The 143,868-nt window shown below is 43.5% G+C and overlaps 2 protein-coding genes and 2 long non-coding RNA genes across 4 annotated transcripts; 3 read left to right on the top strand and 1 right to left on the bottom strand.

The window, feature by feature from the left end:
* Positions 1–28,989: 28,989 nt before the first annotated feature.
* LOC118163026 lies at positions 28,990–31,203 on the top strand. Its single transcript, XR_004748790.1, has 3 exons — positions 28,990–29,382; positions 30,156–30,161; positions 30,987–31,203. It is a non-coding gene; the product is annotated as an uncharacterized LOC118163026 (long non-coding RNA).
* A 6,004-nt stretch (positions 31,204–37,207) lies between these two features.
* Positions 37,208–102,232, top strand: VOPP1 (VOPP1 WW domain binding protein). Its single transcript, XM_035316941.1, has 5 exons — positions 37,208–37,348; positions 78,998–79,056; positions 94,956–95,033; positions 97,184–97,320; positions 100,962–102,232. Exons 1-5 carry the CDS (start codon positions 37,298–37,300, stop codon positions 101,141–101,143), a joined length of 507 nt encoding a protein of 168 aa, XP_035172832.1. The 5' UTR covers positions 37,208–37,297; the 3' UTR covers positions 101,144–102,232.
* LOC118161505 lies at positions 47,673–57,230 on the top strand. The gene is made up of 3 exons (XR_004748058.1): positions 47,673–50,366; positions 55,082–55,092; positions 57,220–57,230. It is a non-coding gene; the product is annotated as an uncharacterized LOC118161505 (long non-coding RNA).
* A 9,402-nt stretch (positions 102,233–111,634) lies between the features above and the next one.
* Positions 111,635–140,000, bottom strand: LANCL2 (LanC like 2). Its single transcript, XM_035316940.1, has 9 exons — positions 139,588–140,000; positions 129,901–130,018; positions 126,847–127,054; positions 124,340–124,487; positions 123,591–123,737; positions 119,735–119,917; positions 117,478–117,654; positions 114,036–114,108; positions 111,635–112,240 (listed from the first exon to the last, which is right to left on the bottom strand). The coding sequence occupies exons 1-9, from the start codon at positions 139,759–139,761 to the stop codon at positions 112,125–112,127; spliced, it is 1,344 nt and encodes a 447-aa protein (XP_035172831.1). The 5' UTR covers positions 139,762–140,000; the 3' UTR covers positions 111,635–112,124.
* Between the last annotated feature and the right edge of the window lie 3,868 nt (positions 140,001–143,868).

Raw genomic sequence — 143,868 nt, 5'->3', positions numbered from 1 at the left:
AGCATACATTCACTTGATGCTAGTTGACCAAAGTGTGAGTATTAATGCAGAACATGCTTGGAAACAGATGACAACAGCTGTTGTATCGTGTTTTTAAGGCTCAGTAGATGCATGCAGAAGTAATCATGTTCCCTAGCAGCCCATCCTACTGCGACCCTTAAGTCCATCCACCAGCTGAGCCAGAGAAGTATTAGACTTTGATCTCCTCTAATTCTGCTCCAGGCATGACAGAACAGCACCCTCCCTCCTCAATACCCTGCAGCAATGGTAACTTAATCTGGAAGTCTTCTTCAGGATGACAAATGTTGACTGAATATAGCAGTGGGATCTGGCAATGGAATAATTTTTAAGTAATTGGGAGCATCAGAACATGTCTAATAATGTGCAGTTTTGCAGATTATGTATAATGTGAAAACCTGACAAACTTCAAGTTGCCATGACAGCTTTGTCACAAAAACTGTGTATACTTTTCTATGGAAATGGTGACAGAAGTAACGCATGATTTTTAAGTCATCAGTAGAAGAGATGGTACTGGGGACAGGGAGGGACTCTGGCATCCCAGAAGGGAAAATGTTACCAAATGGAGGGAAAGAGAGGTTTGGGATGCTGGGTAGAAATGTGAACTTAGGGATGTTGGCCTGGGTCCCCTGCAGGCAAGAGGGACTGATGGGAGGAGAAGCAGAGAGTGAGGACCCAGTAGCAGAGATTATTGATGGACATTAATAGTTCTCAGCAGGAGGACACAGAAAAAGACTTAAAAGCTCTTCAGAATGCGAGTGGAAAGATGTGCAGATAAGAAGTATAAAAATAGCAGTTAGAGCATTGTGTGCCAAGCCAATACATGACAAACAAGTTCCTGCGTATTACACAGCATCCTACTTGGTACTGAGGTTACAAGCAGGATGTAGAGAAAACCAGGGTGCGGATGGGGAGGGGGAAAGTACTTGGGTTCATAAAACACAAGATGAGGCAACAAAGGTAAATAATAAATGTGAACTGATGGAGGGGAAAAGGAGTCCTCAAGGGTCTACTCTGCTTGGAAGGAGAGTGGGCTCAAGAGAACAGGACTCCTCGCCATGACTGTGGCAGTGATGGATTGTCTGTGTGTTTGCAGAAACCACAGGGGGTGTTTCCAGTGCTAAGGTGGCTGGTGGGGTCAGGATGAATCCTGGGCTGCAAAGGTTGAAAAAAGCAAGTACTGGCTACCTCTGGGGTAGACACCGTCCAGTGTGTGGCGCAAGCCCACTGACATGACTGGTGGGTGTTTTATTTAGCAATCAAATAAGTAGCACAAGCAGGAGATGCTTGGTCACAAATCCCAAACACTCAGCTGTTGATCTTTTGCTATTGCTACTCTGGAACCTGCAGGTCAGCAGAACTGAGTCCTAGTTCCTCTCCAATAAGGCGTAACGAGTTAATGAGCAGATAGCTAAAGGAGCTGATAGCCTAAGGAGTCCACGTGTCCAAAGACAGACAGATTTGCTAGGAAATTCTGCTTGGTTGGAGTTACCCCATGCATGATCAGAGTACCCACAGTGCACAGGAATTTAGTGAGCTTTCTCTAATAAAACTAATTTGAAATAGTGCTGATCATTTTTGTGTGCAAAGCTAAGGACTTGGAAAGACACCTGAAGAAATGTATAGAAAGCACAGAACTTGAGTCACTGGAAAGGATTTATAAGTTCCAAAATACTGAGAATTGTTATGAGAGCTTGTTGGATAGTTTATGAAGAAACATGAATGAATGTTAGCCAAGTTTCAGAAGACTGATGTATATAAAGTAGACTACAGAGGTGAGATTGCAGAAAAGGTAGAAAATGCAAGATGGAAAGGGACACTTTGAAAGTCAGCTGAAACTGATGTGAACTAGCAAACATTTTTAGTAACAACAACAGAGTGCTAATAGGGAAATTAAAGATTAGCACACGGATTTAAAGAAAGTAAATATTGCTAATACAAGACATGGCTGGGGAGCCCAAGAGGTATTGATCTCAGAGGGAAGAGAAAGGTATCATACTGCTGCTGTTGGGTAAGACTTGTACGTTACTTTACATAATCAGCTGAAATGTTACCCATAACTTTATTCCAAAAACTGTCCTTTCCTGCCCTTGAAATAGCAACCTACAGCCTTGCCAATGCATAGTTTACTTTCTAAGGACAATTTCCTCCTAGTTTTTCCTCCAGTTGCAGTTGGCTGTTCCATTTCCAAAGACCAGTGTGCTGGTATCTGCTTATTATCGCTCATCACCCTCTTGTCCTGTGTCTGTAACGTCTACTCCTAACTATCCAAAATCTTAGTCCATTATGGAAGTTATACAGAAAACACAGCTGGGAGAATGTTTGGAGATTAAAAGGGAACCCCTTCCCAGGTGAGGCTGGAGAGAAATTTCTTTAGAGAAGGTTTATCAGCCTTGGGTCTCATCCATGCTGTCTGTCTTGCATGCTGTTAACCATGTTCCAGCAGAGACCATGCTTCAACATAACCTCTTTGCTCCTCTGGGACAAGAAGGAACTGACTGGTATTTCCTTCATCCACTAACTGAGAAAGCATGAGCTGATCAATAAAAAATCTGGCTGGTGCTCAATAAGGTTCATTTGTATACTAGCAGCTTCCAGTGCAGGAGCTTAGGCAAATGTAACAGTTCTGGGTGTCTTTCACCCTGGGAGGATGGACTTATCTGTTCTTCTCTATTTCATGGTTCTGAGGAAGAAACGAAGAGCAGCCTAACATTTATATATAGTGTTATTTGTGTGAAGACTCTCTGGAGTCTTGGAGTGGCTTAACAGATGGAGGCAGGGCAGAGATTCATATTGTGATGCTTATTTATTAATCCAGCTTTTCCTGAGACAGCGGGAAAATATGTTGTTGTAGGAAACCTTTCCCCCTTCCCCAGAATGGAAAAAGAATGACATCTGGACATCTCCTATTCAGCTGTGCTTGGGATGCATATTTTCCCCAGACAAGCATTTCTGAATCTCGTGACATTCTGGTTGCTTAGAAGTAGCTCTGGTAGCCAGTTTCTTTTTCCCACAGAAAGCAGTTTGGACAAAGCAGTGGTTTTGTTGCATGTTGGTGCCCTGTTTGTTTCCTGATCTCAAGAAACTTCTGTCCTTATGTATCTGCCCATAATATACACAAAAACACAAAATTTACCAGGGGCAAACTTTTGCTTGATGGATAATAACAGGATGTTGTTTGACTCTATTGTTGACTCTCACTTCAAAGACATTTTTTGAAGTGTTAGGAGGAAGGTTTAGACAGGCCAAGGATTCAGATTATGATGTTTACTTCTTAATGTCTGTTTTCCTGACAGGAAGAAGAAATGAGCATTGGTGGGGGAGTCACTATCGACTCGCCACTCATCAGTCCCCATAAAAGATATAAAAATGTCCTCTTTGGCTCTTTTCCCCAGGCAGACATCTCTCCTTCTGACTGATATTCTGCATCAGCGAGGTTTAAAATAAACCACAGGGGCAAAGGCCTGGAGTCAGGGGAGAATGGACGAGTAGGGCATAGGGAACGAAATACTCAACAGAGAGGCTGTGTTTATGGGAAAGATTAGATTAATGACAGACCTGGGGAAAAAATGGATATTTTGCTCCCCTTGGGGCCTAATTTACCAGTTTGGTACCCCTTCAGAAAGATCCTGGAAAATGATTAATTAGCAGCAGGGTAACTAGCAGTTCCCGCAGAGCACATACCCTGGACTAAGGAGAGCACCAGTGGCTTCACTTCTCTGAGCAAAGATAAGCCTAGTTTACCAGCTCCCGCAGCTTCTGGCCTGTGGAAGTTTGTCATTATGGCATTTGACACTAAGAGGACTGGCAGGGCTCGGGGAACACAGAAATGCCCTTTAGTCATGATTTCTTCACAATGCCTTGCCTTGTGCCCCCTCTGTTGAGGCTACGAGACAGCATGGCCCTGGATCTCATCTAAAGCCTGCAAGAATACATACAGATCCTGATGCATAAAACCAGTAACAAACTGATTTTGTGTTTGGCAGATCACACATGATGAGTTAGCATGTATCAGAAGAAAGGTCCTGCAGTGCAGGAACCCAGCAGGCACCATCTCTCTGCAACTTGTAGTTGAGATTAATGGAAATATTTTTGTGAATACTAAAAGCTCTGGGGACAGATCTGGTCAGTTAGTTGTTTTGGCTGGGTATTTCTTTAATTTTTACACACAGTGCAGACTATACCTTGGATTCGTGCTGACTTCAAACACAATGCTTTTGCCCCAGTTTGGTTATTCTTTTCCATTTTATTTTCCCAGGGGAAGGGAAGCAGGGATGGAGGCACAGAAACTACACAATGCATGAAAACCAGCAGCTGCTTCTTCCTGACATATGCAAGGTTATACAGATGCACTTTTTTTCTCTTGATGTGCTCAGTAGCTGAGTCTCAGAAGTGGAGAGAAAACATTTTTTGAAAAGCCAATTGTGCAAAGAAGTGCTTATGTATTTCCTTGCCATCAGGTATATTAATGCTATATTTCAAAGTGTGGCTAATTGCTTTGAAATCAGCAATTGTCCTGACCACATCTCTTGCATTGCCTCCCTCGCCCCCTTTTCTCTCTGCTGCGTTTTGGCACTTACTGATCAGTCATGCTATAGAGAAGAAGCAGTGTATTTGGAAGATAAGATGCTTTTGCTTTCCCAGCCTGGCTTGTCATGCCTACAGGTCAGAGCCTGCTCTCTGGAAGGAAGGAAAACAGGAAGGATAGTGTTACTGAGACATCCCAGCAAAGGCCAAAATCACTCTTTAATCTCATTGGCACGTGGCAACGTAGGAAATGACTAAGTAGAGAACACCAAGTCTTTTGATTTCCCTTGTGTGTATAGGCCATGGTAGACTCAACTTTAGAATTGAACAATTGAATTTTCACATTACTGGTCATTTGTTTTCTAGGGTTTGTTTTTGAGGGTTTCAGAATGGGGTTTGCTATGTTTCTATGTTAAATGACTGAAACAAGCACGTCTCCCAAATCCTGTCACGTAGAGGTTCTTGACTCTGAGGGTAGCCTATACACTCCAGAGACAGCAACACCAATGAGGCTGGCTACTGGCACATTGGTTATCTTGGGTGCTCCTCCAAAGCAGGGAGTTAGAAGTGACGGAACAGCTGACATGGTTTTGCAGTGTCTAAGGACGGATTTAACACAAGATGGTAAAATCAGTCTAACAAATCAAGTCACTATTTGTCCTAGTCTCGTACACAAACGTAGGCCTGTTCCTCTGTGTCCCACCAATTCAGAACATCTCTTTGGATGTCTGGAAGCCACATACATGGTCCATAGACATCTCTGTGCATCAGGAGGTGCCAGGCAGAGCAGGGCTGATCTCAGTGGCTGTTTCTCTGTGTTCCTCTGTGAGACAGTCAAAGCCCAAGCCTTAAACTCTCAGCTGAGTAAAGCATTATTTGGACAATTTCATGCTCTCAGCTCTCACTCTCAGTTATTCAGGGCTCTGCATGCCAACAACATAACTTAGAGGAAGGAAAGACATGTATAAGGCAAATCATGAATGATACAGGTTGAAAGAACAGATCTGGTGAGTTCATCTTTGAAAAATATGTAAAGAGATCTCTGCTGAGAGCAGGAGCAGTTCAAGGAACAGTGGGATTGTATGGCCTGGCTCTGCAACAGGTCTCCTGAGGACATTGTGACACAGCCATGAGCAGGCAGGGAGAACTGGTTTATCCGCCAGTCAAAAGAACCACCTGATAGTCCAGAGCAGACCATAAATACAAATGCCACAGCTCAGGGATGCAGTGAGAAAAGCCAACAGCATACTGATTGTGCTTCCTCCTTCCGTGCCGTGTAGCATATCATTAAAAGCTGCTTATTCTACAGTAAAGTGTTATTATGCTGTGGATGTGCATCATCCTGAAAACTAAGGATGATGACAAACAGCATCCGCATAGAACTAATTGGCTTTCCAAAGGGGAACAATACCTTTCTTGTGCCTATGTAAAGCAACGCAAATTTTGACTAAAAGCTGGCATTCTTTCATGCTTAGCAGGCTGCAATTCTCTTGGAATAATTTTCCCTTCCTTTCTTGGGTATGAATATAAATGACATTTCTTGCTTCAGGGCATTTGGACAGGCTCCATATAGATTCAACATGTAAATTCATTGTAAACGATATGTTCGCCAAAGCTCATGCGTGGATGTTGCTCTTGATTGCATCTGGCTTTTCTCTCCCTCATGTTAGGAGAGGTGACGGAGGAGCATGTGCCCCGTGGCAAGCCAAGGAGCATGCTGCAGAACAGGCTGGCAATTCACAGGGTAGCACTCTTACAAACTTCCAGTGACCTCTAACAGCAACCACAAAAGAAGAGGTTGAACTTGGAGCATTCCTGAGTTTTTTGTCATATTTTTGGAACTAACTAACGCCTTTAGACCTATAAGTAGGAAAGCTGTTTGAATTAGAACTTGATTTATGGTGTAATCTGTGAGTATTGGTGCCAGGAAAAAAAAAAAAAAAAAAAAAAAAAAAAAAAAAAGTAACTCATCATGTCAATATTAGCTGTATAAAATATGGTACTTTTCTCTTTCAGCTGCTTTGGAAGACAATTATCTTCCTCACTTTCACAACTGATTTCCCTACCTAAGATTTTCCTACCTAAGTTGTCCTTTGGATTCTTTGATGTGACAGCAAAATAAAAATATTCTAGTACACTAAATTGTTGTAGAGCACGATTGTATGTATGTGTAGGGCAGCATGTAATTGAACAGCCTCTCAATGCCCCCTGTTTTCATTTAAAACTTTCTTCTAGTTGGAGATGTCATGATTAGCCTGATAATTGCCCAGAGTCAAATGTAAGTTGTTCTGTGAGCAGCAGAGCTAACAAAGTCTGTTTTGCTATTTTTTTTCCTGCACTTTTTGTCCCCTAGATCCCTTTTCTGCATAGAAAGCCCATTGTAAAATGCCTCCCACAGGAGATACCAACTGTGCTGTGATCTGCAGTCTCTCTTGAGCTACCCATCTCTCCACAAAACTTGTAGGAGTCCAGATAGGCTGGAAACTATTTATTCTCCTTTTCAAATGTGATTGAAATGGGTCAATGGCCTACACAACTATTGGGGTTGCCAGGAACCACTAAACTGTGGCTAATCTTCAGATGAGCCCATTCTTCGTTTGCTTCATCTAATTAATGCTACTGTTGGGGAAAATTGCTAGCCTGGCACCAGCTGAGGTGAAATGTGGTTAATCAAAGAGCTGGGTATGTTCTGACATATTCACTGATGAGCAGGGAGAGAAGCTTCCTCGGCTCTCCTTGTCATGGTAGAAAGTTGGGAGAACTTGTGGGCCTCTTGAGGGAGGTTTCCATTTAATTGGCAACCTCCCTAAAGAGCCCAATGGGGCAACTTCCCTAAAGAGCAACTAAATGGGATACACATTTTCTTGTGTGAAAAGAACATGGAAAGAGTTGGACTGCGACTGTAACTGGCAGGCAGTAACAGACTGCACTTATTACTTGAAGAGGCACCCAGTCCAAAGGCGGTGGCCTCCTGCGTGGTGAGGCTAAGCTGTAGAAGCCACAAACAATGCTACCAGTGACCAGTACCAGTCTTACCAGCTACCAGTAAGAATACCACCCTAGGAAGAATTCCTTTGTGGAGCAGGTGGTCCAGCATTGGAACAGGGCAGCCAGGGAAGTGGTGGAGTCCCCATCCCTGGAGGTATTCAAGAGATGAGTCACTAAGGGCCATGGTTTAGTGGTGGGATTGGTAGGTCAGGTTGAGGGTTGGACTTGATGATCTTGAAGGTCTTTTCCAACTGAGATGATTCTATGATTTAGCCAGCATGGCACAGCCTGTGCCATTTCACATGAAAAGATACACAAGCTAAGATGTTTTGGTGGATTAGGGTCCCAAGTTTGGAAGCCTGCTGAAGCAACCGCCAGAGGGATAAAAAGGCCCTGGGGTGCTAAAGCCTCAGTATCATGGTCCTTGGAGTTGTCCCAGGATTGTTGTAACTTTCCTACTCTTTTGAAAATAACAAAATTGGTTATTTGTGGCCCAAATAGCTATGTAGGTTTTCATTCATAACAGCAAGGATGGTGTACTAATTAGCTCAGATTTTTTTTTTAATTATTTTTTTAATACAGAATGAAAACTGTGCAGTCTTAAAGAGATTAAAGTTACTCACAATTTTTAGCAGATGTGAAATTTCAGTATTAAGATCAGTCTTAAATTAATCTGAAAACATGAGCAATATGTTAATTTGGGAAAAAAAAAAAAACCAACTGGCTGAAAATAACAAAAATAAGATGGAAAATAAAACCTAAAATAACATTTTTTTTTCTTTTTTTTTTTCTTTTAAACACAGTGAATTATTTTTTTTTTTTTTTTTTTTTTTTTAGGTTGTAATGTTTTTGGGAAGACATGCCAGAATCTGTTGTGGGGAAGTGCAAATGGCTGCCCTCTCATTTCCTTTGGTGCAAATTAACAGGTTACTTGGAGACACAGTGCAACTATCAATGCAACGGCCTGTGATGGGTCTGCTGGGTCCTTTTTGTGGCCTCAGGCATGAGTAATACCTGCAGGTTTTGGAGCAGGAGAAAGTGACTGTGGTAGTATATTGGTAGTATAGCATTTTATTTCTAGCAAAGGCTTCAGTGAGGAAATGCAGAGGACAGGAGAACTGACAGAAAAAGAGGCTGTCATTCGGTATCACCAAACTGTAAGAGAATAAATGCATTTGGCTTATTTAGGGGTAAAAAAAGGGCACAAAACAGTACAGAACAAGAGAAGTGGTCAGCACACCAAGGTAACAGAAAAATGTTTTCCTGTGGGAACACGGAAGTCCTTCTCCCTGGTATGGCGAGTGCAGCAGTGTTCTTCTTATTCTGGTATTGTGTCTTGGGATCTGGCTGCAAACTAGGTGGCTGAGGTTTAAAATCACAACCTGGCACCTGGCTGCAGCAAAGGGGAAAGGAATCTGTCCGGTTTGGCTACATGCCCCTGATACCAAGCGAGCTCATTTGGGAATAAATCCCAAGCCCTCCTGGCAGCCAGGAGCCAGCCACGCAACCCTGCTGCTGGTGGCCGTGCCTGGCTGTGCTGCTGCTCCTGGGGCAAGGAGGCTGCGGAGGAGGAGATGAAAGCAGGGCATGGTGCTGGGAGGAATGGGCAACATAAGATGTTCATACAAGGGAAAACGCTGGGTTAAGTCTGGCTTCTGTCAGGCATCAAAGCCCTACGGTAGGAGAGGTCTTTGTTTAACCTTTCCCTTGGGCAAGTTAGCTCTGAGTCACATATATAACTGATAAACCATGGGATTATGTACTGTGTAAGTCTGCCAGCTAAAATCCTTAGTGCTGCCCTGCAACAAAGCGCTCCAAAGACAGCAATGAAAAAAGAAGCGATAGATGCAGTAATCAGTACCCTGAAGTGTGGATGAAAGATTTACAGAAATCGATAAAGAATTTAGGGTGTATTGTGTTGGTGAGGGGCTATTATGTTTACAAACAAATGGAAACTTTTGTGTTGCGGAAATTACTTTTCACCAAGACTTTTTTTTTAATGTGGAGGATCTGAGCTTCTGTTAGCTTGAACCACAGGACACCCAAGCTAAGTATTTCATTTATCAGCTCTTCAGACACTAGACTGTTCCCTAAAATTTCTAAAGGTAAGTTTAGGAACACGTGGCTAAACTCTGAGAATTCAGGCATTTATTTCAGCATTTCAAAATATTCATGCTGAAATCCACTTGGCCTGTTGGTGTCCTTGAAGGTAGTTGGGGAAGTAACAGGAATGTACTTTCAGACTTCAAGTTTTTTTTTTTTTTTTTTTTTTTTTTTTTTTTTTTTTTTCTAGAGTGTGACATTTTAAATGTATTTATGAATAAGAAAGCCTGAGCACTCTCCTCCTGGAAGTCTGAAGTAATCATTTTGAATTTGAGTTTCCTCTACACAGAGGAAAAACAATCCTAGGAAAATATATCACATTTATTTTGGTGAAAGGCAGCATAAAAACTATTTGTCATCTGCAGAGGCTCTGGTAAAGGACTGAAATCTCCAAATCAAGGAACTTCAGTTATTTTCTCTTGTATTTACACAGCTCTTATAAGCCACCGCAGTGAAGGAAGCCACAGTGCCTCACAGTATCATGTTCTCTTCCTGTGGGCTTGTCGCCGAGCATTGCTCACATCAGCTTCAATGCAGATGACACGTTCAGGATGCTTATTGTGCCAGGGCCTTATTTTTGGTCTCACACATATACTACCTAGATATTGCATTTATCATCATCTTCTCAAACATAACCCACTTTAAAGATTTTATTCTACCCCCTAAAATAAAAGTGGTGGTGTTAGACTTGGGCTAGACCTGTGCCAGCCAAGTGGGCTCTACGTTGCTTTGGCATTGGCAGCCTATTTGACCATGTGCCTCTGTGCAAACACATTCAATCTGGTGAGACTGAGCCTTAGTAAAGGCAGGGAAAACCTTGCTAATGGCAAACAGCATGAGGGAAATGATACAGGATATTCGGCTTATGTCTGATAAGATGGCAATGATAAATAAACTGTGCTCCTTGCTTGTGGCATTGAGACCTTAGTAGAAGTCACAGAGCTGCTGCCATACAATGCAACAACAACTGAATCATGTTCATAAGTTGAACATATATATTCAAGATATATGTATGTTTTTAAAAGGTATTGACACTCCATTCTGCTTTCTTCTCTCTTACCCATTTTCTTTGATTCTCACTCTATTTTTGCCTCTCAATACTTTCCAGCTACTTTCTTTTTTGTGTGTTGTCTACCATAAACTGTAGAACAGATTTCATCAGTGTTCTTCTCTTTCTCTATTTTATATATTATAAATTTCAATCATATTTCGCTTAGTATTCCCATTACAGACTTACAATAGAAAGCAGAAATGGCAAGCTTCTCAAACAACGGGGAAAGCACTGTTCAGAATCCATGACCACCCTACATTACTGTGCTGGAGACGCATGCTATGTTCTCTGAAGATGTTTTATATTCTAACAGTCTCGCATGGTTGCAGCATTCTATTTTGAAATAATTCCAGGCTCTTCCATGCAGACATGAGTGCTATAAAACAGCAGCAAAAAATATTTTTCTACCATTTAGATACTACCAAAGATTATAAATAATGGTGGGTTTATGTCCCAAAGTATAAATCCAGATCTTAGCAATCAAATGCTTTGGTTTAATTCATTTAAAATAGATACTTATGATAGTAGCCTGGAATTTAACAAAAAAAGATTTCCTTCTGTGTATGCTTTAATTCAAGCTGTGGACTTAGATGCACTTTTTCATTAATTATGAAAGTTCTGTAAGATTCTTCTCTGCCTTATGCTCTGCTTAGTATAGCACACCTAATTAACAGCCAATAGCAGGGTGAAAACAAGCTCCCTCGTGCACAAGTTCATCTGGAGGCAGAGTCTGATCTGCTACATTTTTATTCTGTTGACAAGAGAATCACCACCAGCCTGCTTTGCTCTTGCATCACAGACTGCGTTTGTTATGCTGGCAGCCAAAGGAAACATTTTAGGTGTAAATGGAGATGTTTAACTAAGAAACTGCTAACATAATAAATATGGAACTTTGTGTCACCACTTATGCAATTATTTATCAGAAGATGTTTGTTCCTTATGGTTCCCAAGAGACAACAGTACATTTTGTATTAAACAGTCTAGCTAGAAACCCTTCAAAAAAGTTCTCCCAGTTATTTGGGACTGATTGATTGGCATCAGTTCTGCAGAAGTCAAAGCTGGTACCAGCAGTGTGGGTGAGCAGAGTCAGGCAGCTGCTGAGACCTTTTAAAAGTTTGTCTTGCATCACATTATCTTCAGCAACATGGTCAATTACAGTTAAAGACTGTTGTTTTGTCTAAACCTGGATCTGGATCTTTTTTTTTTTTTTTTTAAAAAAAAAAGGAATTGCATTGTCCTTCAGGTGTTTCTCAGTAACTCCCAGAATATTTTTTTCCATAATTTTATCAGGCACTGAAGTGAGACTGAGAGACCTGTAATTACCTAATTACCAGGGTCTTCTTTATTACCCTTCTTGAAAATTGGAACAAGTTTTGCCAGCTTCGAGCCAATTGGTACCTTTCCAGATTCCCAACACCTTTGAAAAATAGTTGTCTCATGATGACATCAACCAGCTCTCTGAGTATCCTGGGATAAATGCCATCATGCCCCATAGTCTTATATGCATCCAGGTGGCATAGCAAATCTTGCACAAGTTTAGGGTTGGCTGGCAGTTTATTGCTACTGCAGTCATGGTCCTCCAACTGAAGATCCTATAACCACCCATTGTAACACCCCAGCCATGGGACTCTTCCCACCAGGTTTCTCTTATGCCAAGGATGTTGCAGCTCTGGGACTGAGGCAAGGCTTCTGGCACCTCTTTTTTGTTCCTGCTGTGTGCATTTGTGTAGAAATATATCAAATGTGTTTCATGGTACCCAGCACTTCATGGAACAGACTGAAGGATCTCGCCAGTGCTCGGTCCCTCAGATACTGGGTGCTGTCCCATAGCTTATCAGCAGTGGGCCTGATTTTATCCCTGTCCCCCTTCAAATCTCATATAAAGCTCTATCAGTCAGCCCTAACTCCTACACAGAACTGCCACTGGAAGGATGGAAGGAAGAGAGTGGGTAACTTGCCACGGGTACCCAGGAGTGGAACCTGGTCCCTTCTGATCACGGCTTGGGGGACATACTCAATAGCATAATCTGCACACAATATGTAGTCTACATGAGGAAAAGCCCTGCTGAACTCTTTGCTTCCACATGCAATGCCATCAGTGTAGAAACTGATGCTTTACTCCACCTGATTTTATTGAGCAAAATAAGATGATTTCTTTTTTAAAAAAGGAAATCATTGCCTAAAAGGTTGAAATGCTTATGATTATCCCACTAGATATAGTATAATAATGATATTGCTTACCAGAAATACTTTTCATTTTAACGCAAGCAAAATGCCTGACAAATCCTTTGCGGTGTCTTACACAAACACTTATGAAAATGTCAATAAAAAGACAGGATGAAGAGGATAGGAAAATTCACGTGTAGTGTTGGTAGGGCTTGTATTGCAAGTGGAGAAGCAGGAAGGAGGTAAGGTGGTAATGTTAGATACCTGGAGTTGCTGAGGAGCAGGTATCTACTGGTTGAATGTGGTGAGATTGTGGGTGATGGATGAAGTGCTGTGTGAATAGGTCTGGTGTGCAGATGTAAGAAACCCCTGCTATGGATGATGCAGGAGGAGCTGCTAGTCATGCTTGGACTGGAAAAAACTGTCTTCAAAAGCTAAAGACATCTCTCCCTCAAGAACAGTGAGTTTTTAGGGGAATGTTGTACTCTTTTTTACATGCTTGCTAAAGATTTTAATGCAGCAACTGAAGATTAGTGTCACAAGTAACATTAAAAAAGAATTAGTCCTTACAATCTTACAAAACTGCCTGCTGCTAGCCTGGTAATGTTTTTGAAGGTTGATAACATTCAGGTTTGGGGCAAAAATGATTGGAGTTGGAAAAAGGAGCTCACCAGTAGGAGTGGGGAGACAACCCTGGCTGAACCCCCCACCCACAGAAAGCTCCAACACTGGAACATCACTGGCTTTATGAAGACCTCTGCAAGAGACTTCAGGAAAAAAAAAAAAAAAAAAGTGGTGGAGGGGGCCAATATAGATCAGGATATTCTGTGGGATCCAGAAAAATAGGTGACGCCATGTTACCTCAGAGACAGTGCTTAGCACCTCAAAGTTTTAGTTGAGCTTGTGGGACAAGCTGCAGCGTAGAGATGCTGGCCCAGTGTAGGGGGGCCCTGTTTGACCCCAAGCTGAGGAGGAGAAATAGAGATACTTGTGGGAAAGGCAAGCTTGACAGAAAAGTGGTTCTTGGCTAAAAAGGCATGGCATTGCTCCCCAGGTCTGTACATTTATAGAGATGGTGGGCCTGTGTGTTTTTAGTGTGAGGGTTCAGTGTATCGGACTGAAAAAGGCAAAGGTAGGGCAGAAGACAATGAAGATTCCCTAGGCCAAGCTTAAGGTAAAAGAGAACACTTTTGCAACATCACAGCAAAAAGCAAAGCTGCAGCAGTCTTCCTGCTATGGTGGCTTGTTCAAAGGTATTTAGGGCAAATAGTAATTACATAGAATTCGGATCCAAGCATGTTGGACAAGGGAACATTTAAAAGAAAAATGCTGAGCTGTATTTATAACAGTCACATACTGATGAACTCATTTGTGAATTCCTCAAAACCTAGGTCTGTGGTGTGTGTGCTGCAAAAGCCTGGCAAGAAGCACATAGCAGTGTAAATTGTAAAAGCAGAGCATAATTTCACCTGTGGAATTTACAAAAAGGACCACACTGAATGCAGGCACTCCAAAGACTGATGGCAGCATAAGGAGCTGCGGGTGGAATAAAGACACCGTAAATCTCAGCTGAAATGAATCAATACCTTGTTCCTAAATTTATTTACTCGCAAAACTTTAAGGCTGTGGAGAGCTTATGAAACTATGCTCACTTTGTGTGTCTTAGTAGTGACTATTGGAGCTGGAGCTGAATATATTTCTAAGAATTAATGTATAAGAAGGATAGTTTCAGGGTGAGCAATTATCGTACAGCATAGTCACTGCATTTGCTGTGTATCTAAGAATAATGAATTAAATAACTTCCAGGATTGGAATTTGCTGCCTGGTATTTTATGGCATAGGAGTAAAGAGAAAAAAAAGATAGTGGGACATTTACAAAACTAAGAAGGAGGCTCTGCGTTCTGCCCCACCTCAGAAAAATGTAAAGAGGGTGTAGATAAAAAAAAGAAAATAGGATTTTTGAAGAAGCATGCTGCTATCACAGGGAAGAATAAGAAATTGTACTGAGTGGTGGTTATTGGATATTCTCTCTGGCCTGAGTGGGAACACATTATAAAACAATCTCTCCTGCAAAAGTAGCTGAGGTAATATCAGTTATGAGTTGCCAGAACAGCTGCTTTTGAAAGAAGGTCTGCAGTGTACTTCTGAAGTATTAGGGACACTAGTATGGCAGGAGATATTTAAACTGGCCTCAAGAAGGATGACAAAGTCCTTTGTACAGGCTCTGAGAAGGGTATTATGCAGAAGTGGTAGTGAATCCATCAGTCCCAGACTGCTCCAGCAAGGAGATGCTTATACAGTGCTAAAGGGTTTGATTTACTGCAAGTAGCCTTAGCAAAGAGCTCAAGGTGAAAATGGCAAATAGCAAAAAAAAAAAAAAAAAAAAAAAAAAAGCCCCACAGTGTGTAACTCCCTTAGTTTCTCTGCATAGAGCAGATAGTGAAGATACATGACAGAAAGGGAGGAGAGAAGTAGTTAGTATGAATGGTAGCATAGATACTGGGATGGGTGACATAGTTAGCAGTGGAGGAAAGCAGAGATAAGAAAAGTGGATTAATAATTGCCTGCAGATAAAACCAAAAATTAGTTATAGAATATGCACCCTGACATTAATGAAAAATGGTTACGAGGTTTCATAAGCTGCAAGGGGGAACCGGGAGGTGGTACTGAAAAGTAATAACCATGAAGAGATGAGGAGCCACGTCTGCGATGATCACAGGAGGCAGGAAGCAGGCTCATGTTTATCACGCTCCCCTGTGCAGCTCCACAGATTTCTATGCTCGGAGCAGACTTGCTGGGCAAGCAGAGCTCCAGCTGCCAATAAATTCCCTCTGCCCTCCTAGGGAAGGCCTTGTAACATCTGTGGAAGCACAGGCAGGTTACAGGCAAGGAGTTTGGACAGGGACATACAGCCAGCCCATCCGCAGGGCAATGCAGTGCAGGAAGGTGTGCGTTTGGGTCCTGAATGAGGGCTGCTGGCATTCTCCAAAAGCTGCAGCTGCGTTCATAAAATGTGGATGAAAGGAGAGTCTGTACGTATGTGTGGAGCTTACCTTTCACTTTAGTGCAGAATTAGATGAAGATGATGATTACTGGCAGTAACAGCCTCAATAAAGAAGCAGCAACAAGTGACAGAGAGCAGGTTCTCCTCTGACCAGGTGCCCCACGGTTCTTCCGTAAGGCAAGTCTGTGGGGTTTTGCACTCAGGAATGATAGTTTATTTTATTTTATTTATTTATTTTCTGAGAGAGGACCATCAGCAAATGCTGTGTTAAGCCCAGGATTGCTTGTTCTGCCTTTGCACTTGGGCAGCAACCTTTCTGCTAGACAAATGATTTGCAGAGCTACTTTGTGGATTGGATTTGTGAGGATGATCTGGGTTAAAAAAATAGCTGAGAGGAAAAAGAAAGTTATTTTTAACCCAGATCAGTTAATTATTCATGCTTAACAGGGCAGCTTTACAGAGTCAGAAAGGCACAAGTGGGAGGCGAGCACATTGCAGGGTGGGGTATGGTCTCAGCCACCTCAGGCTGGGGCTTTGGGGTGGGGTTTTAGCCTCTGCTGTGAGCTCAGCTGCTGAAAACATTGCAGGTCTCACTGTGCATGTTTTTTTTTTTTTATTTTTGCAGTGTTGGAAGTTTAACTGTTAAAGGCTGCTGCTTTGGGGACTGTCCTATGGAGGGGGTGGTGGAGGAGGCCAGGATAGGATGAGAAAATAGGGAGCACCTTTGGCCTTCTGCACCCTGACCCTGGGCTTGAGGCTTATAGGGTGGGCAAGAAAAATAATAATAATAAAAAAAAAGGTAAATGGAAAACCCTGGCATTTAAATAATCAATAACCCCATCCCTTTGTAATTATTGGTGTCACAGTTGTGCTCATTTAGCCCAATATTTCTTTGTAGTGTGGGGCAAGCAAGCATGCATCAGAGACAGTACCCATCTCAGAAGGCAAGAGAAAACCACGCATATGCTAACACGGATGCAGTAACTAAGGCAAGGCGAAGTGCACTGGGACAAAGGCTGGCCATCCATCCACTCATGGATGTCTAGAGAAGTAGCTGGGGAACAAGACCAGATTTCTCAAGCCTCAGCACAGTGTCTGAAGTACATAAATTGCTTTCTCTTCTTCTTTTCTTGTTGTCTTTTATCCCGGGAGATTACTGAACCGAGAGCCTGCCTTTTCATAATGAGGCCAGAGTACACTGGAATTATCTCCGAGCATCAGTTAATAAATAGCAGGATAAAAGGTGAAGAGCTGGCTGGGCGTGATGTGCAGTGGCTCTTGCCATTGGATTTGCAGAGAGCAGCAGCCTGCTCCTGGCGGGGTGCTGGCAGGGGGAGATGAGAGCCAGGGCAGGAGGGTGCACCTCGCCCCGGTTCTGGCAGCTTGGCTGTGTGCCTTGTGCAATTAAACTAAATTGCCTGATTCTGTTACCTTTTCCCCCCTCGGAAAGCAAGAATCCAGATTGCTCTCAGGTTACGGCTGCTAACGAGACCGAGCTACACGGCGGCATGCTTAGTTTACCCTCTGCTGTGGTGCAGGAGAGTGGAATTCGAGATGGTGGGCCACATCGGTGGGAAAAACAAAATCTCACAACATGCTCTAAGAGAAAATCATCGACTTCACATTAGTGGCTGTAGTGAGCAGTTCTGCAGCTACCACTGACCAACTCAGCAGGATGTAGGAACAATGGAAACGAAAGTGTTATTTACTTTGTATTCATTTTATCACAGAAACACAGAATGGTTAAGGTTGGAAGGGAGCTCTGGAGGTCATCTGGTCCTTCCCCCTGCTCAGGCAGGGCCACCTAGAGCAGGCTGCCCAGGGCCATGTCCAGGAGGCTTTTGAAGATCCCCAAGGAAGGAGACTCCACAGCTTCACTGGGCAACCTGTGCCGGTGCTCTGTCACGCACAGCACAGAAATGCTTCCCAACGTTTAGGCAAAACCTCTTGGGTTGCAGTCTGTGTCCTCTGCCTCTTGTCCTGCATCACTGAGCACCACTGAGAAGTGCCTGGCTCTGTCCTCTTTGCACCCTCCCTTCAGGTATTTATAGGCATTGGTGAGATCTCCCCTCAGCCTCCTCTTCTCCAGGCTGAACTGTCCCAGCTCTCAACTTGTTGCATGGCCTATCAGGAAGGTAACCCAACACTTTGCCTTGTGGGAAGCTGTTTTCAACTGCTTGTAGCAATTCTTATCCATTTGGACTGTAACTTTCCACACCAGGTACCTGGCTCAGCCTAAGGATATGTGGAAAAATTCAAAGCATTCTGAAGCATTTGAAGATTTTTATTGCTGTGTTACCTAAAGAATAGGCATTATTTTGTCCACAGTGAAGTTCTAGCATGTTTCTAATACTTTGAAGTGGGGAGGTGGTCCCCATGGTGATCCACCAAGATTTGACATTACTATAAACCTATAGAAAAATGTCAAAAAAATCTTCACTGAGCATCATCCTCCTCCTCCCAACTCTAGCACAACTGAATATCATGCTCCAAAAACTGAGCAAATAATTATGTGCTGTTTGTTTGCTGAGTCTGTGGTTCTGTTTCCAGAATGAAGCTTGCAAATTTCTGTGTTTCCACTTGTGTTTGTGTGGTGAAAGTGGGGCCAGCTTATTTGTCTCAACTCTTAAGGGAGAAGGAGGTATTTTTTTGAATGAAGACTGCAGGATTTGGCCCTTAGTGTAAAACAAACATCTGTCCTTAATTCACAACTGCATTTATTTTTGATGGCCTTGGGACATGAAGCTAAAAATGGGAAGTGCCTTTCTCTCCTTCAGGAAAAGACTGCAATTAGTCAAATGTAATGGTTTCTGTAGAACATCACGTGTCCAGGTATTCTTCCAGTTGCAGTCTTGTGACTTTGGCAATACAGATAAAATCTCATGTTTTCATCTGTTTGGATCAAGGAACCTAGAAACAGTGACAGTCTATTTATTTTAACGGTTGCTGAACCTCTATTAAAAGGTATTATGCATGGTGTTTGATTTTTCTGCCTTTACATCTTTGCATCCCCATGGTTACTGTTTGATTAAACTTTGATCAAAGAAAAGACAAATTATGTTGTTTGTTATTTAACCCTGTGTGGAAAGGGCTCTGTGGGTAAGAAAATCAATCCTAATTCATACAGGGACAAAATTTGAAATCCTTTATCAAGTAAAATTCCTACTTAATTAAAAAAAAAAAAGGAAGTTTATTAGAATATGCAGTATACCATCTTTTTCCTGATATAAACTTGTCACTCCTTGTTTTTCATCTATTGACTACAACTGCCTGCTTGAAAAAGAAAGAACACTTTAAAGTTAAAAAACACCCTATATTCAACGTTAGAGACATTGGGCAATTGATGCTTGATTAGAAAATCAATGCCGCTTTCTTTCCATTCTTTGAAAATGTTTGGTTATTTGCATCTGTTCAGGCTGAACATCAAAGATAGATGGGACAGATTGGTTACATCCTTATTATCCTGACTGACTTCACTGTATTGCTAGAAAGAAGAGAAGGAACCCCAAAAAATGACAGAGGATGTGGGTAGCCCTGAGCTCTTTACATTTCCATGTGAGACAATGTGAGGAATCTCTTATTGGACCAATTCATAAATGCTTAGCATTTATGAAGCATCAGCAACATATTCTTTCCTGATGCATGCTTAGGTTCAGGGGGCACTTCTTGTGAGGCTTGTTTGAGCAGCAGTGCTTATGCCTGGTATTGCCAAGCTCATGGTCAGGAAGAACCAGATGGAGAACTTGCCTTCTGATGGGATTTGTTTGGGTGTTTGACCATGACTGAGCACGTTTGACATCATGCCTTATGGTGCAACACAGCTGGCTCTCCTCTGCAGTGAGATGAGGGGGTCAGGATCAGGCCAGACTGATCCTTGGTGCATTGGACCAAGGAGTGAGCGAGGCATTGCAGTGTAGTTTAACAGGCCAACATGGCTTGAAGCAGACTGTAAGGCAAAGTGTGGGAGTTCTGACAGGTCTGTTTTTAGGAACCTGTGATATTCATCACAGTGCTTGCACTGGCAAGAGCAGAGGAAATTCGTGTGAAAGCAAGGAGTGTGGGACCCCACCGCAGTGAGTGCTGTAAGCATGGGACTGTGCCAACTTGGGTGGAAATGAGGGATTTTCATCTGTTTCATAGTGCTTGAAGTAGTTGGGAAAAAAAAAATGTTATATTTTGTTTAAACCAGGAAGCTGTCCATCAGAAAAAGGAGAGGGATGCAATTCTAATACTGTGACAAAATTAGTCACAACCAGGAGGATTGTTTCAAGTATAAAACCATCCTGGGATAGGGATCACAAGCACTTAGGGAAAAGTCCTGCAATGCGGAAAATGGGACAGGGAGACAGAAAGTAGAGTTTTGCTTAGGCTGAGGCAGCTAACAAACTCTATAGCAAGCTGATTAGCAAATGAGCCCTTGGAGCTGTGAAATGTGCAGGAGTTTTGGACACTGGTGCATAGATTAATCTGATAATACTAAGAGACCTAGAAATTAAATACCAAGTCATCTTCAATGGGTAAAAGTGACTGGGGGGTTGCATCCATTTAAAAAGTAGGGAATTGCACTTGAAATGTAGACCTGTGTCATGTGAACAGGAAGATATGATAGCCAAGTAGTTGATCTGGACTTCATTATAACTGAAAAATGTATGAGATAAGAACATGTTTGGAAGCCACACAGTTTGGGGTAAGTTATGATAGCTCCCTCCCTACTTACAGAAATCAGGAAACAAATGCCTTATTCACTTTTACGTAATAAGCCGAGGTTCATTAATCACCCGTTCTGACAACAGTAAGAGACAAAAACATCTTGAGGCTGTCTCAAATGAATTATAATTGAAATTTTACATGAATTTAAACAGGAGTGCCTAAGACTGTTGTTAAGAAATGTTAAACAGATAGGAATGTGACATGATATCTATGTGGATAGATGACCCTCCTCCTTTCTCCTTTGCTCCTCTGCCCTGTTTGGCTATGGAGCGTCACTCATAGCAATGGAGTGTCACTACATGTTGAAAGACAATATTAACTGCCTAAGGACTAACTTGTGGGGTGACTCAAAACACTAATCGGGCAGGGGTTGAAACTTCCAACACTTTTAAACCACTATATTTCTACCAGGTGGGAAACAGCATCCAGTTGTCCACATATTGAATTCCTCTCTTCATGCACCAAGATGCAGGGCGATAGGAAGAAGAACACAGCAGCCTTTGAAAGGGGGAAAACTCTGCCAAGAAGCAGTTTTAGGCTAATTCCTGAATACGTATTGAAGCGAATGAAACTTCATAATGCTCTGCTAAGGACAGAAATGTGTCATACCAGCTCTGTCATTTAAGCATTCACAGAAATAAGCAGAGTTGTGAACTGAGAACAGTTTAGAAATGGCCACGGTAGCTCTTATAAGTCCTAAACAGGGAGCATGCAATGAGGTGCCATTACAGTTGATATGGAGGATTTGCTGAACCCTTAAAATCAATCTCTTTCTCCTCCACCTAGAGCTGACAGACTGTTGAGACAAATACAGTTTAATAGGGCAGAAAATGAAGGGAAAATAATAATTATTTTATATTTATATATATATGTATATATACAAACACAAAACAAGTGATGCACAATGCAATTGCTAACCACCTGCCAGCTGATGGCCAGCCAGTCCCCGAGCAGCAGCTGCCATCCTTCCCAGCCAATTCCTGCCTTTTTGATATAGACCCTTAGTCTTTATCAAGAATAAGATAGTCTACGGACCGTTCCTCTAAAACGTTTGTTGAGTCTGTTTAGTCCATGACTTTAGGCTCCATCTGTCACAGCAGTCCTTCAGGGCAGGAGAGATGGTGTGTCTGGTGTTGGACTGTTTCATGCTGAGGCCAGCTCTGGTTCCACACCACCTCACTTGTCTGGTTCTATCACTGCTGCATTTAGCTTGGTGCCATCAAAATTCATTCTTCATTAACCTGGGTGACTCTCACTGTAATATCGTTGATGTGATTGGTGCAACCCACAGGTTTCAAGTAGCATCAGCTGCATGGTGTGCAGAGAGGACCCCTTCTTTGAACATCCAGCCCAGCACCAGCAGTCAGGGTGCCAAGAGGAGCTGTGCTGCAATACCAACCATTTATGCGGCAGCTCAAACCCCTTCATACACTGCCAATATCTCTTTTTTCAGTTGGAGTATAGCAGGCCTTGGATCCTCTGTATCCCTTGCTGCGTAACCCTAGGGATCAACCTCGAGTCTCCCCTGGCACTTTCTGCCAAAAGCTCCAGGTCGGGTCATTCTCCCTGGCTGCTGTGTAAAGCACATTATTTACATCATACAATTCAAATCATTGGCTATTCTCACCCCAAATCAAATCCCCTTGAGGTATGCATCAGAATTCCCCATCCTTCTGCATTATCCCCCAAGTGCACCCAGATCCTTGAGTGAAAGCATTCCCACAGATGGGTTTGCATTTGCCTGAGGCAGGAATAACTGGAACAGGCTCTTCAGGGAAATGGTCACAGCACCAGGCCTGCCCGAGTTCAAGAACTGTTTGGACAACACTCTCAGATGAATGGTCTGATTTTTGGGTGGTCCTGTGTGGAGGCAGGAGCTGGACAGGAGCCTTGTGTGTTCCTTCCAACTCGAGATATTCTGATTCTATTCTATAATGACTTTCCTAACTAGCAAACATTGAGTAATGAGTTTGCACAGGGTTTTTTAATTACTATTTTTTTCTTTGGTTTTCAACAGAATTTGATTACTGGAAATATGGCTTTTGGTAAATTTATGGTGAAAATTAGGTCCAGAGACATGCTCAGAGCTCGTTAAACTTCTTTTTCAGGCCAAAACAAAAGTATAAATCAAGCCTCTTTATGCAGTAGAAACTCGAGGGGCTGGGAAAATATAGGCATTAGGCTAAAAGTAGACTAACCTGAAGCTGCTCGAGGCTGAGGATGGGTGGCTGCAGGTGAATGTGTCCGAGCATGAAGCACAAGAAAGGCGTGACCTTAAGGGGGAGCGGATGCAGTGTTGTTGCAGTGATAATCAGTTGCTACTTGGATCATTCTACAGGCAGCAATCTCTTCTACTCATGCTCAGGAAACAGTCTTTGTGTACAGCACTGTAATAAGATGAGACTATAATGAGAATTCATCTGCTTGGTTTCATGCAGAAACTTCATCCTTCGGGGAACATCCCTGTAGGGCCCTGAATGGCTAACTACATTCAGGTGAAAAGAGGCATCAGTGTTTTTTCATGTACACCTAGATAGTAAAACCGTCTCTTTTTGATGACTTTGTTTACTTGTTAGAGATGAAAATTTAATGAGTGCAGTGAATGCTCTGTGTGGATGCTGGGACAAACAGGAATTTTCCCTGAGGCGCACTCATGGGGTTTCTGCATCTTTTCCCGTGAATAATTTGTGTCCCTTGCAAAGACAGGACTACTGCCGGAAATGAATGAATTTTGAAGGTTCACCAGAGCACCGAGCATCTTTCTAATTACTTCACTGCATACAGAATAATTATAGAAAAGTAAGGATGAAAGCCCTAGCAAGGCAGAGAGGCCCTTGAGAAATGCCACCAGGACAAACACCACTGCCATCTCCTCCTTTTTTCTTATTGACTCTCCTTTCATCTCAGCATTTAGTGCCCACTTCCTTTAAAGAGCATTTCATCCTAACTCACTCTCCTAATTCTCAAAGCTGCTTGGACTTGTTTATTTTTTGTTGACTGCCTGTAACAGAAGGCTTTAATGCTTCATTCCTTGTAACCGAGAGCGCTTCATTGAATCTGCTTGCATTGCTAAAAGCAGGTAGGCAATGGTCATCAGGCCCCAAAATGCTAACCTGGCTTCTTCAGCTAGAAGCAAAATATGAGTTTTGGGAGGAAGAAAAGATGAAGGAGGAAGTGTAAGTAAGACATGGTCTGCAGGGGAGGGCTCCTATCTTGTAGCAGTAAACACTAGTGGGAAGAATTCTACTTCATTTATCTGCAGATTGAGAAAACTTTTTGATATTCTTCCTCCCTGGCGGAAAATGACAGAGCACAAAGCAATCATGTTATTAATTCAGATGAATAGCAGAACACATCCCTGTGTTATATAATTATTTCATTAAAGTGAAGGATCAGTTTAAAACTTCATTAAAATCTAACCAGCAGAAAATAATATGATTCCACTGACATTTGATTTAATTAAAATCTGTAAGTTAGGAATATTAAAATGTGTATGAGCTCTTGAAGGTCTTTGAAAGCAGCATCACCCGGTACCTTATTCCTGCATTCACCCTGCTTCTCGGGCAGCTGCAGGTAGCACATGGGCACGAGGCGTTCTTGGGGTCCCGAGTAAAGCTCAGCAACACCAGCAATAAAGGTGGCATGCACGCAGTCATTCAAAACATACTTGAATTAGTCAAGCAGGGCTCCACATTATCAGAATAAGTATTATTTGTTCAATTCAGTCTCGAGAGTCTAAGAACCAAATTGATTCTATGAACTGTGAGAAACAATGGCTGTGAGCCAAAGCCCACTGAAACCAAGAAAAAGATCCCCTGCTGGCTTCAATAGCTTGTTGGATCTCACCCAACACGAGTAAATGACATTTTTCTAAAGAGAGTTTCTTTTTCCTGTGGCAGCTTCGCACAATATTTTCTATTGTGGCTACCTTCTTTTGTACACTGCTGTTCTTGTACATGCAATTTTAGACTCGTATTGTTCCCAATACTTTATAATTTTGCATTGTCAGGATAGTTTTCTCTGTGGTTTCATAGGGTGAATTGACCTAGTTAAAATTAAAGGTTGCCAGCATAAATTAGATTAGGTTGGTCTAGTGATCTGAAAAAGCACTTTAACATGCCGCATTTGTCTTTATCTCTGTGAGTAAGAATGTGTGGATGAAAAGACAGCTATTAGAGCTACTTGGTTTACACCGTTAAAATTACAGGTCTGATAGTACCCTATTAGGATGCAACAACACAAAGCGATAGGTTATTTTGATTAGAAACACAATAATTTCACTGTTTTATTTTCAGCTATAATATTTCACATTCCATTTGAAATACATGTGAATCAAGTTAGTAATAAAGGAGTACCGTTTACTGAAAGCAAGATTATCTCTATGTTCTTAAGACCATCTACATTGTAAACCATCAAGTCTGAGATAAGACGAGTATCTTATTCCAAGATTTTTTCCAAGCTTTTTTTTTCTTTTTTTTTTTTCTTTTTTTCTTTTTTTTTCTTTTTCCAGAAAGTGTATCTCTTTCTCTCCATATCTCAGCATGGGTTCTCTCATTCATGAAGTATGAGTACAGCAGACTAGTACGGACTATGTATGTTACCAGCCTCACCTACCAAACAAATATCTCAAGTTTTACTCTTTGTAGCCACAGTGCAAATACTTTGAGGCTGAGCTACTGCTGCAATAATGTCTGCCTCAATGTTTTTATCCTTGCCCTCAAACCTGTTTTGTTTTTTTTTGGTACAGTAAAAAGTTAGACTACCATCTCCTTTATGAAGGATATTTTCTCCTGTCAGTCCTATTGTTCATATAAATACCACTCACCATCACTAAAAAGGAACAAGAGGATAATGGATATTCATTCTGAATGGAGTCCAGAAGCATTTCGCCTTGGGAAATGCATCACTCTTTGCAAGCAAAATCCCTGCAAACATCGAAGGGAACTCTATTAATAGTAATAAATAGATAATAATTAGTAAATAATTGATGCTGACATTGCCACTTACTGTTGTGTATAGCTCTGGTGTGTGCAGAGCAAACTGAATGGTTAGCTTCACTGAAAAACTGCGGTGCTTTTTGGCGTCTTGATACCTGGCTGGCTGTCACTCTACCATCTAATGCATGGATGTCTGATGGAGCTGTACAATACCAACACTTTTATATGTAGAAGCAATTCTCTGCAACTCTGTCTGTATCAGAGCATAATGATTTCTTCTCAAGTAAATTTTTAACACAGCTGCATTTCAAAGTGGCTCTCCTTTGGATCTATTTTTCAGTGTTTGCTATCCCCAGAAAATGTTCTTGTTTTAAATCTGGTTTTGGTTCTTTTGTAGGCCTTGCTGTTTGTTGCTAAGAATTCAGTCTGTCTGCTAAAAAATACACCTGGGAATGCTTCTTGGATCAATTGTACAATAGTTTTATTATTTGGGGGGGGGACACTATGGCTGCAACTATATATTCTTAAAGATATCGGGACACTTGAAATCTGCTATTTTCTTCCTTCCTTGTGCATACTCAGTTGCTGTTTTGGAACGAGAGGAGGTAGAAAGGGATGGGATGATTGAGGTTGGAGAGACTTGGGGCGATGAACAGGGAAACATTTTTCTCTCAGTTTCTTTTCTCTTGAAGGATCTGATATTTATACCATTCATGAGTGGCTTTCAGAAAGTTTCTCCTCCTCCACGGGGTCTGCACCTTCTTAGGTTTCTACCTCAAATGCTCCACCACTTTATGCTTCTGGGGGATCTGAATGCCATGCAGCCCCTGCTGTCAGACAGAAGCACTAATGAGGTACCTGGCCATCATAGCATAGACCGTTGGTTAACAGTGGTTGCCACAGAGGGCCATGTTAGGTTACCAGCTTTTCTTGTCTTTGGTGGGACTGGTTTAGTTCCATCCTGGTGTCCCAGCAGTGTTATCTTCCTCTGCCACATCCTGGCAGTTGGGCACACATTGCCTGTTCTGCATCAGCAAGTCTAGAAAATCCATGTCTTCCTTCCCATAATTCAAGGATGCCCTGGAGCATGTTCATAGCTTGTTTCTCAAGGCTGGGCCAGCTGGAACAGAGAGCATTACAAGAAATGGGCATGGGAATACGAACACAGATTTTAACGATAGGACTTGAAACTGACTGAGGGCAAGGCAAATACATGCTAACATAAGAGAAGTTGCACTGATAAAATCTATTCTAGTTGAAAACAGAGCTGCCTGAAAGTTATTTAACAACACACAGCACACTGCAGTAGTTTTAGGAGCGCTGGCAAGGAGTATATTGGATAATAATACCTGTAGTGCAGTTTAGGTAGGTGTGAGATGTTGGCCATGCTGAACAGCATTAGCAGCTTCTTAAGGCCAAGTGAGTAATAAATCACTGACTTCAACAGACTTCACTGTTTACCAAGTCCTCACATTTATATTTACACAATGAATTGTACTGACAGAATGTGTCTTGAGTTTAGTAGAGCAAACTCCTCTGCTGAAGGAGTTATCTTGATTTTCATGACAAGCAGAATGCACACTTAAATAAAATCAAGGTAGTGTGCTCATGCAGGGCCCTACATGCTTCAGTGCCTGCATGTATACTTGCCTGCATGCTAGTGCCAGGGAGAAATTCTTAGCTCTGGTCCTCAGATTTCCTTAAAAAAAAGGTAGGCCTGATGGTTAGAGATACTCCTTTTAAGGGAAAAACAGCAAACAAACAAACAAACAAAACAATATCTATCTGTTTGAGCAAACCTAAAACTTTCTTGTCCACAGCCTCTCAGGATCCACTTAGGTAGCAAATGTGCTGTGTTTTGTCCTCAAATGTTGTTTTCTTGCTATAAAACTTAACTCCGAGACAAGTGTTTGGAAACCCTGCCCAAGGGACGAAACCCACATCCTACATGCTGTATTCTCCACTGACCTTGACTCATCATCTTTCTTGAAAACTTCCTTACCTGACTATACCTCCCACAAGCATATGGTGGACCACACTGTCCAGAGTTTAAACAACAAATCATGACTCTGTTACACCTTGTGCTGTCCATGCCAGCCAGCTTTGCAGATATACCTGCCCTGCATTTTTATCAAAGCTGTGTATCCAGACAACCTTGACTGGCAGGTAGACATTTTATTACTTGCAGACCGTCATACCCATAAGAAAGAATGGTTAATCATCTATCACCATTGACCTTCTGCTCCCTGTTGTAGCCCCCACTGGATTTTCAGGAAGCCAGGAGAGATGCTTGATCCCCTCTTTTGGCTTTGCATGCAACATGGGAGTAGTAGTGGGAAAACATGGGAAGACAGGTGGATAGAGATGCTACTGGGGGTATCACTGAGACAAATATTCCCTGACTAACAGTGTTGTGTGTGTGAACATATGCAGAGACAGCACATCTCCAAGAAGGTTGATTAAAGGTTAAATAATTTTCCTTTTCATAATGGACCCCATGAGACTCTCAAAGGCTGCTACAACAGACCAAGTGAAGAGCATCATTGCCGTTCTTTTTGCAGCCCTACATATATTCCATTATTAAAACTGTTTTGTTTTACAGATCAGATGCCCCATTAGTATTGTTATGATTTCTTGTCATTCTGACAACAGTTGCATTTTATCCCTTGTGATTTCTAGAACACATCTAGTGTTGACTTATTTTTTTTCAGTCCAGCAACAGCATAATTCTCTTTCTATCTAACAGCAATATGAGAAAATTGAGATTGCTGGGGGCATATTAGTTAATAAACACATTGTCTGTAGTTCCCAAACAATTTATACAGTTTTCCATCTGTATTTAATGGGATGTTATTTCTCACATCGAAATAACCAGGCTATCAGGGTAAAGGAGTTCTCAGTGTGCTGCAGATAGATTCACACTGGGGATAGAAACAAAAACAAAACAAAACAAAAAACTGCAGGAAATTATTACTATTTTAAATGGAGAAGGAAACCCCCTATTAGGCAACTTGATCTTTTTCTTTGACTTAAAGTTGAAATCTAAAGCCTGATTCTCCACTTGCAAAGGTTTTATATTTACCACATAGACCTGAGTGGAATTAATCCTAATTTCCATTGGTATGAGAGAAATCAAACAAGCAGAGCCTCGTTATTCCCAACTGTAGCCAATGACCTGATAGAGCTTTTTATTCTTTGTCTATGAGGATGCTGTAAGGGTTTAAAGGCTGTGGCACGGACAAAAAGACAAAATAAAGCAAAAATTACATGTCTTCTCCAGTCTTCTTCACTCCAAGGTGCTTGTCCTCCCTGGCCACAGGGGATAGCTTTGCATTTCCATCTTGCCACTGGGTGCTTGGAATTATTTCCCCTAGGCATCTTCTCTAGTGTATAGACAGCTCCCTGAGCATGGTTGGATATACAACATGCTCCAGACAATGATCAGTTCTAGTTTTCAGTCTTTGTCAGCATCCCTTTCCTTGTCCCTGTTCCTTTAACACATAGGGTGAATAATTATGTTTTTGAATCATGAAGTTGCTCTGCAGAAAAAATTAGTGGTGGGCAAAGCAGAGAGTAAATAGGCACTGACAATGTCCTTTCTCCATTTGCAGCTTACTGTACTGCTTCAAGACTCTGGAGCAAAAAGTGGTTTATAATATTACATATTTATATTTAAATTACATCTGGGTTACTAAACTAAAAAGTGATGGCAGGCAGCAGCAGTTGGTTCAATACTTGGCTGTAAGCAGAAAAGGGCTCTACTTCTTTTACCTTCCCCCATTATCACAGGCTCTCACTGTTCCATGGGACAACACAAAATGTGTTTATCTGCCCCATGTCACTACCACTCCATAGCTTGCAGGCCACCAGCAGTATGTGTTGTCACCACTAGGACTCTGTTTCAGGTCATTTTTACCCTTGTACACCATCTTGCTTATGTTCACTGTGCTTTGTTGCATTGTGCCTTTCTCTACAGGTCCCACCCTGCTCCATCTCCCTCATACTCTCGTGGTTTCCAGATCCTCCCAACAAAATCTTACTCAGTTTCAAGCCTGATTCCATCTGGCCAAAGTTAGGTTGTTTCAGCTGATCTTCCTGTCCCCCACTGATGAATCACAGAATCACAGAACTGTAGGGGTTGGAAGGGACCTTGAAAGATCATCGGGTCCAACCCCCCTGCCAAAGCAGGTTCCTCAGAGCAGGCTGCCCAGGTAGGCGTCCAGACGGGCCTTGAATATCTCCAGAGAAGGAGACTCCACAACCTCTCTAGGCAGCCTGTTCCAGTGCTCCGTCACTCTCACCGTGAAGAAATTCTTTCCTATGTCAGTGTGGAACTTCCTTGAGGTTCTATCTTGCGGCCATTGCCCCTTGTCCTATCCCCACAAACCACTGAGAAGAGGTTAGTTACATCCTTCTGTCTCCCACCCCTCAGATATTTGTACACATTGATAAGATCCCCTCTCAGTCTTCTCTCCTCCAGGCTGAACAGACCCAGGTCTCTCAGCCTTTCTTCATAGGGAAGATGCTCCAGGCCCCGTATCATTGTTGCCCTCTGCTGGACTCTTTCCAGGAGATCCCTGTCTTTCTTGTACCGGGGAGCCCAGAACTGGACACAGTACTCCAGGTGAGGCCTGACCAGGGCAGAGTAGAGGGGGAGGTTCACCTCCCTTGACCTGCTGGCCATGCTCCTTTTAATACACGCCAGGATCCCATTAGCCCTCTTGGCCACCAGGGCACACTGCTGGCTCATGGTCAACCTGTCGTCCACCAGGAGCCCCAGGTTCTTCTCCTCAGAGCTCCTCTCCAGCAGGTCGTCCCCCAGCCTGTACTGATACTTCCGGATGTTCCTTCCCAGGTGCAGGACTCTGCACTTGCTCTTATTAAATCTCATTTGGTTTCTTCCTGCCCATCTCTCCAGCCTGTCCAGGTCTCGCTGACTGGCAGCACAGCCTTCTGGCGTGTCAGCCACACCTCCCAGCTTTGTGTCGTCGGCGTACTTGCTGAGGGCAGACACTATTCCCTCATCAAGATCGTCGATGACGATGTTGAACAAGACCGGACCCAGCACTGACCCCTGGGGAACACCACTAGTCACAGGCCTCCAGCCAGACTCTGCTCCGCCGATCACCACTCTCTGAGCTCGGCCAGTCAGCCAGTTCTCAACCCACCTCGCCGTCCCCTCCTCTATCCCACACTTTCTCAGCTTTGCTGGTAGGATGTCATGGGAGACAGTATCGAAAGCCTTGCTAAAGTCAAGGTAGATGACATCCACTGCTCTCCCCCCATCTACCCAGCTGGTGATGCCATCATAGAAGGCAACGAGGTTGGTCGAGCACGACTTCCATGAAGTTCAGCACTGTCCTCCCCAACAGATAGCTACATGACCACTAGCCCAGAAGGCCTTCTCATTCTGTCTACAAACAATCTGAAGGCAGCACAGAAAGTTCCCACTTCAATTTGACAGCGCTTTGCATGTGTTTAGACCTCTAACTATCCACTGAAATTCGTAACAGGAATGTGGAGCCTAAATGTTTCATTGGCTGAGTTTTGTTCCTGTAACAATACTTTGAGTGAACTTGTCCTTCCTTACTCCTTCCACCAAGCAAACATTTGACCTTTTACCATGGACCATAAACAAAGAGTTTGCATTTATAAATGATCCATCTTTCAGGAAAAATATATTCCCCTTGAGATCCTGAGTTCCCTAACACAGAGCATTAGTATTTTTGCTGACAGGATAAACTTCATTCTTGATTGAGAAAACTGAAGAAAAAAGCATTTGTTTTGATTGATACGGCTCTTCTGGTTGCATTTTATAGTATGTTTAATCGATAAACTTCATCCTCCTGAATATTAATGCTTATCTTATACTCGGTGCTCCTCAAGATACTGTTTGTTATAGAACTATTTGCTTAATACAATGGACAAATATCCGACTCCACCAAGAGTCTGAAAGTCACAGAACGTGAGGACTGCTTTTCTGGAGCCTAGGCATGACAGTTTGTACACAATCAGTCCACCTTTCATTTCTTAGCAAGTCAGTTAAATATGTTATGTTTTATTGGAAATGGTGTCTGAAGTGGCCACAGACTTCTGGTGCAGTAGTATTCAGTAAACAGGACTACTATGGACTCTCATTTGACAGTCTCAGAATACAGAATCACAGAATAATCTAGGTTGGAAGAGATCTCCAAGATCACTGAGTCCAACCTCTGATCTAACACTAACAAGTCCTCCACTAAACCATATCCCTAAGTTCTACATCTAAACATATTTTAAAGACCTCCAGGGATGGTGACTCAACCACTTCCCTGGGCAGCCCATTCCAATGTCTAACAACCCTTTCAGTAAATAATTTCTTCCTAATATCCAACCTAAACCTCCCCTGGCGCAACTTTAGCCCATTCACCCTTGTCCTGTCATGAGGCACATGGGAGAATAGACCAACCCCCACCTCGCTACAGCCTCCTTGCAGGTACCTGTAGAGTGCAATAAGGTCACCCCTGAGCCTCCTCTTCTCCAGGCTAAACAGTCCCAGCTCCCTCAGCCGCTCCTCGTAAGACTTGTTCTCCAGACCCTTCACCAGCTTCGTAGCCCTTCTCTGGACTCGCTTGAGCACCTCCATGTCCTTCTTACAGCGAGGGGCCCAAAACCGAACACAGTACTCGAGGTGCGGCCTCACCAGAGCCGAGTACAGGGGGACAATCACTTCCCTGGACCTGCTGGCCACGCTGTTTCTTATGCAAGCCAGGATGCTGCTGGCCTTCTTGGCTGCCTGAGCACACTGCTGGCTCATATTCAGCCGACTATCAACCAATACTCCCAGGTCCTTCTCTGCCAGGCAGCTTTCTAACCACACATCTCCCAGCCTGTAGCTCTGCTTGGGGTTGTTGTGCCCCAGGTGCAGGACCCGGCACTTGGCCTTGTTGAACTTCATACCGTTGGCCTCGGCCCATCGGTCCAGCCTATCCAGATCCTCCTGCAGAGCCTTCCTACCCTCGAGCAGATCGACACAACTTGGTGTCGTCTGCAAGATCATCGATAAAGATGTTAAAGAGAACTGGCCCCAGTACTGAGCCTTGGGGGACTCCACTAGTGACCGGCCTCCAACTGGATTTAACTCCATTCACTAGGACTCTTTGGGCCCAGGTACCCAGCCAGTTTCTAACCCAACGAAGTGTACGCCAGTCCAAGCCACAAGCAGCCAGTTTCTTCAGGAGAATGCTGTGGGAAACGGTGTCAAAAGCCTAACTGAAGTCAAGGTAGACCACATCCACAGCTTTTCCCTCATCCACTAAGTGTGTCACTTTGTCATAGAAGGAGATCAGGTTCGTCAAGCAGGTCCTGCTTGACGAACACAGTCCAGTAGGAAGTAATTTTCTTTCAGTTTATCATTTTTATTTAATTTCAGTAGTTATGGAAAACTGTAGGAATTCTGACCTTTCCACGTGCTTTGCAGATGTGAATGACGTTGCTGGCATTGAATTAAAAAAAAATAAATAAATCTGGGTGTATTGGAACGACAAGATACAAATCAGGTATCTTTTTGTCTGGTGCTGATCAGTTCAGTAATATCTCTCCATATTAAAACTAAGTTGTAGGATGTATAAATATTTGCATTTCCATTTCAAGAAAGGCAAGAATGTCTCTAAACCTCCATGGACTCTTCCTAAAGATATAAGTATTGAAGATGCAGGCACTGATGATAACATGTTACCAAATTTGGAGCAGGTTGTTAAAACTTAAACAAGTCCCTGAGTCAGATTTCCTTTCGAGTTTCATTTAAAGTCAATCATGATGGGTACTTATTGGTGAAAGTAATTAAAAAAAAAAAAAAGTCTTTATTCTGGGAAGTTGGATTATAATTTAACTAATATTCTGCCAAGAGACTACATCTTCGTGTGAGCTTCTTCCTCTGCTACACAGTTAGAAAGGCACATTATTATTATTTTTTTTTTTCAGAAAATGTCTCACGTCTTATAAGATGCATAGGATATTAAAAAAAAATACATAGGTAAACAAAGTGCTTTGAACAAGATATAGAAGCTGCAGAAATATGACATGTTTGTCTTGGCGAGTTATTGCTGTATTCATGAATACAATATTTTTTTCTATCTGTTTTCAAATGAATAACGCTAATGCAGTTTCTCAAAAAGAATAAGTGACAATTTAGGAAGGCAGAGACATTTACTGAATATTTTATGTAATTTAAAATGGCTTTCCTTTACTGAAAAGATAAAGGCTATTTCCATTTAAATAATTATAAAAGAGAATCTCAAAATATATATGAGGTTCTTCTACACTTAAATCACAGAGTTTGGAAAACAGACAAGAATTTGACTAATTTTAATAGCACATGTGAAGCAGGTAATACCAATAATGGCAATGGTAATAAATTCAAAATCATAGATATAAATAATTATTTACAGTTCATGGAAAGAATGAGAATACTGAATTTCTTTATAATAAAATTGTTACCTGCTTCACACACAGCCCTTGTGGAATCAAGTATTTCTCAATAGTATTAGAAACAACTGTCCCAACATGAATGAGAAAATGCTCAATAAAGTGCAGTTTATAAGCACCATATGCTTTAATAATATTCACTAGTGTTGTTTCAGAAGAAATAAGGTCTAGAAAATACACTCATGCATATGTATTGCAAGTCCACCCTAGTAATTTCTGTACCTGTTACTCAATTTGAAAAAAAAATGGGAAAGGAGTGGCAATCTCAAATATATCATATTCTTTCAAGTTTCAGGAAATACAGATGGCTGAGTAAAAGAAATATGTTAATATTGGTACCTCCACTGAAAGAAGGATGGCAATATTATTAAGGAACAGCTAGGAATCCATGGAAGAAAGGAATGTTGTGAATATTCCAGCTGCAGTTCAAGCCTTGATCAGATAAAATAAAGCCTCATTAAAGCACCTGCTCATGGAACTAGATTTTTTTTTTTTTTTTAATATTTGTTTCTATGCATAGTTCCTGGGTGCTCAGGAATATTAAGCTGTTTGAACACCGTACCTGAAAAAAGACTGGAATCAGAATGGGAAATAAGGGGCTGTTTTTCACCCAGGGACCTTGCCTCCAACAAAAGACTTAGCTCATTTTCCTGTTCTGTCAAACCAGCACAGCACACACACCCTGCCTGCCTTGCTGACAAGCTGTAGTGTGGTGGATAGAAAGTGTTCATTAGAGCCCAGACAAGCTCTAAGGGGCTCTGCTGCAACTTGCACTTTTGCTGAGAAAATGCCACATGCTGGGCTAAGTTCATTTGTACTCTAACTCCATTAAAGCTAATGGGCTTTCCCCAGGGATGAAGATGGTTCCTTGAATCTAGGCGGAAATGAAACAAGACATCACTTAAGGGAGCCAAGATATGACCAAAATGAAATCTGAAACCATTTATGCCTGGGTCAGGAGCTGCTCTTCTTTTTTTTTCAGTTTATCTCTTGGCCTGGAAAGAATTTTATAGCTTATGATATTCATACCCTTATCTAGGCTGGATAATATATGCACGGGGAAGCATATGCTTCCAGACTGTGGCTTCTTCTTCCTCCAGCCTGCTGCTTCTATCTCACTCTTGCTAATCTTCCCATTGGAAAAAAAAAATAAAATACAGTGTTACTCTTTTTATTTTCTTTCTTGCCCCAGCTGAAAACTTGCTTTTTCTAGAAAAAAGATTCTCAAGGTTTCTTGGTTCTCGGCCTAAACTTGGTGGGGTTATATGTGTTCATAATTAACTGATGTGTATCTGATAGCTGGCTCTTGCCTAGGCATACTTGGTAGAGGGCCATCAGCTTGAAAGCGCAGGCAGAGCTGGCCTCTTAAGGCCACGGTGTCTTATGGGACAAAATTCCAGATTCCTTTCCTACCTTTTCTTCATGCCTTTGTGCTAGAATTTCTGCCAGCAGCAGCAGCATAGACTCTGTGCACAGCCCCATGTTCAGATTCATTTGGTGCCCCTAAATGGGGCAGACTGGTTTCCGCATGAAGAGTCATCCTGAAAACTGTGGGTCTCCAGAAAACTGCCTCACAGGTCATGCAACACAGAATTTAGGGCGTGGAAGGGAATTTAGCATTAAAGTCTATACTAGGATAGGGCACTGAAAACAAGCAATGAACTGTTAGATCTCAGACAGCTGTGTATATCCTTTTCAAACTTCTGTACATTGAAATCTTGTTGAAGTGATTCCTGACTTTGTATTTGTATGTTGAGGCAACATGAGCTGACTTACCCTAGATGATACCTAAAACACATTGTTTCTTTCTCTATACCCCGGGTTAAATAAAGGGGGATTTTTAAACTCAGACTTTTATAGAGATTTGTGTGTATAGCTCAGAAGTTATCTCATCCAGCCTTTACTGTTGGACAAAGTGATGGCTGTCACATCTCCTTAGGCATCTTCTAGCAAATTCAGTTCGAGATGTGTGTGTTCATCTGAAAAATACCTCGCAGCTTTGGACTGATTGGCATCAAATAGAGACAAATAAACATCTCAATGGAGATGTCAAAATCAGTGGTCATTCAGGTAAAACTTGTACCGGTTACCTCTGAGTTCATAATGTCATACGGTGTGTGGAATCTCTTAGTCTACAGATACCTGTTATACAGACCGTATGACCTGGGCCTGAGAGGATGTATGATTAACAGTGCCAGCTGGAAGCCTCTGTGAAGAACTCTTCCTCCAAAGTTCACCATACGGAAATAACAACCACCAGGTGACATTTCACTGAGCAACTTGGCATCAGGAGACAGCACGTTTCTTCCTTGAAGACTGTGACAATGGGGAAGCGCAGAACGAGATGTGCGTTACAAGGATGTGCTAATCATTTTTAAATCGTTAGCCCACAACAGGATCGTGGGAGTGTACACCTCCTTCAGAAATGCTGCTGGGAAAGGTCTGTTATTCAGATGGCAGCAGGAGAAGGTGAAGAGTTCCCTCCTCATACCCAGTTTGATATTCTCCCAAGGACTGAGCTAGCTCTCCTATAATGCAGTAGCAGAACACCTCGGTAAATTCCAGTCCCACCTAAATCTGAAGGATAGCAGTCCCTCCCTGAAGGATTGCCAGGTCTAGCTGTGGTAAGGGTGGGAAAGGGCTTGGAAAACGAGGCTCCAAGCACCACAACAAGGTGGCGGAAAAGGAAACATCCAGGACATAATTACACTGGCCATCTGTCACAGGGCCTGCTGTGGGTGTCAGGGTGCATCTCAGCTCAAGGCAAGTCCTGAGACCTTTCAGACAAGGTGGCCCGAGGCTGCTGATAATTAATAAAGCATGTGAATGACCACGATGGGCACACAGCCCCCTGCAGCACCAAAGGTACTCATGCAGGGGCAAAGCCCACCCTCGTAGCTCTGGCTCCCCACCCGTAAAGCAGAGCTGCCCCTTCCTCCTCCTCTTCCTCAGGGCCTCCCTGCGCTGCCCCCCGCTATTCGCCGCGGGGGCGAGGGCTGCTCGCCGGGGGCTGCCCTGCGGGGAGAGGGGCGCCGCCATTTCGCGCTCCGGTCGCCACCACCCCTCACCGGAGAAGCAGGGGCGAGGGCAGCCACCGCCTCCTCCCGGCCGGGCAGCGGAGCGGGGCGGTACCGGGGCGGGCACCGCCTCTCCCCGCCTCTCCCAGCCCTCAACCGCCGTGGTGGTGGCGGTGCTGGGCTTCTTTGTGCCGCCCGCCCTGCCCTCCTTGTGCTGCCTGCCCGCCCCTTCCCCGGGCGCCGGGCATGGCGCTGCCGGCAGCGCCCGGGCGTGTGTGAGGCGGCGGGGGCGCCGCGGGGACGGGGCAACATGAGGCGTCTGCAGCCGGGGGTCGCGCTGCTGCTGTCGCTGCTGTGGGAGGTGAGGCCGGGCAGAGGGCGGCCGGGCTGGGCTCCGGGACCCCCGCGGTTAGAGGGGAGGCGAGGACCTTTGCCGGGGCGCGGGGTGCCCCGGGTGTCGCCGCCGGGGTGCCTCGGGTGTCGCCGCCGGCAGCGACCTGCCTTCTTTCCTCTATCATTTTTATTTTTTGGGTCACCACGGGGTGGTTCGCCAAGAGCTGGGGTCAAGAAGGGAGCTGTAGGCAGGGGTACGGAGCTGTTGGATGCTGGTCTTGGTAAATGGTGGCTGGCCCTGCGAGAGAAACCAAGCAGCTGGTGTGTCTCAGGAGGGGTGAGTGGAAGGTGGCTTTTTCTTTCTTTTTTTTTTTTTTTTTTTAATTTTATTTTATGAATATCATTTTGTGGGCAGAATGTAGGTAGGAAGGCAGGCACACACCGGCATCGCCTCGGCATGAGGAGCAGTGTGCTAAACTTCTTGGAGAGCCTTGGTGGCGCGGCTTCAGTACTTACAGCAAACAAAATAGCAGCTCACGTTAATCAGAGAGGGGATTTGTGCCACCTAATTATGTCACAGGGCTGGAAAACTCTTCCCTTTTTTAGCAGGAAGATCCACGGCTGCCTGCTGGCCAGGCGGGGTGCTGGCTCTCTTCCTGCCTTCGAAGCTCAGGCACGCTACTGAGGGCACCGATGTCCGCCCTCGGTCCCCACGGTGCTTTTGCCATCGTGCTCCTGCTGCTGGTCCCTGCCTTCTCCACTTGTTGAGATGGCTCTGGCGATGCCCGTGGGCTTGCCTGAGGCGTGCTTACGGCTTTATAAAGCCCTGATTCCTCTCAGGCTGGCCAGCTGCAGGTCTGGGAGGTGTGGTGAGCTGTGTTGCCTCTGCGGGGGCAAGGCAGAACCCTCCGTGGGGTTTAGGCAGAAAATGAATTAATAGCTAAAAAAAATCCGAACAAACCCATACATAGAAACTGGAATGCTGGCTTGTATAATTACTGTTTTTGGTAATGAATATAATTCATGAATACGGTGTTTACTAGATGTTTATACCACCTACACAGATGAACGATTTCTGGTATGTTGCCCACTATGTCATCCATTATCATCGCATTAAAACGCTCTGATCAGAATTGCCATTTAATGTAAACAAATGCAACTCTTTTGAAGTTAATTGGGCTGCATCTCATTACCCCGGCTGTAAACCTGGCCCAGGGCCTGGCCCGTGATCGCTCCTTGACTCTGCCAGAGCTCTTCAGAAAGTACAAATGGCAAAATGTCGATTAATGAAATGGGCGATGGAGTTCCCCAGAGGGGATTATTCATCTGTGCGTGGCCAAGATCAGCGTGATCAGGTGTCTCCGCTCTGTAATGTGTGTTCTGTTGAAAAAGATCCTGCCTGCCTGAAAAAGTAATTTGCATAAATCTTCTTTGGATGTAGCCCATGGTGCTGTTATTTAAGCTTTTATACTGATTTTAATGGTGGATTGTTGGTGGTTTTTTTTCCTTTTGATCTAGAATTTTTGTTTTGCCATCTGGGTCTGTGGATTATTTTTTTTTGGAAGTACTTAAGATACCTTTTTAAATGAGATGTAAATAAGAAGTAATACAAATTGTTTTAAGTTGTGCTCTACAGGGGGGATAAAAAAAAGCCCAGAAACAGAACACTGAGAGTTTAAATAACTAATCAGAGACATCTGGCTGTTTAGAAGGTTTCTGGTATTTGAAACTGTTGCTGTGTTCTGTGCTAACTTCTGTACTGGCTATTATCTGAAATTGTACTGTTACTTTTTTAAAAAAATCTATTTGCACCTTCCACATGATCTTAATTAATATTTAAGTGTGAGCTGAGGAATATATTTTTCATTTGGCATTTTGCAAATGGCTTTGACTATTAGGGGGGAAAAAGCCACTTAGCCCTTCAGAGCAGTTTGCAGTAGTTTGTTGAGGTATAAAGTTCTCCTTGCTTAAATTACGCAGAATACTCATAAGATGTGCATGTATTTTCTGTCCAAACGGATGCTAAAAGCTTCTGTCTATGCTGGTGAGAGGAATAAACTCCTTCATCAGGAGGTGTACGTCAAATTCGGGGTGTGTGTGGAGCGCTTCTTTGTGACTCGCAGGTTGGACTCCGGCCAGGGCACCGCGTTCCCCTGGGGAGGTCACGTTTTGTTTGCTGCTTCTAATTTAAGGGAGAAGACGAGAAAGGGGGATTGAGGGGAAAGTGCTGGCGCACGCTGGTGGCTGATCGCACCAAGGCAACTGAAGGCACTGTTATCAGAGCAGGATTTACATGTAAGAAACTGCTGGCGCTTGATGCTAGGACACTCATCCTTTCTCTAGAAGAGCCTGAAATACAGAAACATCCAGAGTGCTATGTTGGCAGGAAAGAGGGATTAATTCATAGTTTTCTTGGTTGACAACTGTTTTCCACTATAACTACAAAGCCTTTTACAATGCTATTCCTATTTCCCCCACCTACAATGGGAGAAAAGTCTCCAACTCCAAGACCCGGATAACTATTCTGTGAGAAGACAATGCTGTGAGGAGAGAAGCCAAGGATGCCATAAGTTTTTGCGCACAACTTTGTCATTATTGTCTGGTTGGATGTGTAAACTAAAATGAGGAACTCTTAAGATGGATGAATAGATAGGTAATTTCAGTTCTTGCAGGAAGAAATGAATACTGTTAAATATTCATCCATCTTTCTTCTTCAAATTAATTTAGCTACCTGGAGGTAGCAGTGTGTTATTAACCACAGTTGCCTGAAACTCCGTGTTTCACCAAGAGGACTTTTGGCAGACCCATAGTGCGTTCAGCATGTGCTGAGATGCTTGCTCAGCCAGCAGTCCTGCTAAGTAGTGCAGCGTGTAGTTCTTCCTCTGTCAGCATCGTATTTTGTCTCAGCTTTGTATGGGTAGATGGCTCTCAGTTTAATGGAGTGATTTGAGGAGTGCCTTCATGATGTCTGTTTGGTAGTCCGGGCTGTATATCAAGATTTCCTGACTTTATTTCTTCAGACATCCTAAGGCTTGCTCACATTTGGCTTTAATGAGTAGCACTGTCTTTGGGATGGGAAAAAATAAAGCTAAACAAGCCTCTTCCCCCGATATGATTAAGTGAGCATGTTTTCAGCCTGAATGTGGGCACCGTGCTATTTCCTGGTGGGCTGCTTCTCAGAATGAGTGCTTTTTGTTCCTCTCCTGCAGCTGCAGGTGTGCCAGGCTGAGCTGGGAGGCTGGCACTGAGCTCGTGGATGGGAAGCTGGACTGAGCTGTTGAAGCTCAGCGGAGGATGCTGCCGACGGTAGTCCAGGAGGAGCTGTGGAGTTAGTTGTGCTGAAGGCAGCTTGGTTTGTAGCTTGCTGGGTAGTCTTGCTCTTGAAAACTGTCAAATAATTTTAGCTGCCTAAGCTTCTGCTTGGCCTCTGTGGTGTGTCCAAAGCAACCCTGGAACTAGTTTCTGCATGCTCAGTTTCTCATTACTAGAAATTATAACGTGTATGCTGATAGAAATATTGATAATTGGATGGTTGGAAAAAATGGTGAGTATAATTACTATCTTGTTAGTTTGTCAGATGGGTCAAGTGCCTTTTTTTTTTCTTAAAGAACAGAACAGACATGTAATGTGAACAGCAAAATGTTTTAACTTTAAATAAAATTCAAACACTTGTGACAGTCTGTCATGTAAGATTTATCTAAATAAAAAGCAAAGTTGGCTACTTTCTTCCCAGCTGGGTAACTGCTGTGTGAAGCTTTTTATTATTTTTGTAAACGGATTTCAACAGGAGAGGTTCTAGCATATAAGATAAGCCTAAAATCTCTGCCTATTCTGAAGATTTTTGCCATAGTGGGAACAAGCACGTTAAGATGGGCAAGAACAGCAGTCTTAAGGGGGTGGGGGGAACCACCAACTTTTGATGATGATAGGCACAGCTAGAGCTCTGGAAGTTGTGGGCATCTTCCCAATAATCCTAACAGGTTCTGATATATACATATAGGTTTATTTATTTATTTATTTATTTATTTATTTATTTATTTATTTATTTATTTATTTTCCATTAACTGTCAGGGCTTTCTTTATGTGCGTGTTCCAGGAATGCGTGTGCCCTTGCACGTCTCAGTGTGTGCGTGCACCGAGGTTGTCTCTTTGGTGTCCCTCTCCGTAAAGCCCGCTGATGCTGTCCTGTTGATGGAGTGCAGAAGTTTTTAACTTTTATGGGCTTTGCATTGGTGAGTGGTGAGAAGCACAATCCTTTCCTCAACCTGTGATGGGAAGAGGCTGTACTAGAGTTTCTGCGAGGGAGTTGTTAGCGTTGACGTGCCCGCTTACTCTCTGCTGCTTGTTAGTTTTATTACGTAGGGGCTTAGGAGCTTAGGCAATCTTTTATTTTTCTGACTGTCTTGCTGCTGGATGGGAAGTAGCTATTGCTTTGCTGAGTGAAGGCAGGAGAGAATTTAGGATTAATCGTTTTGTGATCCAGCTGGTGCTGGCAAGTCTTCCCTGCCTCTTGACAGCAGTGAGATGGGCTGTGATTTCCAGGCAGGAGGACTGAGCTTACACCCCTTTCTCACTTCATTGCTGCTGCTGAGGATAAGGATTCGTGTTAGCTGCGGGAAGGGAAGGGAAAAGCAAGGTGCCCAAGTGCTATTTACATTCTATAAGGGAAGGCATGAATAGTTGTGCAGTGGGTTTTTTGGTGTTTTCCTCTCCCCACCAGAAAAAAGCATCTATAAAACCTGTTTACTTTTTTTTTTTTTCTTTTAAAAAACAGTCAGAAATGCTTAGCACCTTCTGTCATGCTTTCTCTATAAAAAGAAAGTCCTCTGACGCTCTTGATCTTGGTACTTCCCGCTCAGCTAATGCAGGTGTCTGGACGGATGTGTTAAACTTGACCGAAGCATGCCTTTAGGCTTAAGCTGCTCTTTTAAAATGGTCTTAGCTAAAATCAGTGGAGGGAAAAAAATAAGGCTTCAAGGAAACTCTCGGTTTAATGCAAATTTATTTTGGTTTACTGCAATAGGACTGGGTTAGGAAAAACTGGAAGAAGTGTGCCCAAGTACAGGTTTGCCCTTCTCGTCTGTGTAGGCTGAATTTATGGAGAGGAGCAGATTGATGCTTGAGCTCATGTTACTGAATTAAAACAAAATAAAAAACTGATTTCTGGTTCAGCCAAGGTAGCTGCCTGTGTACTCCTAATCTGTTGTGATATAAAGTAAAATGCATTTAAATAAGACACACTTCAGAAAGCAGTGGCCAGCCTGGTTGGTTTGTGTCCTCAGCAGTGTACCTGTTTCCACAGTGTGTGTGTTTTGCTGAAGGCTTTGTTGAAATCCCATTAGTATTTATTGTGGCAAATAAAAACTGTTCTGACTAGCAAGTGGTTTAAAACAAACAAAGAAAAAACACTTTCTAAAAGGATCTTTTTTTTCCTTGAGTAGTGTCTTTTGAGCAACAAATCTTAGCTCTGTCTGGAGGCTGGGGTCACAACCCAGAGTTGTAGGTGTGAAAGAGCATTTGCAAGACAACAGAAAGGTAAGGTCTCAAGTAGTGGATATTGTCACTTCCCTGACATTTGTGAAGTACTACAAAAGACATGGAAGTGTGTATTTTAATGAGAATGATGTGTCTTGACAGGCTTCTTGCATATTAAGTGGAAAAGTTTGCACTGGGAAGTTAAAAATGTCTTTCTTCTCAAGTGTGTCTTCAGCTTTGTGCTAAATAGGTGTTAACTAAACCCATGTTTTAAATAACTTGATGAAAAATCTCTTCCTCTTTCTCTCTGACTCAGCTTTCAGTCTGGCAGATTTGTAGGAGAGGAATTAGCAAGAAGTGGTTTCTAATCTGTACCTGATCTAACGGGGTGGGCTGTCTGTGACGAGGGTGCTTCCTAACCCCACCGCCAGCTGCGTGCTCCTACAGGTCTGGTTATCACGCACCTGCGGAGGAATCGGATCAACCCGCTGATGCGAAGGAGAACTACAGTCACCAGAAAGAGGATGAGGAAAAAGCGGAAGAATAGTTTTCCTTTGGTTCAGCAGAGGTTTGTGTGGCGGTAGCATCACAGAACTTGCTGCAAGGGAGGAGAAGGAATTCATGATTTGGAGCAGGACTGCCCGTTTTGGTAGCATGCTTGTTTCAGTATGTCACCTCTGGTCAGAGCTACAGGACAGACAATACCTGCATTTGTAACGATGAGCAAGGAGCAGAAAACCTTTTACAGGTCTTCTCCATGCACTGCGAAAAGGGAAAAGTAGCTGAGTCTGTTTTTTGTTTTCCACTGGAAGATGCTCTTGAGACTGACTTTTCCAGAAGATGTTTCTGTTGTTTTCCCGCATTACTTGCCAAGTGTTCATTGGAGCTGAAGTGCTCGACCTGGAGCTAATGACCTCCCTGCCCTTTCTTTTCAGTGGGGCAGCTGAGAGGTTGTGACTCTAGAGTATGTGCACAGAAGGTCCCTCAGTAGGTGCGCTGCAGGAGAAGCTGTAGTTCTGGAGTCCAGCTGGTGAGTGATGGCCAACCCGCCGTTCTGCTGGCACTCCTCCTCCATCCTATAGGGCTCTCTCGTTTGGAGGATCAATTAAAAACTGGTCTGAAAGAGAGAACCTCGGCTTCATCCCTTTTATCGAAAGCGACCATGAAAGACAGTGTGACACATCAACCCCAGCGCTTGTGCTGGAGCTGGATCGGGGCTGAGGCTCGGCGCTGCTGCCGCCTCTTGTCAGGTGGGGGGCTCCTGGCCTTCATCCAGGAGAGAAGTAATGATGGAGTGATGTGGCCTTAGGATCAAAGTTTAATGACCGTGGAGAACAGCTGTTCTCTGAGTGGTGAAGCATGGCACCAGGAGTGCACCCTGCCCTGTGCCAGCCTGGCTCCAGCCCTGGCTGCTCTCTTGCCCTCTGTAAGCATTTTATTTTTTTTCCTGCTCATGTAGGAAAACAGCTCTGTTTACGAATTTTTGCACAACACCGCTTGTCTGATTTGACAGCTTGTGTGTCCTTGGGAACAATCCCATTTGTTACCTTTTCTGATTGAATCTTTTTCTACTCCCGTGCTGTGGGTAAGAACAAGACAAAAACAAACAAACAACCTCCAGAGGTCTCCTGCCTCCAATGTTGATGGTGTCGTACAACTTAATAGCTAGCAAGAGTTTTGAGGGTGAATCTGCCCTTCTCAGGTCTTGAGCTGGTGGCATTAGAGGCTAGGATCATATATATCCATATACACAGCCCATACCTGCATCAGTCTGACCTTCAAGTACATTAGGTTAAGGCAAGCACATTTATCATTGTTTGATGCCTCTGTAGTTATGTGTATGTAAAAGTTGCTTTTAACTTTTTTTTTTTTTTTTCTCCTGGCATAGTTGTCTTCTTACACAAGATAGGTGGGCCAACAAAATTCTCTGGTGTATCCTGACCTGAGCCTGTCTTTCCCCCTTCCTTGATAAGAGAGACTACTCACCTAAACAGAGAAGTGTAGCTGTTTATGCCACACTGCTTTGAGTGCAATCCGTTCAGTGTAAGCACAGCAGCTTAGAGGTACCGTGCTTGTACTGAACGGTGGCTCCTCGTGGAGAATGACAGTGCAGTAAAGCACACAGTATAATGGTCTCCACCGGAGGAGTTGTCCAGGTGTTAACTGTTTTTTATTTAATTTTATTAAATTTCATAGTGGATAGAAAAAAAAATTAACATGGCTTGCAAATTCCTTTCAGCCTTCCCTGTGATATTTCAGTAAATGAGGAAAGTCAGCGCAGGCGCTTCTCACGGGTGACTTTAAGCATGCTTTTATCTGTTGATGCGAGAACCGGGTAAGGATGAGTCAGGCAAGTGTTTTCTTTCCTTTGTGCTCCTCGAGGGGGAAAATGTATTGCTCATCGCTAAAGATAATTATCTCAGTACTGGTGTAAGTGAGATCCAGAAATTCACTGCTGGCTCTCTTACAATTTGAGTTCCCAGCTCAGGGCTGCACTTCGCCGCTATGTTTGGAGCCGTAGGTTCAAACCAGTACAGGGAAGGTTTAAAATTCCACCTTAATCTGTTCAGTGCCATTAAGTTTGTCGAGATTTCAGTCCAAAACAGAAGAAGAAACATTCCACTCTGAAAATCATGCTTTCAAGTGGTCAGACAGCTGTCTAGCCTGAAGAGGGGGAGGAAAAAAGGGCAGAACAGAGGTGCGAGAAGTCTTAAATCTGCTTGTATAAGGTTTTATTTTATTCTTAAAGCTAACGTGAGCTGTTCCCGTCTTGAGTGCTGTCTTGTCTATCCCAAGCAAATGTCATATCTCTAACAAGAGCCGTGATTTTTAGGGGTTTGAGAAGTGCTGAGGACAGCGGCTCATCCGAAGGTAGCAGCAGCACTGACGCGGCAGGCAAACGTGTGTCAGCACAGTCTTGTGTGAGGGTCCCGGAGTTTCCTCTGCTCTGCTTTTTGACTACAGCAATTCACATCTCCCATCTGTAATACAGAAGGAATAATAGCATCTGGAATTGAGTTAAACCTCCTCAGAACTGGGTCATCCCTTACTTCGAGGTGGTGTAAGATGACATTAAGCTGCTTCATTCATTGTTGTAACTGAAACAATGTCACTCTCTATTCCCAAGCTTGGGCCCATGTCCCTGCCTAAACCAGCAGCATGTGCCACACTGGGGCCAGGGAGTTGCCTACGTGTTGTTTGGGATGGTCTGCGTTTTTGCTGGGGAAACCAGAGAGCAGAGGAAGCAGTTAAGTGCTAAATAATAGCCAAATACCACTAGTTTCATAACCCTGAGAAAATGGCAAGGCGGAGACCTTTGGATTTGAGCGTCATTCAAAGGAGGTGAGCTGAGATCAAAGCCTTGATTCTGTTTTGTCTTCTGTTTTCTGTTCCTTTGGTCCTTAGAGAAAGAGGACTTTGTTTTTAGCAGCATAGATACCCTGTTGTTGTGGGTGTTCATAGTTCTGTTGCTTCCCTCAGTGGTAGCAGTCCACAGCTACAACTGAACTTTGACCAATGCCCAGCGCTGTGTGCGGTAATGGTAAAATATCTTAGGACCTGCAGGTGCGATCTCCAGATCTCACAACTTGTATTTCATGAAACATCCCATGCTTTCAGCCCACAGGACTTAAATAGGCATCTCACTGAAGGTAATGCTTCTGGTGCTTGTTTCTTAAAGCACTGGGCAAACATTAGTGAAATGGGTCTTGTTGTACCCAATACATAACGATTGTCTGTGTAGATGTCCAGCGTTAGATAGAAGGCATTGGAGTACTGAAAATGCACCAGGAGATGCACTGGAGCGTGCCCCAAGCCTTCGCCTTCGGAGAGGTGAAGTTGTCCCCAGTGCCTGCAGTGACGCACATTGTGAGCTCTGTGTGGCAACAGCCTGCCTGTTCCTCTCCCAGTTTTGCCCGGGTTTTTCCTGCAGGCAGAAGCTGCGGGCACGGCTGTGGTATAAATCCAAGGGCATTTGGATTAAGTTTATTTTAATTCTGTGGTAATCTTGACCTCCTATTTTTATTAAAGGCCTAATCCTGGGCCCCATCCAAAGCCCATTAAAAGTCAACAGAGCCACCCTGCCTGATCCCAGCGAGCGCTCAGCGCCGTGTCGCATCCCCTTGGCTCCGGCATCCCAACGCGCCCGGGATGCAGGCGGGCCCTGCTCCATGTTTTCTGCACCCATGTGAGCGTGGTGGGCGATGCTTGTGCCTTCCCCAGGCCGAGGGCAGGCATTCGTCCCCTGTTGCTTCTGAAAAGCTCAGTAGACTTGAATCATCTCCCGCCATTGGGGAAGGGGTTATCGCGGCTGGCTGCCTGCTCCCTGCGCCCGGCTTGCGTTGTGTAAGTGAAGTGCCTCGTACCGATTATATAAAAGAGATTATGTAACCCAGTAATTCTATAATCGCTTCTCCGGTGAGCCTAAGAATAGCTGGCGAATGAGCGTGTCTTCCTTCGGTGCCCGGCCGCTGGGGAGAGGAGCCCCGAGCGGGTGTTGGTGGGAGCAGGGCCCAGCGCCCTGTGAGGGTGCCTTTGCGTGCAGGCTCCCCAGCTGAGCCGTGCCCCTGCTGCTGCAGCACGCAGTTGGTAGCTTTTCTCTTTTTTCCCCAGAGTGTGACATGACCCTGCCACCTGCTCCTTAGGTGCAGGAAAGTTTTAAAGCTGTTGGACAGCGAGTTGCTCTCCGCTCTTTAGATAAACCCATACAATGCTGCTAGCTGTCGGTTGCATGCTTAAGGTGATGTGTAAGGTATCAGCGGGTTGGGTGACCAAAAAGGGTACACTTCTCGGTGAATTTGGGGCCCTTTTCACTTTCTCTTGCTTCCCAGGTTGTATTTTTTTCATGCTGAAGTTGCTGGTATCCCCTCTGAGGTATCTGGCACGCCGAGGGCTGGACCGTGCCCAGGCTCCCGGTGAGGAGTAAGAAGCCTCCTGTGCTGCTTTGAGACGACTGAGAAAGCTGCATGTGCTCCAGCCCAGCTCCTGCCTGCCTCCCTTGCAGAGTGGGAGGTGACTCACGAAAAAATGAGATGCAGCCAAGGCTGGAGAGAGCTCACATACAGCTAACTGAAATCTTGCGGGGGGGGGGGGGGGGGGTACGCATAGCTCTTGGGGAAGAAAAGGATGCCGCTCCTTACAATCTCTCAGCCCTGAGAAAACAGCACGGGGGTAAGCCAAGGATAGCTCAGGAGAAGGCGGGAGGGGGGCGAGAGACTCTGGTGGGGAGAGGAAACGAGCAAAAGGAGTTTTCTTAGCACCAGTGATTCATCTCAGAACATGAATCCCAACCCTTAAGATGTTGCCGCAGTTCTTAGCTTGACTGCTGGAGTCTGGGTGGCTGCCTGTTTTATTTCTGGCTTCCCCTACTCTTGGTTTTGTGTGTGTGATTTTTTTTTTTTCCTGTTCCTCCAGTACACTGTCCTGACTGCATCGTTGTCACCTTTTGTTGTTGCTCCAGCCCCATCATCCTCTCTGTCTTGAGTTGCTTTATGGGCGCTGTGTCTCTTGCTGCCTGAAGCTCGAGCTGTTTTGTCTTCATGCTGCCACATAAACCTATCTCCACCTGTGGTTCTGACCCCATTTCTTCCTCCTTCCAGGCTTGCTCTGGTTATTTGTTCCACTCCTCTTGGCTTTGGGTGGCTTCCTTCTCTTGTTGTGCATTACTGATTTCATGATTCTAATGCTGTTAGCAGTCACTTCTACGTTCTTGGCTGCTGAGCCTCTGTTCCCTTAAAATTCATCCCCTTAATATTTTCTCTGCTTTCCCCATCTTTCTTTTCTAGGATTTCTTCTGTCCCAGCTATGATTCAGCCCTGGCACATCCATGTCCTGTGTGGACTTTGCTTCTCCCACCATTTCTTTACATTTCTGTGTCTGCAGAGGCCTGTTCCTGAGAGTGTACCATCTGCTCTTAAGTGCCATGTAAATCCATTTTCAGTGTGCTGCAATTAGGCATTGGATACAGATAGGAAAAAATACTCCTTTTTTCTTGAAATAAATTCATCCATCGTATTTCCATCCAGTCTGTTTTGCCTGAATATCTGTTTCTGTGCTCTTTTATATGTTAGTGGAGAGATTTCAGGGTTCAGCTTGATTTCTATCCCTATAATTTTCTTCACAGCACAGCTGACCTCGTTACAGAGGGATGCCCTGTGTACAGACTCTTTTTCCCTTCCTATTTGTGCCTCCCCTTTTCAGTAGGGTGTCAGCCTTGGAATATACAGCTATTGCTGTCATGGCAAAAGAATATTAGGGGAACGTTGTTAATAAGCATCTGGTTGTTGCATAGCATAGATGGTAACGAGGAAGAGGAGACTGCACATGCTGCTCGTCAGCTTTCTGTGAACCCCTGCAAAGAACATGACAGACCTGCAGGGTTTTTTTTTGCCATGGGCAAAAGTCGTGGGTAATAGAAAATTACTTGTGTTGATTCCCAGAATTTTAATGAATTTATCTTCTCTATCTCAAACTACACACCTAGGAAAAGATGGGAGTTGGAGAGTTTTTGTGCAAGCGCGTGTGAAGGTGTGGGAGAGCTGCTGTAGGAGCTCCTTAACATGAAAGCTGTTTAACGTGCAGCTGTGCCAACACAGAAAGAACAATCCTAATGGACTGATATGCAAATGAGGGGTGGTGAAAAGAGGAGGAAGACCAAATTTGCCCACTGGATTAACTCTTAAACATCAGTGAAGCTCTGAAGTTGTTGCAAATCACATGATATTTACGAGGTATGTTTGTAAACTCCTGCCTAGGAGCAAAGAAAAATGTTATATCCTAGTTACAGTTGAACACAAGGGCTGAAAATACATAAATATAGCGCATACAGGTATGAAGCGCAGTTTTTGGATCTGGAGTGAAAGCCGTGTACAAGCTTTTCTTGCCAAATTGTCTGCGCTGCCAATGTCAAATATAGCGTGTATGATGTGATTAATTTTAGTCTGAGCATATGTTCTTCTGTATTCTGGGATTCCAGATGCAGCTTTGATAACGCAGGTCACTAGTCCTCAGCGGAAAACCTGGAAATGAGCTGGAATGTACCAACTTTAATGAATTTGGTGGCAGCACTCTGTGGTGGGAATTATTAGTTACTTGTTTGTGGAATTTCAGCTCTGGTCCTAATCTGCGATGTGTAAACTTCCAAGAAAATAAGCTGTAAAGACATTAAACATCGTAAGGAGTTTTGGTTAAATAGATTGAGTTAAAGTTCAGTTAAATAGATTTCCAAAAGCAAGTCCTGCGAAGATGAAAATTAGTAGTGTCTGCAAATATCCCGCTGTCTGGAAGTGCCTGATGGAGCCAAATTAATAACTTGTCAAGAGCTTCCATTTGAAATGCTCCTGCAGCAGGCTTTTAATAGAATCTAGAGAGGCAGGGAAACAGGGATCCTTTGTAAAAAGGGCTTTCCTTCAAGCAAGAACACTTATAACCTTGCTTCTCCATTCTTAAAGGGACAATTAATACTGGGTTTTCTGATGCTGCTTAGGGAGAGCTCCGCAGCCTTGTTCACCGCAGTAGGAAGGGCGCTTGTAATTTCATTGTCAGCGTGTGCAAGTGTTATTCTAGCAGCAGTTGTGCTCCAGCCCCAATGCCTGTTCCTAGGACACACACCAAAGGCAGCAAAACTGAACCTGTAGCCACGTATCTGATTTTAATAACTGCTTCTTCAACTGCAAAAAAAAAACCACCATGCGCACACAAGAACACCAAACCAACATTCCTGTCCCTTTCAGCACTGTACGGTATTCTGTAGGAGTTATTCTTCATGATTTCATAGGCTTTTAAATCAGCTGTATTCATGATAACTGCTTCTCCAAATACCCATCTTCTAAATTAGATTAAACCTATTTGTAATTTAGGGTATTTCTTCATGCTCTATTCAAATACAAATAATCAAATTAAGAATAAATCGGGCTGTTACGCTTCAGAGGTCTTCGACAGTTAGCATTTAGATTCTGGTTTCCCATAAAAACCTTGTAACTATTTGTAATGACAATGTGTGCTTCTTAGGCGCCTCTCAGAGGAGGATTTCATGGCACTTCTGAAACGTTAAATATGCCGGGTCTTGTTCAGGCACATCCAGGCCAGGTGCGTAACCGTTGTGCAGATGGATGAGTGGGCTGAAAGCAGTGAAAGTGTCATGTGCAGTGTTAGTGGCACAATTACTAACTTCATATTTTTGACTACTGGTTTCTGAGTCCAGTGCAGCGTACAGAAACTTCTTTGCCTTCACAGTAAATGGTTGATTTGGGCTAGGTAAGCACATGCTTTGCAGTGCAGAAGGACAATTTAGCACTTCCTTTTCATGGTCACTTAAACACGGGCAATTTTGGAAGTCTGCTGCTAGGCAGCCTGTAGTTAGGATGAATCCTTTCAGGTACTTGAATGGTCTGGAGGAAAATTTCTTGGAATGGGTCTCTTTTCGTGTGAATACTGAATTGTCACCCTGATTGTTTGTTCAGTGCATCCTGCTAGTACTGAATCTAAGATCAGTAAATACATCCAGATTCTCATCCCATGCATTTTTAACCTAGACTTTTGATTCCAGGATGCCCCATCCCTGGGCATTAGATGGAATTTGATGATCTCTAAGGTTCCTTCCAACCCAAACCACTCTATAACTCTATGATTTATGTGTCTGGATATTTACCACTGAACTGTACTTGTGTTGTGGCTGTACTTGGACTTGGCTTAATGATTCTTTGTTGATCTAATCTAGTCTAGACTAGACTATTTGGGTAGAATAAGAACTATTTGGGTAGAATAAGAACTGGCAAAAGTTTCACCTGCATTCCACTTCTTTGGATCTCTGACTAAATGTAGTGAACTTGTCTTTGTAGTGCTGCATTCATACGTGCTGAAATACAGCAGGAGCTAACATTTGGGTTTGAGGATTTTTGTTCTTGTGGATTTTTGTTTTTTGTTTTTCACTGCTCTCCGAAAAATACAGTCCTAGGACAAGGCTTTGCAAAATGGGTCAATGCAGCTGAGTAGTTTAATCAAAAATGGAATTAACAGCACATTGAAACAGTTTCAGCACTTAAAAAGTCTGAATTTGTTTATGTACTTCCGAAAGCTGAGGAATTGAAAGTGTAGGTTTACAGAATGTGGCCAGAGGAGAGTGGAACCCTTTTTCTGAGAAACTGCTTTTACCCAGAGTGTGGGAGGCCAATTGTATTTCCTTTACGTCCTCAGGATGATTTGGATGTTTATCATTCATCTCCTAGAAGAGCTCCTAGCCTGCAGGAGGTAGGGTATACTGGAATGAATCCGTTGCTGTTATCCCTCTTCTCCCTGGTATAAAATACAAAGGAGAGGCACATTAAGCCAGATGGAAAGCTGCTCAGTGGCTTAGATGCCCTCTCAAAGAGGGAGACCTGTGTTTGTAGTGCTTGCTCCAATTACACTGCTTCAGAAGTGGAGGAACGTGCAAGATAGACAGCCACCCAAAGGCAGATGTTTGTGGTGGTGGTGATGTCTTTTGCTTGCTATTAAACAGCTCTGACTTGAGAAGTGCATCGATGGGGGACTTGCAGATACTGCTTGGGTCTGTTGGGGAAGGAGGTAATTCTGTCCTTGCTCATTTTTCTGTGGGATGTCCCAGATTTTTTGCTGCTCTGTACTGGTGGGGATTGGATGCTGGTGTTGACGGGCACGTGGTGCTGTAGTTACGGATTTCATGCAAGCAGAAAAATACGAGATTCCTCCTCAATTTTCCTGTAACCCGATGGCTAATTCACTTCAGGGAGAGAGAGAAGCTCCAGTCTCTCTGGGTGCAAGTGGGAACAGAACACAGATTTGCCCCATCCTGGCAGAGCATGCTAATCAGCTCGGATAGGTCTTGACTGAAAGGCAGCAGGCACTACCTCCTCCTTTCCGTACCTCTGTGTTCTGCAGATGTATCCTGTGGAATACTTAACAGATGCCAAAACCCCCCAAGTTGTCTTAAAAGTAAATAACTACATTAGGAATGCAACCTGTCACTACATAACTGATTCATATGCTGATATGAAATATTTATATTTAATGAATAGTTCATAAAAAAAAAAAATCTTTCTCCCCTCCTCCTTTGAAGTCAAGGGTGTTTCACAGTGGCGTTACGGATGTTGTTGCACATTCAGGCAATACTGGAGAGGTTTGGGATACTCACTGCAATTACTGGTGGGATGGGGAAGGTGGTTCAGGGGGGACAGCAGAGAAGGCAGCAGGCGGTATGCCTTTCCCAGCCCTAAAGGCCATTATGAAATAGATCCGTGTAACATATGGGCGTAGTGTGTTGGTTGGTGTCTTCTCAGCGCACCAGATTGTTGCTGGGCTGTTGTGTTGCTGACCTTGCTGTTCTCTGAACCTTCCTGAGGCAGGGAGTTTGTGCTGAGAATGGGTTTTGGGCTGTCCTTCCCATCTAGTGAAAATACAAACCGATGAAATGTGGTCCCTGGATCTAGATACAGTAAGTGATGAGCTTATACGTTGCTGTATGCATCGTGTATGTCTGCTGCTGTATTCCCCCACCCCTCCCCCCAAATGTTTTGAAGTGATCCAGTGACAACAGCTTAATAGACAGCTTAATAGCACTCCTTTTTCCGGGCTAGTCCAGTGTTCCAATCTTATGTTTCTGTGGCTGATGACTGGGCTGTTAAATCAGGATTGATTTAGCGCTGACTGCCCGTTGTCAACAGAGAGGATTAAAGGATTCTCTGTGATGAAATTAATAGAAAAAAAAAAAAAAGAACAATTTTCAGATGAAAGCTTGCACATTAGCAGCATCAAATCAAGCTGAGAAGTTCCTTGTACCAACGTGTAGAACTGGCTCTGCGGGCATTTAGGCACAGAGGAACCCCTGCATTTTTATCATCTGTAGCCTCCCAGTTTTATGCGCATAAATAGCGCTGGGTTGTACAACGTCCCTGAAGACTCCTCTGCTCTGCCATCAAGCAGGCACAGCACAGTGAGTGTTGAAGCAAGCTTCCTACACATGTGCCTTATACGTATGCCTCAAACCTGACCTGGAGGGAGTAAATCCTGAGTGCAAATGCAACCCACGCTTCTCACCTCCCAAGTGCCCTGTCCCTTGGTCGAGGCTTTTGGCAAAGTCAATAATGAATCCTGGTGGTGGTGGTTGCTTCCTTTGTTGCATGCAGAAGAGCCCAGTACGGACATATTTTCCGCTTCTGTTGTATTATAGAACTTCGATGCATCATTTTGCAAGAAAAGAAGCAAACTTCTCCCATTTAAATCCATACAGTTTTTTTTTTCAAGGAATTTCAGTGAATTTTTTTCAAGTGAATTCTCACTCAAAGCAAAGTTGAGTGTTATCTCAAAGTCATGAGTTCCCCATGGTTTTCCAGATGCTTCCCAAGTTTGTCAGAAAATATTTTAAATGGAAAAGGCCTCCCAGAGTTTTTGATCTGTTTTGACGCCTGAAATCCTTTTTGTGACCTTATCCTAATGCTTTCATGAAAAGTACCCTCAAACTACCACCGAGGCTCATCCGTGTGTTCCTTGTGATTTGTTGCTGTTCAGGAGGTGTTGGTTAAAATTAGGGACCTCTCTAAAGCTTCATCTAGCCAGATCTGGGGCCATTAAGTTCTGTGGAGCTCTTGCATGGGAGGGAAGAGCTGCTCCTCCTCTTTGAAGAGCTGCTGTGCTGAATTGTGTGGTCCACGTCTTGCAGGCACGAGCTCATCTTGGGCTGTTTATGGATTTTAAATCCGCAGGATCATGCGTTATGGATTCTTTCACCGCAATGACATAGGGAAAATATGAATATTTGATGGAGCCATGTATGAACTTGCAGAAGATGTTTTTGATAGATTAGTTGGTTTGTGCCTCAAACTCTCTGTGGGGCCAGAGAGCATGTATCTGAAATATCTTGTGTTGTGTGGGTTTTGGGTAATTAATGCTTTATGCTTGCCCCTGAGATATGTGGTTAAAGCTCAATAAAACGGTGATTATGCAGTGATTATACCGAATAGTGAATATTTCAGCTGTTTTGTTTGAAATAGGCAATAAAAGGTTACTACCATGCTGGTTTTATTTTAAAAGACTTTGTCAAGACTGGCACATTCAAAATCTTTTGTCTTTTAAACTTAATCTGTTGGAAGAATCCTGGTATTTGAGTGCTTTTTTGAGGGGGATTCCATTGTCCTGTTTTATGAGGATGCTTCCAGCATCTTTATAAAGCCTTTTTGCCCTGTCACCTTCAGACACAGACCAGAGTGGTATTCCCTTCCTGCTGCTGATGGGTTCAGCCCCTGCTTGTGGCACGCCGAGATGTAAGGTGGGCGAGATGTGTGCCTGGTTGTGCCAGCAGCACCGGGTGATGCTTTGAATTCCTGAAGCGTTAAAGGTGCAGGAAGAGCTACTGGGGGTAATTTCTCACAAGTGTCTGCTGAAAAGTTGGGATTGCCCTGCAGCTCAAACTGATCGTTAAAATAAAGCTAATTTTAACTTCGAAGCTTGTAAGGAACTGTAACAAAATAATTGGTCTGAGTCAGATTCCAGTAGCGTTACCGAGTGTTGGTTGTAACTTTCTCTGCATGTGGTTATTAGCGGAGTAAAGGACTTTTCAACACAGAGCTAAAGACCATGAAACCTTCCTTGCAAAGTGTGCATTGACTCATGCCTCATAAAGCTTCACTGCTTTTGATAGGCCTGGACAGGAGGTAAAACAGTATGTGTTCATCCCCTGTGCAGAGACTGGGAAAGAGAGGAGCCAGTCTAGCGTCACTTTCAAAACTCAATGCTCAGAGACTTGCTTGTGTGTGCCTGCAGGGAGAGATGGACAGATTTTAGCCTGAAGGACTGTGGATGAGCTCAGCTGTCAGAAGGCAGTCAGAATCCGCACACGCTTCTCCAGCAGATGCTCAGTTCTCTTCTGTGGTCTGAGCATCACAGAGAAGGCTGTTCGTCATCGCGGCTGACTCAGAAGAACTGTACCATGTAAATGCGTGCTTTATGGCAAAGGCATCCATGTCAAGACATTGTCCACCTTGTGTTAGAGTCCAGCACCTCTTAACTGTGCTCTGCTTGAGTGAAGGCATCTGAAGATACCCTTGAAATCACAGGCAAATTTACCACATGGGGATGTGTGTGCAGAGATGACTGAAAATAAAATCCTCAAAATGCATTCTGCTGCCCATTTAATCTCCCTGAGCTAATCCTGTCACTGCAGTGGTACTGCTGTGGTCACAGTGGTGAGGTACAGGTGGAGCTGAGAAATCATCTGCCTGTTGTTAGCAATCACATCCAGGTCTCTTTTAACCATTTCAGCATTGCAGTAAATAAAGAAAATTGATGCTTTTGAGCCTTAATTTGAGCCTGAATACAAGCTGCTGGAGAGAGAACTGAGTTAAATAACTGGAATATATGTTTTCACCGGTGTTGTATCAAATAGTCAGACTACATAGTTTTGCTGTTCTTAACAACCAATGCTTCTGTTAGTGTATCTTACACTAAATAGTATAAAATCAAACTTTTACTGCTGAGGAGCCCACGTGATGAGGTGTGTTTTTTTTTTTTTTTTTTTTATGAGCTCTAAGTGTGGGCCTGTAGTAAGTTAGTTCATCCATATAGAGTTGTTCATAAAAATACCCAAGATTTAATGTTCCTTGTGGAAAAGCCCCGTGCTGCTTGCTCAGAGGGATGCTGCTTCTCCTGTTTGCCCATTCTTGTTAATACCAGATACATGCAGTCTGTTTCGCAAAGCCTTTTGAGATTTTGATTTGCCTGCATTTTGCTGGTGAATGGCTTTTTTGTTTGTTTTAAGGAGTACTGTTTTAAGCATATCTGATACCAAAATTCAGAGACGTGATTTCTGTCATATAAATTAAAAGGTGGTTTATGACCATAGTATAGACCTGAGATAGTTGAATGGAAGATGGGAAATTCAAGCATATAAATCATGGTTTGAATTCCGGGTCTAAATTCTGAGGGTTTGGATCACAGATAAACTTACTACTTTTCTTTGCATTGAATTGGGAAATAGTACTACAGCAGCCATCCTCTACTTAGTTTCAAGTTCTTTTAAAAATTTGTTCAATAAATGTCACTTAATAAGGGTTTAAAAAAAATGAAAGAGAATAGATTAATTGACAGCCTAATGCCAAAATAAAGCGTTGCCTGATTACATTGGGCCAGAAAACCAGGTAGCAAACTTGTCAGCACAGATGGGATTGCAAAATCACTCTTTCTGGAAGAACACTGTTGGCGAGGACACGTTGAGATGTAAATAAAAATATTTGTGGGCTTGTTAGACTAATGTACTCGCTGTGGGCACTTGGTATTTGTTGACACCGTGCTTTGAGGCAGACTTGCAGAAGCGCAGGGGTGTGAATGGTAGCATTAAGTTTGGATTTAGTACCAGAAAAGAACGGGGTGGCTCTTTCCTTATTGCTCCCTGATGTTCATTCCTTGATCTTGTTACAGGACATTTCCACTTCACTGCTACTTGGGTGAAAACATGAACAGGGTCGTTGGAATTGGACTTTTTGGGTAGATAGGCCCTGTGCTGTTGTTCTGGTCCTTGATCTTTCAAAGTCCGATCTAATCTTCAAGTAAAAGTATGAAGTCCTCAGTAAGCCTTCTTCGTGTTGCCTTTACCTGTACCATTGGGAAAGGCTTTCAGGAGACACCTGCAGTCTCCTCCCTTGCTTTTGTGCAGGTCCTGCCATGGACTCTGTGAGGTGAAAGCGGAACTCCACAGCTGTTGAGTGGATGTGCTGAGACCATTTGTTGTCACGATAAAGGCGTATTGTGTCATTGGTTGCTTTTACCCTTTCTTGCATCATACTTTCTGGTCCTTTTTTGCTTGCTTTATAGTTTGGATAGTCCCAGGCTGAGTTTTGTGTAGTGATTGTGCAACAGTGGCCTGATTCCTGATTAGAGTTTCTAGATGCAGCAGATGATAAATATGAAATAGTAATTATCCTGACACACTTCCTGTCAAACCATACTTCTGGTGAATTTATTTCTACTTTATTTCTTTCTGCAGTGCTGAGCACAGTAAACAGCTGCCTCTACCAGCAGAAACTCTGGAGAACTGACTTTCCCACTGTTCATTTTCCCTTCAGTCCATATGGATTTCTCCTTAGACCTAGGGACAGATGTACCGTACCTGTATATTTGTATAACGAGTTGTTGCTTGCTTTTCTACCCTGAATGAATAATGAAATATCCTAAATGATTATAAAAGCTTTAGCACCAGCTTCATTTCATTTTAATAGACCAATAAAAGCAACCAGTGTGCATGCTGCTGGCTCCAGTACTCCTGCATAAACCATTAGCAAAACAACATTACTGGCTCTGGACAAAGAAAAACAGCAGTGACAAAAACAAGAATTGGCTCCAAAAAAGTCAGCTTTGTGCCAGTGAATCCAGAGACCCCCTCTTATGTGTGCTGGCTGCTGTGAACTCTTTGTCTGAGGTTGAGAAGTCAGTGCTTTCTCATAATTTGTTTTGGATTCTGGCTTTTTCCTTTGTCTTCTGTAAATATCCTTTGCAATGTTTCCAGCAATGCTGGCAACTTCCCAGGAGCCCGAGGAGCTTTTCTAGTTAACTTGTGTGTACGGAGACCTGGCAGGTTTTGCATTTTATGTATGAGACCAGCTGATCTGGCCTCTTCTTATGCTGTGTCCCAGCAGTGCTAGCAGCTAACGTGTTTGCAGTGTTCCACCCACATGTCAGGTACAGTGGGTTGGCTCTCAGGGTTGTGAGTCTCCCCACAAGGCCCAAAGGAGACACAAGATTTCCCAAAGCCTGTGGTTACCCGTGCCCATGTCATGACACCCAGCCCTTGAAGCCTTCCGTACTGGGTAATGACAAGCATAATCCTGGGAGCACTCTGTTTACCTAAGGTTTGGTAAGTGTGCCTATACAATTGATATATTGTGTATTGCAAAGCGTACAGAAACTGTAAAGCTATCAATTAACCCTAATCAGGTATAAACTAATACCATCTGCTTATATATTACCCTCTAGTGTTTTGCTGTGTTTAAGAAACAAAAGCAGGGCTCAGGCTTTGGTACCTGCATAGCCTGGTTTCAGATACGGGCTGCCTGCCGGTACAGCTGCACTCCGGGTACTTTCCTGTGAAGCTCACCTTTTAAATTTAGCAAGTAGAACTAAAATATGTGATTGCTCTTCCCAGGAAAAGCTTTCAGCATTTCAGGCTGTCCTAAGGCATGCACTGAGTATGAGCATTCCCAAAAATGGCTAGTCAGCTGGCACACTTTAAAAATGCAGCATCAGCTAGGACAAGACAGATGCTGGAAGAGAGATGCAGATGACCTCAGGGAGAGCGTGGGGTACAAGAGAGAACGAAATTATCTCCAAACAGAGACTGAAAAAAAACAATGCCTCTATCATGTGGTATGTTTTAATTTAGTTGGTTGTGCATTAGGCATATATAAGGGAATTTGGATTTCTACCTGTCCATATAACTGGGGAAAGCATTCAGTGTGTTAGTGTAGGGTCTTCACTTTTGTCTCTTCATTCTTATAGAACTGTGTGAGCAGCACGTCATCACCTTTCCTCCTGGTCCAGGTCTTGTTTCTCTGTTAAGATGTTTTTCTGTCCATACAGAACATCTGCTAATCATCTAGTTGGCTGTGGTTGCACGTAGTCTTAAATTTACATTATTCTCTGTTTTACTTATTTTCAGCAATACCTCTTGTTTGGCAGCAGTTTAAGAGTTCACGATCTGACATCCTGGTACTTTGTGCTTTCTTTCCTTACATCTTTTGGCTTACCTTTGTAGCTGTGATCCTTTGAAGAATGCTCATTCTTTTGTTTCCTATCTCCTGAGGTGTGCTGGGTTTAAAGGAGATCTTTCTAACATTAAGAATGCCATTACTGCGTTAACTTGATTTTTAAGTGGCATGGTTGAGTGGTTATTTATTTATTTATTTTGTAGCGCTCTTCTGAAATAAGACAGAATTTTCCAAATGATCATCCTTAGACTTTTGGTGCATTGTGGAATTATTTTCAGTAATCTTTGCCATTTAGCTGTCAGTCCATGCCAGCTGATCTCCCCTGCCAAGATGAGCTGCTGGAGTCAAGGGGTTCTGATCACTTCCATGAACGAGCAGGGACCTTTGTAGCCTGATGGTTACAAGCCAAACATTCTTTGAACAGAATTATTAAACAGTCAACACAAAAACGCACCGTGTAAAGCATTCCTAAAGCATTTTGGTGACGGAGCACTGGAACAGGCTTCCTGGTGAGGTTGTGGAGTCTCCTTCTCTGGAGATATTCAAGGCCTGCCTGGACGCCTACCTGGGCAGCCTGCTCTGAGGAACCTGCTTTGGCCGGGGGGTTGGACTGATGATCTCTCGAGGTCCCTTCCAACCCCTACAATTCTGTGTGATTCTGTGTGTGTGATTCCAACAGTGTCCTGCTGCAAAACCCCACTAATTTCAGTAAGTATTTCAGTTCAGAACTGAATAATCTGTGCCAAAAGCAAGGCAGAGGATGGGCTGTGTGCCACAGAGGATGCTCTGACCAGCTGAGTCGGGGTCCTTGGTGGCTTTTGGCTGAAAATCAGCCCGTGCTTTACCTGCAGGAAGGCACTGGCCGTGTCTGGAACTATTCTTTATGACTGTTTTTCAGTCCGAACCGCATCTCCTTTGCCACCTTAATTATGCCTTGCGCAGTGATTTATTTGATGTTGTAGAGAGCTCCAAACCAGATTCTCTGCTCTGTGCAGTGAGTGACAGGGCCTTTGCTTTCACAGAGCGATAGCACCGCTTGCCTCGGCTAGTCGGGGGGAGTCTCACCAAAGGGTTGCTTGTGGAGTTGGGTTGTTTTTCTTTCCTGTCAAAGATCAGAACTGTCTGAGTGTAATGTAGAGTCTTGACAATGCTGTCAACTTTGACTTTTATTTTTTCCTCTGCTTTAAAACTGTTCCTTAGTTGTCGTGCTCTAAGTGTTGCTGCAGAAGTGGGCCCTTAACAAGAGATTTTTTTCAGTAAATATTACCTGCTGAATGCTCTGACTTTATGATCTCTCACTGTGCCTTTATGCATGTGAACGAGGCAAATGAAGCCCAACAGAAGTAGATCTATATTTGCAATAGTAATCAAGTTTCCCAATTTCCTTGTTTCTGAGCCTTTAAATTTTACTCCTGCGTTTAACTTTTTTTTGTATTTCATTGCTACTGTTGGGAGTCGCATGTGAACTTATAAGCGTTGTCTGTCTGTTAATTCTGTGGGGTCTCATTTGTAAGTGGGCAAGTGTGAGAAAGTACTTAGCAACTGCAGATAGAACTGCGAGAGATGCAACTAAAAAAGCATTCCTGCTGCTTCTGACTTCAGTTTTTCAAAAGTGTTTTTAGTATTTAGATGTGGTTTTAGTTCTTAGATGACCTTTGCAAAGCTTAAGAGGCATGGTTTCTTTCATTTTGGCTCCCTAGAAATACTTTATTACTTTGTTCTGTACTAAACTAGGAAATCCATTATTCCTAACTCTAGGCAAGTTGGTTAAAGACTCAGAGGGAGAAAAGCAAGCAAAGCCTCCCTGTGTAATGCATTTCACATTAGAAACACTTGGTACTTAAAATAGAAAGAAAAAATTAGCTCTTCAGCTGTAAAAATGTTTTCCACATTGTGAATTTTTATTGAGCACATTTTTTTTTTCCAGCTATACATATTAGTGAGCCTGTGAGCCTGATCTTATCAACTGGTGAGTTGACGAATGGCTTGAAATGAGAAAGAAAAGGCAGGAAGAAGCATTTTCTGTGGACATGCAGTGGTCTATGTTCTGTTGTCCTCCTGCCCTTTCTCTGGGTGCTGTAAGAGTTTACTTGCCTTTGGCATTCGCACTAAAATATCTGCCTCCTGTTTGTACAGCATTGTGCCAGGACTGAAACTGGAGCATATTGTTTCATCATTAAATGGGCAATGTTGAATACTTTGGAAATTAACAACAGCTGCAAGTTCTTCAGCTATTTTTATTTGTACTGTGGCTATAATTTTTCTAGTGTGTTTGTGCTGAAGTTAGAAGAGGAAAGGAAAATAGATCCCCCAAGAGACTGACTTTTTGTTTTTAATTAAAAAAAGGGCCTGCCTAACAAAAGCATCCATAAAACAAATAGCACAGAGGGCAGCATAGCAATTTATCCAGCGTTGCATGGGCCCCTGAGTTTGGTTGGTGGTATGAATGACTTTGAGGTTGTAGAGCAGCCTGGCACCTCAGCATGTGGTTTGGTAACCAGCATCTTCTGCAGCCAGCCTGCTTCTGTAAAAGGTCTGCTGCTAAGAGCATCTGCGCTAGCCTTTCATGATGATTTACAGCAGCAAGCAATTTTCTGTTTTATTTGTTTTATACTCCTAGCCATAGACATAAGCCCAAATCCGTGGCAGCCACGCCACTCAACGATCTTTGCACGAGGCCCTAAAATCAAGCTAAGAAAGCTTAAGAGGTTGATGGTAAAACAGGATTTCTCAAATATCCCTTAGTAGTCCAGCTACTCGGATCTTTTCCCAGAAGCTGTGTGGTCATGCATCAGGAATGATGATGTGGAGACGGTGCTCTCAAAGGAAAGGTCAGCATAAATCCATGAAACAGTTGCTTGTTCTGGCCCCTGGGGGTTCAGGTTCCTCCTGTGCTCCTTCCCCTCCAGCACCAGGCAGCTCTCAGAGGGGTGTCAGGGAGATGATGCGGGGAGAATGAAGTATCAGAGAGTTCACCATCGATGCTTTTTGGAGCACCCGAAGTGAATGTTCTTTACAAGGAGCTAGGATGTTATCTTGAAGTTTGGAATGTAGCAAGAAACACTACTGTTTCACTGAGGAGAAAAGCAAAATTTTTGCTAATCTATGGCCTTTTTAATATTCTGACTGAAGACTTAACGAATGCTGGATGAACGGGAGGAAGCCCATGATGAAGCATTTTCCTTTCCTGCAAATACAAAAAGATGCTTCTTAGAAGCCTTGCTGTTGGTCACCAACAGGAACAAGGCATAGGTGCGTTGTTGGTTTATTTATAAAGCAGATTATCAAGAAGTGATCTCCTTTAGCTGAGGAGGGCGGGTGGTCCAGTTCTTCTGCCTTTCTGTGTGACCTAAGTTATGTTAACACATCCATTTCTGAGGCTGGACATAGCTTTCAAAAGAATGCATAGACTCTGAGAATTTATAGCTATTATCTTCGACATATTGAAAATGTATTGTTACACTTCTAGGTTTGAGTGGAAATGAATGAAGTTCGTTCTTACTCACTTTCCTAAAACTTGAACAGGTTTGGCTTTGTCCTTCACATTAACCCTTGTGCGTGTGCTTAACTTCACTACCATGAATGTAACACAGGGCCCCGTTTGTGTGTGTGTGTGTGTGTGTGTGTGTATATATATATATATATATATATATATATATACACAGCAGCATGACCAGCAGGGTGAAGGAGGGGTTTCTCCCCCTCTACTCTGCTTTCGTGAGACCACCACCTGGAGCTCTGCGTTCAGCTCTGGGACCTCCAGCACAAGAAGGACACGGGCCTGGTGTAGTGAGCCCAGAGGAGGGCCACGAGGCTGATCAGAGGGCTGGAGCATGTTTTCTATGGAGATGGGCTGAGAGCTGGGGTTGTAAAGTCTGGAGAAGAGAAGGCTCTAGAGGGATCTTCTAGCAGCATTCCAGTACCTACAGGGGACCTACAGGAAAGCTGGGGAGGGACTGTCAGGGAGGGTAGGGATAGGATACGGAGGAATTACTGTAAACTAAAAGAGGGGAGATTAAGTTAGGCACTAAAAAGAAATTCTTCACTCAGAGGGTGGTGAGGCCCTGGCACAGGTTGCCCAGAGAAGCTGTGGATGCCCAATTCCTGGAGGTGTTCAAGGCCAGGCTGGATGGGGCTTTGGGCAACCTGGTCTGGTGGGAGGGGTCCCTGCCCATGGCCGGGGGTTGGAACTGGGTGGTCTTTAAGGTCCCTTCCAACCCAAACCATTCTGTGATTCTAGAAGCTTTGTTAATTTCCAATGGAATGATAAATGTCATGATAAGCATGACCCAAGGGTGAGAAACCTGTTAATGTTGATGTGCCAGTCTTTTTCTTTCATGCATTAGAGGTTAAGCACACTCAGAAATGAAGGGGAATTTTTTGCCTTGCAGTGTGTGAAGATGGTACCAAGCTTCCCAGGTTCCTGCGGTGGGCTGGGATGAGGAGCCACGTCAAATTCATAGTGTCTTGCTTCTCAGTCAGGGAGGGTTCCCAGTTTGTTGTAGCTGAACCTGCTGCCTTGCACAGAGGAGAGCTGTGGCTGACTGGCAGCACCAGGCATCTGCTGTGGTACCAAGTCAGTGGAATCCGCTGCTTCTCACCAATACCTTTCCCAAGATGGCATTGCTCCTATATATTGATCCTACTGCTACTACACCTCATGTGGAGACTGCCTTTGTGATTTCTCTGGCTGCCATCCTGTTGGTTTCTGGCCTCTGATGGAAGTAGCCTCTTTGGAGAAGTGACGGGCAGAAGCCTTGCCTGCAGCTCAGAATTTGTGCCGTTTGTTCCAATTGGCCTCTTTTTCTACTGCCTGCCAGTTTTGTTTCTGAGGAGCAGAAGGGAGGAGGGGAAGTGAACTGACTGAGGTCTGAAATTCTTCTGCATAATCCACATCCTGAAAATGTCACTTGGCTGTCAATGGAGATTGCTAAACGTGATTCTGGTTTGTTTCTTTGCTTGTTACCTGTTAACTCCAGTGGGTATATACCCTGGTAAAAGAAGAATCAGCCCCAAATTTTATAGGTAGTTCTCTTCTTACCATTTCTTCCTGTTCCCCTAATGGAGGAAAGGAATGAAAGACTTCCAGTTTCACTGGGAGACTGCCACAATTGGTAATACCTGCTAGAAATGAAAACTTGCTCCTTTCTCAAATGCCATTCCAGTCTTTGACTGTCCTTTCCCTTTCCTTCCCCTATCTGCCTTTTCTGATTACTCACAGGCCTTACTTCCACTTCTCATCTTGCCTGCTGTCTTTGACACTTCTCTTGTTCACTTCTCTGCCCTGCCACTTCTGTTCCCCTTCTTTCTCCCATCTGTGAGTTTACATTTATGGCTATGGTGTAAAGGGTTATTTGCCTGCACAAAACTGTCCTGAAAAAATGTTTAAGAACAGTGATGCTGCTTTAGTGCCTTCATTTTGTGATGCTGTTTCTCGTCTGAAATGCCACTGTAGTGCTTGGAAGAGCAAAGTGCTCTGTGTCAGCTGGCAGGGCTGAAGAGAGGAGCAGCAAGCCAAGATGCATCCTGTGGAAACAGAAGCAATGCTGGAGTTGCCCAGCGCTCTCTTAGGGATTGAATTTCCTCTGAAAGTTTGGTTTAGACGATGTTGTGAATGCTGACTAAATATGCAGGTGCACCTGAACTTTGTTCTGACCATTTCCATCTGCTAATGTGGGCAGGCAATATTAAAGTCCTCAACACTTTTAGTCCAGTTGAATAATTTTCTAGCTGCTAGGTTTATAAATTAAACATTTATGACCTTATCTCATGCTATTATCCGTCCATAGTAATACCTGAAGGCAGGAGTGTTGAACTTCTTCGGAGCATAGACTACATGTTAATGGAGAGCTGATGTTTCATTTATACATCATCTCAGCCTTGCTGTTATCATTTGCAGAATGTCCCTAAGGAAACTTCAGATTCTTTGAGGAAAATAATCTTGGTGGAGAGATTTGTGATATCTGTGTAGTCTGTGTGAAAGAGAAGGGAGCTGATTGCAGCATCCTGACATTTTTGTATGTCTAGTCAAGTATCTTTCCCCACACATGGATGTGTTCTGTCAAATGCAAGCAGCAGAGCGTAACATCAAGTGAAACACAGACCACCAGAGTGGTAGCTAGAGGTCTGGTGATGACGGCAAGGAAACTTGCATCATAACTGTTAGTAGAGAAAGCTGAGAGCTTGATGAGGTCTCAAGGAAAGTCCCAGTGTGTATGGGGGACAGATGCATGGGCAAGGAGCGTGCACTGATTGAATGAGAGAAGAGGCATGTAAGAAACTATCACCATCCAGCATGTGCTTCACCGAGTTGTGACGTGGGTGGAGTGTGAGTTAAAAAGCAGTATGAGACAAGACACAGTTGCTATACAAAGATTAGTTGAAATTTTCTGGTTGTGTGTATCTAGTACCTACATGAAGCCAGGCATCTTTGGAACCTGCAGTAAATCCACCGCCCCCCCCCCCCCGCCACACACACACACTCTTCTTTCCCTCCCCATCTCTTTCTTCCATTTTAAATGTGGAAAACTTCAGGTGATCGCTCACACTGACAAAATGATGCTTTAAAAAAAAATAATGCTGGTGTGCTTTTGATTTAAATGAAGAAATTTGTCAACGCTTCTGGTGGATTATGTTGAAACAAGCTGGGACACTGGAGATCATTTTTATGTACATCCAAGTTACTAATAGAAGAAAAATAAATATTATGCTCTTAGGTAGGAAGTTGCTTCATTTTGAAAGATGTCTTGCCATTAGTAGGCATTGTTACTTGCCAGAAAGAGCTGAGCAGTCTTTTCATGGGAAAACACTCCAAGGACAAACACGTAGGGTTTCTTCTGCTCAAATAAGGAGTGAGGTAGAGCTGCTGGATTGTGTTTGCACTGGAATTTAATAATCTTATACCATCACTATGGCAGTGTATTGGACTGTCTAAGTAGCAGTCAGTCTAGATTCTTAGTTTAATTTAAAAGGCATCGATGTTTCAGTCTACTCGGTGAGCATGTACCCAAAAGCCATCATAGAGCATCTCCCTGAAAGCTTGAATTGACTTGTTAAACAAATACAAATTGTACCAGGTCAAACTCTTCTGCTGGTTTTGTTTGAGGAAAGTTTTGACCAGAGAAAGAGATATTTGCTGCCAGTCAGTAGGAACTTTAATGGACTGTGTATGAGCAAAGAGAGACTTCATTATTAGTCTTGATGGACCCAAACCCATAAATTCCTTCCAGTGCTCTAGAAGCTGAGTGCCAAAGCAAAAGGCTCTCTGGACTGCAACATGGTGATGACTATTTCAGCATTTTAATAATCAGGCAGATGTAGCCCTGCTCTCTGAGATAGCCTTGCAGACCACACCAACTGCACCTTTGTGTTATGTTTTGTGTTTTTTTTTTTTTTTTTTGGTTTGTTTGTTTTGGTTTACCTCAAGGTAGCTAGTCTAATGGAGCTGGCCCAAATGAACTAGAGTTTCCTTTAGAATTATGTCTCGAGTTCCATTTTGGACTTTGTGGTCTTCAGTCCGCTTTAGTGTAGATTGGGCCTGCACCATAAATCACAGATCTGCTCTTTTACCTTGAGAGATCGGGACACCTTGTGAGGATGTGAACAACGCAATAACGATGGCTAATGGACCGTCCATACCATCTGGCTGCAGGGCTTACAGTCACCATTTAGCAGGTGGGATCTGGCTAAGAACAAAGCTCCCTCAGCAGAGCGTTGAAGTAGGTTATTTCTGCTCAAAGAAGTACCTGGGTTCTCACATGCCGAGGTTCTTCAAAAACTGGTTTTCAGATACCAGAATGTTTCCAAGGTAACCTCTTTCATCTCCACTGTATTCAGATGCTCACTTGTTTAATACATACACGGCATATGTAATCTGATTTAAAATGAACAGGTGCTCTTAATAATATGGCATTAAGCATGATGAGTTTCTGGAATAAGCTCTTGAAAGTGAGAACTTGCCTTGGCCTTGCGTACCTGGCCTTGCGTACCTGGCCTTGTGTACCTTACCGGGCAACAGCACTCACGCAATATTTCATTATGGCCAATTTCTTCTGTTCCCTGCACTGGGTGTGCAATTGGTCATGGACTGTATCTCGTTTCTTGAGTCTGAGGTGTTGCCTTCAGTGGTAGATGTGTTTTCAGGACTTTAAAGCACAAAGGATTTTGATCTGGTGTTTGCAGTTTTGAAATAAGCATCTCAAAACTGAAAAGGAAAGTCGTAGTTGAATAAACAAATACTTTGTTTTCCAGTAACTGTGCATAAGAAAGATCTGAGGAAGGTGTGCATCACTGGATTAAGTGTCAGGAATGAAAAACAAGGGTACAAGGAAGGGGAGCAAGGCTGGCTGTGATTATGCAGCTGTGCTCCATCCTGTCAGCTCTCTCTCTGTGGGACAAATGAGTGTGTGGGGGATGCAGAACAAAGCGTGGGAACTCCCAGATCAACTGCCCTAAGTCCTTGTGTTGCACCCACCAAAGAAATGTACTCTCCTGTAGCCTTTGATGGGCTTTGGGCTGTCATAGTTTAACTAACCAGCGTCTGTAGCTCAGTGCTGTTACTGCCTCAATCTTGTCCGCTCTGCAACTGACTGAGAAAATTGAGTTCTGAATCCATCTTGCTTTACTCAGTCTTTCTTTCCTTTGGTTTTACTATTATGGGAGATGAAAGATGCCCCCTGAGGATTTAAGTATGAGGTAATTTAAAGGCTGTTTTCATTCTTGGGATGGTAAATTGTAAGAATGAAATGTACATGAGAAACAGGCGAATGTGCCGGTTCAGCCGGTTCAGTATGAAGTGAAGGGGCTGAATGGTGGCATGATTTTAGATTTATTTTTAAAAAAAGGGGGGGGGTGGGGGGGGGAGGGGAAGCTAAATCTAAGCTTTGTTCTGACTGAACTAAATATTCTAAATCGTAGCAGTTCCTGAGAGGAGTGAGTGCCTACGGCTGGGGCTGGAGATGAATCAAATGTCCAGTTCTTCATCGAAGGAAATCAAGTTAGATACAGGTGTCATGATGGTGACACTTAAAGCGTTACCTGCATTCATCAGAGGCTTTAAAGTAAAATCATTGTATGATTAAATCTTTGACTGTAAAAACTAGTATCTGGTTTGTTTTTGGTTTTAAAGAGATTGAGGGTGGAAATTGTAAATACCCTCACTCTTGGCATGGTTTTATTTCAATTCCTGACAAACGATCCCTCCCCCCCACATCCTCCTTTATGGGTTGTTTTATAAGGTGACTTATGACTTATTCTGTAGCTAAAGAATGCAAATAATAACCTTGCTTTTACTTCTCCTGCACATATAAAAGGAAACATAATAACTGCAGAAGCTAAATTCAATTTTAGAGCTGTGGAACCTGCCCAGTACCATTTGGAATAGATCAACTGCTTCTAGCAGAGTTGGGAAAATGTTACGTCCTTTTCCTTCCAGTTGGAACAGAAAAGGTTACCACTACCCCCTTGAAGTTGTGAGACTCTGCTGGAATGTTGACTCTTTTTTACTTTTCTTAGGTGAAAATGCTTTCAATATGTGGCACACCTCGTGCTTTTTTACACATCTGCCATTAGACCTCCCTTTGTGCCGTTGGTTCCACCAGTGGGGCTTAGGACCCAACCCCGTTTTCATGCGTGTGCAAGCTCTGCCAAGTCCATGCATGTAGAAATAGGAACACAAGTCCTAACCTCCTCTGGTGCTGAGGGTCTCCTGGCACTTTGTCTTGGCGCCCCAATGTAGACCAAGTGGGATATTTCCCGTTGAGCGTCCCAGTGACGGTGGCGAGGACAGAGGAGTGCTGGGCGCTGTCCAAGGTACTGAGGCTTCTTGCAGGCTCCAAGACTCGAGGCTCACTTTCCCCTTTGCTTTCTGTTTATTTATTTATTTTTATTTTCCCCCAGGAGACTGATGAAAGGATTATATTCAAGTGAAATTGTAGCATTCTAGGACTGGAGTGCATTTGCAATTTGCTGCATAATGGTGGGAGGGAGGAGAGGGGAAAAAAAAGTCAGGCCCCTGAAATGAAATTACATGTGAGGGATATTTGTATTTCTTTTGTGGGAAAGGTTAATAGATCTAAATGTAACGTAAAGCTTTTTGATGAGAGGCTATCTAATGCTATTAATCTTTTTTTTTTTTTAACTCAAAATTAATGCATGCGCTCAGAGCACCAGAAGAACTAACGCGAGTTAAATGCTTGTGCTGAAATTTTAGTGTTGCGAAGAACAGAGTGTTTAATTCAAGAAGTGGAAAAGTTGCTTCTATTAAGAACCCCATGTGAGAACTATTCCCTTCTCTCTAAGGGAACAGAAACAATTCCCTCTGAAAAATATAAAAGTTAATTCTTTGTACAATGTGTTACATGACTTTGTAAACTTGAGGTTTTGTTGCAACAACTGGATATCTGAAATAATATCTGTTCTGTTTAGCATTACGCAGGATGGAAAACTTGGTGTAGGATAGAGCCAGCATCCTATTATTGCAGACTCTTCTGCTGTTTCCTCGTTAGCTTAGTAAATAATACCTTAATGCAATCCTGGTTTTTAGTAAGAGTTCCTTTTGCAGTACAAAATACAAAAGTATTTGCTGCAGTCAGCGATGGACTGCCTTGTGAGCTCGGTCTCTTAGAATAGTTTGGAGATGGGCTACTTTTATGCTCATCTGTTAGCATCACAAGAGAAAGAAGTAGGGATGAATTTTGATGGATTCAGGCAAGGCTAAAGCAAAACGTATTTTCTGTAGTAAATTGTTTTCACCCTTAGGCTGCACTTTTCCGTTTCAGTATATACCGTCTGTTACTCTAATGGATGATATTTTGCCCTTTTCTTGGCTATGGAAGAGCAGTATGCTCATCTTGTCTCTGCAAATCCAATCCTTCAAACTCAGCATGCAGAAGTCCCTCTGATTTCAGTGCACCATATCTAATGAGCAGCTTGTACCTCATAATGCTTTCAGCTCTTGTCTAGGCACCGAAATGGATAGTGTTCTGAAAACTGATACAATTTTAAAGGTCAAATCCCATAAAGCATTGTGATTCCTAGCCAATAATGTCCCTTCTGGAACCGATTATTCAGTCTCGGGTTGTGCTGTAGACTGCCCCATCTTTTTGTCTGGGCTCCATCAAGCAGTTGCCAGGTGCAGGGATCAGGAAAACTGCAGATCGTTAATGCAGGTGACTGTTGCGACAGAGCCTGTGTGACAGAAGCAAAGCCAGTTACTTCTCCGATGGCTTGGAACGAAAGGTCTTGTCCTTCCCACTTCCTCATGGACTAGTTTTGGTCTGGCTTTGTGGAAGACAGTTCTGGTTGTATGCTGGCATGGGAAATCCTTTTCTAACATCGCACACTGTGTGATGCTCAGAAATAAGGAGGTCTTATGCCATGTCTTACAGGCTTTTAACTCTTTTTCCCTGTTCCTCTGTGGATGAATTAATTAAAACAGAGCTTCAGAGGCTGTAGCCACAAGAATGAGATTTGGATCAACTGCCCTCTACTAGTAGCACTAGTCGGTGCTCTGCTGCCTAGCACTAGTAGGACAGGAGGGTGCAGCCACTAAGTGGGCATCTCAGAATACCAGGAGCTGTTCCTGTCCTGTCAGGATGGCAGGTCACTACGTTAAATTTCTGCTTTTTGTCTTCTGAATTTACCTATTTGGGCTCTTGTAATTGTAATCCTTAAGGACAATTGTGTGTAACATCTAGCTTTTTGTCTGGTTAAAAAGAAAGAGCTGCACCCGCAGTTACTGATAGCTGGTACGGTTTCGTTGGCTTCGTGATTGATAGCGGACCTGCGCCTCTTGCAGAATCTGGCTTTGAGCAGATGTCACAAACTCAGCCTGACTGCTCCTTCGGAATACAGATAGCAATCTTCCTACCCCCAACCCTCCACAACCATGTCCATCAGCAGCAGCCTGTTTTTTTTCATTGCTACCCATAACAAAAATTGATTCTACTTATATTGGGAGGTATTTACCGTCTGCAGATAGTGCTGGAATTGTTTTGTTCTGTTTTACTTTTTTGTAATTATTTTTTAAATCTCCAGTAAAAGCACTGGGTGTAAATCCACTGCTCCCTTGATTACAAAGAGTAATTAATTGATCAGATCTGTTCTCTTTTTATTGTCCTGTGAATGGAAAGATAATGATGTGCAATGTGGAGGATATTCCTGCTAGATATTTCTGCAAACCCTACAAAGCATAACTAATGATTTGTATCATACCTTCCGACATTCAGTGAGCAGACTGCCTGCTCTGTCTTCCCCCACACCATGTGCATCCATATGTACTCCATTTTATGGTGTGATCAAAACCAGTCTTTGGTTAATGTTTCAGTAACTTCTCTTTTGTGTTGTTCATACTAGCAGCGGTAGCATTTGCAATTTCAATCTGGCAGGAAACATGTTTCCTTTCTTAGAGGAAATCTGAATGAATTTAGAGGCCACAGAAAAGCATGGCTTGTAGTTCATGTTGCTGTAGTCTGTCAGAGAAAACAGGCTACAAGAGAGATGCTGATTTATTTAAAAAGAAAAAAGTTTTGTGTTTTTTCTCTCCAAATACTCAATCTCAAGGAACATATTCAAGCATCTGGCTAATTCGCATACCATTAATTCTCTAAAGATTACATATGCACACCCAATTAGACCTGCATCATTTATTTAAAAAATGAACATACTCTTGTATTTATATTTTATAGCTGCGCCAAATTGTTAAAGGACATAGAAGGAGGAATTTTATAAGCGAAATGTGCAGAGCTGTTCGCTTAGAAAAGTTGAAAGCCTCCACAGGGTCATAAGTAAGCTTAGTTTAAAAACCATAAGCACACTTTTTTGTTGTTAGTGAATAGGTTTGTGGCTTTTTAAGACATGAACAAATGCTTCTAGAAACTCTGAGATAGTCTGGCTTCATACAGGAGCTCTCAGAGTGGGCACCTTGATGTCTGAGGTAGTATCTCACTAATGTGAGTAATCTTCCCTTTGTTTCTGTTTGTGGACTGGAATTAGTTGCTGCCAGCTGAGGTTTCTTAGCAGCCTTAGGGCTTTGTCTCAAACAACTGCAAGGATGTAATCCTCAAAAGACGGTGAGCATCAGACCCAGTGCTGGTGGCAGACGTCTGCTTGTGAGCTCATACGGCTCTCCACCAGCTTAAGTGGCTCAGGGGAATTATTTGGATTTTGGCATGAGATGAATGATCATCTGCTTCAGAGGATGTGTGTGGGATGGGGAAAAACTAGTCCATGTCCTAGCTAACCTCTTCGTCTCTGGTATCTGAGTACTAAGGAGATGGAGGTCTGTAGAGGCAACGACGTTCTCTTCTTAGCAGTGAATTCCCATGAGGTCTGCTGACTAGCAATGCAGACAGAGGTTAGTAGCCTACTGCTTTGTGTCAGTGTTTACCCCAGCAATGTTGCCCTGGAGAGCAGGAGTTTTAACTGTGCAGGAACTGCAGCACTTGGTCCTGCATATGTGAATTTGTGGGACATGTAGTATGTGAAATCAAGAGTTGTGTAAAGAATATCAGGAAGATCAGGAACTGTTGTCATTGTTGTTAAAATAACATCAGAACATCAGGAACTGTTGTGAGAAAATGCTGATGTGAAATGGCTGCTCCATGCTGAAAGGAACAGCGTCTGCCAGGCTGGGGTCCAAGCTGGGAGCTCGGCCTTCAGCCTGGGAACTGCGCCTGGGAGCCAGGGATGTCCTTGATGTGCAGCTGGACACCTGAGCACCTGAGACACCCTGAAGAGACCATTGAAACAAAAAGAATGTGAGGAACAGCTTATCACCTGGGAAGGTGAATAAAAGCCTGGGCATAAGGAGATATTCCCAAGAAAGTGGGAACATGCATGAGAACTCGAGAGTTGTTTAAAGAATATCAGGAACGTCATCAGCTATTGGTTGTCCAAGAAGGATGGTAGAAGTGAACAGCATCTCTTGGTTACCTGATGTTGTGGTGTACTATGCCTTCTTAGGTATAAGAGTTCTAAATGGTATAAAACGGGCCTGCTTTTCACCCCAAACGGAGCTTCTTTCATCTGAGAAACTTTCTGTGCTGCTCTGTGGAGAGTGCTATGTGGAGAGGAGCCCATGCTGGAGCAGTCTGCTCCTGAAAGACTGCACCCTGTTGTACGGCTCCCAGGTTGGCGGTTCTCAGCCCAGCAGGCATTTTCTTCTGCCTCAGGTTCAGGAGACTTTTTCTATCAGCCTTTTTTCCAGTTAGGGCATGGTCACCTTTATGGCTGCTGCCCTCACCTGCTTACCCAATCCCATGATAATTTTCCATCCCCTAAATGACTTCCAACTGGGTTGCATTTTAGGATTTATTTTATTTTTTTTCTTTAAATGCGGGGCCTGGCCTGGCAGCCTGTGTGGTCGCCAGCCCCTGACTCCTCCTGCTGGACCCTTTGCAGCCACATGTCCCCGGCACTGACATTCAGTGGGGATCAGGGCCGTCTGTGCCCGTCCTGCTCCCAGTGCCAGGGGAAGCTTCAGACGAGCTGTCTGAACGGCAGAACCTCAACGGCAGAACCTCAAGGGCTCATGTCCCACCAGGAGCACCTCAATGCCTTGGTCCCCACCAGAAGGACCTGGATGCCTTGCCTGCAACAAGAGGGACCTCAGCGTCTCACGTGCCCCCAGAAGGACGTCAACGTCTCTCGTTCCAGCAGAAGGACCTGAATGCCTCACCTGCAACCCCAAGCACCTCACCATCTCTCTTGCCATCGGAAGGACCTTGACGTCTTGTGTTCCACAGGAAGGACCTTGACTAGCAATACTACCTCTGATGTTCCAGCAGTAGGACCTCAAACTCTCAAGTGCTACCAGCTGGACTCGACACAGGCTGGACACTCAGGGTACTTATGGCCAGCTGCCTTTTGTGAGGCCGTAGGGTGACAGTGACTCTGTGGTGATGTCACACAGCTCTTGGGGTGCCCTTGACGGCAGCACTTAAGGCATTAATGTGACTGTTGTGAGAAAATGCTGATGTGAAATGGCTGCTCCACACTGACAGGAGCAACGTCTGCCAGGCTGGCGTCCAGGCTGGGAGCTCAGCATCGGTCAAGAATATCAGGAACATCATCAGCTATTGGCTGTCCAAGGAGGATGGTGGAAACGAACAGCATCTCTTTCTTACATGAAGTGGTGGTGTCATCATAGAATCATCACATAACCACAAAATCACAGAATAGGCAGGGTTGGAAGGGACCTCTGAAGGTCATCTAGTCCAATGCCCTTGCCTAGCAGGATCGCCTAGAGCACATTGAGCAGGATGGCATCCAGGCAGATTTTGACTATCTCCAGAGAATGAGACTCCAGAACCTCTCTGGGCAACCTGTGCCAGTGCTCTGTCACCTTCACAGTAAAGAAGTGCCCTCTCATATTCAGCCGGAACCTCCTGTGCTTCAGTTTGTGCCCATTGCCTCTCATTCTGTAGCTGGGCTCAACTGAAAAGAGACAGGCTCCATCCTCTTAACACCCTCCCCTCAGATACTTATTTACGTTTTGGGGACAAGACTCTGGACAGCAGCCCCACAGAGAGGTATCTGTGTGTTTTTGTTGATAGTAAACTGAATATGAGCCAGCAGTGTGCCCTGGCAGCCAGGAGGGCCAACTGTATCCTGGGTTGCATCAAGCATGGCATTGCTACTCAGCTGAGGGAAGGGATTGTCCCACTTCACTCTGCGCTGGTGCGGCCTCACCTCGAGTACCGTGTGCAGTTCTGGGCACCACAGCACAAAAAGGACGAGAAACTGTTGGAGAGTGTCCAGAGGAGGGCTATAAAGATGGTGAAGGGACTAGAGAGTGTACTGGGTCTGGCTGGGATGTTAACTTCCCTTGCAGCAGCCCATACAGTGCTGCGCTCTGCACTTGTAGCTAGAACAGCAGTGGTATCACACCAGTGTTGTGTCTGCTGCTGAGAAGTGCTGGCACAGCACCAGGACTCTCTCTGACCTTCCTAGGGGGTGGGCAAACAAGTGAGAAAGAAACATCAGCAGGGCAGCTGACCTAAACCAACCAAAGGGATATTCCATACCATATGATGTCACACTCAGCAATAAAAGGTGGAAAAAGGAAGAAGAGGGGAGGGGTGGGCTCTCGTTGCAAAAATGTCTGTCCTCCTCCCGAACACGGGCTATGTGCATTGAGGCCCTGCTTCAAGGACGTGGTCAAGCATCGCTCATTGGTGGGAAGTAGAGAGTAATTTCTTTCCTCTGCACTTCCACATAGCCTTTACTTGTTTTGTTATTCCCTTTCCCTCTCCCTCTTCCCCTGTCCCTTTTTTCCCTTTAGTTGATTTAATTAATAATATTTCCCTAATAATATTTTTCCTCTTTAATTAAATCATCCTTATCTCAACCCGTGAGTTTTTCTTTCCTTTACTTCTTCCCCTCCTCATCTGAGGAGGGGGAGTGAGCAAGCGGTTGTGGTGTTCAGCTGCCTAGCACGGTAAAACCACCACAGAGGGGAAGACGTACGAGGAGCAGCTGAGGTCACTTGGCCTGTTCAGCCTGGAGAAGAGGAGGCTGAGAGGAGTCCTCACTGTGGTCCTCAGCACTTCCTCATGAGGGGCGGTGAAGGGACGGGTGCTGATCTAGTCTCTCTGGTGACCAGCGATAGGACCTGAGGAAATTGGGTCAAGCTGTGATAGGGGAGGTTCAGGCTGGACATCAGTCAGATGTTCTTCACTGAGAGGGTTGTCGTGCGCTGGAACAGGCTCCCCAGAGACGTAGTCATGGCACCAAGCCTGTTGGAGTTTAAGAAGCGTTTGGACAGTGCTCTTGGTCATATGGTCTGAATTTTTGGGAAGACTTGTGTGGAGCCAGGAGTTGGACTTAATGATTCTTGTGTGTCCCTTCCAACTCAGGATATTCTTTTCTGTTCTGAAATTCTTTACTATTAGGGCGGTGAGGCACTGGCACAGGTTGCCCAGAGAAGCTGTGGATGCCCCATCCCTGGAGGTGTTCAAGGCCGGGATGGATGGGGCTTTGGGCAACCTGGTCTGGTGGGAGGGGTCCCTGCCCAAGGCAGGGGGGTTGGAACTGGATGGTCTTTAAGGTCCCTTCCAACCTAAACCATCCCACAATTCTACCAGGGTCTGCCACGCTGCTTACATTTGAGGTCTATGTATTTGTTTGCCCATTTCCTATGTAGTAGAGCTGAACAACTTCACAGCAATACAAATAATGCACAGTTATTAAAAAAACGGCAGAATCAGGATCATTCCAGGACCCAGAACAAAATAAAGTCTGTGCACCAAAGAGTTTTTAGTGTATGTGTCGAAGCCCTGTAAGCTGAAGGGAATAGTTATGTGCAAAACTTTCCTAGGCTAGAGCCTTTTTTTGGATAGCAGTAAGCATATTGGCTGTCTGAAGTAGAAAAATCAAAATAAATCGAGGCAGAAACAGAATTTTTACAGCTTGGAAGATGTGGGAAGGGAGGAATCTTCCCAGTTCATTTCAGAACTTGCAAAGTGGAATGAAGTATGGGGAGGAGGGTGGCAGAACAAGTACTGAATATAAATGCCTCCTTTACGCTTGTAAAGGGTATGCAGGCTCCACGGGCTCAGAAACATTGCTGGGAAAACATCAATTAAAATGCTTGAGACTGATGAAGGCATTAAGGTTGTTGAGGTAAACGGTGAATCATAGTGGTTCAGGAGCAGGAAGAAAAACATTTAGGAGTGTACGCTCCAAGCTGGACTCCGCAATGAGACTTCCCAAGGGGATAACCTGGGGCTTTAGCCAGGGCTTGCTGATTTGCAGCTTTCAAAGGAAAAGAGCCCAAGCATTTTGCCCTGTATCTGCAGTGGACCTGCTGAATTTACAATGGATATATGTTTGCAGAGTGATACCAACAGAAACTTGCCGTGCTTCTAATTTTAGAGTAAGAAGAAACAGCACGCTGATGACAAGATTCAGAAGAAAGGTTTCAGAAGTTGGAGGAAGAGGAATAGGGGCAAATGTGGAGATAGCTCTCTGAACACCACTTGTTCCAGCAGCAGCTGTAGAGCCCTCCTGCATACACTGCTGTAGCAGCAGCACGGCTTTGAGAAGGGAATGAATGAGGAATCGGTTTGTTTCGTTTTGCTTTTCCCCAAAGGAAGAAGCTCCAGTCCGTTCAACGGAACCTAAAGCTTGTGTATCTTGAAGACTGGTGTGAGCCCGTCTTATGATTAGTGGGCAGGCCTGATCACATGCATCAAAAATCCTTCTTCCCCCCATCCCCATCCTGGTCTTAGCAATTTAATCCATAGCAGTTTGTCTTCATGGGCTGTAATTGATCTGTCTGTGATTTAGCTCATCAGATGCTCATTAAAGAGCTTGCAGCCTTTCTTATTCATGAGGAGTGAGAGTCAGAGATGTAAAAACGCTTTGTCTTTGTCTTAGCTGGATTCATTTAGTATTCTGGGATTCAGGGAGGCTAATAAACTCATACGAGCTATTATTTAAAGGTGAGCTGCCAAGTGAACATGAAGGATGATCCAAGTACTGCTGATGTGTGAGTGCTCCCTGACCTTGGGTGTCAGGTGTGAGCAGCAGAGAGCTGTTGTTAAAATCCCACAAGATAATGCTTGCTGCTCTGTGGAGGGTGTCCCGGAACACCCAGTCTGTGTGCAACCAGATAATACAGCTTGTGGTGGAGCTTCTGGAACCACATCTGCAAGGGAGACAGGATTTTATGCTAGCGATGTCAGCAGGATATGCAGAAATATTTTGTGTGTTGTATATGTAGTTTGGGCTTGACATCTGGTTTTGTTTTTTAAGCGCCGCTATTGTTCTTCGCTGCTGTCTGTACTCGAGCCGTGCCTGTAATGATGTGCGTTTCCCACACTGCCTGCACACACACGCCGAGAGAATGCCTGTCACCATCCTTTAACAAGGATACGCTGACAATCTGCAAAAGAGAACAATGCCCCTGGACTGCAGAAAGCAGTTTCCTTTCCCAGATTCTGTAATGAACACTTGAAACATTTCCAAGGTGTAGGAAGACGAGCTGGGATCCTAGCATGGGTTCTCTGTTTTGTTCCTTTCCAAGCCTGGCTCCACACGCAGAGAGTTCCACAAAGATGAGTAATTCCCTGCAATTAATGAATTCGCTCTGCAGTCATATGCCTCGTGTCGTCAAACCCAGCATGCCTTGGAGGTCTCTTAAGTGACTACAGCCGTGATGGGCTCTTAAGTTCTCCAGATTTCAAGACCCGAGTTTTGCTATGCAATTGGATCGCGTATCTGCACAGAATCTATTAACCACAGTCATGAACTGTGGTAACCTTTGGGGCCCTGTAGACAAAGCCTGGTGTGAAGGACCTGAACCCTAACAGGGCATGTTGCAGTTCCAGTTAACTGAGTTCCCAGTTTTTGTGTGTTAGGATTGTGAAGTCTTTCAGAAAAGACACCTTTTCTAATTGCTCAAAGTTAAGGTATTTATAAGCACTCAGTGGTTGTGTTTAGAATTGCACGTTGTCCTGTGTAAATATTAATAATATATATTTCTTTCTTTGCAGTGTACGGAGGCCAAAAAGCATTGCTGGTATTTTGAAGGATTATATCCTACATATTATATGTAAGTAGTCATTACTTTGCTGTTTGTGTTTTCTAGTGAGCAAGAGATAAGCAGTTTTTTTTTGGCTCTTAATGTTATTCTTTCATTAATGATATTTCTTCCATAATTCCTTTGAGACCTTTTTTGGGTCTAACTTAAAAAGCAATGATGTAAGAAACTTCCTTTCCTCACCTTCCCTATGTATTGTCATATATTTTCCCTTCCCCCTATTAAAAAAAAAAAAAAAAAAAAAAAGTGGAGACTAATTTCCCCAGATGACCTTTCCAGTTGAAAACAAAATGTTGGATCTTAAACAGGTCTTATTTCAGGATGCTGAATGGAAATGTAAGTAGAGCTGTGCGAGGGCAGTTCTCCCTTTGTTTTGAACAAGGGCAGGTAAGCAGGCAGAATACCAAGAATGCTTTGAAAATAACTTTGTCCCTGTGGTAATACTGTTGTTTAATTTAGGGACTCGAGAAGATTTGTTATCCATGGCATAACTGTCCTTTTGATGAGTGGCATCTACATTCACATCAGGCTTGGATGTGAACCAAATGTCAATGAACTATAGGTGCATGATTGAAGATCTTTCTGAATTGCAGTTTTCTGTTTTAAATTGCCCACAGCGACAATAAAAAGGTGGAGGAAATGTGTGGGTGGGAGGTATTGTTCCTGTGGATTTGGGGGTAGGAAGGAGATAAATGCACTAGGCTTTGCCTCTGGGTTATATAACTTTACAAATGCAAACACCTTTTAAACCTAAATTGAAAAAAAAAAAAAAATGGGGGAGGGGTGTGTGGAAGATTAGGTAGCAGCAACAGGTCATTGCTCCCTGAGCAAACTTTTCCTTGCTTCAGGATAGGAAATTACTGTAATCCTGATGCTCCCCAGGAACCTTCCTCACTTTTCTTCTCCACTTTGTCTGCCAGAAGCAGGAGAGAAATGCTAGAGACAAAATGCAGCCAGGAAGTCAGGCAAGAAACAAAGCTCACTGAAAGAATGAAATGCTGTGTGGTTTAATCATCTGTGATCTTGAATATTAAATGGTTAGGAAGTGTTTGGGCCTAGAATTTACTGTCTTTTTTTTCAGGTGACTGAAATGTTGAGAATTACTCATAAATGGTTGGCCAGAACAGATGGGTGAATTTCAATGAGTTAATTTTCTTTGCATACTAATAACAGCAGGACGTTGGTTCCACCTACATTTTATTTTGTTGCAATGTGGGAAAGAAGCTGGGATGTTATGAACCCCCCACCCCCCCCCCCGCCATACCTTGACATTCAGGAGTATATTATTCATCATCACCTTGGCGTTCTGCTTACGTTTCTGCCCGCGTGTTTTGCGGTCGATGTTTGTCTCCCTTGTTAATGCAAAGGGGTAGCTGCTTGGATAGTGGGTGTTAGCTCAGGCTCTTCATGCCACAGGTGCACACAGACTGAGAGTCCTGTGAAAGCGGGGAGTACAAAGGGGAGGCTTGCTATCTGCAATAGATCTAATGCACACAAGGTTGCTTTTTAATTGGTTTTCATTTGGTAACTCGTTTACTGTTTTCTTTGTGTGCTGAAATGGTTTCTCTTGCAGAAAAGCGGTGTGTTTATTTTCCAGTTCATCAAAGAGGTTAATTGGAATCGCACACGTCTTTGTGCATTGGAAGGAAGAAAGTTGTGAATAAAACTGAGAACTGGGAGAGGGGCTATGGTGTTGGAGGGGGGTGGTTGTTACAAAGAAGTGCTTCGTGTAGAGATTTTGATTTGATTTGATTTATAATGTGGAGGGAAATCTGTTGGCTATGTCAGGTCAATCAGAACACTGCTCCTCATAATTGTGTTTGTTGTGGTAGCTGGTACAGCACCCTATTATCTGAGACACTGCATAAATGCGTGGTAATTGCCCGTCTGCTGGACAATGCAAATAAATGGAAGAAGGAAGAGGAAAGGGGTGGGATGTGTATGCTCAGTGATTATTGTGATGGTGATGAGCGTCGTATTGATGCTGTTGTTACTATTGTGATTATGAGTTTGTGGGGAAGAAGAAACACTAAAGAAAAGCAATAATGATTTGGGGATGATAAAGCTCAGAGGGGAGATGAGGCTGACAAGTGAAGAAGTGTGGAAGGAAGGGGAGAGTCTATCTGAGTGCAATTTTAAAGGGGGGAAGAGGCATGCTCCAAAACTATAGGAAAGTCATTAATCTCTGCAATGCCTGGAGTTCCCTGCTTTGTTACTTTGGCAATTTCATATCCTTTTGGATAGGGTCGCTCACTGCTTCCTAGTTGTGCTGCCTTTCAACACCAGCATGGCAAAAGAGATGCACAACAGCAATCTTGGTGTTTTAGGGCGAAATCCCATTGCTTTGGCATTTCTTTGACTGTTCATGGAGTTAATTCGATTTGCTAGTCCCACAGAAAGTAGTTTGTTTTAGCAGATTAAAGTCAGTGTTGAATCAGCTTGGTACAGTTTCTGGTGAATGCTAGTGAAATGGGAGGGAAGGAGGGAGCATTATGCATATTGTGGGGGAGGATACATGCAAAGGATCTCCTCCATTAGCATATGGTGGTTAGATGTTAAATCATCTAAAGCTCATACATCTAATACCTAACTGCATCTTGAGTGTTTCCTCTGTGCAAATCTAGATCTGGAATGTGCTGTAGTGAAGTGGGTTTTATCTTATGGACTGCTGCTCCAGAAAATGATAAGAAGCAGATATATTTAGTCACCCAGGTTCATAATAGATTCCTTCCATTTTATCTCTGGTTTTGTAACCAAAGTTTTTTCCACCCAGTTAACGTATGTAGTCTGTCCTTTGGTCTCAAGACTATCTTGGGAGACTTATGACACCCAACAGTGCAGTCCTTAATGATTTCCCTGTGATTCAGTCCCATGCTGACAGTATGTCATGTCTCTCTTGGAGACACTTCTGTATTTGAACGAACAGATTAGCTTGTCAGCTCAGAAATAGGAAGTCCTGTGTCGGTTCAGAGATCTCCTGTGGTACCCTCGGAGCAAGGCCTCCCCGGACTGGCATGTCAGTGTGCTGTATCTCTTCTGCGGAGGCATTTCTTCCTAGAAGGTGCCTCTTTTCTTAAAATTGCGCAGAGTAACAGAAATCCGAGGCGGTCTATCATATGAAATGGTTGTGAACTTTTGATAAAAGTTAAGTGGCAGAATAGCTGAGATAATCTTCCCTGTAAAGCCTCTACTTCAGCTATCCAAAGCCAGAGATAAGGCTGTGTCTGCTAAGCAAAAGGAGCGTGATAAGAAATCAGAGTGCTAAAATAACTGTCCTGGACAGACAGCTAGATTGGGGACAAAATTTGCAGTGATACAACTGTATTTTCTGTAACTGGAGTGTTTGGTTTCTATTTTCTTTTTGTTGTTTTTGTTTGTTTTTGTTTTGTTTTAATTGTGTGTCCTCTACTGTAATTATTTTGAAAAGAAAATGGTGTTGCAAGTGTTGCTCAAAACCTTATTAAAATGTGTTGGTTATATTTTCTGTACTAAAAGCTGAGATAGAGGTGGAAGTCTCTATTATAGAAATGATCGTATATCTCTCTAAGTAGCTAATGGTATTGATAATTTTTAAATATTTTTCCAGTGACCATAATTGTTATAGCCTTCATAAATGAGTGATAAGCTCTATTTTATTTATTTATTTATTTATTTTTCCCAGATAGATTTCTATTTCTTCAGGCAATTATGGGGAATTATGAGGATAATTTTCCAAAGTTTTCTAATGCTGCCGTGTGCATCTGTTAACTTAAAGTATAGCTTATTTCAGGCTGGAAGCCTTCATGAAAGCTTGCCAGGATTTTTAGAGACACACTGCAGCCTGGCTGTTGATACAGAGAATTTCCAAGAGAACTCTTAATTTACTTCTTTAACCTAACCAACTAGTTGTCTGAGTCATGAGATATTGTCAGTTGGTTACTTCTCTCTTACTTCAGCAAAATATTTATTTCTGTGGTCAGGAAAGATAAGTAAACACGAATTAAGCTGGGAAAGGAATTCTAATTTTTGTCCTTTGGAAAAGAAGACAGCCAAATTATCCATGACTGTGCTGAAAGAATTAGATCCTACTTCTTGTTTCGATGCACAAAAAGCAGTTCAAAATTGAAGCTACCAGAACAGGCTTGTCTCTGATTCTCGACATGGATCATCACCCTACCCCCACTGAAACTAGCTTGGTCTTGTTCTAGATGTAGTTGAAGTGCTGACAGTTGGCAGAGGAGACAGTCGAGATACTTCTCTGACTTGATACAGCGAATAACGACACAGAACACAGCACAGTGAAGGCATTAGATTGCCGAACCTCCTCCTCTGGATACTGATGCCAGCAGCATTGAAGATACTCTAATTGTTGTTTTTTTTTGTTGTTGTTTGTTTGTTTTTTTTTCACTTGTCAATTGGGAATGAATAGCGGAGGGAAGGCTGCTTTACGTTCACTGATGAGGAGTAGTTTGATTAGAATAATTATGAATGTGTATCTTATTGCAGGGTGAAGTATGCTCCAGGTATGACTGACCAATCCCACAGGGCTTTTCTGTTTATTAGCTACCTCCTGTTGTTAGCTACCATCACATCTAATGAGGTGATAAAATCCAGATGCTAGAACCTGCATGTTTCTAATCCTTTCCTTTCCAGACGCTGTGGCATATTTATAAAGCAGCACAAATGTTTTTGAGTGTGAGTGGTAAGCACATGTTCAGGGAAATGGAAATACAGCGCGTTAGTGAAGTAGTCAGCCACAGTAAGGGGGATTGGCTGACTTAAAGGGAGAAAATAATTTTGATGTTATCCAGTATTGAGTTAGCATTATTCCAGATCATCCTGATGAATTATTATGTGCTGAAGTTTTTAATGATGTGATATTTTAAGAGAAGTAGTGAGGAAAGGAGAGTAACTCTGACCAAGAGAATTAGAGAGTAATTCAGATGGGAAGGGCTCTCAGGAGATCTCCAGTGCAACCTCAGAAATAGGGTCAGCCATGAGGCCGGACTAGGTTGCCCTGGGCTTTATCCAGTTGTGTCTTGGGAAAACCTCCAAGGAAAGAGAGAGCACAGCCTCTGTGGGCAGTACACTCTGTTGCCTGGCTGTCCTCATGGTGAATAAGTGTGGTTTTTTGTGTGTTTCCCATATACTATGTCAGACCACTCTTCACCACCAGGAAGAGCCTGACGCCATCTTCTCAGTAATCCCCTCCTGGGCACTGGCAGGCTGCCCTTGGGTTCCTCTGAAGCTGTTTCTTCCCTAAGCTCAACAAGCTCAAGTCCCTCAACCTTTCTGCATGGGGCAAGTGCTCCAGCCTCTGAATATCTTTGTGTACCCCTCTGATGAGCTTGCTGCAGTTTATCAATGTTATTCTTTTTACTGGGGGTTGCAAAATAGACTAGTATTTTAGATGCGGTCTAAAGAGTGCTCAGTGAAGGGTGATAGTTACTTTGGTTGATCTCACAAGGACTTTATTGCTTCTGTGGCGCACTGCTGGTTCGTGTTTAGCTTGCTACGTGTTGTGATCCCCTAGGGCCTTTCCAGTAGATCTGCTTCATGACCTACAGGATGTTCATCCTTCCCAAAGGCAAGGCTTTTGTTTCTGTCTTTGCTCATTTTTATGAGGTTCCTGTCAAGTCATTCCTCCAGTCAGACCAAGTCTTTGAGTGGCTGCCCTGCCCTTGAGCTCATTGACTGATCTTCCACGAGTTTTATGTCATCGTGTGCACTTGGTGAGAGTACCATATTGACAGAACAAGTCCAGACCTCTGTGCTACCGTCAGGAGTTACTTCATCTTCTCCAGGAGGAGTGTGACCCATAGACCACAGTTCTCTGAGCCCTACTGTCCAACTAGGTGTTGTTTTTTTTTTTTTTTTTACCCATCTAGCTCTCTGCCTGTTACAACTGTAACACCTGAATTTAGGTATAAGAATACTATGGGAGACAGTGTGGAAGACCTTGCTAAGGTCAAAGTAAGTGACATCTGCGCTCTGGCTTTTCCACAGATACTGTCATTTTACCCTAGAAGGCCTTTAGGCTTGTCAGGCATGACTTACCCTTGGTAAATTTACCTATGCCGAATGTTTTCAGTCACTATTTTCCTTCCTATGCCCTTCCTATGGAAACTTTCTTTGGACGAAAACGCTACCACTGCTGCTGACAAAAAAAGTGAAGAACAGAAGGGGAGTGTCATCTTGTAACCTCTTCTAATTCTTGTTATCTGATGCAGGACCTGAATTCATGTTAAAAGCCTGTGCAGATGGAATTACAGTATTTTTAGGCTAACATGTTGCTGCCATGGAAGGTAGTTTACTGCATATAGCTTACAGCTGCATGCGTAGACAATTATGTTAACTATTTATTTAATTTTTCATTTGGAATTTGTTTAAGATCTTTATAAATTTCAAAAATGAATGCTTTGAACATAAATAATCCTAGTAAATGTATGTTCTGCAGTGTATAGGAACAGTCCATTCTTTTTTCGTGTTTTAGAGAAAAATGCTGATTTTATTTTTTCCCTGTGGCTTTTGAAATAAATTTATTGTGTATTTCCACATAATTCTCTTTCTTTGCTGATTAAATTTTGCTGTATTTATCATGCAGTCGTGTTCATTTGGGTTTTGAATGTAAGCCCTTATTCTCTTGGTAGCCAGTCTATAACAATAGTTCTGCACTACCAAGAACCTGAATATTGTTCCAGATGAAAATAACAGACAAGTTCTCTCTCACCTTACTCTGAGAGCTCATGAAGCAGTTCTTCTGTCAAAGTGTGTGCAGGAGGCAGGGGAAAAACCCACCATCTAGACAGGGGCTGTGTTGCATTATGGGCGTTACTTTTTCTGCTCTGCATCCTGTTGTGTTTACTGCTTTTAATTAAGTTGGCTTTACTGATGATACACTTAGCTTTCCAATTGCAATTACAGCTGCACGAAATGTCAGCAGGTGTGTGCGTAGGGCAGTAATCTAGCTGTTGATTTATTCTTCCATTTGATTTGAAAGCAGCATGGGAGGGAGAGGGGACGCAGCGTAGCAGTTTTTGCATGATTCCGGGCATCTCAAATGGCTGGCACAGTAAAGAAACAGAGACCTGGATTTGGGCCAGGGCTACCAATTTAGCAGCTACAGGAAGGGTCTGTTTGTATATGTAATTCAACTCAGGAATGAAAGTGCACGGGTTGTCTGTTGAAGGAGGGCAGCAGGAACTATCAGACCATCTGTATATAAAGGCAACAGAACCCCACCACCATTGCTCAGCCCTGTGTGGTCTTAAACAGTAATGATACAAAACATCACAACTAGCTTCAATTGCCCATGTCCTTACATTCCTCACTTCAGATAAGGTGCTGGATTCCCTTGATGTTGACAAATCTGTGGATGTTGCAGTCCACCTTAATCACCCACCTACTAGAAGCCTTGAATTTCCTTTGATGGATCAGTTGTCCTGTGCACAACCTGGGGTGAGTCAGGCTACCAAATTTACAAAAAGGTTAGCTTGTAAGAGTGACTCCTGGTGAGGGGAGAGGAATTTAATATCACTGCCTTCACAGGCAGTCAAGCAGGTGACTGACCAAATTTGAGATGTGAAGATCTTGTCTCATCTCACTCAGAGCTGGAGGTTTACCAGGTGTAGGCAGCTTATTCTGAGGGGAAAAAAAAAAAAAAGAGAGGAAGGAGGGAAAGGAGGCAATCTGTCTCTTTGTGAATACTCCTCTGGGAGATGTGAGGTCTGAAATCGGACTCTGCCTTAGGTGGAGCAGGAAATGCAGTCCTACTCCCTTTTACTTCCACAGTTGTGACTTATCGTGAGTGAGTCTCAGTGTTTGCAGTTGGAGCTGTTTGGCTTGGAATGTTCTGTAGAACACTAACTCTTCCATGTTCCAGGAAGAACCCTAATGCAAGGTGGAGAAGCAATTTCTCCTGGCTTCCTGTCAGAGGAAGGCCGGTAGGTGGTTTGAGCTCCAGTGAACTGTGTCAAGGAACACTGGGCCCTAAAGTCCTCTTGAAGTTTCTAACCCTTTCTGGACAGGGAGACCTTGAATGAAAATTTTGAAAGGCTTGATAGCACCTAACTGTTGTCCGTTAGTACCTACGTCCTTCTCAGTGTTTGATCCTGTGGTGGCTTTTTGAGGTAAAAAGGTTGGCTCTGCTCTTTGTTGGAGTTCAGCACCGATACAAATTCCTGGACACCCATCGCCCCCTGCCAGCAGATTGCTCATGATCTCCTGAAGCAGAAAAGGGATTCGGTGCAGTAGGACTGCTTGCCCACTGGGAGAAGTTGAAAATATGAAGAACTAATAGTGTGTTTAATATAGGGCCTGATGATTAACTTTGAGACCTTCTGGTTCCTGCTGGTATGAGAAATTTACACATCCAACTTCAGAAAATTAAAACCTGTCATGGTACAGTTTATCTATGTCTTCCTTTTGCTACAACGCTAAATTAGGCTGTTTCTCTGCTTTGTTCTGCTGAAGAAAGGCCTGAAGTCTTGTTAAAACATGGATATTTGAGATGCTGTATGTTGCCACTGATGGATAAAGCCCAAAGCCACAGTAGGAGCAGAGAAAATGTCTAGATGTGTGTGTGCAGGCCAGAAAGCCAGGAGGCTTTCAACTTTTACAGACAACAAAGAGAATCCCTCTGCAGCGTGGCTTTCCTCTTGGGGTCTGAGGAGAGAGCTGAGGATACAGCAAGCCATTGGGTAGCAGCAGGTTTGTGGCATGGCTGGTTTGATAGCAGCAGCTGAGCAAATACTTCTCAGCTCATAAGAACTAGGGAAGGTTTTACTGTATTTTGCTGAGTTCTTGCACAGAGATAGTGTTTTATAAGCTCTTCACCTAAAGAAGAAGTGAGAAATAATTCATTTTTCAGCTGTTCCCTGCTCTTATTTTTCATCTTTGTGTGAAAGACAGGGGTCAAGTATCTTGTCTCATTGTGGAAGATTTTAATTGTGCCAAAGCTGACAGAAATCTAATCCGAGCAAATATCAGTTCTGTCTCTGTTATTTCTACTCAATAGAAAAAAAAAAATACCTGAAAGCCCCTTTCCTCCTTTTTGACCTTCTTTTTGCCTTACATTTTAACTAGTTAAGAGCTGGGTGATTTCAGGTACCTGGTAACTCTGTCTCGAGTGCTCCCCTGGTTACCAGAAGCAGTCTTTTGCTTCCAAGTACAGATGTTCCACTGAGGTCCCAGCTGCATTTCATCTATGAAGCAGTTATATTCCTTATAATTATATTAGCCAAAATCAGACCTACATATTAAAATATGCTGTTCTTACATGCACTGAGAGATCACCTTTGCTATGTATAACAAGAGTGACTTACCCAAGCAAAGCCAATGGCTGACAGAAAGGTAACCAGATTGTTGCACATAACTACTGAACCAGTGATTTTCAATCTGTTTCTATTTCTTCAGCCCTAAATTTTATCAGGAGAGGTGCATGCCTTTGCATAGCAAATGTAGGTGTGGTTGCTGTAGGCTTGCTTCTGTGGTTTGCTGTGATCCCTTTGAAAGTTTTGGTTCTCCTCAACATTAGCCGCTGGTGTGGTAAGATAAAGACCTTTTTACTAGATCACTCCTAGTCAAAAGTATCTTATTTGTAGTGTGTGCGCGTGTAAGCATGCTCAACATGGATGGCTTTGGGTGCTGAGAACCTGTGACTACAGGTAACCATGATGAGGTTGTCTCCTTCCTTAAAATTAGCCAAAGTAAAAATTATGCCAGGGAGACACAACCAGCTCTAAGACTGAGGCTGGAAAGCAGATGTTGCCCATCACTTCGCTCTACCAGCCAAAGACCTTGCACTTGTTGCTGTTCCTCAAGCATTTAAGTGGATGGCAGTGGAGGGATATGGCATTCACGTTGTAGCATCTTTCTGGAGAGAGATTAAACCACTTTGGGACTAGCTCCTGAGAAGTTGCTTGGGTGAGACACCTGAATTGGACCCTGTGTTTTCAGGAGTGTACTCAACAATTTCCATGCTCAGTGGGCTGCTATAGCAAAAATGGATTCCTTGAGATAACCTCTCCACCGTATGTGTAATGTTAAGCTCACTCACTTGTCTGGTGATCTTCCTCATGTCTGTAGTCAATAACCTGGGTTTTTATTTCCATAGTTGTACAGGCAGTGGCTTTGTTTTGAAAACAGCTTTTTCTTGAAAAATGGAAACGTGCATACAAAATGGCTGTAAATTAATTGATCGGTGGTGAAATGAACTCAGTACAAAAATAATTACCCTTCTTCCAGTTTTTCAGTCTACTTCTTGTTGATTTTTTTTCTCATTCCTCTTTCTTAAGGTCTAATTCTGATTTTTTTGTGGCAGGGTATTGCTCTTGAGCTCAGTGGCATTGTTCCTCATTCGTGGCTCAAGTAACCCCTCTAAGCTTCATCAGGATTGTCTTTGCTGATTGTTGTGTGGTGTTTGCCTGCTTTGTTTTTTCTTTTTTTGTTTCGCGGCTTTTTTTTTTTCTTTGTTCAGCATCATGGCATCCTGGCAGCTGAGTTTCAAGCAGATTAAATATCGTAAAAAAATAAAAATTAAAAAAAAAAAGTTTTTTTTTCCTTATTTATTTTTCTTTTTTTTTTGTCCTTGAACAAATAAATACGTATGCATACTTCAGCTGTCTGCTTTCATCTGTTTAAAAGTAGCAGACCTGACTGAAGGCCCGGCATCGGGTCTGCATGGAGGTGACCCAGTCTCAGTGGTTTATTGCTTCCAGTTCTTATGAACACTTGTGGATCTCCTTCTGGTGTTTTGCCTATGCCAGTATTAGGACCACAGCTGGGACTTTCTTAGCTTCATCTAATGCTACTAAACATTTCCCACAAATCTTTCTCTTCTGTTCTTAATTTCAGTCTCTTGCTATGCCCTCTGTTACTTATATTTAACTCTTCGTTCCAGCAAGGGGTCATAAATGATGCAGCAATCATTTAACTTATCACTGGCATGCAGCCTTTTTTGGAATCACAGTCAGGCTTGGCTACAGAACGCAAGGTAGAAATCACGCAATTTACTGTATTTAAAGGACTTTTGGTTGTGGGTTTTTTGGGTTTTTCATGGTTTTCTTTCACCCTTCCTTCCTCTATCCCTGTATCTAGAGCAGGCTTTCTGCCACCACATGTGGATTAACAATTTGTATTTTGTTCTATGCTTCCAAAAGACATTGCTAGTCAAACATCTTCAATATTAAATCAGATTTTGGCACATGTGATGCAAATAGTTTATAGAGACAAACTAGGAACATGACAGCTTGCGTTTCAAAAGGATAGTGTTGATGGGGAATAAGTTAGACCACTATGACCATACGGTCTACTAAAGACTGTAATCCTTGTTTACGTCTTTAATTTCTCCAGTTTTCATCAAGTGCCGATCAGGGAATTACTTTTAGATGCAGTTCTTTCCTGCAGCAGCTCTGCTAAGAAGGGACTTGTTTGATTATGTAGATGCAGGTATAAATGGAAAAATCACTTCTGGACTGTTAAATCAAGTAGTTGTTATCTGCAGAACACGTGGAAGTACGGGATTTAGTTTTGGTATGGGTATGACCTTATACCCTTCATCTGAAACTTCATGCTTTGCTTGTCCATTAAGGAATAAAGTTTGGCTTCATGATTTAAGTGAAAACACATGTAAAAAGGTTGTTGCTGTGATCTTACAGAGTGTAACTTTGATCCCTGACACAGCAGTTCCTTGGTGTGCTAGTAATGCACGTAGTTAGACGTGGAGATGCATTCATTTCACTCTGCTGAATTATGAATGAAAAGATGTACCTTCTAAATCATAAATCACATTGTGGGCAGTTTCTAAGAGAGAGAGCATATGCTTGGTGAAGTTGCAGATTAGCAAAGCAACTAGTGGACCATGTCTTATCCTACATAATGGATTAAATTTGGATCTGCAGGCATCGCCCTAGGGAAATGCAGATCTTAGATCATTGCTTATGTGTGAAAGAGGGAAATTGGCTTTAGAATAGTCTTCTGTAGGGGATGAACTGAGTCCAGGTTAGATTGATGGTATAGTTCATTGCTCAAGAATGCAATTCTGTCATAACTGATGAGTCCAATTTAAGGAAGACAGAACCAAACGTGACAAATATTTTTTTAATTCCAAGCACTCCTCTGTTTGTTTGCTTGTTTTTGAGTAAAATTTCCCCAAAGCAAAATTGTAATCCAGCATGAGAGGCAGACAGACGTTCCAGGGGGCTATAACTGTTGGGATTGCTGTGTGGAAGGTATACCAGCACTAGGCACAACCAGTCCTTCCCTGTTAAGCAGAGACAATGCACAAGGGTAATTTAAAGGACATGCATATCAATTCAATAAATATGTGTGTGTGTGTTTCATTGTTTTTTTCCGAACCAAGGTCTTAATTCTGCTGGGATTTTCTGTCAGGCAGTAAGAGATAGTACATCAAAGATTGGTTATGCTTAAGCTTGTTTGTTGCTCCATTAATAAGCTGATTTTATTGTCTTATTTTGCCTGCGAATAATAATGGCTTTTATAAGTAAGTTAATTTTGTTGTAATTAGGATCAATGTTGGCAGAAGTTGTGTTGTTTTTTCGTAGCACATTGAACGAAGAACAAAAGACGAGCAGAGCTTTCGAACAGTGCCCGAGCAGTGGTAGCAGCAAATGGCCGCTTGTTCTGCCAGTCTGTTTGAGCAGCTGCTACCAACTGGTGGAAAATACAAACAGCCAGCACATTGCGATCGTGGTACCATCCGTGATTCCAGACTCCTACGTACCTGTGTTCATGCTCACAGACACAAAAAATCAAGCACTTGCTTGCTGTTATAGGTAAAAAGTGGGTGTTACTTGTGTCAGATCTCAAAGAGATTTCCCTCGAGTCATGACACTGGCTTTGACTTCACAGATCAGCCCAGGAAACACAATGCTTAGCCTTGGATGAGTTGCCTTGGAAAGTGTATTGGCTGTTATAAAATGGGCTTACTCTAAACACAGCCATAGGGAGAGACTCCTCAGTCTTTTGCATCTCATTTTGAACCATTTGAAAATGCAGTCATCTGTGTAGGAGACAAAACTCCTTTTTGATGGCCTGTTTGTTTGCCATTCAGTGGTCTCAAGAGCTTCATAAACATTCAGCATTTGAGCCTTTCTGCCTTCCAGCTGGTACCTTCGTCGTCTTTTGCAGGAAGAAAATTGAAGCCACTGACACTTTAAAAATGGTGCTGACTCATAGCCTAGATAATTTAGAGATTAAAAGTAAAAAGTCAATTCAGGTACTACACTCATCATACAGATGCTATTTTTAATATCATTGTTGGAACGACCATAATTACAGATTTTTAAAATAGCCTTTTCCCATCCCTTCTTGCTCTAGAGAAAACAGATGCAAAATAAGCAAGGTAGGGGGAGGGGAGGAGTATGTGTCGTCTCCCAGACTCTGGACTTTAGTTGGAGTCTAATAAAAGCAAAGCTTTTGGGGCTTGGCTTGATCTGGAAAATTATTCTGGGGCTTTCAAGTTAGACAGAGGAGCATTCGATCCTTGTCCCGTGAGGTGCTGTGTTGAGGAGCGCGTGTGGAGGCCGAGGTGCAAAGTGCCCACAGCCCCCAAACCCTTCAATTTTGGGGCCTCAGTTGCATGAAGAAGGGCTACAAGAGGGCAGTCCCCTGGTGAGTGATCCTGGGAGCTCATTCCCTGTCTTTCACAGATCGGAGCATGGCTCACTCTTTTGAAATGCGGAGCGGCAAGAATCGATGAGAAGTGTTTTTATATACTAGCACAGTTGCCCCACAGAGTAGACCTCCAACTCCATCCTTCTGGAAGGACTTACAGGCCGTTTCCTCTGCTTTTCTGGCCCAAAGAGCCTTAAAAGCCCTTGCTGTGCAGCATCAGCAAAAGGGCAGGTGCTTGTTGGTGTGGATTAACAGCTGTTAATGTGTAAGAGCATCAGGGTTACTGCCACTGCTGTTTTAGCAGAAGGCAGAGGCTGCCCCGCCATTTTGTAAGATCCTGACAGTGCATTTAAGGCTTGTCTTTAAAGCTCCCGCTGGGTCGGTCTGCATGGGGAGCATGGAGGAATGCTTTATTTCTTGGCCCCAGGCAGGCTCAGTGTTACCTTGCAAAGTCTTGTTGGTAGTTTTCTGGTATTTGGTAGTTTTCTGTATGAGCCTTTGTTAGGGTCCTGGCAAGCTTTAAAGAAGAAATGTTGGTGATTGGGGCGCTTTCTGGCCCAGGGACAGCAAAGTGGGTATTTTTTCCTCTGGTGTTAGCAGCTTACTGTGCTCAAATGCCAAACTGGGTGTCTGAGCATAAGAGTGGACCTTGCTGTGCTGACCAAAGTATCAGATCCTCAGGCTTTACTAGAAGAAATCCTGCCTGCCTGTCATCAGAAGGGTGGATGCAGTTTTCAGTGGCAGATTATGTGTCTGTAGATCCTCCTCCTCTGCCCCCAGTTACAGGCTGAAGCCTGTGAGACTTGATGAATTTTCTGAGTGGAGGTGTGTTAATTGAGCATGTCACTGTGTAAATGTCTGTACAATTACCCAACTGGTTTTTTAGCTTTGCGTACAAGTATGGGAGCACAATTATGTAGTTGGGCAAATTTTCCCAAACCCAGATGCTTAATTCAACGTGCTCATTGAACATACAGGAGTAACCACCCTTAAAAAGATTGATCCAGTTGTGATACCCACCTCTTCCTTTGGTATGTGTGGGTAACCTGAGTATTTCATCCAAGTCTGTCACGTCCCATGGTTTCTGTGTTAACCTCTGTCCTTTATCCCGCTAAACATGTAGCGTGTTTCCTTGGTTTGGAAATGGCAGTTACCATAGAAATTGTTCAGAGGCTGTTGCTGTTAACGTATGTGCTGGCTCGGGTTTGAGTGAAGCTGTGCCTTGTGCTCACAGTGGCTGGTGCTATAATATTTTTAAAGCTGTTCCATTCCATATGAAATACTAATTTGAAATACATTGTTGGAGGAAAGCCTACTGAAATAATGGGAGTCGTTGGCAGCTGCAGTCTGCTGCAACTTGTGGAAAGCAAAAAATGCCTTTAAAATTGCTAATAATGGTACACTTGAAGTTTTTTTCTGCACTTGGTGTTTTCTGTGTTTGAACGCTGCCAATGTGCGAAGAATGAGTGATCTGGCAGTTTTTGACTTTGTAATTCTCGACTGTTGCAGTGAATAAAACCCCAAATGGCTCATGTTTGATGTATGCAGCATTCATTTACTGTGAAACAAAACACAGTAATACCACTTTTCTTTGTAGCATGTCCTCTTATATAAAATTAAATGCTAAAATCAGTATTTTTGAGGCGGCTTTGAAAGAAGCGTATAGGAAGGCAGTTTCAGTAAGACATACAAAGCTTCTGGGCTGTGCCATGGATCTGTACACCTGAGCGACAACCTTATCCAGCCACATGTGGTTTGCTGTTAGCAGTTCAGCTGGACTTCTTTCCTGGTGCTAGCTCTGGGATCCTACACTGCGGGGTAGTCTCAGCGAGCTTGTATACCTGGCAGTTGAGGAGTGAGGACCGTGGTATTTTCTTATTCCTACAACTTCCTGGACCAGGAGCAACTCCAGGAAAATGGACAGGGTGCAAGGATCAGGCTGGGGTTACTGGCTGAGATGTTAGCTCCTTCGCAGCCCTAAATAAGCAGTGGTGCCTGTCCCACAGCAAGAGCCCCAGCTGTGCTTTGTGCCAGCAGGGCAGCAGTTGTGGGTTTTGCCTTCCAGGCTCACAGTGATGTTGTAAATAAAGCTTCTGGCAGGGGGGGCTAGCAGCATCTGAGTCAGGGACTCGTCTCTGCTTGTGTTTAAGCTCTGTAGTGTTAATTTAAAACAAGTGAATTTGCTGGAAGTTTTATGTTGAGTTTATATTCCCTTCCCCAGTCTGATCTGGTGCTGTTTGTTTTGCTCTGAGTGGCAACCACTCCCCTAACATACTTTTATCTTTTTTCCTGTGCAGATGTCGCTCCTATGAGGATTGCTGTGGTTCAAGATGCTGTGTAAGAGCTCTCTCTATCCAGCGACTATGGTACTTTTGGTAGGTCACAGCTAAATTTTGATTTTAATGTTCCCAGTGTCTTTTCTTGTTGTTTTTGTAGGACGTTAATCAGGGTATTGCCAGCCCTAGTATTTTAAAATAGTTACGAGTATGTGGTAATGGATACGTGTGTGCATAAATGCAAGGACTTTATTTTTTTGCTTATACAGTCCTCTTGATGCTCCCAACAATAACAACTGTTTATATGACGAGCAGTGAGAAAATATTGGAAAAGGAGGCTACTTGTGTCAGATTGGCCTGTTTCTGCATCTTGTTGGGCTGTACAGGCAGGGGTCTCACATTTGTCCTTACACCCATCCCAGCTACTACCAAATGGCAGCATTTGCCCAGTTTTGTTGGATGCTGAATTTTAAAAGGAAGTTGCATAAGGAGAGTTGTGTGCTCATGCAGGGTTTAAGAAAGTCCTGCCTGATGAATTGAGGCTTCAATTAAAAGGAAAGAGTAGTACATTTATGACTGTGAGGATTTTACTGGAGATGACAGCAAGGGAGAAGAAGGCAGAAAGATTTGAGCTTGCGAAACCAGCAGCTCGGTAATCTGGATAAAGCTTAAACTAATCATGTTCATATGCATAACGAAAAAATAAGGTAAATTCTTTTTAGAGAGGAATTTAAGAAAACACCTGAATAAAACCTTCTCATTACAGTAGAGAGAAAGCAAAAGCTCTCCTAGAAAACCTGGCTTTAGGAATTTTTATAAAGAATTTGAAGACTGCTTAAAAAAAAAAAAAAGCCTTCAAAATTGAAATGAATAACCACTGAAAAACAGAAGCCTGATATAATACAGAGATTTCCCAAAGCAGACTGTGGGATTTCAGTGTACAATCCTTAGTGATATTACTGAAGAGTTCTGCATCTGAATCCCTAGAGTGACGTTGTAAATCTCTGTTTTTCTGTTCAGAGCAAATCATTTGCAGGAACGCAGCCAAAAAGGAATGCATTAATTTTGGCTCAGGGAAACAGGACCTCATTCTGCTCTTGTGTCCACTGTAGAAACAAGATCAGAATTTGACCCTTTGCATAAAATACCTCCCACTGTCATGCAGTGTCACAGTTCCTCTCAGGCCTCTGGGAGTGCTCCAGAGGAGATAAGTGTGGTGTGTAGGCTTGCCTCTGGCCAACTTAGGCAGAAAAAATAAAAATAAAAATGCTCTTCTTGCCTCCAACCTTTCCAAAAGAGTACAGCTTTATTGCCTTCCAGAAAAGGGCCCTGAGAATAAAAGAAATAAGGTGGCAATTAAAGTCGAAGAACCATTTAGGTTTACTGGAACTTGCATCAGTCACTGCTGCATCTGATAACTAATCAAAGAAACACAGGGAAAGTCACTGTTTGAATTAAAGTACTTTTAAAAACAAAATCTCCTGATGTGCTCTTGCTGCATATGTCTGTTCTCACAGCATCAGGGCAGGAGAATAATGAGGAAGCCTTAGTCAGGTTGGAAAAGGAGCTGAGGAGAATTGAAGTAAAATAATGTCCTTTTCCTTAACAATGTATACGTTGTCTAGGAAGCACAAAACAAAACCTGTCCTTTTCACTGCTCAATGCTTTAGTCTTCTTGCTTGAACTTAAATGTCAGTTACCCAATTTCCCACGGGAGACAAAATTACAGTGTTACTCATTTAAGAACATCTAAGAATCTTCCTTTAAGAGCAGCTGCAGAATGACATTCCTGTTTGTACAGCCAGACCTCCTCACCCCAAACCTACCGGCCAGCCTAGGTGCTGCGAGAGCTAGACTTGGGTCCAAGATGGGCAGTTTGTACAGATGTGGAATTTCAGTCCAACAATATGGGAACAAAGGTCAGATATGAACCTGAAGTACCCAAAAGTTCAAGGGTGTTTCAGGTTCAGATTTGTATTTTATATACCAGTACACATTGAACACATATAAAGCACAAGAAATGTCCACAGTATGTCCACAAGTGCCCCAAGGTATGGCGATCTCAGATGCCATAGGTCTGCTCTCTAGAGACAAGCTGTGCAACCTAAATGATGCTGTGGTATTAGAAACCCCAACATAAGCCATAGGCTGATGGCTGATAGGTGGTACTCTTTCGTTCAGTGAACAATCTCAGTTTGAGAGCTGCCTGAATGCAGGTGGATTTTGACCTCCTTCCTCTCTTTGCCTAGGTTCCTTTTGATGATGGGAGTTTTGTTCTGTTGTGGAGCTGGTTTCTTTATCCGAAGACGGATGTACCCTCCTCCACTAGTAGAAGAACCTACTTTTAATGTGTCTTACACGAGACAACCAGTCAACACTGCATCAGGTCAGAGACTGCTCACTTAACAAATTTCATTAATATCTCACATTTGCCAAGGCATTAGAAATAGTGTGGGTTAGTTTTTGTTTGTTTTCTTTTGGGAGTGGGTGGGTAGGTTTACTTTTTGAAAACTGGGGGATTTGGACAAGGAATTGCCCTGCACTAAGCCATTTGGCCACCTCCTCTGAGGAATGAAGTTCTGCCTTCCAAATGGCATCATGCTGCCGCAATGTGCAACAGTATTTTGAAACCCAGGATAACAGGACTTCCAGTTTCCTTATGTTATGGTTCCTAGCATCTTTACAGCTGTGTACCCATGAATGGGATGGCAAGTGCGCACTTTGCAGTGTAGACAAGGTGATAGGTAGCCAAAATCAGCAGTGACGTTTTCTTCATGTGAGGAATATGAAAAGAGTTTTAAATATAGTTAGTAACGTTTGGCAGGGGTGCAGGAAAGCCCAATATTATTCTTCTGTGGTCTGGCAGTATTGCAAGTCTTCTCTTTCTGATTTGCCTTCCATGTTCTATACTAGTTTTTTTTTGTGGCAAAGTTCTGCCTTTGTCAGTGTGATTGCTCTCTGGTCAGTCGTGGCTGTGAGCATCAGGAGGACCTACCTAGTGATAGCTTCTCCGGCAGTACTGTTTCTAAGCTTCTTATGTCTTACCCTCTGGCTGTTAGAGAGTCACAGTTGGGAGAATCCTGCAGAGTTAAGACTCACCTGTAAGCAGAAGATGTCTGTACCTGGTGGGAGCATTTTAAATGCAGCTGCCTCTAGTTGGAAGATGCGCAGTGCTGAGGTTACACCTGAATGCACGTTCAGGTGCTTGCCTTTTCCCAGTCTCAGCAAGGCCAAACCGAGACTTTTTAACCAGTCTCCTGATGGCAAAAGACAGTGCTCACACTTGCCTGTGAAGGCACACATACGCAGGCTTGCTTGGTACAATGGCACTTTTCTTCCTGGGCTGTCATTTTGTCACAAGATAAATTACAGCGAGCTTAAGCCAGAGAATAACAACTTTTTCTGACAAGTTTTTACGAACTGGCAATTTGTTTTTGTTTCACACTGCCTTGGAAGTGGAAATACAAGTGAGTATTTTGCATTGAAGAGGAGGATATCTCTGAAAATCTGCTGCCTCAAACTTCTTTGTTAAAAATAATTTTCTGATCCATTACATCTCTGTGCCACACCAGACAACCTCCTTAGAAAAGTGTCATAAAAAACATTTTAGTGAGCTGTGACTACGACCATTGTACAGAGATGGGGCATTCAGGCTCTCCCCTCCATCATGCGTGCTGTTGGACACCCTCATGCATTGTTCAGATTTTTGAAATGCTGTCTTGCATTCTTAAATGTGTGCTCATAGACATGCACTTCTCCCTCTCTGTCACAGGTCTGCATGGATAAAGAGACATTACAGACACAAACTATCACTCTATTCACTTTTTTTTTTTAATCCTAAGTTTTTTCTTGTTGTTGTTTGTTTTTTTTTTTTTTTTTTTGGAAAGCATCCATTCAGCATCTGGTTTTCTGCTTTCCACGCATTTCCCCAGAGAGTATTTATTTTTCAGCAGTGGAGGTTTGGAGGCGGGGAATGAAACTAACTAGAGGATATTTTTAAGCCTGAAAAATAACTCCAAGATTATGTAAACAAGGAGCGTCTTTGGCTGGATTGGTGAATGCCAGATTTAATTTTAGAACGTGTTTTTAGTTTTTCGTGACACCTCATGGAATACAAACTGTGGGCAAATATAAAATAAGCCCCAGACCTTTGGTAGCTTGCTTGTGCCACCTACTTCCAGATTGCTGTTGCTGTTTCTAAAAGCTTTGGGATCTGAGCTAAGCCCACCAAAACTTTTTTGTACTTGTTTTGCTGAACTTGGAGTCAGTCTCTCAGCAATCCCAAGTGCTTTCCCTATTCCTTGCTCTCTGTCCTGCACCTTTTTGTTGTCTCTGTTGTGATCCCCTGCTGTGTGGGCTTGTGAGGTGCTGCGTGTGCCCTAGTTCATGGCTTCCTTTTTGAGTTTCTGTGTTCTGAAGGACAGCTGGTGGTGCAGAAATGCAATGAAAATGCTGGGTTTGGAAACACCAGTTTTTCTAAAAAAACAGAGTGCAGCGAGCTAGCTACCTTACCTCTTTTCTCCCTGTGCACCTGGAAACCGCAGAGCTGAGCAGGATTTAAGTTTTAAACAAAAAAAGCTTAAGAAACAGTGTTCTGTGCTAAGAGGATATTAGCACAGACTCTGGAGAAGGACCTGGGTCCTTTTCCCAGCCTGGCTCTCCTGCAGCTGCATGCTAATGCCGTGTAGAAGCGGGACAAGGGTTTCTCATCTCCACAGCAAAGGAAGAGAGGCTGTGGAGCAGCCTTTTTCGCTTACATAGGCAAAAGGAAAAAAAAATCTTCTTGTTAAGAAGGAAATAACTGCATTCATGATCTGCTTTCTGTCCTCTTGGCTGATAAGCATCCAAAAAAAACCTCCTGAGCCAGACTCCAGGCTCTGGGATTAGTTGCATCCGTGGGCATTATGGCTTGACCAATCTGATCTTAATATTCTAAGGGTGCGTTTTTGGATGCAGTATGCAAGTCCTTCCTGAATGCTTAAAGTACTAAAGGATGCCTGAAGCTTCAAGATGCCTGTGTTCCTTCTGTGGTAATACCGAGTCCTAGAGTCAGCAAGTCATGAAAATGAAAGATTGAGTTGAAAATCCCTTAGAGGCTGTTTCATTATAGGAAAGACAGACTACTACCAAAAGAAGAAAGCATGTTGCTCAGACAATATATATATATAAGCTTCCAGTCCAGCCTCATTTAAAGAGACAGAGAGGAAGAAAAGGGAACTAATTAACATATTGAGATAGAGGCGCTCTGTGACTTTATTGCCAAAATTGCATTCAGTAGTCTTCCACTGGACATTGTGATGTCTGAGGAGGGTTACATGCTATTTCCATTACTCCTCACGGCAGCGCTCTCTGCTACTCCTCATGTGTCACGATTAAGGAATTTAGTGTTTGATTGCAAGTTTCCGTTCCTTGTCCCTGCAGGCTCCGCTGTCGTTTCCTAAATTTAATCTGTGCTGAACAATATTGTCCCATTTTGTTAGCCAGCCGTAATTGGCTTCAACTCAGACTTTTGCTTTGTACGTGTTTACTCCTTAGCCATATCCTGCCTTAGAGGGAAATGGGTCTGTCTGAGATGTGCTCTGACGCACAGGAGAACCCAGGATGTTGGAAAATTATCCGTGAAGACCTCTTTGTCTCAGAAGACTTTCCACCTGAGCAGGGAGGTGCAACAGGAACCCCCTTTTGGTCCATCTGAGATTGCTTTCTGTAGGCATGACAGCTTTCTTTCTGGAGAACTAAGCAGGGCTCGCTTTCACATAGCATTTCGCAGGGGCAGTGGTGCACTTCGCTTCACTAAGTTATTTCCATGGCATGCAAAACTGAAACTTTTTGGTGAAATCTTGAGAAGTGAATGTAGTCTGGGTCTTCCCTGGAATGGGAGAAACATGGCTCCGTGTCCTTGGTCTGGTGAACACTTGGTGAGTGCACAGAGCACAGGGACACAGTCTCTCCTGCCCCTGGAAGAGCATGACTGCTGTCTGATGTTGCTGCTGCTGTTGATACCTTTTCTCTCCTTCTTTCTTCCAGGGTCACAACAGCCTGGCGTGCCGTATTACACAGATCCAGGTGGACCTGTGATGAATCCCATGGCTATGGCTTTCCACGTCCAGCCCAACTCCCCGCAGGGAAACCCGGTTTACCCGCCCCCACCTTCCTACTGCAACACGCCGCCTCCCCCGTACGAGCAGGTGGTGAAATCCTCCACGTGAGGACTGTGTGGCGCTCTGACCTGACTGTGTGAGCAGAAGGTGCCATTGCAAAATGACCGAGATGGTGGGCATCTGCCCTTTTGAACACTTGCTAGTTCTCCGCGTCCTCTCTCCCTCCCTTCCCTGCACCTTTCCTCATTAAAGTTACTTGCAAAGGGGTGATTTTTAATTTTTTTTTTTTCAGTAGAAGTGAATTTTTCTTTGTCTTCAAAATGAGAGAAGTTGTCTTTGTAATGCTTTTAATGGAAACCTATATTTAAAACCTGTATGTCTTTCTCTTTATTTATTGTTTGTTTCAACCGTGTGTATAATCGCATTGTGGCAGGCTACCGGTCGCAGCTCTTTATGCAACCTCAGAGTGACGTGCACTCTCCCAAAATGGAAGAAATGCCCTCGCCTAAGGGAAACTACAGAGAAAGAGGGGAGACATAGAAAAATCAGGGCAATGCTTTAGCAGAAATGGTGACCACCATCATTTTGTTTATGGTTTTCTTGTAAAACTTGGTTCTGATGCACAACAGAGAGGCGCTGTGGTAGAAGGTGCTGAGTGAGTGGGGCACCACTGTTGGCTGAGTCAGGCAGCAGCTTTGCCAAGTGCCCTAGCGCAGAGACCTTCACTACTTGAAATGGTGCACCTAAAAACAAAGAACCGGGAGCCGCGTGTTTCTTGGCCACCACCTGGACTCTGCCTGTGTGAGCTGCGTCCTGGCTCCCCTTGTTTTGCCAAAGGTGAGATTGTGTGAAACAGCTGATGACCTAAACGTGGGTAGTGAGCGGGGAGTGTTAGAACCTCTGAACTACTTGTGCTTGTGCCTCTAGACTAAACGGTTAGAAATAATGAGATACGTAAGAAAATCTTCTTCCATAATTTGGAGAACAATTACAGTAAGGGGGAACGGGAGCACATTTCCCTTTTAAATTGATGGGAACTTTGTCACTGAGAAGTAATACTTTTTATTATGGTCTTGCTGCTGCCACAAAGAGTACAAAGAAGAGCTGTCACATCCGGGTGACGGATTTGTAAAACACTCTCCTCTCTAGGATAAATAAATAACTTTTTGGGACTTGTGCTTAAGAGCAGTTCCTTAACCTGATGCACAAATGGCTTGGTTTTGCAGTAGCTCTTTGCATGCTTTGCTTTGTTTCCCAATTTGTCACCTCATGCTTGCAGCCAACTAGTCGACACCTTCAAAGAAACAGAGTCCCTTTTCCTATGAGGGCTTTCAGACCCATCTCCAGCCAGGTCACAGAGGTCACCGAGGTAATTTTGAGTAATTCGAAGACTTGTGTTGCTCAGGGAGCAAGAGTTTTATTGTGCTGCTAAGGCTTGCCAGTGGCTTGTGAGAATTTGTTCCTAGGCAGCAAGTTAGATTTGTGGAACTGACAGGAAAGAGCATCCCTTTCATCAGAAACGTGAGTATCTAACAGAAAACACTGTGGGACACTGTGGTTCTGAATGCTGCTGGTGCTGGTAGTAGTCTTCTGGAGCAGAGCGAACTTCTGAGGAGCTCATTCCAGCAGAACTTGGGTGAAATTGTAACCAAAGTCGTCATTTGACAGGGAAGGGAAAATAACTGTTTTGCAACCTGCTCTACTGATGTGTGGTGGGGAGACCTGCTTGGTTTAGCAGCATCGAAACGCTGGTTCACGTTGTGATGTTGGTGTTGTGTTCCCCAACACCCTCCCTTGTAACCTGCCTTCTGTAATGACCAGTGGCTGCTCAGAGTCGGGGAAAACTCTGTGTGTGACACCATCACTTGTAGGATGTGGTGAGAGCTGCAGCTCTGGTGCATAAGGATGGGTGATTCCCAGGTGGCCTCAGAGATGTTCAGAGCATTGCAGAGCTGATTCCTCACCAAGAGGGACTCCAGGGAAGTCAGAGCCAATGCGGGGGGTAGATCCGTGCTCTGAGTTTGCCCTTGTGTTACAGTCCTTGCAGGGTTCACCTGGACCATATCCTACTAGGTTTGCTTAAGTTCAGCATACGTTTAAAAGTACTGAATAATTTCACCTTAGGCCGCAAAATACTCCTGCATATGGTGAGAGACCGTGCTTTCTGTTGTGCTAGTGGGATTCCTGTGCTCTGTTCCAGAAAGAGGTTTGCCCGGTCTCTTGCTTATTGTTACAGAGAGTGCTTTATGGATTAAAATTCAGCTGTCCACTTTCTAATACTTTCTCATTGTTCTCTTTCACTGCACTTCCAAATGAAGAAATGCAGGCAGTCTGGGTAAGCCTTCTGACTGGAAATTTATTAACAGTGAACCTCGGAAGGACAAAAATCGTAGTTTCCCAGAGCTGATATGAGTAAATGATGTACCTAGAGCCAAATCTTGTAACCTTTCTGTCATTGCAGGTGTTTCGATAGGCAGAGCTTGTCTCTTTCATTTGAAGTTGTGAAACACGGAAATGGCTTCTTGTGTCATGTAAACACCTGGAGACAACTGCCTGACAAGTGAATCCTTTGATTTTCTTAACTAATATCAAGGTTTTCTGCACAAACTTCATCATGCGTGGGAGGACGAGAAGGAATGGGCAGAGTTGTGCACTCCCCTCTCCTACCGCAGTGCCGCCCAGAGCGCCATTAGGGTCACCTTGTCTCACCCCCAGTATATCGCAGGCTGGAGAACCGCCTCCGCTCACCCTCACGTTGCACCTGAGGCAGTGCAGAAATGCTTTTCAGATATGTTTTGATGGTAAAATGCTTTCCCTTTCTGTGCATCATAATAAGGGACAAAGCATGCACTTCTGCGTCTGCAGTATAGGCTCAGTGGACACTTCAGAGAGGAAAAGATACATTTTGTATGTAAGGTCCATCACATGGTTATGCATGCCATAACTATACATATTTTCTAAATTTTTCTTCAAAATATAAGGCTATGTATGGCACTATGGTGGTGTAGACACTATATATATATATTTTAAATCCAACATTTCATTTTCTGTCAGTAGAATGACAACGGACTTGTGATGTTAGCAGATATTACATCCTTTTGTATTATTAAATGTATCTGAGAATAGATGTTTTCTTGATAATGTTGAATAGGAACCTTTTATAGTAAATTCTCGTACCGTACATTGAAGTTCCACTTCTGGTGAAGTTTTCCTGAAGCCTGGTTGTTCTTTGTGTGGGGTGGTGGATGACACTACCTCTTAGAAGACATACACTCCTCTTCTAGCAGAATTGCTTGGTCTTCTCTTGAAAGCCCAGGGCCGGTGTGGGCATCCCTATGAATTACTTGCAGACTGTTTACATGCCTTTCCTCTTGTTGCTTTGCCTTTCAAAGTGTTTAGGCTTCCTCTTATCTCCCCCTCCCTTATCTTTTATATATGTTAGGTTGAAAAATGGTGAAGGAGAAAGAAGGGAGAAGCCCTGTAACTTTTCCTAGGGTCATATCAACAATGTGAAGTGGCTCAGGTATGTGTATTGCATGCTTAGCAAAGCTGGGTTGGTGGGCTGGAGGATGGAGCAGAGCTTGGGCTTTCTACACTCTCGGGCTTCTATTGCTCCTAAAATTTGTGCGGGTTTTCTTTTGAAATGTGTTTTTTCTTTCTTTTTTTTTTTTTTTTTTAAGTAAGTTCAGATGTTGCTATACCTCTAACCATTTTCATTGCTCTTTCCTGAGGTGTATTTTTAAGGCTCCTAATATTAATGAGCAGATATAAAAGCATCATCTCTTGAATAGCAAGCAGGAGAGAATGCAGGGCTAATTGTTCATGAACGTGACCTTCCACGTGGCAGGGAACTGCTTCCCCCACAGGGATTTCCACGTCAGATACTTCTGGTTGCTGCTACTGTTTCTCCCTCTGGCGCACCGCGGGTTTTGGTGTCTCATTGTCCATGGAGGTGGTGGTCCATCTGGCTGCAGAACCAGCTGCGTGCCCTGGGGCTGCTCTGGCACTTGGGAGCCCAGGCTGGGGTGTCCTGAGGGCACCATGTGGAGGTCAGGGTATGGGTGGGTATCAGCCTCCTGTTGCAGTAGTGCTTGATACGAGGGATTTAAATGCCCTAAGGAGGACTTGGGCAGAGTGGAGGTGCTTAGACCCAGCCAGGGGAGAAGCAGAATATGAGTGATGCCCTCTTGAGGCCTGCTTTTTGGCAGTGCATCCTGAGAACATCTCGTGTCTGATGGGGCAGCGATCAGGAGGAACATGCCGAGGTGGTCCCTGTGGGTAAGAAAACCTTTGAGGTTTCTGCTGCTGCGACCCTTTGGGGTGGGAGGGTTGTCAGTCCTTGTCTGCCACATGGAAGTCTCCAACGAAGCGGCTTTAAAAGAAAGGCATCACTGGTGACTCTTGGTGTACCTTGCCTGAACGTCCAAGGCCTGGAAGAAAAGCCCTGGCTGTGTTGTGGGGTAGGCAGGGAACGTGCCCTTCCTGTGGCTGGTTTCATTGTCGGTCCTGTCTCAGTAAAGCACAGCAAAGGCTGTGGAAGGATGGCTGGGCTCTGCTTTTGTTCCTCCCTAGGAACTGTGCAGAGAGGGAGTAAGCAGAGGTATTTATAGACTCATGAGGATGCCGTGATCATCGTGTGGAGCTCATGCCTCCAGGTACAGTCATCAGATTTCTCTGCAGCATTTCTTAGACTCCGTAGCTCCAAGCAGGGAGGCAGCCATCTCCTCACTCATGCAGCAAAGCTCCCTGACCTCGGGAGTTCCATGGCCACAGACCTGGCCTCATCTTTGATTTTGTCTTGTTTCAGGTTCCAGCTGCAGGCAGGTGCTCTGCATCACCTGTACAAACACTGTTATTTTAACTTCTGTGGCCATAACCAGTGAGAGCCCCCATCATTATATAGCAGCAGCACAGCGGTGCTGAGCCATGAAGCCGAATTACTTGGGGTAGGGAGGGAGCAGTGCCTAAAACCCCCACGTCCCTCATCAGTTGGCTTGGTTGGAAAAATGGGCTGTGTGGTGGACGTGTGTATGGGGGGTCTGCTCCCCTGGTGGAGGGATGAGCTCATTTCTTGAGCATCTTTCAGGTCATTACAGGCTTTGGCTACAGACACCCGAACACCTTGAGCTTTGTTTTGGATTACGTTAAATGGATTCGGTGCCTGATGACTGCTAAGGGTAACACTTGGGGCAGGCTCCTCCATGCTCTAGAAGTGTGCTCTTTGGCAGAAGAGACCTTCTTATGCTGTGGTTTAGGGGGCAAGCTGGAGGACAAGAAGGGTGTGTAGGCACCATGTGCCTCCCCTCGCCTCTGTTGTGATGGATGCAGGCAGTGCCAGGGAGCTGGTAGTGTGCTGCGTGCCCATGCACTGCAGACAAAGCGCTTGCTGGCTCAGTTTGGGCAGAAAATCAACCCCAATCCTGACCTCTACTGCAGCTCTGCCTCGTGTGGCAGAGGGGCAGGGCTGCAGGTGCAGGGACAGCTGGGTTGCCTGGGCATGCACCAGCCTTTCAGCTGCTCTGGGCAGCTTTGGGAATTACTTTTCTTCAGGGTTTTTCTCCCCCTGGCATGTGGCTCACATCTCCACAGCAGGAGGCTGATGCCTCGCTCCATCTCATTTCTCCCATCAGAAGAAAACCAGCCAGGAGTGCTTCTTTCAGCAGACAGGCTGAAGCTCCCCCTTCAGCCTCTGGTGACGCCCGTCAGACGTCTTCAGGCTTGTGCTGAAGGTAAGGGCTGGCTGTGGCCAGAACATCTCGGGGCTGATGAGGAGCAAGGCAAGACTTAGCAGCACTGTAAATGTTCTCAGGCAGCAACTCCCTTCCACTCAGCTCACATCCTCTTCCCACACCCCCAGAAAGCTTAATAACAATTAAGCATCTGGATAATAATCTCCACCCTTCAAGCACTATGCCTGTTATTTTTCTGATTTACACCAGCTCAAGCAAGTAGCAAAAAACCAGCCAACCACTCTTACATATGAGAGCAGTTGTTATGCTGCTCACAGGCTGGAGACAAAACAAGGAATCACTGCTGAAGTGGAGCAGGTTAAAATGCAGCAAGTGCTTTACAAACCTAGCTCACTGCTTTAGAGTCGCTCCTCGTCACTAGCAGTCAGTAGCAGAGCAGCCACCGAAGCTCCCTGACCTCTGGTATTATTGGTGTATACCTGTGCACGCATTCTTGCCTCTCCTCTCAACCTCCTCCTTCCTGGTGTGACCGAGCGCCTCGTCGCTGACAGAAGAAGGGCGAACTTCACCTACAACACAATCGAGCTGCTTCCTTGTGGCCCAATAAATAGCAGGCTGACTAATCGGTTGTGCTGCAAATAGGACCTGGTTTGACAAGGATGGCACCAACCCTGCCATTTCTGTTTGGGCTCCCACCAGCCACTGCCTTGCAGCTGTTCCTGCTTCATTATCACGTCAGGGAACGATAACGTGACAAGCTTTTTTGTTTTGTGGGTGGTGTTTTGCTCTTTTCTTTCTTTTAAGCCCTATGACAGTTTATGCTGCTGTGAAAACAAACAACTGGGACTACATTTTTTCCAACCAACTCTCCAGCTTATGCGGTACACAAAGGAGCAAAGAAGGTATTGCTCTTTCTTCCCTGCTTAACTCAGGTAAACAGACGGCTCAGTTTTACATACATAAACACAAAACAGCCACGTTTTGGCAGACACCTTGCCAGATAATGGATTATCGGTTTTGTTTTATCTACTTAAAACACGTCGCTGCTAATTCAATGGGTAACAGAACTGGCCAGGATCTTTGCCAGGCCCGTGGCTGTGGGAGCCCTTCCCCCCGCTGCCCTGTGTCTGGGGCCGTAGCTGCTTTTGGGGATCCTACAGTTTGTATGTGATGAGAGGGAAGCTACTAGAGACAGCATGCAAGGGAAGAGCCAGCACAAAACACTTTCTCCAAAGCAAGGACTAGAAAGGAGTGCTATTGAAGAGGAGAGGTACAAGTGGCAGCCACTGTCCCAGGCTGCTGGGTGCAGCAAGGTAGAAGGGACAGCTTTGCAGCTGCGGAGGAGAAGCAGTGGCTGAACGCAGGTCACTGATGCTCCCTGTGTGCAACCTGTGGGCTGGGTTCCTGCACCTGTAAATCAACATGGAAGAAATGAAAGCACATGGACAGTGTACAATTTTGCCAGGAGAAGCAGACTGCTGTGTCAAACCACCCTGACACGGCGTGGCTCAGGCAGCACACCGCTGCTTAGCTATTACTTGAGACACAGCAGAAAGGTTTCCTCCCACCTCTCCGTCCTCTCCTACCTTACTCTTTACTGTCTGAAAACAGCGCTTTGGTGGTGGAGAACTACTAAGTGCGTGCGTGGAGGGCTTCTCTAATATTCCGAGGTACAGCTTCCTCGAGAGGGAGGAACATAACTGTGTACAGATCAGGCCTCTACCTACAGATCAGAAATAATGCTATTAGATAGAGAATAAAAGAAAAAGCAGTTGCTCTCAGCAGCAAGGAGGACTACAAAGTGGCTTTCTGAAACAGAAGTACTGTTATACATATACTGCAGTGTACTTGGAGTTTAATTCTGTTAAATCCTACCTGGAGAAAAACCTCAACCTGTCTTAAAGCTGGAAAGCAGATGTTAGTCAGCTGAACAGAGATTTCATATATGTGTTCTTAAAATCAGTCCTAAGTAAAGCTGTAGCTGCAAACTGTTCAACAGGACCTATTTCACCAGAGAGCAAAGAAACGTTGCACTCGGGTACTAAGCAATCCAGACTAAAATCACCCATGAGAAATGACAGCAAAGAGGCCTTCAACAGTAGTGAAAAGTGAAGGTTAAAAAAGAGATTTGCCCCTATTCTGGCACTTCTGTTAGATCCTGCAGGACTACGAAACCAGGCAGCTCAGCAGTCCCAACAGGGGAACAACTCAAACACCACAGCGTGGGAGGGAAGGAAGGTGTACAACACAAAAAAAATAACTGCACACAAATTACCACCACACAACTTGATCTTTACTAATAAAGCCAAAGAACAAAACATCAGCGTTTTTCTTCTTTTTCTGCCTAAAGAGCATCTCCATTTTTAACATTACTGCTTTTTGCACCAGATGGACTACTACACACGGACAAAGCAAACCAGGGAATATTAAGACAGTTTCCACATTTTAGTTTGATGTGATTTCTGAAAACAGTGTCTTGGTGAAATGCATTTTTTCACTCATTCACACATTTTTTTTTTAATGGACCACCTGTGTATCACGAAGCCGTAACAAATAGGAGGAGCTATGGGGAAAGGCATGTCAGGAAGACAAGGCAGACACAGTCATAAGCTTCCTGATGTGATAGATTATTTCCAGTCTTACTCAATTCCAGGATGATTCTGCAGAGAAAGACGTGCTGCGCCTCACCCCAGCTGAAGGCTGGCTATGGTACAGAAAGAGCCAGCACTGGATTTGCTCATTACATCCACTGGTGCACTCACGCACCTCCAAGATCTGCTCAGTATTAAGCAGTTTTAAGTGTGCATGTACCTATATATACACATTTTTGTAAGCCAGACAGTAAATTTTAATTCTTCTTGGGCTCCGGCTAGCCAGAATTACCTCCTGCAAGGGTCATTCCAAACCAAGAATGCTTATAGCAGTTGAATGAAGAAACCCTCCCCACCGACGCCTAGCTAGGCAGTCAGTAAAACGCGTGCTTGGAATCTCCCAGGATGGCTGGTGGCTTCTGCGTTTGCAGGAGGGTCTTGCAGACCTGCCAGAGGGATGCGCCCTTCCTTCTTAACCCACCGCCCATGTTCTGCATTTGCAGAGGAGAGGAAGGAAAAAGGAGTGGGGATGATGTGGAACAGAGGATCAGGGCTGCATTCTACCTCCAAGTCTGCTTTTGTTTGGATTTCTGAGACTTTCCCCTGGGCCAGGTTCCTCCATGGATAGGAGGAAATAGGTAACAGGAGGAGCAGTAAGCCACAGGATGAAGAAAGAAATACAGCATTAGACCTCAGCGTGCTTGCCATGGCAAAATACCTCATTTGAGCTGGCCTCTGCTGGTATGCTCTGTACATTACCTCCTGTAACCAATTCCTCCTGTTCCACACTGATCCCACCACTTCCTGCCTCTCTGCTCAGGTTCATTTCACCACAGCTGCTTGCCGTGCAGCTCCCTTCTTTCCACTGCCTTTCAGCATTTTCCCTCCTGCTTGGCTGCACAGATGCAGCTGGGTTCAGTGCCCACCACCAACTCTGCTACCCTTTGCCAGAGGGGTGGAAAAATCTCTGCCCTGCTCCATGATTTGCTTGACAAATCAGCAGAGGAGCTACGGTGTGACTTTTACGCTCTCCCAGCACTGGAACTGTTGCTACTGCAACAGCAGAACCAAATCCAGAAAATATTAGCATCTTAATGGCTTTGGCAACAGATACTAGGAAGCTTAAGGAAGTCAACTGCTACCTGCCCGAATTTTATGCAGGTGCAACAATGCATTTCCAAGCCTGACCGCAAGCACTGGCATTCAGCTTATGTCCCACAAGTCTCGTATATGCACCTGAAAGGTCGAAGTCTCAGGCACCTGTCACATCTGCACCTGACTGATGTAAGTACCAATTAAAATAAGCACCTGGAATGACACAACACAGGAAGATCTGGGGGGAAGGCAAGAGGGTGCAGAGGGAGAATGACAACAGAGCTTGAGCAAGTGAGGGAGTGCTCTGCTTACTTACCTTTCTCAAACAGCACACACACTTATTACCCGGACAACATGAACATGCTGTAAGTGTACTTACAGTATGCTCCACTTCTCCTCCCAGACTGATACGAGCACGTGGAGGCAGAATTGAGTACCACCTTGCTGGCAGAGACAGGACCCACTACTTCACAACTCCATCACAGCGCAGGGGGAAGCAAAGCACTAACAGCACAGTCAACTAAGGGCAAAGGGCATTTTCTGTCTTGCTTTTAAGTAGAAATAACTTCAATTACAGCTTCTAGCAGTGGCTTACATATTGCTCATTAATCTTCTGCAGCCTGCACAAGCAGCTGGTATTTATTGCTCCTGTCATATTTCATGAGCTAAATGCAACGGGGCTGGGAAAGGGCCCAGAACAAATCACCTCCTTGGTTCAGGAGCAAGTTACCATCCTGAGTTACCAGCATGAGAAACAGCCCTGACTTCCCCCTTTCCTTGTGCACTATGTGCTGCTGGAGAGAGGTTTATTACAAATCCATGTACGTGAGCGGAGAAGCACAATTACACTGTCCCTGCTCTTCTCTTGGCAGCAGAGGGAGGTTAGTACGGGTGACTCTGCCTGCAGTTTGTTAAACTCACGCCATGCAGAGCATCTCCTCCTTACACTATGGGCCTAACACACTAACCAGGTGCAGGCAGCCGCTCTTTCAGGCTTTCAAACAAAAAACCCCAAACCAAAACAACAACAACAAAAAAAATCCCTCCCAAATCAGCAGCAAAAGAAAATTAATTCAGGCCCTCTCCACACTCCTGAAAATTGTGATGGCATCACACCACTTCACCAAGTAAAGCTGATCTCCATTGCCTCAGCTTCTAGGGACTCATGAGAAAAATGCAGAAAACTATGAACATAAAACATGTTCTTCATCGTTTTGAAGTTACCAGCTCACCAGTGAAGCTGGACTCTGTCTTACAGTGAACTCTCTGGTGTGAAGTGGAGCTCTCTCGCTAGCCACAGTGCAGAAAGCAACACTGCTGTTAGGGGTCAGCGACGTTGGTGTGATGGGTCATGCATGAAGGTACAGGACAGAGCTTCACACAAAGAACAGCTCTCTGCTAACAACAAAAGACTCGAATCAACAGACAACACCAATAAACATGCAGAGCATGTCAAAGACCCGGAGAAGACAAATACAACAAAAGAGAGAAAGTTCAAAATTTGACTTCTCTTGTCCTACATGTGAAGGTGTCACTAACAGAACTTAGATGTGGCTTCTCTCATTCATGCGCTAATGATTTCACGGTCCCTTGGGGCAGGGGAAGTGAGAAACGGGGTTTATCCATCCGTCAGCTAGGGTCGAGTTGGTTCTGTATCAGAGGCACTAAACAGTCTTGTCTCTTTTGGCATCAGTTTACTTTTAACAGAATCTTTTAGCTGTCCTGTTCCACTTTGTTTTCCCTTCTTTGAGGACCAAGTTCAAACGCTGGAAACCTGGAAGTCTCCGGTACTGCAATATCTGAGAGGAAGTGAATAGCTCCAGCCATTCCTAAAATATAACCAGAAAGAGATTTTTGTGCATCTTGGACATGAAAATAGCATAGCTGACAACAAACGCAACTGCATCTGTTAGAACTTAGCACCTTGTGAGGTCTTTTTGAACTGGTGACCTTAGGGCTTCTGGAAAGGGATGGTCAGCTGTATGTACTTTGCCTAGGAAATCAAGCTTCATTTAAAAAGATTGAGGCAATAACAGAGTTCTTTCTGGTACTGTCTTCTCAGAGGCACAACTTCAATGCTACTTCAATTAAGAAAAAGTAAATCCCTATTTGGACTGTCCCATAATTTCAGCAGCTCTCACTGGTCATTTCATTGGCTAAAAAACAAAGGCAAAGTTTATTACTCCTATGATGTACTGATTCATTCATTCATTATTCATAAAGAGGGCATCCAGAATCTGCAGCATGGACACCAGCAGCATCTCATAAAACTCACAGGGTGACAAACTACTAGGGTGAGGTACCCTGCAGAAAGACAGCATGCAAATAAAAGCTCACTTTTATGATCACACTAAGATCCTGCTGTATCAGCAGTTGAGCACGTACAAAGGAAGGAACTTTCCTTAAATACAGGCATCTGATAGAAACGAAGTGATTGCGACCATTCCCTAAGAAGCACATGCAACTTCCCGTGGAATTGTGCATGGATGCACAATATGTGCTGAAATGGACAACAACTTCAAGCACAATTTTGGCAAACAAAATTCTTTTTTTTTTTTTGGTCTTAAATTTGAGGCTTCTAGATCTTTCCCCCAGAAATCGCTGACATTAAAAACTAAAATAAAATCTGTGGCAGCACAAATCACCTTGACTATTGTTGGCATTACTGTACCTCAACAAATTACAAACTCTTGTACTACGGACTCTGTGTCTGCTTTTTTCTTCCACAAATGCAGACAAGGGATCTCTCAGGAATAAGAATCCTCGTACTTTTTTTTTCCTCATAAACATTAACATAGTAACTCCGTATTTGGATGTTTTTGTATTTGCACATAACTACTGCTCTCGCATTTATGCCTCAGGTTGGTTTACTTGTACAATAATCCTACTTGGTCTGCTGTGATTTCACGTGTATCTGATAGATGGCGCACTATGCTCCTGCTCTCGGAGGAGCAGCACTATTTGAAATCCTACTCGTTCTGTGATTCCTTGCTCCTGTGTTTCTAAAACATACGGATGAGATAGGACGTAGAAAATAAACTACAAATAAAAAACATACAAAGCTCTGGAAAAGAATCTAGGGACGCCTTTAAACTTACAGAAAGGCCCGTAAGAACTCTGCATTTCTCTTTTTGTTTGGGTGATCTTGACTCATATTATAAAATAGCTTTTTCTTGCTTTAGTATCACAGCAGCAAAGGTCCAGTTCCCTCAGGCCAGCAATTACTCTGAGAACCCCTGCCCATAGCTGTTCCTCCATCCAGTCCCTCTTGAACAACACCCCCAACACAGAAGTGTTGCCTGGACTTTCATTTGCTTTAAGCTAAGAGGCATCAGCACAGCAGAATTTTATTCAAGAATGACAGTGCCACTGGCTTTACACTGCAAACTGCTGAAATGCAACCAGAAGGGAAAGTCCAGATAGGGGAGATAAGGGATGCTTTTTTTATTTTCTTATTTTTTTTATATCCTTTGGAGGAGGGAGGTGCTGGCACTTTTTTGGTTTTCTTTTTGTAATAGTAAAGGAACTACCAAAGATTTTTGAACTCCCAAGCATGTACCAAAACTGCAAGGTATCCTTGCTATCCTATACAACACAATACCATCTGCAATACCATCATCTTACCTTCAAAGAGAGAATAAGGTCTGTCAGGAATACGACATCCATGTGCACCATATTCCAAACACCATTCGGCAAACTGTGGAAGACACAGAATATTTGCTTATTTATTTTAAGCTGAAGACCTCTAAACACAAGCTTAAATATCTGCATGGGAAGGCACTTTAATAGGTATTAAATGTAAAATAGTGTAAGCAGAGAAACAATGCAGGAATCACCATCCAAGATTAATTTGTCTCACTTCAACCGTGATATGGCAGCAATTATTTTTTAGGATATGTATTTCTACAGCAGGAGTTTCAGCTCCACAACAACATAATTAGGTGGGCTGTACTTAACTCTTTTTTTTTTTTTTTTTAATTCAACTACACTACACATCAATGAAGAGTGCTGCAAGAACAGCTATGAACCGTTTCAAGGGCAGAAGTTTTCTAATAGTGTAACATTGGTTCCTATCTGTGTTGGCACTTAATTTATCCACCTCCCAAGGACCTGAGAGTTGTTAACTGCGGTTCTGTTTTCTTCCACTTCCATGCACTGATTCAGAGTATTAAATCTCCAGCTGCCATTACTTAGCTTTATCTGTTTTCTCTCCCTAAGCCTTACAAAAAATCGTTATAAATACAGTTAGGCAATTATGGTTGTCACTATTTTATTGCAGAGGATGGAATACCTTTTAAAAACAAGCTAACAGTGTCTTTCTTGTGTTTGATCAACGCTGCTGCAGTAGCCACACTAGACATAGATTACTTACAAACCCCATCTGGATCAATTTAAGAGCAACAATCCATTTCTCCTTTATGGCTCCCCAGAGCAGACACAGGCCCACACGTTCCCCTGGCATTTCTGTCCCTGGAAGCAAACCACTGCTTATCCCAAACATGGTGCTAAAAGTGCAAGATTCCTGCAGAGCAAAGAACTAAGAACTCTCCCTGCTTCCCCTGTGGTTTTGGCAGCCTGCTACAGAAAACAGCTCATCATACTCACTAGAGGGTGCTCGGGCTCTACAGTTGGAGCTATGCAGCATGTGAATGGGCTCCCAGAACCATCAATCCATTAAACAGGAGGATAAAGAGTGGTAACTTGTCCCTTCCCAGCTTTCCCTCTTCCCCCACTCCCTCTGTTATCTTTAAGGAATGGATTTCATCGCTTGGGACGTGAGTGTGTGTGTCCATGTGAGAATGCCCTGAGGAAACCCAGCAATAAACTCACAAACACAAACATCGTGGTCCACGGTTATTGAGAAATGAAGAAGTATTTTGGACCCCCGTATATAAATCTTCAAACCAAACTTGTACTCTTCTCTTTTACGTGAGGACAGAACATGTCTATGGCACGTTTCTGAAATACAATCAATTCTTGCAACATTCCCATCTTATTGCATAATAGCTCTTATTATTATTATTGCCAGCCTGGGAACTTCAGCAGAAATTACAGAAATACATCCCCAGGCTACTAAATGAAAACACTATCATTGTTCATAAATCCTTACCTTCAGTAAAACTTAGAGATCCAATAAACCATATTAGTGTCTTTTTTAACCCAAGGAAAAAGGAAAAGAACGGCCATCGAGAAACAGCCTTTCAGACCTCTGAGGGTTTGTCTTGATATGAGGAAGGAAAAAAAAACAAAAACAAACAAACAACAAAAACACACAAAAAAACACACACATCAAACCACCCCTTCTCCTCCTTCCTCCAAAAAATGAGGGGCTTGGATGCTCTCTGGAGCCCAGGATGCCAGCAGCACCTCTCACTTGTCCCAGGCAGGCTAGCTAGAAGCTCAGCCTCCTGGGAGCCCATCTGATAACGCTGGACAGAAGCTGTGCAGACAAAGGGAGGAGTGCAAACCAGTGAGCAACTGCCTTTCAGACCCTTTCAGTTTGTTTCTCTAACAGTATGTCAGCTCCTGAGAGGTAACCAGGGACTTCTTCCTCTAGGCCTCGTGTTTTTGGTGTGATCAGACTCCCTTGGGAGGGGAGCCATCTAGCCTCCTCCGTTCCCTTTAGGTACCAATATAGCTGCATGGTTGTTTCCCTGCATGCTCTGTCTCAGAAAGAAGATTTCAAGAATGCCAAAGATAAACAAACTCCTTTGCCCATTTCAAGATTTCCCCTGCAAGAGCCTAGGGGGCCTGACTGAACATTGCAGATGCTAAAATGCAGAATGGCAACAAATGTGCTGCCAGACCTGACTGTGCTGGGCACTTCCAGCAAATAATTTTTGGCTCACTGCCACACGTTCCTTCTCAAAGGGATTTCAGGTATCTGAGTGTCCTCCTTCTTTGGCTCTGATCTGGGTATGCTTGTTTTCCTCTAGCTTTTGTACAGAGCTACAGGGTGCCCCCAGGCAAGAAATGCAGTGTGAGCAGGAACTGCTAATGCTGCACTGAGCCCCAGGAAACGTACAGAAGTGGAGGATGACAGGGAGAGCCTAACTGTAGTGCTGAAAGCAACGCCTGCTTGGTAGCGTGGCTCGCACGTCAGCAGAGGATGGATGAGTCCACACACAACAAGGTCTCACATTTGCCATGGCACTATTAGGGGTTCATCGCCTTCTCTAGGGTGCATGTATGCATACAGGTGTCCTCATGGATTGATGCATGTGTAAACATACGGTGACAGGAACAGCCACTTTTTAAAGCTCTGCTGCTGATGAACAGGCTAGCAGTAGAGGTGAATGCCATAGCTTTACATGTGGCTCATCTGAAAGCACCTTGAAAGCAACTCATCAAATTTCCCATTGCTCTACCTTTAGACAGACCTCAGTTAAGTAGCTACGTATGCAGCATGAAACCCAGTATTGCTGAATTAAGTACAAAACAAAACAAAACACCTCTTGTAAGACCAGGAAACAGAGGCAGAGAAAGCCTTCTCCTCTGTCAATTGCTAGCATAGTGAGAGCTGATAGCAGAACCTGGATGCTCCCAGTGGAAAAATTTTGACTGCGTCTTTCTCTGCTGTTTGTATTAATGAAAAAAAACTAAGTGAGCAATTTAATAACTGCAATTCAGAGCTCTGAAAGCCCCAAACAGACAGTAGTCTGAAAACAAGTAATTACAAAAGACTAACAGTATCGCTGGAGGAGCTGAGGATGACAGTGGATCTCTCAATGGAATAATTAGCACCACATAACATTCAACTCTTGTTGTTCAGGCAGGCTGATTTTCCAACTCTATTTACAGCACAGCAAAGTGCGTTTGCGTGTTTTTTCAACCATTCTTCACACTAAGATGCAAATGCCCATATACACAGCTGAAGTCATCCACTCAAAGGTGTGAGTTAAGGGGAGCACGTGATGGTACAATCTCGTCCCCACAAGACAGCTCCACACGTAGCACTCAGCTTACCCTGATCACTCTTATTTACTCTACTGCACAGGCACGAAATGAATGTACATGAAACACGTCAAGGGGAAGAGTGATTTTGCTGGGATGCTGCAGAGCTCACCTTGCAAGCTCGGTAGAGGTACTTTTTGTCCTGAGTTAGGTTATAGAGAGACAAGAAGGAGTAGCCATTGCCAGCAGTACCATGGCAGATCCCGTAGCCTTTTCTCAGTAAACCTCTCTGCCAGATGACGTCGCTACACTCCATGGCATCTTTCAAGTACTTATCCTCTTTAAAAGTCTGCAGAACAAAAACAGAAAATAAACATATAAATTGAAGTATTAATGATTACAAAATGATCCTGGGCCTGGAAGATGTTTTGCTATGGAGGTGGAGTTTTTCATATATATTATATTTTGGATTTTAAGACTCCATCTACCATAGACTTGCCTTTCTTCTAAGTTGTTTCTCCTTTCTCTGTGTGGGAAAAAGAAAAAACAAGTTTTTGTTTCTGAAATCAGTAAACACAAAAAACCCTCAAGTTCAAGGTCCTTTGTTCCACAGCCTGTAATCTATTTGAAAGGTACATGATCCTTTTTTGCTTCTCCCCTCTATTTCCTAACCACTACATAATTTGATTTGAAATACAGAAAAGTAATTCTTGCCTCCAAGAAATGTAACAGAATACTGGCCAACAGATCTGGCCCTAAAGGGCCAGTTCCTGATCTTTCTGATTAAGACCTGCTGGTTACTCACTGTCTGCCTTCAATTCCATGTCGAAAAATGCATGAGAATATCTCTTTGCATAGACAGGGCTCTTTCCTCTATCCCAAGTACAAGTAGGAACAATCCATTACCTTGACTAGTATTTGTATTTGAAATCCTCAAGAGGTACTAGCCAGCTGGACAAAGGACCAATTTTACAAAATGAATGCAACTGAAATGCATTTTAGATGCATAGTCTCCACCGAGGCAGCAGAAAAATAAAAATAAATAAATAAATAGAAGTGAACATCACCACTGACTTCTGTTTTCTTAAGACTGCTCTGTGCTCCCCTTTGTCTAGGTCACACTACACATCAACAAGACAAAGAAAGTAATTGATGCACTGCTATAGACACAGTCCTTTGGAGATGGCCTCCTCTTCACAGATGTGACTTAATAAAGTAACAGAAGCAATTAACATGCAGGATTCTTAAATCCACAAGCTTGATAAAGAAAGTCCCTCTCTCTGAACAGGGTTGGCCAGCTACTCAGTTGTAAAGCTTCAAACAAAGGCCTGGAAACAGCATTTCATTTCCAGGACAAACGCTGCTGTCTGCTATCACAAGTTCCTTGCTTGGTGTGAAAGCACAGCCAGCAAAACCCGCTCCAATTTTTCTTGTAACTTTTTCAAAAAGCAGATTAAGGAGAAAAAGAAAAGCATCATATGCCCCATCACCCTAAACATAAAAAAGAGGACAGAAAAGAAAGGAGACTGCTAAGCAGAACTTGGTCCTCTCCCTCTTATCTCTTGGAAAACATTTTCTGCTGGGGAAAACATTGCATTGGGAAAGAAGTGAAAAAAGGGACTGCAGTATTAAGTCAGCCTCCTACCACAGTCCCAAGAAAAAGCAATTGCGATTGTTGCTGCATTCAGCAGCACTCTAAGAGATTTATAGTTCACTTTTCAGGTAGCAGCACAAGTAATTATTCCATAAACCAAACCTGTTTTTCATTAGCCCACCCTGAGGCCGACCAGGGAATCTGCCAAGGAGGGTTGTCAAGAGAAGGCATTAATTTGCATAAATGTAATTAAATGGCACGCTTTCAAATGTTATGCAAATCAAAAGTGCACAACTCCAGAGAGATAGCAAACCTATTTAAGGGTGAAGAAGAGCAAACAGCAGGCTCACGGTAGCTCAGAGGTTATATTTATGCCCTGTAAAGGGGCCTGCGATCTTTGTTCTGACATAAGGTTCTCCAGTACTATACCTTAATAATGGAGTAATTTATGGAAGACATTCTTTAGCAAGACACATGAACCTACATTTTTTAAAACCAACATAATTCTTGGAGCACCTAGGATAAAGTTTCAAAGAATTTAGGTCAATGTTCTCAGAACCAGGACTCTGATATCAAGTTGTTTAAATACATGGCCCTTTTCCAAGAAAACCTGAAGTCCTGTAACCACTAACACCCTGAGACGCCATTTTACCCACTTATAACTTCTTTACAAACTTCCTTATGCAAGTATTTTGAGATGTTTAGGTGTCTAGCTTAGGGCTCTTGTTTGAAAGCCTAAATCTAGAAAGACTTAAAATGCAAGCCTTACAATCTAACAGGCCTGCATATAGGTGTCTGTAAAAATACAGGTCTGTATAAACACAGAATGGTTCACCTTATAAGCTTGCATGAGCATGTGGATGACTCCAGGGGCACCGTGGCACCAGTGAACCAATCTGTCGGTCTCGTTGCTCAGTGATGACGGGTAGTTCCCAGATCGGAATTTTTTATGACGCACATAGTCAATGCTCGGCTTCACCAGCTCTGTCAGTGTCTCCTGATCCACGTTCGCAATTGGCTGAAGACAATACAGAAAGAAGAAACAAAACCACAGGAGTAGTAAGAAATCATGTATCAACACTTAATTATGTGCCCTATTTTCAAGTACCCTACATATGTGCTCTACATCCCAAATACTTCCAATCACTTCACACAGATTTAATTAACGTCTGCTTGCAATACCACTATGAAGAGTGTGTTACAGCAACTGTAGAGACAAAGGAACTGGGGCTCCAATTTGCTACCTACCTTACTTGAGGTGACACAGAAAGACTATGGAAGAACTGAGAACAGAATGCAGACCCCAAGACTCCCAGGCCTCCACTTACACCTTCATATAGAGAAAGCACTTCAGGAGAAAGACAGTTTTATAAATCAGTTGCTTATTATACATTCTTGAAACACACTGGGTTGCATGTTTTAAAAATAACTAATGTAGACAAACCTGTCCTATTTCCCAATAAATGAAGAAGAGTGTATGTAGTGGCATACCTGGCAAAGTTTTATCAAGTTTTCCTTCCTAAACAAAACTGCCTGAAGCTATGGACTATAAATCAGCATTTCTAATGTCAAAAGCAACAGCTACTTCACAATGTAACTAAATGTCTTTGTTCTACACACTTATGCTTAGATGGCTCTTCTCAGTTTTTCTTTTCCGTTTCTTCTATTTAGAATATGTCCCTTCCAAGAGGCAAACACATCCATCAAACTCTGCACTCCCTGCAACTGTAAGTTTAGAATCTGTGTATCTGTTGGGTTCTTAGTTGATATTCCTTTCTCTACCAGCCTATTTCACAGTATTTTCATAACAGAGCTCTCTATTTTTACACAGCCTACATGATTTATGGAATTCCAGCACACTGTGGGAACAACTGCAGAAATTGGAGACTATAGAAACTAATAACTGAGCTTTTTTATGTAACTTTGCTAATTATGTCTTACAAATTTACTGTTTCCTACCAGCTCCAGCACATTTGCATTCAATGAGTGAGCATGCTGTTACCATTCACAGTCCTACAGCTAAATGAAGGAACACTTTCAATAGCTGCATTTTTAGTAACCTGACACAACCAAAAGCCTCTACTTTACCTCAGCTAGGAAATCTCTGCTGAGCTCCTACCCACCAGGTCCCTAGAGCAAACTCCACCTCTGCACTCTTCTAAGTGGAACAGTCACCTTCAATGATGCTACCTGGAACTAGATCTGAATATAGATCAGCTTTTCATGAAGAACATCTTGATCAGCCCTGACACAGACACTGACCTTCGCGGTTTGAAAGGTCCCTGTTTCAGGATTCTCATTTCACATGGGAAACCTGCAGCAGAAGGCAAAGACAGGCACCAGCAGTAAGCGCTATTCAGTCTTGAGCTGTGCAAGGCAAGCATAGCCCAGGGCTTAACTGAGCTTGTGCTCGTCCTTGGGAGGTAAATCCAAGAGCAGAGATCTTTACATACCTTCCTTCTCTACTTGTGCTTCCATGAAGATCTGAGCACAAGAGAGTTCTTTCTCCTAAACTGCTGAGGTTTTCAGCACAGAACTGTCAACAGCAAAAAAGTAACCTAGTGGTATGTGTCCTGTGGTAGCTGGCCAAGAGCAATGATAGACAGACATCTTAGTCTCGGTATTAGTGAAAGAGGCTAGGGCTAGAGACTCCCTTGCTAGTGTATCAGAATATCCCCCTCTGCATCCTGGAGGACTAATTTAACATTGCCAAGCTCTTATTCTTTCAGAAGTCTTTTGCAAGCAGATTCTGCAATACGTGTTCCCTCATAAAGGTGTTAAACAGAAATGACCAGTGGCCTTCATATCTCTGGTGCTATGCTGGACGCTTTCTTTGTTATCAAACAACCACCCAACAAACCATCTAGTGAATTCCTTGCTGAAAATACAGAATAATAGTGTAGGAGGGGTGGGGGGAAGGATGGACTCCAATGTGCCATCTTCTGCAGCAGATGACTCAACTCTGACTCACAATGTTTAATGTACAGTGAAAAGACAGTAATCTAATGCTGCATAAACAATGGCTTTGTGGTAATTCTGAAAAGCAGCAATTATATGTAAAGGCAAAGATATTGACGATTTTACCGTGTAGACAGAGTAGCTTCTGCTTAAACCAAAAAGCATTGCACAACTTTTTCTGGTATCAACCTTGAATAGCAAATAAAGGATGGAGTATTTAAAGAGACATCTTTAAAGGAACAGAAGTTTCTCAGAAAATCTAGTAAAGAGAAAAGGAAGCCAGGGAAGATGAGGTAGTTGGAAGGGGATGGACCACCCTGTCAAAGGCATCAGGAAGTGAAGATAAGGACATAGTAAATTAAAGCATCCTGAGGCCCCAGTCAGATGGTCACTGCAGAAAACAGCTGTAGTGATGTTAAGACATGGACCCCAGGCAGCCGAGCAGTAGCTACTTCCACAGCAAAGTCAGCTGCTTTAGCCTGAGCTACTAGTGGAAGTGGTGTGAGCTCATCTGAAACATGGGAAAAAGTCACGGCATCTTTTGCAAATGAGGAATGGCTGAGAAGGCAACAGCTAATACCATCTCAGTCACTTCTGCAATGAACGTTTGTACACACCTCTAGGCTGTGAGGAGAGGATGTACATTCCTTCCACTTGCCTGAAGGAAAGTCATTTCTGCATGAGCTGGTAAGAAAACTACCACTTACAAAGGTACACAGACTGGCAGCACCTTTCAAAACCAGAGGAAGGTACGATACAGATTTTGCAGCTCTATGGCCATCTTCTGTAATGAAACACAAGGCTCCATTTTCCGATTGTACAGCATTAAAAACATATACAGGTCTGTTTTGAAAAACATCATGATCTTATTTGAGAATCTCAGAGCAGGGAGAGAATGGATTTAAGTGTTGGAAGGAGGAGGTATACAGAAGAGAAGAATCTCAGGACAACAGAAAGAGGAGAGCAGGTGTCATAAACACGATCAGGAACACTAGATTTTTCGAGCAGAGGGGGGGGAAAGAAGGAAGAGGAAGAATATAAAAATAATAAAAGTATACTGAAGATGAATGTGTGATTAACAACAGTTTTTCCAGAAGCTTCAAAATAGTGAGGGGAAAACAAAATCTCAGGGGAAGAGATGAAGGACATGGAAGGCAGAAAGACAGGAGGCATCAATGATGCACTCATTGAAAAACAGCACAAAATTGAAGATAAGAGGAATGGATGGTGAGTACATGAATACTTAGCCAGTCTAACTGTAGGCATCAGATTACTTCTGATGAGTATGAAGATGAGGATGAGGGAAGACACCTGACTTTCTTGAGGACAGGAAACTTTAGCTTATAGAGCGCTGGGGCAACTCATTCATATTCACAAACAGATGGTATAAAATACTCTGGGACAAGGATGTACATCTTCGTCGTGCAAACGGAACACCCTGCTGACAGACTGGAAGTAAGCTGCAGAGAACTGAGCCCTCAGCTGGAGGCCTGGCAGCAACATTAGAGGAGCCATGGTGCTGAACACAAGGATACACGAGCTACAGTTTTCCTCTGCTACTGGGGCCTTCGCTAGCCATCTCTGCACAGTTCTGTGCTGCAGTCTGACCCTCAACTGCGAGACTCTGACCTATCACGACCTTGCAATGCATGCGTATAAAAGCTGAAGAGATCTCCTGATGCAAAATAAGACATCATTGGAGTTTTGCCTCAGCCCACAGAAGACATTCTTACCTGCATAAGCATGTAGTAGATCCCAGCCACCCCATGGGCCGCTCCAACATATTGCTTCCTGTGCCACTGATACAAGAGAGGACAACGCTCTGCTTTTCGCTCCTCCTTCGAGAAGTTCTTCCCCGACTCGATAATGGCATCTATTACCTAAGAAGGAAAACACACTCCTTCTATCTCACTTGCTTTGATTCAGAGAGTTTTGTTTTGTCGTGACTAAAATCACACAACAAACGACGATATGACTGTAATATTCAATTCCTTTGGATATGAGTATTGAGGTAGAAAGGGAGTTTCTCATGAATGACAGAATCACCTATATTTATAAGAAGAGAAACTGAATATTAGATATTTCTTATCACTCTTTTCCAGGCTTACTTTCTCTGGTTCTGGTATCTGCAGAACAGTCATGCACCTTCCCCACACTAAATTCTCTTATTTTCACTTAAAACACTTTCACACTTCTGTGTTAAGGTTTTCCATAACAATTTCTCACCCTCATGTGCTCCACCACTTCACTGTTAGATCCATTTCCATGGCCCACTGTGGACCTACCTGCACTGGCCTCTGTTTCAGTCCCAGCTGGGCAACAGGGACAGGAGTAACAGAGTGGAAGGAGGAATGAGACTGAGCCTGCAGCTGTAGGTTCCTCTCCTCTGCAGCCTCCCCCTCTTAATCCCTTGAATTACGTAAAGGTGTGATTCCAGTTCAACTGCACTGATGCTGTGGCACTGGAGAGAGAAGCGTCCTACCTCTTTGATAACAGACTGTGGGACAGTGTCTGGACCAATTTCAGTGTTCAGGTACAGCAAGGCATACAGGTATCCCGCTCTGCCATAAAGGAGCTCATCTGGAAGCTCAGCATCTGCACTTACGACTGTCCTTTGGAGCTGCAACAGCCTGCATCAGACAAAAATGGTAGAAGAGAGAAAGCATTTTCTCTAGAGACTGTACTGGATTATGCACTGCATAAGCCAAACACAAAGCAGTAAGAGTGCTGAAGCTCTGTAACTTCCCTTCTGTCATCCCCAGCTCATCTGGCTGCCAGCTCTACACACACAGAAGCAGTGTATGCATGCTGACCCTGACAGACAGGCAACTTGGAGCAGCGAGTGAGTATAGTGCAAATACCTGGGTTTTGTGCAGACAGAAACAGATGTATGTGGGCAAGGGGAGTTTGGGTAAGGCTGGAGAGCTACTCCAATAAAAAAGGAGCACTGCTTGGAAAAGAAACCAGGAACACCAACATGGAGATGCTATATGACAACCAATCTGCATTGAAGCAGAAAGATTCACAGATACCAATTACATCACTTCGGACCTCTGAATTAATCACAAGTGCCACTTAAACTGTAAAAGTAGCTACAAATTAATGGGAAGAATGATAAAAGCTTCCTGCAGCCTGGTATTTCACCTGAACAAGGACCCTTAATTTGAGATGTTTAAGAGAGGGAAAAACACTCAGCATTCCCCTCTTCAGACACATTGTTCCACATGCTTAAAAGCTAAATTTAGAAAGGGTATTGCTATTATGCAGAAGTGTTTTGCTTGCCTTTAGTAGTGGGAAAAACAAAACAAAACAAAACAACAACAAAAAAAACACTTGGTCTGGCCACTGCAACTCTCATTTGTTCCAAAGAGACTCCCTGCTATTACTCCACCAGTCTACATTAGAACTGAGGAGGAGCAGAGAAATTGTTTTCCTGCCCATTCCCTGGACCTGTCTCTTCCTATCTTTTCTGATGAAACTGGAAATTAGATGAAACCACAGAGATGGCCAGATTTTAAATTTGGGGAGGGAGGAAGACAATCTGGATTAAGAGCAAATTCAGTTCCTGGATCCCCCCTAGTGCTATTACTTGGCAGAAACATTAGCATTAGCGTCATGCTGGAGCAAAACCACTGACTCCAATGTCCTGTTTAGACCATCACTACTTAATATCAGGGAAAAGGCACTCACAAAAAGCTCTCTTTTTGTATTATCCCTCCTTTTTTGAAACTACTCTTTGGACTCAGAATTAAATTATTTTCCTTTAAAATGTCCACTGTTAAGTTTTATTATTCAAATCATCCTACAACTAGACAGCTAAGGTAAAAAGTTAGAAAGTGCAATCATATATTATATACAGTGTACTCCTCAGATCATGTCCTGAATGTATTCATAAACAACAACAAATAAAGAATAAAAGGGAGCAAATAATCAAACTAATCTTCTTCAGTCCTCCTCCTGGAAATGACTTTCCAAGCAGAGGTGATTCTAGAAGATTTATTGCTAATCTCATCCTGCTGTACTCATGCTTCATGCCTTACAGCAACACTGCTTCCCTAGCTGCATCCAAAGAGTCGTGCCCAAGACAATGCCAGTTCTAAAAGCAAAAATCAAACCTTCCACCCATTTCAAAACTGAAATACTTGCTCAGGAGCAGCAACGGATATTAATCAGAGTAGGACTCTAAACCAGAAAGCGATCAATTATACCCAAATGGAGATATTGACATGAAGCTAGCCTGCAAATTCCGGCTGTGCAAGGTACGCTGGTAGACTGTTAACAGGTGCGTTGCTGGTGTTGAATGCAAACCCCAGAGGGCTTCAGTGACTCCAGTCCTCGACTGGGTAACAGTCATCTCCACAACAGCAAAAGGACGGTCGATTCTCTAAGGAAGCTCTACCTCTAAATGGGATTTCTCAAGACATTTGTTACACTTAGACTACTTTGAAAAGGAGACGGAGTTTTTTTCAGGCTACCCTTCATATGATCTGACCTAATTAGAGTCCTTGCCTGTGACAGTTGAGCAAATACCTCCTTTTTTTGATTAAATCTTTGGCACATATCAATCTAATATACTATGTTTCTGCCTGGGTGTTTCCCTGTAGTGTACACGTTTTGTAGTGTGTCTGTAATTAAGGCCCATGCTGTCCAGGAAGCATCACATACTGTACAAGCTGCTGATGACAAGTGTATGACTCTTGTTACATGTCACTTTACTATGAGAAAATCAGAACGCGCATGCACTACAGATATGCCCATGTCATCCTGTTCTTATAGCAACAGAAGACTTGCTAACCCACTAATCACCAATCACGTGTAAGCCCGCTTTAATAATAACAATGCCTATTCTGTATTCTACTGAAGATACATCAGGGGAGAAGGTGCCTCCCCTTTTTAATCCTGTCCTCCACAACTTCACTCGTTAATTCTGCTGAATTAATGCACTCCATAAAAGAAGGGCACGGCTTTTTTCCACCACCCACCACTCACCTGGCAACACATTCTTTTGATTCACTGTCATTTTTCAGCTTGTGATAAACCACTGCACCCACTGCCAGTGGCCCAGCATCACCACAGAGAAAAGTAACTCTTCTGCCATTCAGATTGCGAAGGATTCTCTTCACATAATCAAGAGATCGCTGCAAATGGCTCTGGTTTTTTGTGACACGGTACAGTTGGAGATATAGGAGGGCAATGCCTGGAAAAAAAACACATGAAGAAGAAAGACTCATTTACTTTTCCTTCTGAGTACATCACACCCCCATCTTTAGTGCCTCTGAACGAGTGATTTGAATACAAAGAGGCATTTGGTCAATTAAAGCATGTCAGCTTATATCCTAGCTTATGCAAAAGGAAGGCATCAGTCTATCTTAATTACATTTCTATTTCAATTATGACAACCATGTAGATGTGTTAGACGGAAGCCCAATGGTAGACTCACACTGTGCAGAGAATGAAGAACACTCATGAGATGAGCACTAAAACCTGGTGAAGAAATCACCACAGATGAAGAATTTTAGGCTAAAAAACATGCGTACAACCAAGTACACTTGGTATACACCATACACAAGAAATGACTTATTTCCCATTTGATTTTTAAAAGGGTCTTTTGATGAGTTCTTGGCTTCAACTTGCCAAGTTCTTTATAACTCATAATCTTACTGCAAAAGTATTGTACTGTAAAAATACTTTTGCAGTAAGATTATGAGCTTCTACAATTTAAGCTGGCTTGTAAAAAACATAGGGCTAACATGCTAGGAGAATGCTGCAAAGTTAAATCAAGCTTCACTCCATTATGCTCATTATACAGTTTTCCCTGAAAACAAAACAAAACCCAACCCTACAAATGGCAATGATGTAGATTTAAGAAAGTGAAACAAATCCATCTAAGAAGGTGTTTGTTGGCCAACTGCACATACACGTGCTGAAGCAAAAAATTTACCTCAGTCTCAAATTCCTCTTTCTTCTGAGCAGGTAGAGCATTCTGTGCCATGACTAAAGTAGAGAGCAAGCCAGGCCCAGTTAGCTACACAGAAAGGCTTTCTGAGGAATGTGAGAAGAATGGCACCACAAGAGCGGTGGTGCACCCTAAGATGTTATCCGGATCAGCCTTGAACAGGCTTTTACAGATGGCTCCAAGAGATCTGCTGCAGAGCTTGGTTAGGTCGATTCAGTGGCACAGAAGCTTGTGGGTTACTTATTGCCCCTGTCATCAAAGCAGCAACAAGAAAACGTTGCCTCTGAGACTTGGTCTGTCTGGGATTTCTACAATTCTTTTTTTTATCTTGCAACAAGTGTGCAGATACATGGGTTTGATCAAGGGGTGATCAGAAGGTAGCAATGAGGCCCAGCTCATCCAACCCTTCCTGGTGCAAAAACCTCGAAGCAGCTCCTCCAAGACTTCTGGCATGTACAAACAGTACTTATATAAGCAAGATTGACTCCAACATGGGCTTTAACAACACACACTTCAAGATTTTAAAGATGCTTCATAAAATACAAGCCAATGCTCAGGACTGTTCACTGACAGCAAGGTTTGTCTAGACTTGGTACGTAACAAGCAGGATAGCTCTTTTCAGCACTGCTTTTACCTTCTGATTTGCACACTCAAGTAAAATGCTGCAAGTTTGCGAGAAAGTATTTAAAAATCTGAATCATTTAAGTATTTTTATTCAGAGTTAACTCCACAGAAACCTTGAAAGGAGTTTACAGCTTGTAGTAGATGTTGGTTATCCTTCTACAGGATGGAAAAACACCATTCTCATTAGGCTGCGTTACTTGTTCATCTATCTTCTTGTTTCAGCTAATGATGGCTGTGTTACTTTTAGCTTATGACTCATTTTCAGCACGCTCTGCTTCATCGGCTGTGACTTGTGTTGTCAGTCACGGTGTCAGAGCGCTGCTCCCCGGGAGCCGTTTTATAATGTCGCTGCGAGAATGCCCACCCCTTGAGCTCCTCTGCACTCGCTTAGCAGCCGCTCGCTTTTAGACCTTGAAACACATCTATCGCTTAAATCTGAGTTGTCCAAACTTCCCCACCCATCCACCCACTGCACCATCTGTACTGAAATATCAAGAAGAAAGAAAGCGAAGAAATTTTACACTTCCACTGCCAGAACTGAGGCTAAGCATGGGCAAAGCCTGGAGATTTTTTCGAGGCTGCTCCCCCCTCCCTGACACAAGGATAACAGACCAGATCTCCTCATGGCACTTTTCAAACATGATGTGCTAAAAGCAGAAGTATGTCTGAAGCGTGAGCTAGACAGAGCAGGAATAGACCATGCCATTGTAAGTAGCAAAGTGGCACTTAGGAGGCCAAGATGGAAAAGTGTTTTGGCAGCTTGAAGAGCCGTGTCTGTGTCAGGCTTGACAACTGCAGGCTCTGCCTAAAGGATCAGAGGGCTCATTCACACTTGGACAGCATCAGTAATGCTGATGCAAAGGTCCAGGAACAATGGTGCCTAGTGATAGCCAGCACATGCCTGTTTATCTTCATACACATCACAAATCCTGCAACTCTACCTCTACACTCTTCCTCCTCCTCGCACGCTCATTTTACCATTTTTGAACAGACAGAACAAGCAGAGGCAAACCACCTATACTGCGATTTTAAGGCTCCTGGGCACAGAGCAACCTCTGCTCCATGATTAGAAGATGCCATTATCATTAGAAAACCGCTAACTTACTGTAAGTCAGTGGAACAAAAAAAGGTGAAAACAACAAATTTTAAGAAAACCTTTTTTTTTTTTTTAAAAAAAAAAAGAGAGGTAACTCAAAAGAAGCAGCAGCCTTAAAAAGTCCACTCCTTTTGCAGGATAAAGATCTTAATATTCAAAAAACTTATCTCTCTGTAACGAGATCTTTTGTCCACTGAAGTCAGTGAAAGTCATTCCCAGACAACAGTGACCAAGGTTCCAGAGTTACAACTCATATAAATGACTGTATCATAGTACTTCTGCTGCTCCTGTGAGAATATCTGAAGCTCCTTCAGTGAAAACACTCAAGCATACCATTTAAGAAACATTCACATTCTAGCTTTCTCACCAGTCCAGCCAGTATAGGCAGAGCAGTCATGTGGATCTGCTGTCTTCAGCCCTTCCTCCATTTGCTGCAGAAGGTCCTTGATTTTTGTCTGGATCCGTTTTGTGAACTGAGCGCTGACCTGAAAGCAGGAAAGGAGAAAAGGGAGTGAGTCAGAAAAGGAATGAATCCAAGAAGCCAGCTGCTCCACTTCTTTGTTTGGGGAAAAAAATACTATCTGCAGCAATCTGCAGTGTCAAGGGAACAGCTAAAGAAAAATAGATGCTCATATTTGAGACAGCCAAGTCAAAAGCAAACCATCATCTTAATCATAATATGCTTAATCATATCATCCATGATGTATTCACATTTTTTTTTAAAAAAATCCAAGACTCTGTTTGATTTCCCAGTCTGCGATCACCACACAGGAGGCAAGTCATCTAAGAGCCATAAAATGCCCTTCCTCTCGCTCCTTGATCTCTCCTCTCACCAAAACACTATTAGGATTGGCATACTTTATCATGAGAGGAGGTTGTTAAAAGCAGCAAACTGTTTAAGAATGACTACCTAAAAGAATAAGCTAGACACAAAGAAGATGGATAAAAGCAGCTTGGCAGCTTCAGCTCATCCATTTTGCCTTCGGCATGAAGCTGAGGAAACAAACCTTTGATCTTATTCATTGCTTGCTTTTACTTTTGAGCAAGAAAAGTTTACAGATACTATATATGAAATATTACACGGGAGACTGTATCTTTGCCACCATTTCCTCTCTCATTAAACCTAAGATACTTTACTGATTATTCTCTTAAGACTACGGGACATGGAAATAGTCAATTAGCTAGAATTTATTGCTCTAATAACTACCATGGGAAAGCGTATTCATGAAGTTCCTTCGAAGGACAGGTTACATTTGCAGTGGGAACATCTGGGAAAACACTCAAGAATGTTTTATCATAAACATATATTATAAATTGTATGACTTACTGATAAACTGTTCCTATTTCATCAAATATGGAGTTTTTAATAAGGAGAGCCTGAAAAAGAAAAAAAAAAACACCACCTCCTCCCTTCCTGGGCTATAAGAAAAGCTTTATCATTACTGGGTATTTGCATCACTCTGATGATGTACAAAAACTTCATGACATCAAGAAATATTTCCTGAATTTGCTTTCTCTACCCTCTAGAGAAAAACCTAAGCATACAACGATTGGCGCTCACGTCTTTGTTATCCAGGCAGGAGCATGTAGAAGGAAACTTGCTAGCAACACGAAAGCCAGCAGAGCTCTCCCACCTCCCAAATCAAGTCCCAACACAATGGCCTCAGCGTCCAGAAAAACAGCATGATGCAGTTTGGCTACTTGTCAGCTCACGCTGAGCACACATTACTGCTTTCTGAACAGTGCTCCATCTCCATCCACCACTTGCTGCCTTGGTCTGCTCCCCAACATCAGCTAGAACGAGTTGGATTTGTGAAGGCTTGGTTTAACATTCAGTCCATCCGCAGCTACAGTTTCTCACTAGAGAAGAAGGTAGCTCATTAGGAAGGCAAGTTCTTGTTTGATTACAACACGTCCCAACAGGGAAGGGTTCAGTCAAAAGGCAGATCCCAAATGCTGCTGTGCAACCAATTACTCAAAACACACCATGCTTCGCACTCTTGTTCAGAGTGCAACTTCAAATAGCAAGGAGTGAATTCAAACATCCACTTGACAGATTCAGAAATCAGAAGGGTAACAGGGATCATACAGGTCCTCTGAAACACTCAGAAATCTCTAGGGTCCAAATCCATGTTATGATGGTGAGATAGAGAGGGAGAGGGAATTTCTGCCGTTATAACTCATGTCACACATTTACCCCTCTCACCTGCCCTAGGGATGAGCAAGAGCTCCCTTAACCTTCCCGGTAACTCCAAAAGCAGGAAACAAACACGGTAAGCATCTGGCATGTGCTCTTTGGCCTTACTGTGGCATTAAGCACCTTTTTGTTAGGAAACCATACTGCACACACACAACATCATCCCCTCAAGCCTCTTAGCCAGTTCAGCGAAGTCTTAGCACAGAGCAAAACCTCTCCCAAGCGCAGGGCATCTCTCCTCCCCCAGACAGCCGTGCCACGGCATATGGTGAAACAGCGTGAGGGAATCAGCGTGGGTGCATCTGGGCACACTGCTCAGTTTACCCGACAAGAGTGAACAAAGGCTTCAGACGGGGTTTGTGTACCTACTGCACATCTCGTGCAGGCTGGTTATCTTTTTGTTCTGACAACACACCTGCTGTTACTAAATCAGGTTATGTTTTTAAATCAAACTACTTAGAGGCAGAGGGAGAGGACTAGGACATCGGGACACCTGGGTTCTGCTTTGAAACCTCAGCCCCACAGAAGCTGTTTAGCTCAGGCTGGCACCTCCCTCTCTCTAAAATGGGATCTGTAAGGAAAGATTAAAAGATGATTTTTATTACTTTTATAATCGTTTATCAGCCCAAACAGAACTACTCCCAAGCTTGTGCCAGTGTGAATAGATTACACGTGGCAGCAAAGTTTTCCCCAGCTACCTACTCCTCCACCACTGCTTGCCTTTTTTATCTTTTCTTTTTGCTCTGAAGCTCTAACAACAGAGCACTGTCACTGTTCCTCTGGTAGGATTCCACTGTAAGCTTTTAACAGATGCTTACGTGTCACAGAATAAATTAATTACACAAAGAAATGAATGTTGAAAGGTGGGTTTTTAAGATTTATAAACCTCCTTCAAGGAATCTTATGGCAGCATTACAGCTGAGCATGAAGCGCACTCGTTTGTGTTGAGCACAGATTGATTTTCATCAGGAGCAGGAGGATGGTTCCAGCTGGCATTCAGCCTTTTCTGCTGGTCACTCTCGTTGCTCCCATTCTCACTGTGAAAAACAAAAATCAGGACAGCTGGCCTCTGATATCCAGTATGACACTTACTCCTGGCTCACAACAGACCGGGTGATATCAGGAGCAGAGGAGTTTCTTTAACAAGTAGAAACATCTTCCTCCAGGAATGCAACTGCTGCGTTATTCCTCTGCTGCTGAAGGAAGAACGAACACTAGCACCCCAACCACTGCTCAAGTGTTAGATCAACAAAACACAAAAAATGAGCACTAATCCCCAGTAATACCCAGCACAACTCTGAGCCATATTGCTTATGGTAACAAGAAAGACTCGTTATCAGCACGAAACAAAAGTAGCGCAGAAAAATACAAACGTTGGTGTTGCAAATTTATTGTTTTGTGATTTATTTGAACCACATCATTGTTTCCAGTGCAGTGAGGCAGCATGCAAACCTACATCCCAATGCAAAGCCTTCCAAAGCCAACAAAGCATGCAAGGAATGTAGGTATACGAAACACCACTCAGCTTTGGCATTAATGACACGGTGTCCAAATTTTGCTGTCCTTGTCGGCATTATTACCTCCTTCCCCTATTTGCTTTCTTCCATTTGCAAAGTTCCTAAGAAGAACTTAAGTGATCTTTTTTTGTAAACCCATCTCTAAAATTACACACACACGCACATCATGATGCAAATAAAAATCCCCTAAAAAAATTTCACTTGCAGTTGACGTTAGAATAACGTACCGATTCTTACTGAACCACCTCCCCATTACAACCATATCCAGCTTTGCAGCTGCGATTTTACAAGCAAGCAGCACCAAGAGCAGATGAGGCAACATGCAGCTGCAATGTATGCAGCTTGTACTACAATGTCAGGAAGGGAAGGGGAGCCTGGAACCTAAAAGTCTTGCAAGTTTTAAAAGCATGCACATTTGGACTAGGTATCACACTGCTTACGTTAAGTCTGACAGTGCAACTATGAGAACTCATGGCACTCCTTTTGTGCACAGAAGGAAGTAATACAAGTCTGATAGATGCAGGGTGAGTTATTTCGTTTGCTTTTTTCAAAGATGCTTTTAGATACAGATGTATTTTTCAAAAACACCTCTCAGCATTTATTTGCATTGTGCCACATCTATGCCAAGTAACTCGTGCAGACTCATGGCAAGACACAGAACTGAGCCCAGCTTCCTAACGAGTTGCCAATACACGTCTTTCCTGCCACCACCGGCTCCCAAAACCACTGCCTTTCTACTAATATTTTTTCTATCATTAGCTGTATCATTTTGCTCAGTTCCCTTTTGTAGGACTGATGCTGTGTGCGAAAGTAGACTGAAGAAGGAGGTGACTGACCACACAGGAGAAGCAAGATGGTCTCAGGAGAAGGAGAGGTGGTCTACATGCAGGGTGCTACCTCCTGAGCAAGCAAAACACTCCTGGCTAACCGGATTCAAACGGAGATGAAACAGAAGAGAGATTTCAGAGAGAAATGACGTTAATGTTGGTGATGTGTAGAACAGGAGACAAAATGGTGCGGGGCTGTCTTTCAGGCGAGGAACAGTTCACAAAGAAGAAAGTAAAGCTCAAGCTTTTATTTTTGAAGCAAGGATTCATTCAAAAACCAAACTGATATAGAAGACTACACAAGAGGCACGACAGTCAGTGATAAGGGAGACGGGAAAAAAAATAAAAAGACAGAGTGGTACTGAAATGTGAAATCCTGGCATTGCTGAAATCAATGGGAACTTTGCCACTGCCTGTAAGGGCGCCAGGTTTCACATGCTGTGTGCTGGAGCACAGGTTTCTCGACGTGGGATGAGATCTCATGCTCACCTCCACAGGGCTCCTGCAAGAGCAGCCCCGAAGGAATGGCAGCAGGATCCCAGGGTCATCTGGGGAGTGGCCTGCCATTTTGCACAGAAAAACAAGTTTTGCTTTCTTTTTAACCTAAAACGAACAGAGCTAGAGCTCTGAGAGCAACTCTTCTTCTCTGAAAATGCCAGATATCAAGAACTCTCCTCATCCAGCCCCTGAAACAGTAAAGCGCAGGTCTCTGCTGTTTCTCAATTAGGTTCTTCCAGAAATAAATGCCAGTTCTGCACATGCTGAAAAATTATTTGAAACGCTGCTGTCTGTAGAACACATTGCTCTGTTTTTCAGGGATCTGGCATCTAGTTCCATAAATGTGATCATAAGGAAAAAAAATAAAAAAGAAAGAAAGAAAAAATAGGGGATGGAGAAAGAGATAAACAATAGCTGTAGGCAAACGACTACAAGTGCCAGTTTAGGAATAAGCTTTAAATGCATTTATCACCCTACCTCTGAGAAGAACAGAATGAAAAGCAGCAATCCATTCAAGTTACACAAGGAATTGTTTAAAGCATGTGAGAAATAATGAGACTGTGCCTCTAAAAAATGCACCTGCATGTAAAATGAGCTATTTAATTGGCAATAGATGGGGAAAAAATAAGCCTAAGACTTCAGACCATCATAAAGAGTCATAAAAGAAAGCTTCAGTTCATTGACAACAACAACAACAAAAAAAACATGACTGCAAGATACGGTGGAACATCATCCCAGGTTCTGGGAAGTGAAGGGTGATAAAGCAAAAGAGCAATACTGAAAAGCACTGGTCCACCAGGTAGCCTAATGGCAGTGTGTTACTTCTTGAAAGGCAAGGAGATCAAAAACTATTGTGAAATTGTGAGTAGGATTTACATTTACTCACTACACAGATGTCTCCACCCTTGCTGGGACATTTTTAGGTGGTCCACAAGCAAGAAAAAAGCGAAAACCTCTTCCAATACTGTCTGAATTATTTTGATGCACAGACAGCAGGTAGATTCCACAAAATGAACCTGACAGTACATCAAGGCTGTGTGGTCAGACCCAAATACTGTATATATTCAAGTTTCATTTATCTTCACACACACACACACACACACAAAAGGGTACCTCTATTATTATGCTTGCTTGTGCAACTAGCCAGAGTAACAACTCATTAACAAACAGGTCTGTAAGATAAAACTAGAAACTGGTGAAGACTGGATGGATGTGAGACAACTTAATCAGATGTTTTTGAGGTAGTAATGCACCATGAAGTGCAATAAAAGGGATTCTCAGGCTGAATTTTATCCAAGACTCCTAAGAAGAAAAGCAAACTTTCCTTAAACAGGAACGTGATTTGTAGTATATATTAGAATATTTATTTGTAGCCTTTAGTAAAATAGCACACACCTGACATGGGATGCCAGAAAATGGTGAAAAGAGTGGCAATCTCAGGAAACACAGATCCCACAACTCAAGCAAAACAGTGGGAAGAAACATTTATTGGCTCTAGAGGTTTGATTTTGCCTCTACTGCAACAAACATTATGATTCCCATTAGTGTAAGTGGTTGCAGAGTCAGTCCCACAACAGAGAGAGCTTGGTGCTCTCAGCGTGACAACTGAAAGGCCCAGTGAGGCACTGTAACAAATACAGAGTGCTGTGGTGTAGACTTCTGTTTTTATTGGAAATTTTACAAGAGGACGGAGACTGAAAAGCCAGAGAAATGAATTATCAGAACAGGTTATTCAGAAAACACCAGGAAACTGAGCACCACTCAATCACCCAAAAGATAACCTAAGGAAATATTCCCTATCCCCATTAAGCAAAAGCTGTTCCCAGAAAGCATCATGACTTTAAAACAGGCTCCCTGCAAAACCTCATTGTATAGGTTTGTCAAAACACACAACCTTTTACTAATATTCTTAAACCTTATGACAAGTGAGAAAAAAAGCTTATTAAGAAAGAATTGGCCTAAAAAGGAGTTACTGTTTGTGCTTCCTAGTGACCTAGCATGAAGTTTGAATGAAAATTCAGTGCTGTCCAAGACCACTGCTGTGATTCCAGAACAAATGCAGACAATTTTCAATTGAGGACAAGGATGTGATAATGTCTTGATGCCAGGGGTGCTCTTCTTGCACTTACATGACATTGTACCAGGTTTCCTGGGCACTTCCACCTTCCCCTGGGTGATCAGGTAAGACAGCCTGCAGGCAGACTGAAGGCGGCTCCCAAATCCCATCAGACCAGGCTAGGTAAGGTAGGCACAGAGCTGTGCTGGCTCAGAGGATGGTGCATAACCTGAGGCTGATGCTGGTGGGCCACCCAAGGAGCCAGGACCTGTCCTCAAACAAGCCATCATCACCCCTCACCAGCAAGGTTCCCCACCCTTCCCCTTCCCAGGAAACCCATAACAGCTTTGAAGCCCTCTGCTACAAGAAAGTTTTGATAAATGGCTTCTAAGTCAGGACAACTGGCCACCAGCCCTCCTTTATACAAACCTGTGAAGACCTCCCCATCCTTAGTCCCAACCTGCAGCCAGAGGGCGACACAACGCCCACAAGTCTTGACATTAATGAAGGTGAAGGTTGCTTCTGCTCCAGTTCAGCTGGAAAGGAAAAGCAAAGCACAGCGCTGCTCACAAGAATTACTCTTTGGGTTCCAAACTGCAGGGACCCATACCCTAATGTTGTAGTATTACAATACCCTGTAATTAAGAACAGGTGGGTTTATAACTGGAGCTACCTGTGATGCAGGGAAAATATCAGAACATCTGCTTTTCAAATATTAATACCTTTCCCACTAAGCAGTTACAACACATTAAAAATTAAATGAAAATAAAAAGACTAACTGATTTTCCCCATGAATATGCTTTGTTCTGAGTTTATGGCTATTTATTTCCCTACCCCCTGACTATTTATTTTATTTTTAAACTTTTGGACCGCTCTGACATCTATAGGTACTTCTCCAGGCTAAAGTATCACTATGAGGTACATATCAAAATAAGAAGAGTTACAGGATACGTGTGTATTTAATTGAAAGAGTCATTATTACTGCAACTACTCTTAAGATGGCAAATCAGCAGGCCAAAGTCTTGGTTGCTCTTCTGCTATTCCCATACACTCCGGCTTCCTGCACCATCCCTTATGCATACAAGCAGCATGCACACACCTCCATATGCAGCACTCTGTCCCAATTGTCTCACATTTCAGACAATAATTTGAAGAGCTTCTTGTCCTTTCATTTTATTTAGAATTGTAGATGGCAACCGTGGCAGCTTATGAAATGAAATGGAGGGATTAATAATGCATCGCCTTCCATGACAACAGCAGAACCCCGTATACTTCTGGCTGTCATTACGTGAGTCACTCAATTCTTCTCACCATCACACAGAGCAGAAGATGGGAGGAAAAAAAAGACGCAATGCACTGAGGGCTTCTGAAAGCCACTTTAATTTTTAAGAAACCTGTGCTACTGCGTAGAGTAGTTCACAGAACACACTCCCCACCCTGTGTAAAGTCCTATTACCTTCACAGGGGCTTTAGGCAGGCTAAGATGTTTCTCTAACAGCACTGGAGCCTGTTACATGCAAAAAAGAAAAAAAAAAAAGCAAAACAAAACAAAAAAGAGCACCTTAAAATACTCAGAAAGAAGTCTCAAAAAAGTCAGGATGGCATTGGGACTGACCACATGCAAACACTGCCAACAGTACAACTACACATGAATATACTCATAGCCATGATCTAACTCCGTAATACGTAGGACAATCCCTCAGATTCTGCAGATGCAGAAAGAAAAGGTAGGCACAGATCTGCCTTCTCCAGTGAAATGTACAGCTGAAAAAAATCAGAATAAGCCTATTAAAAGTTGCTGTAGTTACGCTGCTTTAATGCGGTATAGAAGATGACTTTTTTTTCCACAGGAGCTTCACACCTTTGAACATAGCAAAGTCCCCCCACCCTCCCACCTTCACACTTCAACTCATCACCATACATGCTTGTTTTCTTTTATATACTAACCCAGATACAAATAAATAAAGAACCCATAACTGTCTTTTGGAAAAAAAAAAAAAAAAAAAAAAAAGTTTGAAATCAACACTGAGCATGCTACCTGGGATTTCTCTAAAAACAATTCAGATTTTACTTCTGCATCTACCCTTGCTTTTAAACATTTTCAAGTGCCAAGTTCTACTTTGGACAGCTGCAATGAGGTCTAACAGACCCCCAAAGTGATACTTTTTGTGCACTTGGCTTAGCCACACACAACTTTATGAACTTCAGTCCCTACTCTTCATTCAGAGACCCTTAACTGCCTCACCCGGACCACGAGCTAAGTGTCCTGCTCATTCTGATGACGTTCAGGAGCACCACACCGCTACCTGAAGGCTACTCTGGCGTCTGTGCGTCACCACGGATCTCCAAGCTGCAAGGAAGTCAAGGTAATTGCTTATCATCGCAAGCAGGAAACACAGAGCTGGGATGGGAGGCTTGTGTTTAACCAAGTGAGTTGGTTTTGCACCCAGCCCACGTGCAAAGCCCACGTCCAGCAGTGTCACCATGCAGTGTTTTCCACTGGAAGGAGGATGATGCAGCACAGAGCGGCGCTGAAAGGAAGAGACTGGTCGGGGTTACACGGACAGACAGACAGCAGACCCACGTTCTGGCTTTCCTTCCCCTGCCCGAGCCAGCCTGTGTGATGACAGCCCAGCACAGCTTTGTGCTTAGCTACACGAACAGCTCCGGGAGAGTGCCTGGCATCACGGGGATGAGCAGAACGGGACGGCTGTGTGCCAGGTGTGCTCAGTGCCAGGTGTGCTCAGCGCCACCGCACAGACCTCCTGCCGGCTTGAGCCCGCTGCGGGTCACACCCCGCGCACCCTGCCGCTCCCCAAAGCGCTCCAGGTGTGTATTTAGGAAAACACACGCCTCGGAGCCGTGCTGCCGCCACCCACCCGCGGGGAAATCCCTGAATCCGCCGTTCCTGCGGCTGGCAGAGCTGGGGGCAGCCCCGCCGCCCCTCCCGAAGCCTCACCTTGCCGTCGGTGCCGAAGGGCAGGGGCTCGTCCCCCGGCGCCGCCTTGTCCCGCGGGGCGCCCTCCGCCGCCTGCGGCTGGTAGTCGGCGTAGGGGTTGGCGAAAGCCCGCTCCTCCATCTCCGCCTCGCCGCCCAGCTGCAGCTTCAGCCGCTTGGACATGCTCTCTCCCATCTCAGCCCGCCCGGGCTCCTCATCGTCCCCCGCCGGGGGCGTCAGGCCCTGGGGCTGCGGAGCGGGGCTCCCTCCGGCTCCGGCCGGCCGGCCCCCGGCCGCGGCTCATGTCAGAGCAGCAGCAGGACGAGGGGGAAGGCCGGCCCCAGGAGCAGGCAGCACGCCAGCACCGCCCTCGCCCGCCTCATCCGCAGCCTCCGAGCCCGGCCCCGGCCCGGGGAGGAGGAGGAAGAGGAGGAGGAGGAAGGGGCCGTCTCCTTCCCCCGTCCCTCCCTCGGCTCACCACGTCCCTGTCGCCGTGGTGACCGCGCACACCGCCCTGCCTGCAGCAGGCCCCTCTCCCAGGCCAGGCCGCGTTCAAAACAAAACAAAACAAAGCCAGGCCGTGTTCAAAACAAAGCACTAAAAACATAATAAAATAAAATGAAAACGCCCAAGGGGGCCCGCTCCGCTGCTCGGTGTGCCCCCAGCCCCGGCGGTTCTCCACAGGCCTCCCCAGGAGAACTCGCTGTCCCATTAAATATTTACTCTGAACCATGCCATCACTTTTGTGCAATTGTAACGCAGCCAGACAGTAAACTATTAATTCGAGATCTGGACACTGCAGATTTATTGATCCTTAGTGTTAGGCACTGAGTAATTCTATTGTTACCAAACTACATATTCAGTGTGTAAGATTAAATGTAGGTGAAGCCTATCCTGGCATTGGCTTCAACTTAGAATTGTCTATATAGATATATGTGTGAACAGAAGGAATGTGTCCATTGTCTTGTGACAAGATACACATTTTAAGAATGACTTTATTCATTTTATTTGTTTTTAGAAATTGAACGGATTTATTTTTAGAAATTGAACTGATGACAAAGCAAAAATCCTAAATAGCTTGTCTTACCCTGTAAGTGAAAGTAACCATCAACTCAAAAATTGCACAATCATCTATAAAATATCCTGTTCTGTAACCATTAAACAAATCACTCTATTTATGTTTTCCTCTATTATGTATTCCTGTTTCCTCTATTTATACTTATATTTATGTATTTATTTAAATGTATATTTATGTATTTCCCCTATGCATTTTTATGTATTTCCTCTATTTATGTATTCCTGAAGATATTTTGTTAGGCAAAGAGCGTGTTTTCATCTTAAATGGTGTCCTGCTCTCAGCAAAGACCATCTGTGTCAGTGCAAGCTAGAACATTCCTGTGACTGAGATTAGAATTGAGCCTTTAGTACAGATGTGTGTGGCTTCTACCTTCTTACACATTCCACAAAAGATGGGAATGTAAAGGCCAAATCATGCCAGCTGGTGGTATCTGCTCAGTGCCTGCAGATGAGAAGTGGAGGATGCTCCAAAGCACCATACAAGAGCATGTCTGCTGCTTCAACACCCTGTTGTGCCCGTGGACCTGAGATTTCTGAGTAACTTCTCTATCCATGCTCACCATTATTTGAATTTGTTGTAACAATGTTGTTTGTTTAGTCTTAAGTATACAAGAACTTCTTTTGTTCTTAGCAGGTGGGGTATAGTTCAAAAGGCTTATTTTTTTTTCTTTTCAGTTGGTGATTTTGATTTTTCCTTTCCTTTCTTTCTTTTTTTTTTTTTTTTTTTCAACCTTGAAGCATAGAGAGCTCCACCGCCTGAGTAGGAATCATGGATGAAGGCAGAAGAAAAAGGCTGGACATGTTTTAAGCAAGAATACATTCACATCTCTCGTCTGTAGCAGTAAGGAGCAAGAGGTCTTGCCTACTGAAATCATTATTTCATGGTTACTTCCATCCAGAACACGTCTCACTACTACTGGAAGTAGTCCTCGTCCTTTCTTCCCACTTGTGCTATGCACTCCTGTAATCTGCTGTCTGCAGCCTTGGCAAACATGCAGCCCTGCAGCAAGCTGTTCTAGCTGAACACTGTCCTTTTCCTTTCAGTCATGTAGGTAAATTTGCAATTAATGTTTTACCTCATCACTCATCACTGCTTCAGTATCAGTTTCTTCATATAAATCATTAAAAGTTTTACTTAACAGATAATTGGGCTAATCGTTCTTATTCACAAGTCCCTCTTTTACTTCTTCTTTGCTCTCCCTTCCTCTAACCCCCCTTGCATTCTTGAATGTCTGATACTGTGCTCTTGATGGGACTAGTGCCAGTTTTTAAAACAGTAAAATAAAGTATCTGTTTCTTTTTGGGCCAGGACTAAACAATCATAATCCGCTCATAAGCCATTAATGATGCTGTGGTTTCCCACATATTTTTCTGTTTGATTCCCAGAGTACTTAGTAAATTATCGTAACTAACAAGGGGGGAAAGGGCATTGTATATCACAGAGTCAACCCTCCCAGAGCCAGCACGCAGCTGCCCTTCATTCACACTGTGCCCCAAGAGAGCTACAGAATCTGCAGCTTACCGAATCAGCATGAACAACCATAAGGAATCTCTGAAGCACTAGCTGTGACACGTTTAATGGTTCCTTCAGCAGCTGTGTTCATTCCTATTACACTCTAACAGCTATCATTTATTTTTGTATGCAATGCCTCCAGATACGTGCAAGCAACAGCCCTGTCTGTATTTTGTTCAGTGGAGATAAGGTGATGAGCATGTGACTTCAGCACCCATTGTAAACTACCTTGTAAATTCTGGGAAACCAATGTACCAGCTGGCATTAATCTCATTTTATTTCTAAATAAAGACCGATGAGATTCAGCTGAAATTATCTGAGAGAAGTAAGATCTTCAAGAATGAACAAACACTGCTAAAGTGCTACATGAATAATAGAGAGCCAGGCTGGGCACTGCTTTCTTCAGTATATGTCTATGGAAAACAAGGCAGGGCCTCATCTTGCCAGCACGTCCGTGGAGATGGGGCAGTTTACACCTGCTGCAAATCATGGATCATACATTTATCTGTCATTAAAATTGTAGTCTTTCATACTGACCTTAACTTCCTCTCTCCTCTTCAGACTATACTTTGTCCATGCTGCAGCCTTTGTGTTCTGCAGAAACCCTTTTTTCTCCTCTGGCACTATGATAGGCCTATAATAGCATACGAGGACTTCCTATTTGCCTCTTTACCATAACTATCCCATCCCCTTAGCTGTATATCCTAGTTTCTTTCTTTTCTTTCTTTTTTTTTTTTTTCTTCACCACCACTGTCTAGTATCATATTTTGCAATTAAATTATTTGAAACTGTTAGGCCTAATAAACTATGGTGGACTGCTTTTCATAATGAACACAGTGTTATGAAATGAAATCTGCAGGATCAGCCTTTGCATTTTGCTTGCAAAAGACTCACAGACTTTGGACCAAATTCAGCCGTGTATTTCAATTCAGATTCAGATGGAGTATGATGGTTCACGAGAACAAATGGTTTTGTGTGGTATGCTATATCATACTGCTTTCTGGTAGCAACAAATTTCTGTGGCTGCTCTAAGTAACTGATCTCTATTGCAGCATAATTTTGCTATTTAAGATCTCAAAGATTTCTGTGAATCTGTGCATATGACAGATAATAATGTGGCTTAAAAAGCAGGCCTAGTCACTACCTATAAGGATAGGTGAAAGAAAAGGCAGGGGGAGATTAGAGAGGTTTACGTTCTTCAAAACAGGCTTCACAGCTTTAGGTACTATCTTCAGTGTTCTCACCACATCAGGACAGAGGAATAATGGAGTTTTTAGGGGACCAAACATGCAAAACACAAGCACCTTCAAGCAAAGTAGCTTTATAACTTCTATAGGATGAGAAAGAACTACAATAGTACAAGAAGGGAGAAAACAAATAAGGGGAGACAAAGGAATGTATGGTCGACAAGACAGAGAAAAACATCAGTCTAGTGAAGTGCCATGCTGCTCCTACTAAAGGAAATGGGGGAAGATCTTATCTCTACCCTGATTCTGAAAGTACAATTGTAGTTCAGCTAAGTATTGCTCAAGATATACAACCTGGATAACAGTAGTAGTGAATTACAAGAAAGTCTCCAGCACAGTCTGTACTAACCACCACTGTCTGCTGTGGGCAGCCACTAGCCTTCAGAACCATCAAAACAAGGCTGAGAGGGAGAACAAGAAAACTTCTTATTCACCTTCTGGCTGCAAGAGGGCTGTGCTCACACC

The sequence above is a fragment of the Oxyura jamaicensis genome, chromosome 2 (genome assembly GCF_011077185.1).
Source record: "Oxyura jamaicensis isolate SHBP4307 breed ruddy duck chromosome 2, BPBGC_Ojam_1.0, whole genome shotgun sequence".
Lineage (NCBI taxonomy): Eukaryota > Metazoa > Chordata > Aves > Anseriformes > Anatidae > Oxyura > Oxyura jamaicensis.
Note: the sequence above shows the minus strand (reverse complement) of the source record. Positions and strands in the feature narration are given on the sequence as shown.

What these genes read in the sequence shown, in the direction of transcription:
- VOPP1 (XM_035316941.1), top strand. Translation starts at nt 37,298, where the DNA reads ATGAGGCGTCTGCAGCCGGGGGTCGCGCTGCTGCTGTCGCTGCTGTGG. An exon ending in TGCTGTCGCTGCTGTGGGAG is followed by an intron (nt 37,349 to 78,997) that starts GTGAGGCCGGGC and finishes CTTTCTTTGCAG; the next exon opens with TGTACGGAGGCCAAAAAGCA. An exon ending in TTATATCCTACATATTATAT is followed by an intron (nt 79,057 to 94,955) that starts GTAAGTAGTCAT and finishes TTTCCTGTGCAG; the next exon opens with ATGTCGCTCCTATGAGGATT.
- LANCL2 (XM_035316940.1), bottom strand. Translation starts at nt 139,761, where the DNA reads ATGGGAGAGAGCATGTCCAAGCGGCTGAAGCTGCAGCTGGGCGGCGAG. An exon ending in TCTACTACATGCTTATGCAG is followed by an intron (nt 119,918 to 123,590) that starts GTAAGAATGTCT and finishes TATTGTCTTCAG; the next exon opens with CCAATTGCGAACGTGGATCA. An exon ending in ACCTTATTCTCTCTTTGAAG is followed by an intron (nt 112,241 to 114,035) that starts GTAAGATGATGG and finishes GTTATATTTTAG; the next exon opens with GAATGGCTGGAGCTATTCAC.